General features: G+C 43.2%; 4 protein-coding genes and 1 long non-coding RNA gene across 10 annotated transcripts in view; 3 read left to right on the top strand and 2 right to left on the bottom strand.

Moving 5' to 3' along the window:
- Nucleotides 1-44,055: 44,055 nt before the first annotated feature.
- LOC106589389 (uncharacterized) lies at nt 44,056-72,230 on the bottom strand. Of its 2 annotated transcripts, XR_006762541.1 has the most exons (6): nt 71,992-72,230; nt 55,909-56,011; nt 55,640-55,706; nt 51,137-51,312; nt 47,000-47,175; nt 44,056-46,302 (listed from the first exon to the last, which is right to left on the bottom strand). XR_006762541.1 is itself a non-coding variant. In XM_045710087.1 (4 exons), the coding sequence occupies exons 1-4, from the start codon at nt 72,114-72,116 to the stop codon at nt 46,165-46,167; spliced, it is 615 nt and encodes a 204-aa protein (XP_045566043.1). In that variant the 5' UTR covers nt 72,117-72,230; the 3' UTR covers nt 44,056-46,164. The 2 variants fall into 2 exon arrangements, 1 of the variants encoding a protein (XP_045566043.1); XM_045710087.1 differs by lacking the exons at nt 55,640-55,706; nt 55,909-56,011.
- On the top strand, nt 60,855-66,929 carry LOC123731433 (uncharacterized). Its single transcript, XR_006762542.1, has 3 exons — nt 60,855-61,482; nt 65,170-65,291; nt 65,504-66,929. It is a non-coding gene; the product is annotated as an uncharacterized lncRNA (long non-coding RNA).
- A 26,756-nt stretch (nt 72,231-98,986) lies between the features above and the next one.
- lich (Lysosomal acid lipase/cholesteryl ester hydrolase) lies at nt 98,987-111,317 on the top strand. 2 transcript variants are annotated; one of them, NM_001139859.1, is made up of 10 exons: nt 98,987-99,101; nt 100,685-100,802; nt 102,254-102,365; nt 106,839-107,037; nt 107,641-107,750; nt 108,108-108,244; nt 108,445-108,591; nt 108,747-108,818; nt 109,479-109,547; nt 110,255-111,317. In NM_001139859.1, exons 2-10 carry the CDS (start codon nt 100,692-100,694, stop codon nt 110,492-110,494), a joined length of 1,197 nt encoding a protein of 398 aa, NP_001133331.1. In that variant the 5' UTR covers nt 98,987-99,101; nt 100,685-100,691; the 3' UTR covers nt 110,495-111,317. The 2 variants fall into 2 exon arrangements, with proteins under 2 accessions (NP_001133331.1, XP_014034343.1); XM_014178868.2 differs by lacking the exon at nt 98,987-99,101 and adding an exon at nt 100,401-100,421.
- Nucleotides 111,318-116,754: 5,437 nt separating this feature from the next.
- On the top strand, nt 116,755-135,279 carry LOC106589388 (AMSH-like protease). 4 transcript variants are annotated; one of them, XM_014179293.2, is made up of 11 exons: nt 116,755-117,005; nt 126,476-126,582; nt 127,978-128,195; nt 128,379-128,454; nt 128,929-129,024; nt 129,371-129,680; nt 129,964-130,088; nt 130,520-130,657; nt 133,673-133,785; nt 134,185-134,284; nt 134,650-135,279. In XM_014179293.2, exons 2-11 carry the CDS (start codon nt 126,502-126,504, stop codon nt 134,704-134,706), a joined length of 1,314 nt encoding a protein of 437 aa, XP_014034768.1. In that variant the 5' UTR covers nt 116,755-117,005; nt 126,476-126,501; the 3' UTR covers nt 134,707-135,279. The 4 variants fall into 4 exon arrangements, with proteins under 4 accessions (XP_014034768.1, XP_014034770.1, XP_045566223.1 ...); XM_045710267.1 differs by lacking the exon at nt 116,755-117,005 and adding an exon at nt 117,041-117,665; XM_014179295.2 differs by lacking the exon at nt 126,476-126,582 and having other exon boundaries at nt 116,789-117,005.
- A 5,224-nt stretch (nt 135,280-140,503) lies between these two features.
- The window catches only part of LOC106589387 (actin, aortic smooth muscle), a 5,359-nt gene continuing 1,683 nt past the window's right edge, over nt 140,504-144,179 (bottom strand). The window contains exons 2-9 of the mRNA XM_014179292.2: nt 143,811-143,985; nt 143,410-143,538; nt 142,708-142,818; nt 142,409-142,493; nt 142,136-142,297; nt 141,779-141,970; nt 141,468-141,649; nt 140,504-141,123 (exon numbers count right to left, since the gene is read on the bottom strand). Coding sequence (XP_014034767.1) covers nt 140,980-141,123; nt 141,468-141,649; nt 141,779-141,970; nt 142,136-142,297; nt 142,409-142,493; nt 142,708-142,818; nt 143,410-143,538; nt 143,811-143,939 — 1,134 coding nt within the window. The 5' untranslated portion in view covers nt 143,940-143,985 and the 3' untranslated portion in view covers nt 140,504-140,979. The remainder of the gene's footprint in view (nt 141,124-141,467; nt 141,650-141,778; nt 141,971-142,135; nt 142,298-142,408; nt 142,494-142,707; nt 142,819-143,409; nt 143,539-143,810; nt 143,986-144,179) is intronic.

The following is a 144,179-nucleotide window of genomic DNA, read 5'->3' as shown; positions in this document are numbered from 1 at the left end:
TTTCGGCTCAAGCATAAATTTGCTTTTAGATGAAAGGTGTTAATTATAGAAGTATCCTATTATGGTCCTTGACACGTCAAATGATCATTAAGTGTCATTAAGTATACAGCTCAAAAAAATAAAGGGAACACTTAACACATCCTAGATCTGAATGAAAGAAATAATCTTATTAAATACTTTTTTCTTTACATAGTTGAATGTGCTGACAACAAAATCACACAAAAATAATCAATGGAAATCCAATTTATCAACCCATGGAGGTCTGGATTTGGAGTCACACTCAAAATTAAAGTGGAAAACCACACTACAGGCTGATCCAACTTTGATGTAATGTCCTTAAAACTAGTCACAATGAGGCTCAGTAGTGTGTGTGGCCTCCACGTGCCTGTATGACCTCCCTACAACACCTGGGCATGCTCCTGATGAGGTGGCGGATGGTCTCCTGAGGGATCTCCTCCCAGACCTGGACTAAAGCATCCGCCAACTCCTGGACAGTCTGTGGTGCAACGTAGCGTTGGTGGATGGAGTGAGACATGATATCCCAGATGTGCTCAATTGGATTCAGGTCTGGGGAACGGGCGGGCCAGTCCATAGCATCAATGCCTTCCTCTTGCAGGAACTGCTGACACACTCCAGCCACATGAGGTCTAGCATTGTCTTGCATTAGGAGGAACCCAGGGCCAACCGCACCAGCATATGCTCTCACAAGGGGTCTGAGCTTCTCATCTCGGTACCTAATGGCAGTCAGGCTACCTCTGGAGAGCACATGGAGGGCTGTGCGGCCCCCCAAAGAAATGCCACCCCACACCATAACTGACCCACCGCCAAACCGGTCATGCTGGAGGATGTTGCAGGCAGCAGAACATTCTCCACGGCGTCTCCAGACTCTGTCACATCTGTCACGTGCTCAGTGTGAACCTGCTTTCATCTGTGAAGAGCACAGGGCGCCAGTGGCGAATTTGCCAATCTTGGTGTTCTCTGGCAAATGCCAAACGTCCTGCACGGTGTTGGGCTGTAAGCACAACCCCCACCTGTGGACGTCGGGCCCTCATACCACCCTCATGGAGTCTGTTTCTGACCGTTTGAGCAGACACATGCACATTTGTGGCCTGCTGGAGGTCATTTTGCAGGGCTCTGGCAGTGCTCCTCCTGCTCCTCCTTGCACAAAGGCGGAGGTAGTGGTCCTGCTGCTGGGTTGTTGCCCTCCTACGGCCTCCTCCACGTCTCCTGATGTACTGGCCTGTCTCCTAGTAGCGTCTCCATGCTCTGGACACTACGCTGACAGACACAGCAAACCTACTTGCCACAGCTCGCATTGATGTGCCATCCTGGATGAGCTGCACTACCTGAGCCACTTGTGTGGGTTGTAGACTCCGTCTCATGCTACCACTACAGTGAAAGCACCGCCAGCATTCAAAAGTGACCAAAACATCAGCCAGGAAGCATAGGAACTGAGAAGTGGTCTGTGGTCACCACCTGCAGAACCACTCCTTTATTGGGGGTGTCTTGCTTATTGCCTATAATTTCCACCTGTTGTCTATTCCATTTGCACAACAGCATGTGAAATGTATTGTCAATCAGTGTTGCTTCCTAAGTGGACAGTTAGATTTCACAGAAGTGTGATTGACTTGGAGTTACATTGTGTTGTTTAAGTGTTCCCTTTATTTTTTTGAGCAGTGTATATTGATGCATTCTGATTCAAGTAGAAATGGATAATGAGCAGTGCTAGCTATGGAGAAGAGGGTTGTAGGATGACCCTAAGTGTGAGATTGTGTGCAAAGCCTCTAGGTCCCAGGGCTGGGACAGCCATGGTCATTGTGGCGTCGCATTCTCTCAAGGCTGGGAAATGTTTACTGCTGTGTGTAAATAGCTTGCTTTTAAGATGCCAGAAGTTTGCGAGCAGTCATGTCAATGGTCTCGCTTAGTCAACATATGAGTGGGGTAATGAAGTGGTTGTATACTCTGACTGCAAGCCCTGTAAATCTGAATGACCTCTGTTTTGGAAACATTAAGCCTCTTTATCCAAAGATAATGGTGCTATCACCGTACTTTGTAAGTATGATCTGATAATAGAATACAGATGACATTTTCATACCTTCAAGGACAGTGCTGTGATATTGAGCACATTCGTTGCTTGGTAATATATGCATCGAATGTCCTCCACTGATTCTTTAACACAGGAAACTGTGTTCTCTTTGTTTGCTAATATCCTCGAGGGTTCCTATTGTCAGTGTGAAGGATTCATCATTCTGTATATTGTTTGTCTTTGTTCTATGATGTGGCAGAAATTATACTATGCTTTTCCCACAAATGACAGCGATTTGTGTGGCCTGATCTTTTGAAATGATAGGAAAGACAGACATCTCTTATGGCATTGTCATTTGTGACATTTCCGTACAGACATGATTTGTGAATACCAAGTATGTGGTGAAGTGTGTGCTGCCAGACTAGTGTGTATGTGTACAGAAACCCCCAAATGGTGTTAAAGACATTGATACAGACAGTCAGTAGATGAACGTTCCCCTCCTGTATAAAAATGTAGAACTGACTGCTCTGCGTCCGTTTGTCGTTAGACAACACCACCACAGCCCCGGTGGAAGCTGATATTTTCAGCAGCGTGAAAAAGAAGAAGTGAGATTTGAACATTGTGGTGTGCCTCTCATTAACGAACGAGACTGTCTCTCTCTCTAGCCTGTTGATAATCAAATTCCCCATGCAGCTCCCCTCAACTCAACTGCACCAGTTCAGCTCAAGTCAGTTCCCCTTTCCTTGTTGCCTTTCTTCCCAATGCATTTTTTTCAACTGATCCACGTTGGCAGCAACCAATGATTGCGCATCATGTGAGTTATGGGTTTGTGCGTCTGTGGTTATCTTCTAGCATCGGATACAGTTGAAGTCGGAAGTTTACATACACCTTAGCTAAATACATTTAAACTCCGTTTTTCACAATTCCTGACATTTAATCCTAGTAAAGATTCCCTGTCTTAGGTCATTTAGGATCACTACTTTATTTTAAGAATGTGAAATGTCAGGATAATAGTAGAGAATGATTTATTTCAGCTTTTATTTCTTTCATCACATTCCCAGTGGGTCAGAAGTTTACATACACTCAGTTAGTATTTGGTAGCATTGCCTTTAAATTGTTCAACTTGTGTCAAATGTTTTGGGTAGGCTTCCACAAGCTTCCCATAATAAGTTGGGTGAATTTTGGCCCATTCCTCCTGACAGAGTTGGTGTAACTGAGTCAGGTTTGTAGGCCTCCTTGCTCGCACATGCTTTTTCAGTTCTGACCACAAATTTTCTATGGGATTGAGGTCAGGGCTTTGTGACGGCCACTCCAATACCTTGACTTTGTTGTCCTTAAGCCATTTTGCCACAACTTTGGAAGTATGCTTGGGGTCATTGTCCATTTGGAAGACCCATTTGCAACCAAGCTTTAACTTCCTGACTGATGTCTTGAGATGTTGCTTCAATATATCCACATACTTTTTCTTTCTCATGATGCCATCTATTTTGTGAAGTGCACCAGTCCCTCCTGCAGCAAAGCACCCCCACAACATGATTCTGCCACCCCCGTACTTCACAGTTGGGATGGTGTTCTTCGGCTTGCAAGCGTCCCCCTTTTTCCTCCAAACATAACGATGGTCATTATGGCCAAACAGTTCTATTTTTGTTTCATCAGACCAGCGGACATTTCTCCAAAAACCACGATCTTTGTCCCCATGTGCAGTTGCAAACCATAGTCTATTTTTTATGACGGTTTTGGAGCAGTGGCTTCTTCCTTGCTGAGCGGCCTTTCAGGTTATGTCGATATAGGACTCGTTTTACTGTGGATACTTTTGTACCTGTTTCCTCCAGCATCTTCACAAGCTCCTTTGCTGTTGTTCTGGGATTGATTTGCACTTTTCGCACCAAAGTACGTTCATCTCTAAGAGACAGAACGCGTCTCCTTTCTGAGCGGTATGACGGCTGCCTGGTCCCATGGTGTTTATATTTGCGTACTATTGTTTGTACAGGTGAACGTGGTACCTTCAGGCATTTGGAAATGGCTCCTAAGGATGAACCAGACTTGTGGAGGTCTACATTGTTTTTTCTGACATCTTGGCTGATTTCTTTTGATTTTCCCATGATGTCAAGCAAAGAGGCACTAAGTTTGAAGGTAGATCTTGAAATACATCCACAGGTACACCTCCAATTGACTCAAATGATGTCAACTAGCCTATCAGAAGCTTCTAAAGCCATGACATCATTTTCTGGAATTTTCCAAGCTGTTTAAAGGCTCAGTCAACTTAGTCTATGTAAACTTCTGACCCACTGGAATTGTGATACAGTGAATTATAAGTCAAATAATCTGTTTGTAAACAATTGTTGGAAATTACTTGTCATCCACAAAGTAGATGTCCTAACAGATGCCAAAACAAAAATTTGTTAACAAGAAATTTGTGGTGGTTGAAAAACGAGTTTTAATGACCTAAGTCTATGTAAACTTCCGACTTCAACTGTATGTCTTTACAATCCATATGGACAGAATGTAAATTAAATATTGTCAGAAGACTGTTTATTGATGTCTGTTGGAGCCCATAAAAAGTTTCCAGGTTGATGTTTTGTTGCAGCAACGCTACCAAAGTCTCAGCAGAAGTCACAGACACTGCCTGTCTGGATGGTGTCTGATTTTCAGGCAAACGCCCAAGTCACCCTCATGTTGCCACCCTACCTTACCTGCCATCCTAGACCCACTTCAATTTGCTTACCGCCCCAATAGATCCACAGACGATGCAATCACCATCACTCTGCACGCTGCCCTATCCCATCTGGACAAGATGAATATCTATGTAAGAATGCTGTTTATTGACTATAGCTCAGCATTCAAAACCATAGTACCCTCCAAGCTCAACATTAAGCTCGAGGCCCTGGGTCTGAATCCCGCCCTGTGCAACTGGGTCCTGGACTTCCTGACGGGCCGCCCCCACGAGGTGAAGGTAGGAAACATCACCTCCACTCCGCTGATCCTCAACACTGGGGCAACACAAGGGTGTGTACTCAGCCCCCTCCTGTACTCCCTGTTCACACATGACTGCGTTGCCAAGCACGCCTCCAATTCAATCATCAAGTTTGCAGATGACACAACAGTAGTGGGCTTGATTACCAACGATGATGAGACAGCCTACAGCGAGGAGTTAAGGGCTCTGGGAGTGTGGAGCATGGAAAACAACCTCTCACTTAACAAAACAAAGGAGATGATCGTGGACTTCAGGAAACAGCAGAGGGTGCACCCCCCTATCTACATCGACAGAACCACAGTGGAGAAGGTGGAAAGCTTCAAGTTCCTTGGCGTACACATCACTGACAAACTGAAATTGACCACCCACACAGACAGTGTGGTGAAGAAGGCGCAACAGAGCCTCTTCAACCTCAGGAGGCTAAATAAATTTGGCTTGTCACCTAAAACCCTCAAACTTTTACAGATGCACAACTGAAAGCATCCTATCGGGCTGTATCACCGCCTGGTACGGCAACTGCACCACATACAACCGCAGGGCTCTCCAGAGGGTGGTTCAGTCTGCCCAACGCATTACCGGGGGCAAACTACCCGCCCTCCAGGACACCTACACAACCTGATGTCACAGGAAGGCCAAAAAGGCCAAAAAGACCATCAAGGACAACAACCACCCGAGCCACTGCCTGTTCACCCCGCTATCATCCAGAAGGCGAGGTCAGTACAGGTGCATCAAAGCTGGGACCGAGAGACTGAAAAACAGCTTCTATCTCAAGGCCTTCAGACTGTTAAACACCCATCATTAGCACATTGGAGGCTGCTGCCTATAGGCATAGACTAGAAATCCCTGTCAACTTTAAGGAATGGAATACTATTCACTTTAATAATGTTTACATATCTAGCATTACTCATCTCATATGTATATACTGTATGCTATACTATTCTACAGTATCTTAGTCACGTAATAATGTTTACATAGCTTGCATTACTCATCTTATATGTATATACTGTATTCTATAATATTCTACGGTATCTTAGTCACTTAATGTTTACATATCTGGCATTACTCATCTCATATGTATATACTGTTTTCTATACTATTCTACTGTATCTTAGTCCACTCTGAGATCGCTCGTTCATATGTATATACTGTTTTCTATACTATTCTACTGTATCTTAGTCCATTCTGCTTTGACATCGCTCATCCATATGTATATAGTCTTAATTCATTCCTACTTAGATTTGTGTGTATTGGGTATATGTTGTGTAATTTGTTAGATATTACTTGTTAGATATTACTGCATTGTCGGAGCTAGAAGCACAAGCATTTCGCTACACCCGCAATAACATCTGCTAATCACGTGTATGTGACCAATAAAATGTGATTTGATTTGACTGAGGAGGATGAAAGGGAATGACAATGGAAGTCACTGGTACACGGGGACACAACAGAAGTCCCCATGTCACAGCAAATTAGCTTTCAATTAACCTAACCCTCCATGGAATCTGGCTGGTAATGTTGTCTCCCCCCTCTATTTCTATGGTTTCCTACCAAGTTCAAAACAGAGCAGGGTGTCTTTAGTATATGCTGCTTTGCAGCCTCCGAATAAAATGTGGCCTGGTTGCCTCCCGATGCAGTCAGGCATGTTTGGTTTGAGAGGTGACGGAGTTAGGCTAGGCTGAGTTACCTAACCAAACACAGCAGCCAGGGCCGGTTCTAGCCTTTTGGTGGGCCCTATGTGAGATTTGGTTGTGGGGTGGGCAGCTCACATGCAAAACATTTTAGTGGCCAACCTCTTGACGGCTCTCGCGTTTTAAATTGAATTTCCTGCAATTCTACACATTTTGCCATGGGGCGTAGAGAAAATGTTGAAGTTCTACAGCTGATTTCCCCTAAATTCGACACATTTTGCCATGACATATGCCATGTTAATATGATATCTGACTGAGAGTGACCAACAAAATCAATGGGGGCCTGCTGGAGGTCAGGGCCCCTGGGCACATGTCCTTCGTTCCCGGTTGGTAAGTTGGCCATGATTACTACAAGTTTAGATAGCTGACTAAACTACCAATCAAAAATGTGTTGGCTGACATGAGTGACCGACATAATAAGAGGAAAAACAAGAGAAAAACTGCTGATGCACAACCAAATTTCGAAATTGCACTTTGTGTATACTATTCTAATGCTCAATAGTCTATGTTGCTTATCCCCAGGGCCGGCCCTGAAAGCAGCAGCATAACTAAGTAAACTCCCAGAGAGGCCTGTGGCATAACTGACTCCCACACGCCTTGCTCGATCCAGCATCCACAGGCTCAGAGAGAGAGTGGGAGAGATACAGAGATAGATGTATGCAGAGAGAAAAAGAGGGGAGAGATAAATAGAGAGAGTGGGGGAGGGGAAGGGTGAACATGCAGAAGTCTAGATCCAGAGAGCCTGCTAAAGCCATCTGCTGCGTGCGGACCTGATTCTCCAAGCATCTGCTGAGGTCCATTGTAGCAACTGTCAATGAAACGTGTAGCCTACTGTATGTACAGTATGGGCTCCCTTTAAGAATGAAGATTCATTTATGGGCAATGTTGTCTTTCTTTATCTTTATGATGCCCCTCCCGTGGTATTAGGGATTAAACCGTGTGTGTGTGTGTGTGTGTGTGTGTGTGTGTGTGTGTGTGTGTGTGTGTGTGTGTGTGTGTGTGTGTGTGTGTGTGTGTGTGTGTGTGTGTGTGTGTGTGTGTGTGTGTGTGTGTGTGTGTGTGTGTGTGTGTGTGTGTGTGTGTGTGTGTGTGTGTGTGTGTGTGTGTGTGTGTGTGTGTACGACTGCACATCTCTGACTGTGTGTGTGTCCGTGCACGTATGTGACTGGGTGTGTTTTTAGACACTGTGTCATCGCTCACCCATGTTTATAAAGTAAACCATTTTACCTGCACCTTGGTGTTTTTGTCAACACCCCTGCATCCCCTAGCATGGTTGGCCAGGTTTAATGGTGTGTGTTATGGCACAGTAGAAGAACTTGGCAGAGGGGCGGGTCAGGTGCCCGCCAGACCACACACAGGTAGGTCACAGTCCCTCTCTGTTCCCCTATCCTGCTGTCGAAAGAACATTGCCGAGTCATCAGAGTTCCCGGCTGCCAGCATGGCGGAAGTCTGGGAGGGAGCCCGGCGTCTGTGCCGCTCTATACACACTGCTAACTGCTCACAGGGGCCTTGGCAACACACACATAGAAACAGACACACACACACAGCTGTTCTACACATACTGCTCACAGGGGCTCTGGCAACGCACACATAGCTCAACTCACACAGGTTGGTGAACAGTCTAGAACCGGACCTCAGGTACTATACTTAATTAGACAGAAGACAGTCACTATGTACCGGCTCTCCAATGTCTGTTTTCTCCAGTCATCTCACTCTGTAGCATTTACAAAACAACATTTCTATCTCGTACTGAGATGAAACGCTTTAGATGTGCTGTATGCTGAGCCTGAAGATTGAGTATGAGTTCACAAATCAGGTTAAGATCACTTTGTACGCCCGCCTGCGCGTCCTAGTGAGATCAATTCTCGCTGGCAGCTTTGTTGAGAAGCCTGCCATGCTCGGGTATGGATTGTGGAAGGCGTGTGCCCCTGGGCGCTATTGACTGTCCTGACTGGCCCAATCGTTGCACCTCATGAGCAGAGGGGAGCTCGATGCACGAAATTGACAGACGAGCAACGTCAAAGTCAATCCTGATCATTACTCTGCCTCAATGAATCTCATTTACTGCACAATAAGAGCGCAGGCAGGGCAACGCTGATGTGACTGACTGCTGAAGTTCACCACGTCTGTTTATCGACAATTCTTCATCAGGCACAATGGCCATTTGATTATTGCACATTGAGTGAGCAATAATCTCTTCTGATCTGCTTTCTCCGGGTGTTTGTGCAGCAACTTTTTGTAATTACATGTAAAGGAATCCGATAACTAGTTTTGATGTTCTTTCTGTTCTCCGTGACGCCTTGAGACTCCCTGTTAGATGGTGCTATGGTTACAGAAAGCAGCCTACAACACTGACTTGTTAGGATAATGTCACATGTTCTATGCATCCCCCCAACAAACGGCTGGAGCCATATGGTTGCATTCTGTGTTTCTGCCTGTTGTTTACGATCCTCTACAGGTTCTCACCACAGCTACTTACTTGGCAAATCCTTGTTAGATTTTTTGTTGTTGAAATGTAATCTTTATTTAACCAGGAGACCAAGTGACTTGTGATTGACCATAAGGACCATGAAGACCATACAGACCTCTAGTGGCCCAGGAGCTGTGAGCTCAGGAGTCTCTATCCAGAACAGGAACATCTGCTGCAGGCCAGGCCAGGGCCCAGTGGGCTGGATTCCTCTGTAGGCCATATATCAGTGTGATGGGACCCCGAGGTCTGAGGAGGCCCCTTAGTGCTGCCCCTGAGAGATAGTCCTGTCTGGCCAAAACTCTACCAGGTCCTGCCCCAGCCCTAGCAGCCCCAGTAACCCGAGGAAGAAGCTGAAGAGGGTAATGGGTATGGCTGCAGCCAATGGAGGGTAGGAGGATCCTAGACTTTCCACAGAAGCTTCCCTCTAAGGAGTCCTACAGCAGTCCTTTTAACTTCTCGGCAAGAGACCATTTATCTTGGTTTGTTTCTATGAAGGCATGCTATGAATAGAAAACATGAATAGGGAAAAGGGGGAAACTTGTGTGGCAGTGTTTTTCTCGTTTCCCCCCTCCCCCCACTCTCTATCGTTCTTTTTCTACATGCGTATGACCTTGGCAGTGCAGTGGATCAAAAGCTCTGTGAGAGACGGAGCAGATAGGAACAGACAGGAGGCTCGTATTTCAAGCAGAAATGTGTTAGTCGCTGAAGTTTTCAATGAGTCAATTGTTCTCCCTGCCTTTAAGACCTATGTCCCTGGTAATATATTTTCCCTCTACTGGTTTCTGTGTCATTGGCTGAGAATTCCCTGCGAGAACATTGACGTTAGCAGGGAAACATTCACAGCATGGAGAAGGTTTTGTATTATTCTCAACCAATTGAATTGTTTTGAGTCAAGATCATCTATCCACTCAAACGAATAAAACATTGTCTCAAAATATAGATAAGTCTATGTGAAATGAGACAATATCAGTTCACTCCTACATTGCGAAATGGCAGATAACATCTAAAATATAAATACTGTATTGCTTTTAGATCACAAAATGATTTAACATCAGTGTCCCCTAAATCTTTAAGACCACTGTAGCCCAGATGGACCCCTCAGACTCCAGTGAAAAAGCCTTGTGGGCTATTCAGCCAGCCTACATATGGTGAGTGAGCAGTACAAAACCCTTGGGCCCTTAGCTCTAACCTGGTGAGTGTTTGCGGCAGGGCCTGTATCAGTAGCATGGCGTGCACGGTTCTCTAGCACTTGCACTGTGAGTGCTGCTCTTCTCACTACGACTCCCTGGTTCCCACAATCTGTTAAAGCAGTTGAAGCGTGCTCCTCGGCCCAGCGTCCCCCATGACGGCCCTCCTCGCCCCCTCTTCCCTCCTCTCTCCCTTCCCCTACCCTCCCCCTGCCGCCTCACTGCACAGCTGTCTTGCGTTTGGATTAAGCCAAGAATAAAGCAGGAAGTGGAAATTAAACAAGGGGCTGAAAAACCGGGTCCTGTAAGTTATCAAATATGTAGGAACCTGTCTTCTGACAGCTCGTGGAAAATACTATTTTCACGGGGCCAAAACACTGTCAAAAAAAGAAATACAGAGAAGAGAGAGAGAGCAATCAAGCAGTTGTACCGTAGCCTCAGCCAGTGTACATTAATTTCCATTATTTATTTATCTGGGGGAGTGTACCAGGATGATTGTGTAGCCTGGAAAAGCAGCCATGTCATTTGTTTAAAGCCCGGGGAGAGCTATGCATCATAACCAGGCAGATTAAAGAACAATTACAGGCTTGGAACAGCTGTCAGATATTTCTGGCCCCTGTTCCTCTAGGCATTACCTTCATCTCAGCACTCTGAAAATTGGTCAACAGCACGGGTACAGTGCATTCGGAAAGTATTCAGACACCTTGACTTTTTCCACATTTTGTTTACGTTACAGCCTTATTCTAAAATGGATTAAATAGTTTTTTTCCCCCTCATCAATCTACACACAATACCCCATAATGAGAAAACAAAAACAGGTTTGTAAATTCTTTTGCAAATGTATAATTTTTTTTAAAACTAAATATCACATTTACCTAAGTATTCAGAGCCTTTACTCATTACATTGTTGAAGCACCTTTGGCAGAGATTACAGCCTCGAGTCTTCTTGGGTATGATGCTACAAGCTTGGCACACCTATATTTGGGGAGTTTCTACCATTCTTCTCTGCAGATCCTCTCAAGCTCTGTCAGGTTGGATGGGGAGCGTCACTGCACAGCTATTTTCAGATCTCTCCAGAGATGTTCGATCGCGTTCAAGTCTGGGTTCTAGCTAGGCCACTCAAGGACATTCAGAGACTTGTCCCGAAGCCACTCCTGCGTTGTCTTGGCTGTGTGCTTAGGGTTGTTGTCCTGTTGAAAGGTGAACCTTTGCCCCAGTCTGAAGTCCTGAGCGCTCTGGAGCAGGTTTTCATCAAGGATCTCTCTGTTCTTCGCTCCGTTCATCTTTCCCTCAATCCTGACTAGTCTCCCAGTCCCTGCCATTGAAAAACATCCCCACCGTATGATGCTGCCATGATGGTGCCAGGTTTCCTCCAGCCGTGACGTTTGGCATTCAGGCCAAAGAGTTGAATCTTGGTTTCATCAGACCAGAGAATCTTGTTTCTCATGGTCAGAGTCCTTTAGGTACATCTTGGCCAACTCCAATCAGGCTGTCATATGCCTATTACTGAGGAGTGTCTTCCGTCTGGCCACTCTACCATAAAGGCCTGATTGGTGCAGAAATGGTTGTCCTTCTGGAAGGTTGTCCCATCTCCCCTGAGGAACTCTGCTTTGTCAGTGACCATCATCGTGTTCTTGGTCACCTCCCTGACCAAGGCCCTTCTACCCCGATTGCTCAGTTTGGCCGGGCGGCCAGTACTAGGAAGAGTCTTGGTGGTTCCAAACCTATTCTATTTAAGAATGATGGTGGCCACTGTGTTCTTGGGGACCTTCAATGCTGCAGACATGTTTTGGTACCCAAATCTGTACCTTGACACAATCCTGTCTCAGAGCTCTAAGGACAATTCCTTCGACCTCATAGCTTAGTTTTTGCTCTGACATGCACTGTCAACTGTGGGACCTTATATAGACAGATGTGTGCCTTAACAAATCATGTCCAATCAGTTGAATTTACCACAGGTGGACTCCAAGTTGTAGAAACATCTCAAGGATGATCAATAGATCACCTGAGCTCAATTTCAAGTCTCATAGCAAAGGGTCTGAATACTTAGGTAAATAAGGTATTTCTGTTTTTATACATTTCTACAAACCTGTTTTCACTATGTCATTATGGGGTATTGTGTGTAGATTGATGAGGAAAAACAATTATTTAATACATTTTAGAATAAGGCTGTAACGTAACAAAATGTGTAAAAAGTCAAGGGGTCTGAAAATGTTCCGAATACACTGTATTTGGGACAAGCCCGGCTCATTGTTCAACCCTGTGTCCCAGGTTGACACAAAATGGACACGTCTGCTTCATGTACCGTTTTGTGTATCATCAGGCCCCACTGCTGTGAGATGGTTTTGTTTTATCACTGGCACATTGGAAACTGACTAGACATCTGCCCCAAAATGGCTTCCCACTCTCTACTGGAGCTCCTGATCCAAACCAGAAGGATTGTGAGAAAGGAGATGAGAGGAGGGGGGTTGCACTCCATGTGTTGACACTGCACTACTACAACCTCTGCAAATGTGCCTATTACAGCACCCTGTGTGATGCTAAATGTTAATACCCCTTAAGCTACTTCCCGCTCCTGCATTTCCCTGCTTTGTGTTCTGTTTATGTAGTTACTACACTACATGGTTAAGCACTTTGACATTAATCCTATAGGGTCAGAGGAAGATTGAAATGATGTCGAGCTGCCAAATGAGTTATTCGGGATTAGAGGCTAGCGCTCTGTGCTTCTGACATATGTGGGAGTGAGGAGGACATGATGTTCCAATGGAAGATGGGATGGCAGCCATAAAACAAACTCTCTCCCAATATCTCATTGGAAATAATGTGCCTTTTATCAGTACAAGTGGGGATTACACATCTAAGAACCAGTGTGTTGTCATCCTCAATGTAAAAGAGAGACCAGTGATAACTCTCTCCCCATAAGAGAAATATCAAACATTTGGCATACAGTAAAGGACGTAGGTTTTTCCTAACATTATATTATGCCAGTGAGAATTATGAGACACATGACAGTGATTTCTACTGTAGATCCGTCATTGTAGACATGTATGTTGTAGCTACCGTGAACACATAGGCCAAACATGATTAATCAGATAAATAGGTTAGCCAATAGAGGTCTTCACTTATTAGATAATGAGATGATATCATCAAGAGGCATGGAATAAGATGGCCTCCGTCTTCCCGTGGCTTCCTATCCTCTGCTCTATCATACAGAGCTCTGTCTATTGTTCTTATCCTGTTCACTTCAGTCAGTCATTTAGGCACAGTATCAGTTAAAGTTGGAAGGAATTGCTCCCTGTTTGCTGTAAGAAAAGCAAGTATTTTCTTCTGTCAGGCAGGTCAGTTGCAGGTCGGTTGCAGGTCGGCGTGGGCCAGCAACATTGCTCCTCTAGTTCGTTGTGTATGTCTGTGTTACTCAGTGTCCAGAGGAGACACACATGGAGTCCATTTGACAATTCACTGTTGCCACTGACCCTCTTCGCGGGGGATGATGCAAGTATAAATATGGGCAGAAGGGCGAGTGTGTGTTGCTGTGTTTTAAACATGACGGCTAATCAAAAGCATGCAGTTTCAATAGCATGTGGACATACGCAAGAGAAACCTGGATGGTTGTGCTCTGGTTTTTCAGATAGGGGCTGAGGTCACTCAAGAGCCTGGATGTTTCACACTTCTTCACCAAGTTGTCAGTCCAGCCCAGGCAACCCCTCTCTTAGTGGGTAATATACCTTGTATCTACTGAAATACTGCCTGTGATTTTGAGCTTTGTGGGTCACCATTGTTGTTTGGGTATGAAAGGCTGGGTGTTAGAGAGAGCTCGATAAATCATAAGGCTGGGGCTGAGTGTCTCAGACAATCAGCTAGTTCTTTGGCGTGCAAGATGGCACCAACAGAGGTGGACGCCATGCTTCGAGTCCTTAGGAAACTATGCAGTATTTAGTTTTTTTAATGTATTTTTTCTTACATTGTTACCCCAGGAAATTACAAACAGCCGGGAAGAACTATTGGATATAAGAGCGACGTCAACTTACCAACAATACGACCACGAATACAACTTTCCCGAAGCGGATCCTCTGCTTGGACCTCCACCCAGGACAATGGATCTAATCCCAGAAGCTGACCCAAAACAACGGCGCCGCAGAAGGGGCAGTTGGAGCGGCCTCTTGGTCAGGCTCCGCTCCCGAGTATATTACTCGCCAATGTCCAGTCTCTTGACAACAAGGTAGATGAAATTCGAGCAAGGGTTGTCTTCCAGAGAGACATCAGAGATTGTAACGTTCTCTGTTTCACGGAAACATGGCTCTCTCGGGATATGTTGTCGGAATCGGTTCAGCCACCGGGCTTCTCCATGCATCGTGCCGACAGAGATAAACACCTCTCTGGGAAGAGGAAGGGCGGGGGTTTATGCTTCATGATTAACGACTCATGGTGTAATCATAACAACATACAGGAACTCAAGTCCTTCTGCTCACCCGACCTAGAATTCCTTACAATCAAATGCCGGCCATATTACCTCCCAAGAGAATTCTCGTGAGTTATTGTCACAGCTGTGTACATTTCCCCTCAAGCAGACACTAAGATGGCCCTCAAGGAACTTCACTGGACTCTATGTAAACTGGAAACCATATATCCTTAGGCTGCATTTATTGTAGCTGGGGATTTTAAGCAAATTTGAGGACAAGGCTACCTAAATTCTACCAGCATATTGATTGCACCACGCGCAGGGGTAATACACTTGATCACTGCTACTCTAACTTCCCCGATGTATACGAAGCCCTCCCCCGCCCTCCCTTCGGCAAATCCGACCACAACGCCATCTTGCTCCTACCGTCTTATAGGCAGAAACTCAAACAGGATGTAACCAGAACCATTCAAAGCTGGTCTGACCAATTGGACTCCATGCTTGAACATTGTTTTGATCACGCAGACTGGGATATGTTCCTGTCAGCCTCAGAAAACAACATTGATCTATACACTGACTTGGTGAGTGAGTTTATAAAGAAGTTCATTGGAGATGTTGTACCCACTGTGACTATTAAAACCTACCCTAACCAGAAACCGTGGATGGACGGTGGCATTCGCGCAAAACTGAAAGCGCAAACCACCGCTTGTAACCATGGAAAGAGGTCTGGGAATATGGCTGAAAATAAACAGTGTAGTTATTCCGTCTGCAAGTCAATCAAACAAGCGAAATGCCGGTACAGGGACAAAGCGGAGTCGCAATTCAGCGGCTCAGACACAAGACGTATGTGGCAGGGTCTACAGGAAATTAAGGACTACAAAAAGAAAACCAGCCACGTCATGGATACCGATGTCACGCTTCCAGAAAAACGAAACACCTCCTTTGCCATCTTTGAGGATAATACAGTGCCACCATCGTGGCCCGCTAACAAGGACTGCGCCCCCCCCCCCTCCTTCTCTGTGGCCGACATGAAGAAAAACATTTAAACGTGTTAACCCTCACAAGGCTGCTGGCCCAGACGGCATCCCTAGCCGCGTCCTCAGAGCATGCGCAGACCAGCTGGCTGGTGTGTTTACAGACATATTCAATCGCTCCCTATCCCAGTCTGCTGTTCCCACATGCTTCAAGATGGCCACCATTGTTCCTGTACCCAAGAAGGCAAAGATAACTGAACTAAATGACTACCGCCCCGTAGCACTCACTTCTGTCATCATGAAGTGCTTTGACAGACTAGTCAAGGATCATATCACCTCCACTTTACTAGACCCACTTCAGTTTGCATACTGCCCTATCCCATCTGGACAAGAGGAATACCTATGTAAGAATGCTGTTCATTGACTACAGCTCAGCATTGAACACCATAGTACCCTCCAAGCTCATCATCAAGCTGGAAGCCCTGGGTCTCAACCCCGCCCAGTGCAATTGGATCCTGGACTTTCTGACGGGCCGCCCCCAGGTGGTGAAGGTAAGAAACAACATCTCCACTTCGCTGACCCTCAACACTGGGGCCCCACAGGGGTGCGTGCTCAGACCCCTCCTGTACTCCCTGTTCACCCACGACCGCGTGGCCATGCACGCCTCCAACTCAATCATCAAGTTTGCAGACGACACAACAGTAGTGGGCTTGATTACCAACAGCGACGAGACAGCCTACAGGGAGGAGGTGAGGACACTGGGAGTGTGGTGTCAGGAAAACAACCTCTCACTCAACATCAACAAAACAAAGAAGATGATCGTGGACTTCAGGAAACAGCAGAGGGAGCACCCCCCTATCCACATCGAAGGGACAGCAGTGGAGAAGGTGGAAAGTTTTAAGTTCCTCTGCGTACACATCACAGACAAACTGAAATGGTCCACCCATACAGACAGTGTGGTGAAGAAGGTGTAACAGTGCCTGTCAGTGTTTTGGCTTGTCACCCAAAACCCTCACAAACTTTTACAGATGCACAATCGAGAGCATCCTGTCGGGCTGTATCCCAGCCTGGTATGGCAACTGCACCGCCCGCATCCGCAAGGCTCTCCAGAGGGTGGTGCGGTCTGCCCAACGCATTACCGGGGGCAAACTACCTGCCCTCCATGACACCTACAGCACCCGATGTCACAGGAAGGCCAAAAAGATCATCAAGGACAACAACCACCCGAGCCACTGCCTGTTCACATCGCTACCATCCAGAAGGCGAGGTCAGTACAGGTCCATCAAAGCTGGGACCGAGAGACTGAAAAACAGCTTCTATCTCAAGGCCATCAGACTGCTAAACAGCAATCACTAACTCAGAGAGGCTTCTGCCTACATTGAAACCCAATCACTGGCCACTTTAATAAATGGATCACTAGTCATTTTAAGCAATGCCACTTTAAATAATGCCACTTTAATAATGTTTACATATCTTACATTACTCATATCATATGTATATACTGTATTTTATACCATCTATTGCACCTTGCCTATGCCACTCGGCCATCGCTCATCCATATATTTATATGTATATATTCTCATTCACCCCTTTAGATTTATGTGTATTAGGTAGTTGGGAAATTGTTAGATTACTTGTTAGATATTACTGCACTGTCGGAAAACAAGAAGCATCAGCATTTCGCTACACTTGCATTAACATCTGCTAACCATGTGTATGTGACTAATAACATTTGATTTGATTTGATCTTGGTTTTGATGAGCAAAACTCAGTAACACAAGATGCCCTTTCGACTGTGGCTGAACTGAGTGAACTCCAAACCCAGTGAACTTCCAACCCAGCACCCCTCTGGGAATACCACCCATCTCCCTCCTCCAGATGTGGGGCTCAAAGTTCAGAAACCACACCACAGTTTAGAAAAATGGTTTGTGTGTGTGTGTTGCAATTTTGCGACTAAGTGTGCAACAGAGACCATTCACAAAACAAGACCAACAGGATTCTTACAGAAACCTCTTGAGGTTTTCGCAAAACAACCTCATTGTCTTAAGTTCTTATGAGGGAGAGCCAAACACGAAGGAAATAAAAAATGTCCCTCAGAAGATCTAAGATCTGCAGCTGTCCATTTTACAGCTTCTTTACACATCTTCGAGTAAACCACCCTAAGTGATGAAGTAAAAAAAAAAGGCCCATCGCATCAAGGGCAACACTGTCAAGAGGTCATGCGTTTGACATCTCTACCTAATAATAGTTAACGTTCCAAGAATGTCAAGGACTCAAGGTTCACATACTCCTAATGAAAATGGACATTTATGGACCTCTATTTGACTCTGGGTCATCATCTGATCACTCAGCACACCCAAATAAAAGCCTTCTATATATGACTGCCCAATGGTGCACTCAGTCTGGCCCCTGGCCCTGAACAGACATACATAGATGAGAGCCATCCACCCAGAAGAGTGCACACAACACCTTCACCAATAAACCTGTGAACCCACACAGAAACCCCATACATATGAGATAGCCTGCCCTATGTCACCACTCATCATGGATTTAAAAGCTGTTTATTTATTTTAAGTTGGTAAAAAAAAACGAAGTAATAATCATATCTGTGAATGTCTTTGGTGGCCCACTTCATTATAATAGATTATAAGGCAACAAACAAAGGCCACTTTCTTTTGAAGTTAACGTTCTATTTAGTTACAGCTAAAGGACTGAGACTTGAGAATCAAGACAAGTTGCCTCAGAAGAAGACGGGCTGGCCATTTTAACAATGAATATGTGTCTGTGTGTGAGGCCAGGCCAGAATAATCTGCCTCGTGGTCAAGAGTCAAGGTCCCTTACCCGGTCTTCTCCCCTCTTTCCCTTAAGTCCCCATTCCATCAGTACTGCCTCCCCTCATTATTCAGGAGCCATTATCTCTTCACAAGGTCACAGCCATGCCAAAGGGCCTGCTATATATTGGCCCCTATTCTCTTTTGTCAAACCCATATGTGTTACAGCGGGGCCAGCGTTTTCATTCTGCCACAGAATTCCCTTTCACTATGTCCTGATTACTCGGGCTTTCTGACATAACACAACTAAGTGCATGGTATTACAAATCTGGATTGATCACTCAGGACTCTATAGCCAAATCCCACTGGGAACAGATGTAATTTCAACGTAAAGTTTTGATTTAAATTTGGTTGAGTTGTCAACTAATGTGAATTCAACGTGAAATCAACAAAAATGTCACCATGTCAAGTTGGGTGAAAAAAAAATACAATGTCCTTACGTTGATGACAAATCCAATCAGTTGTCCGCGTTGATCCAACGTCATCACGTAGAATTAACAACGTTAATTCAACCATATTTTGCACAGTGGGATATGTACATGTAGGTCTATATAGGGATGGGTTTCTGGAGCAGAATTAGGACTAAGCACAGGGGATATAGCTATGTACAGTGCCTTCAGAAAGTATTCACACCCCCTGACTTATTCCAAATGTTGTTGTGTTCCAGCCTGAATTCAAAATATTTTTTTTCTTACCCATCTACACAAAATACCCCATAATGACAGTGAAACATGTTTTTATAAATAGTGCCAAATGTAATGAAAAATAAATACAGAACGATTTATATAATTTATATATACTGAATAAAAATATAAACGCAACATGTAAAGTGCTGGTCCCATGTTTCCTGAGCTGAAATAAAAGATCACAAACATTTTCCATACTCATAAAAATCTTATTTCTCTCAAATGTTTTGCACAAGTTTGTTTACATCCCTGTTAGTGAGCATTTTATGCTTTGTCAATATAATCCATCCACCTGACAGGTGTGGCATTTCAAGAAGCTGATTAAACAGCATGATGCTTACACAGGTGCACCTTGTGCTGGGGACAATAAAAGACCACTCTAAAATGTGCAGTTTTGTCACACAACACAATGCCACAGATGTCTCAAGTTTTGAGGGAGTGTACAATTGGCATGCTGACTGTAGGAATGTCCACCAGAGCGGTTATCAGAGAATTGAATGTTTATTTCTCTAACATAAGCGGTTTCCATTGTCGTTTTAGAGAACTTAGCAGTACGTCCAACCTGCCTCACAACTGCAGACCACGTGTAACCACGCAAGCCCAGGACCTCCACATCCGGCTTCCTTACCTGCAGGAAATCGATTGATTTCCTTATATGAACTGTAACTCAGCAAAATATTTGAAATTGTTGCATGTTGCATTTATATTTTTGTTCAGTATGTATATTTATTCACATCCCTGAGTCAATACTTTGTATAAGCACCTTTGGCAGCATTTACAGGTGTGAGTCTTTGTGGGTAAGTCTCTAAGAGCTTTCCATGCCTGGATTGTGCAATATTTGCCCATTATTCTTCTCAAAATTCTTCAAGCTCTGTCAAGTTGGTTGTTGATGATTGCTAGACAACCCTTTTCAGGTCTTGCCATAGATTTTCAAGTAGATTTAAGTCAAAACTGTAACTCGGACACTCAGGAACATTCATTGTCTCTTGGTAAGCAACTCCAGTGTAGATCTGGCCTTGTGATTTAGATAATTGTCCTACTGAAAGGTGAATTAATCGCTCAGTGTCTGGTGGAAGCAGACTGAACCAGGTTTCATTGGATTTGCCCCAAACATAACACTTTGTATTCAGGACAAAAGTGAATTGCTTTGCAACATTTTGATCAGTATTACTTTAGTGCCTTGTTGCTATAAGGACGCTAGTTTTGAAATGTTTTTATTTTTGTACAGGCTTCCTATGTCAATTAGGTTAGTATTGTGGAGTAACTACGATGTTGTTGATCAATCCTCAGTTTTTTCCTATCACAGCCATTAAACTCTGTAACTGTTTTAAAGTCACCATTGGCCTCATGGTGAAATCCCTGAGTGGTTTCCTTTCTCTTCGGCAACTAAGTATGGAAGAAAGCCTGTATCTTTGTAGTGACTGGGTGTATTGATACACCATCCAAAGTGTAATTAATAACTTCACCATGCTCAGAGGCATATTCAATATCTGCTTTTTTTTTCTTCTTCCCATCACCATTTAGGGGCCCTTCTTTGTGAGGCATTGGAAAACCTCCCTGGTCTTTGTGGTTGAATCTGTGTTTGAAATTCACTGCTCGACTTTGGGACCTTACAGATAATCATAAAAAAAGAATGTTAAACACTATTATTGCAACTTATTGTGTGACTTATTAAAGCACCATTTGTACTCTTGAAATTATTTAGGCTTGCCATAACAAAGGGGTTGAATACTTATTGACCCAAAACACTTCAGCTTTTCATTTTTAATTCATTTGTAAAAAAATAAAAAATAAAATTCCACTTTGAGATTATGGGGTATTGTGCGTAGGCCAGTGACACAAAAATCTACATTTAATCAGTTTTATATTCAGGTTGCAACACAACAACATTTGGAAATATTCAAGGGGTGTGAATACTTTCTGAAGGCACTGTATGTCCTGAGTTAGGGTTAACCCTAACCCTAACCACACATTGGTTTTACTATCCTTGTGGCGACCAAACCACTGATTTCCATTCAAATTCCTATTTTCACTAACCCTAAACTTAACCCTAACCCTTAACCTAGCCCCAAACCCCTAACTCCTAACCCTAATTCCAACCCTAATTGTAACCCTAACCCTAAACCTAACTCCTAAGCCTAAAATAGTATTTTTTCCTGTGGTGGCCGGCTAAATGTTTTTTTCTGGTCCCCAAAAGGACAGTAATAAAAAAACACACACAAACACACACACACATTAATAAAAAGCAATCACATGGATGTTGGAGTCCCATATCTTAAATCACATTGACAAGTCTGGTTGGTTAATAATGAAAGAGCTGGTTTGGACTCAGTGAGAACGAAAATAGTTAAAAGGTTTTCATCAGAGATGCCAAACCCCAGCTTAAACTGTCTTTAGCACAATAAACCGGATTGAGATCAGATAACCCACAGCGGTGGAGATAAAGCATTTTAGCCTAACAACAGAGTAATAAGTATCTTTACAACCAGCCTATTAAACTCCATCTGGTCTTCTGGCGTGAGTTGACCACAGTCGCCTGCCCTGGTTGAAGGCACCATGTCATCTCAGACTGGCGTATGTAGAGGTCCTGTGTTCCAGTTCCACACTGTGGTCAACTGTTACATAAAAACAACGACACAGAGTGCTCTGGGCATGTGTTTAGAGGTTTCTCCAAACTTGACATTTCTTGGAGTTCCCTCTCTGTTATGTTAAAGCATACCGCTGATAATCAAGTCACTTAGGGAAAAGGATGTCTTTATATGGTCACAAAGAGAAGTCCCAGTCAGACTAGAAGTCACTCCACTCCATTACTGCAGGTCTGAGAACAGACGGCCCGCTCAGGCCCGGGGACAAGAGGGGAACAATGTATGCATTTAGCCCTCTGCCCTCGTATGCGAACCACTCTCTACTCTCGGCTGTTGAGTTAGCACGGAGAGGTCAGAGGAGGATAAACAATCCTAGTAGTGACGTTGCGGGGACCGTCACTAACCCCAATCCCCTCTACAAGAGAATGGGTAAGGGAAATGAGGGAGCATGGGGGCTTGGGGTGTGTGGAGTCACGTGACCGGTGGTCCCAATCCAGGAGTCCCGAGGGAAGGACTCCTCCCTACTGTTCAGTTACAGAGAGAATCTCAAAGAAGAGTCCCAATCCGCCTCTACCCAATGTCTCCTCGTACAAACCCCAAATAAGTGTAGCATTGTTCTGAAACAAAAAAAATGGAGATCATTGTCTAAATTACGAAAAGAATCACTGTATCAAGCTTTCAGAGTAAGCTAAACATATTGATGTGTGTGTGGATGACGTCTCCCCATGCTGCCTGGCAGGCTGCAGCTGAGGCGATCTCTTAAGGGTTAACCCACTCCTCCGGACACCCCATTGCGGCTGCCTTCCTCCCCCCTCCTCTCGCTCCACCCCCCCCCCACCCACCCCGCCTCTGCAGTTTAACTTCCCTAATCCATGTCTGCATCACTCCCACTGCATCCCCCGTCTCCCCTCCTCCACCCATCCCCCCAAAATCAACTCTTGTCTTCAGGTTACTCTCACTCCTCCATCAGGTGTTGTGGATATTGGAGAGGACACTTGGATGAACTGCTGGGGGTGGAGGAGAGGGATAGCATTTGGTTGCAGTGGAGATGAGGATGGGGAACATCTGTGGAACAGATAAAGGAGATGCTTTGCTCGTTTTCTCACGAGCCCTGGGTAGAACAAGGCCAAGCACAGTTCATCTCCCCATCTCAGCTCTCCCTCCTCAATGGCTGGTGTTTGCCTAAAGCCTTCAGGGGCTTCGGACCAGCCCCCAGCAGCCCCCACCAGCCCTCGACACACAGGACAAGAGCACAAGGAGGAAGTCAGCCCAGAGGTCTCATGTGTGATCAAAGTTAGCCCTTGTAAGCCTCATATTTGTACCAAACCTCAGTTATTTTCAAATGGCTTTCATTTCAGCTAGGTAAACAATATCCCGGCGTTCTCCTTTTTCAATCTCCCTCTCCAACCCTCCTGCAGTATTTCCAACCCCCTCACACTTTCCCCTATTACCATGGAGGGAAAGGGAAAGTTGAGAATCTAGATTCCTCCACAGGATAATTAATTTTCTGGGTATTAATGCTGATTTCAAAGGAGAGTGTGTTAGGAGAGTGTCCCCTCAGGGGACCTCACATCAAAACCTTGAATACTTCATGATGACAAGAAAGTCAGCCATATGGAGTGAGGGGGCTCCGCTCTTTGATTCTCTCTCCTTCCATGTTACCACATGTCAACCACATTGTTATTCCGGACTTATCTCATTGCTAATGAGATTTCCAGTCTGCTAAAAGCCATGTTTTTCTTTTCCTGTCTTATGAAACCCAACACCTTTTCCCTTTTCACTATGAAGGCCGTGAGATCAAGTGACCAAGAGTCCCTCTTTATCCCATCATTACGACGCCGACGCCATCAGAGGGAAACAGTAGAGGCTTTTCTCATATGAAACATATATGATATATTTTTGTTACAACCACAAAGAATGTATTAACACCCCTTGACTTTTTCCACATTTTGTTGTGTTACAGCCTGAATTTAGAATAGATGCAATGTAGATTTTTTTGTCACTGGCCTACATACTATACCCCATTATCTTGAAGTGGAATTATGTTTTTGAAAAATGTTACAAATTAATACATTAAAGCTGAAATGTCTTAAGTCAATAAGTATTCAACCACTTTGCTATGGCAAGCCTAAATAAGTTCAGGAATAAAAATTTACTTAACAAGCCACATAATAAGTTGCATGGACTCACTCTGTGTGCAATAATAGTGTTTAACGTGATATTTGAATGACTACCTCATCTCTGTACCCAACGCATACAATTATCTGTAAGGTCCCTCAGTCGAGCAGTGAATTTCAAACGAATTTCAAACACAGATTCAACCACAAAGACCAGGGAGGCTTTCCAATGCCTTGCGAAGAAGGGCACCTATTGGTAGATGGGTATAAATAAAAAAGCAGACATTGAATATCCCTTTGAGCATGGTGAAGTTATTAATTAGACTTTGGATGGTGTATCAATACACCCAGTCACTACAACGATACGTGTCCTCAGGGGATTTCGCCATGATGCCAATGGTGACTTTAAAACAGTTACAGAGTTTAATGGCTGTGATAGGAGGAAACTGAGGATGGATCAACAACATTGTAGTTACTCCACAACACTAACCTAATTGACAGAGTGAAAAGAAGGAAGTGCTATGCTTGGTGCAAATCCAATACAACACATTACTGAGTCCCACTCTCCATATTTTCAAGCACAGCGGTGGCTGCATCATGATATGGGTTTGCTTGTAATCGTTAAGGAAAACCCCAGAATGGAGCTAAGCACATGTAAAATCCTAGAGGGAAACCTTGTTCAGTCTCCTTTCCAACAGACACTGGGAGATGAATTCACCTTTCAGCAGGACAATAACTTAAAACACAAGGCCAAATCTACACCGGAGTTGATTACCAAGAAGACAGTGAATGTTTAGTGAATGAAAGTGGCAAAGTTAAACTTTTGACTTACATCTAATGAAAATCTATGGGAAGATGGGTGTCTAGCAAAGATCAACAACTAATTTGACAGAGCTTGAAGAATTTTGAAAAGAATAATGTGCAAATGTTACACAATCCAGGTGTGGAAAGCTGTTCGAGGCTTACCCATAGACATACCCAGAAAGACTGCCAAAGGTGATTCTACCATGTATTGACTCAGGGGCTTGAATACTTATTAAATCAAGATATATTAGTGTTTTACAGTGCCTTCGGAAAGTATTCAGACCCTTTGACTTTTTCCACATTTTGTTACGTTACAGCCTTATTCTAAAATGTAGTAAAACATATTTTTTTGCACATTTATTACAAATAAAAAACAGAAATACCTTATTTACATAAGTATTCAGACCCTTTGATACTCGATATTGAGCTCAGGTGCATCCTGTTTCCATTGATCATCCTGTTTCTACAACTTGATTGGAGTCCAACCTGTGGTAAATTCAATTGATTGGAAATTACTTGGAAAGGCACACACCTGTCTATATAAGGTCTCACAGTTGACAGTGCATGTCAGAGCAAAAACCAAGTCATGAGGTCGAAGGAATTGTCCGTGGATCTCCGAGACAGGATTGTGTCAAGGCACAGATCTGGGGAAGGGTACCAAAACATGTCTGCAGCATTGAAGGTCCCCAAGAACAGTGTCCTCCATCATTCTTAAATGGAAGAAGTTTGGAACCACCAAAACTCTTCCTAGAGCTGGCCGGCCGCCCGGCCAAACTGAGCAATCGGGGGAGAGCTCCAGAGTCCCTCTGTTGAGATGGAAGAACCTTTCAGAAGGACAACCATCTCTGTAGCTCTCCACCAATCAGGCCTTTATGGTAGTGGGCAGATGGAAGGCACTCCTCAGTAAAAGGCACATGACAACCCACTTGGAGTTTGCTAAATGGCACCTAAAGTCTCTTAGACCATGAGAAACAAGATTCTCTTGTATGATGAAATCAAGATTGAACTCTTTGGCCTGAATGCCAAGTGTCAGGTCTGGAGGAAATCTGGCACCATCCATACGGTGAAGCATGGTGGTGGCAGAATCATGCTGTTGGGGATGTCTTTCAGTGGCAGGGACTGGGAGACAAGTCAGGATCGAGGCAAAGATGAACGGGGCAAAGTACAGAGAGATCCTTGATGAAAACCTGCTGCAGAGCACTCAGGACCTCAGACTGGGGCGAAGGTTCACCTTCCAACAGGACAACAACCCTAAGCACACAGCCAAAACAAAGCAGGAGTGGCTTTGGGACAAGTTTCTGAATGTCCTTGAGTGGCCCAGCAAGATCCCGGACTTGAACCCGATCGAACATCTCTGGAGAGCTCTGAAAATAGCTGTGTAGCAACACACCCCATCCAACCTGACAGAGCTTGAGATGATCTGTAGAGAGGAATGAGAGAAACTCCCCAAATACAGGTGTGCCAAGCTTGTAGCGTCATACCCAAGAAGACAGAGGCTGTAATCGCTGCACAAGGTGCTTCAACAAAGTACTGAGTAAAGGGTCTGAATACATATGTAAATGTGATTTTTCAGTTTTTTAATTTTTTTATTAATTAGCAAACATTTTTTAAAACCTGTTTTTGCTTTGTCATTATGGGGTAATGTGTGTTGATTGATAAGGGAAAAAACGATTTAATCAATTTTAGAATAAGGTTGTAACGTAACAAAATGTGGAAAAAGTCAAGAGGTCTGAATACTTTCCGAATGCACTGTATTTTTCAATTTTTTCTTTACAAATAGTAGAATTGTTTTATTTCCACTTTGACATTACGAACTATTTTGTGTAGATCATTGACAAAAAATTACAATTCAATACATTTTGATCACACTTTGTAACACAACAAATTGTGGGAAATGTCAAGGGGTATGAATACTTTCTGAAGGCACTGTATGTGTCCATTATCCTATATGGAGGCAGTGATAGAGCAATCATGGGATCTGGCTCTTCATATAATCCTACACACCACCATCTCTCCTCCAGTTCTGACAGAGATGTTTGGGAGATAATCTGGGTAAGAATGGAGATTGTATGTTCTCCCTGGACCACAGAGGAGCCACACACTGGCGCCGGAGGGGATGGCTGCTCCCAACCAACTGTGCTATTTTCGTTTTTTCACAACTCATTTTGTACATAATGTTGCTTCTACCATCTCTTATGACAGAACATAGCTTCTAGACATCAGAACAGCGATTACTCACCTCGAACTGGACAAAGATTTTTTATTTAATGAGTCCGACGCGAAGGATATACTGCTTTGTCAAGACAAGGCCCAAATCCCCGTCATCAGCGTGAAGAAAAGACAGTATTATTGGCCAACGTGCAATCAATACAGGAAACCAAACTGGACGATCTACGATTAAGACTATACTACCAATGGGACATTGGCTTAACGACAACACGGATAATATAAAGCTGCCTGGCTTCTCCGTGCATCGGCAGGACAGAGCAGCTACGTCTGGTAAGACGAGGGGTGGGAGTGTGTGTCTATTTGTCAATAACTGCTGGTGCGCGATGTCTAATATTAAAGAAGTCTCAAGGTATTGCTCGCCTGAGGTAGAATATACTAGACCACACTATTTACCAAGATAATTTTTATCTATATTATTCGTAGCCGTCTATTTATCACCACAAAACGATGCTGGCACTAAGACCGCACTCAATGAGCTGTATAAGGCCATAAGCAAACAAGAAAATGCTCATCTAGAAGCAGCGCTCCTAGTGGTCGGGGACTTTAATGCAGGCAAACTTAAATCCATTTGACCTAATTTCTACCAGCATGTCACATGTGCAACCAGAGGGAAAAAAACTCTAGACCACCTTTACTCCACACACAGAGATGCATACAAAGCTTCGCCCTCCATTTGTCAAATCTGAACATAATTATATCCTCCTGATTCCTGCTTACCAGCAAAAACTAAAGCAGGAAGTACCAGTGACTCGCTCAATACTGAAGTGGTCAGATGATGGGGATGCTACGCTACAGGACTGTTTTACTAGCACAGACTGAAATATGCTCCGGGATTCATCCAATGGCATTGAGGAGTATACCACCTAAGTCACCAGCTTCATCAATAAGTGCATCGATGACGTCGTCCTCACAGTGACCGTACGTACATATCCCAACCAGAAGCCATGGATTACAGTCAACAACTGCACCGAGCTAAAGGCTAGAGCTGCCGCTTTCAAGGAGTGGGACACTAATCCGGACACTTATAAAAACTCCCTCTATGCCCTCAGACGAACCATCAAACAGGCAAAGCATCAATACAGGACTAAGATTGAATCCTACTACGTCGGCTCCTACTACATTTTATGCTCGCTTCGAGGCAAGCAACACTGAAGCATGCATGAAAGCACCAGCTGTTCCAGACTGTGATTACGCTCTCCGTAGACAATGTGAGCAAGACCTTTAAACAGGTCAACATTCGCAAAGCCGAAGGGGCCAGATGGATTACCAGGACGTGTACTCAAAGCATACATGGACCAACTGGCAAGTGTCTTCACTGACCAAGTCTGTAATACCTACATGTTTCAAACAGACCACCATAGTCCCTGTGCCCAAGAAAGCGAAGGTAACCTGCCTAAATTATTACCGCCCCGTAGCACTCACGTCGGTAACCATGAAGTGCTTTGAAAGGCTGGTCATGGCTCACATCAATACCATCATGCCAGAAACTCTAGACCCACTCCAATTTGCATACCACCCCAACAGATCCAAAGATTAATAGATCTCAATCGCACTCCACACTGCTCTTTCCCACTTGGACAAAAGGAACACCTACGTGAGAATGCTGTTCATTGACTACAGCTCAGCATTCAACACCATAGTGCCCACAAAGCTCATCACTAAGCTAAGGACCCTGGGACTTAACCTCTAGAGGACCCCTTCCCGCTCTGATCCCGGTAACGGGATTTATTGACAAGATACCATGGCGGGAAATTCAAAACTGCAAGAATCTAATAATTTCAATTTCTCAAACAAACAACTATTTTTCACCATTTGAAAGATAAACATCTCCTAAATCCAACCACATTGTCCGATTTCAAAGAGGCTTTACGGCGAAAGCATAAAGTTAGGTTATGTTAGGAGAGTACATTGAAAATAGCTGTGTGTAATGTTTTGTCAATTCAAAGACAGGTGTCACCAAAAGCAGAAAACCAGCTACAATTATGCACTAACCTTTGACAATCTTCATCAGATGACACTCCTAGGACATTATGTTATACAATACATGCATTTTTTGTTCCATCAAGTTCCTATTTATATCCAAAAACAGCATTTTACAGTGGCGATGAAATTCAGAATTTTTTTCCCTCAAATGCTTCCGGTGAATCAGCGTTACAATTTACAAAATTACTATTCGAAAACATTGGTAAATTATAATATTGTCATTCAAAGAATTATAGATTAACATCTCGTAAATGCTACCCATTGCCAGATTTCAAAATAACTTTACTGGGAAATCACACTTTGCAATAAACGGGGTGCTATGCTAAGAACAATAGGCTAGGATATACAGGTTAGCACCATCTTGTAACCATCTAATATCAATAATACTATTGTAAATAATCCCTTACCTTTGATTATCTTCATCAGAAGGCACTTCCAGGAATCCCAGGTCCACAACAAATGTGGTTTCTTTCGACAAAGTTCATAATTTATGTCCAAATAACTCCAAGTTGTTCCATGTTGTTAGCACGTTCAGTAGGCTCTTCAAAATGTAGGGCGGGGGGGAAGCCACGACGAAAAGTTAAAAAAAATCTATTTATGTTCATTCAAACATGTCAAACGTTGTTTAGCATCAATCTTTAGGGCCATTTTTAACGTGAAACATCAGTAATATTTCAACCCGACCTCTCCTGTGTCTTGAAAAACGTTTTGAAAAATGTCTCGCCTCTCATGAACGCGGAGGTGCGCGCAATAATGAAGTGACGACATCCCAGGGACGTCAACTTCTCTTCCTTGTCATCCGGTATCTGTTCATCATAGACGCTTCAAACAACTTTATAAAAGATCGTTGACATCTAGTGGAAGCCGTAGGAAGTGCGAAATGAATCCTTTGTCACTGTGTGATCTATTAGCAATGACTCTAAAATAGTACAGCCACAAAATTCTCATTTCCTGCTTGTATTTTTCTCAGGTTTTTGCCTGCCATATGAGTTTTGTTATACTTACAGACACCATTCAAACAGTTTTAGAGAATTCAGAGTGTTTTCTATCCAAATCTGTTAATAATATGCATATCCTAGCTTCTGAGTTGGTGTGGAGGCAGTTAAAAATGGGCACATATTTTTTTCAAAATTCTCAATACTGCCCCCTAGCCCCACCTCCCTCTGAAACTGGATCCTGGACTTCCTGATGGGCCACCCCCAGGTGGTAAGGGTAGGCAACAACACATCTGCCACGCTGATCCTCAACACTGGGGGCCCACAGGGGTGCGTGCTTAGTCCCCTCCTGTACTCCCTGTTCACCCACAACTGCATGGCCAAGCACGACTCCAACACCATCATTACGTTTTCTGACGACACAACAGCCTGATCACAGACAATGATGAGACAGCCTATAGGGAGGAGGTCAGAGACCTGGATCGTGAACTATAGGAAAAAGAGGGCTGAACAGGCCCCCATTAACATCAACGGGGCTGAAGTGGAGCGGATCGAGAGTTTCAAGTTCATTGGTGTCCACATCACCAACAAACTATCATGGTCCAAACACACCAAGACAGTTGTGAAGAGTGCACGACAACACATTTTCCCCCTCAGGAAACTGAAAAGATTTGGAATGGGTCCCAGATCCCAAAAGTTCTACAGCTGCACCATCGAGAGCATCCTGACCGGTTGCATCACCGCATGGTATGGCAACTGCTCGGCATCTAACCGTAAGGCGCAACAGAGGGTAGTGCGTACGGCCAAGTACATCACTGGGGCCAAGCTTCCTCACATCCAGGTCCTACAGTTGAAGTCGGAAGTTTACATACACTTAGGTTGGAGTCAATAAAACTCGTTTTTTTCAACCACTCCACAAATTTCTTGTTAACAAACTATAGTTTTGGCAAGTCGGTTAAGACATCTACTTTGTGCATGACACAAGTAATTTTTTCAACAATTGTTTACAGACAGATTATTTCACTTATAACTCACTGTATCACAAGACCAGTGGGTCAGAAGTTTACATACACTAAGTTGACTGAGCCTTTAAACAGCTTGGAAAATTCCAGAAAATTATGTCATGGCTTTAGAAGCTTCTGATAGGCTAATTGACATCATTTGAGTCAATTGGAGGTGTACCTGTGGATGTATTTCGAGACCTACCTTCAAACTCAGTGGCTCTTTGCTTGATATCATAGGTAAATCAAAAGAAATCAGCCAAGACGTCAGAAAAAACATTGTAGACCTCCACAAGTCTGGTTCATCCTTGGGAGCAATTTCCAAATGCCTGAAAGTACCATATTCATTTGTACAAACAATAGCACGCAAGTATAAACACCATGGGACCACGCAGCCGTCATACCGCTCCGGAAGGAGACGCGTTCCGTCTTCTAGAGATGAACATACTTTGGTGCGAAAAGTGTAAATCAATCCCAGAACAACAGCAAAGGACCTTCTGACGATGCTGGAGGAAACGGGTACAAAAGTATCTGTATCCAGAGTAAAACGAGTCCTATATCAACATAACCTGAAAGGCCGCTCAGCAAGAAAGAAGCCACTGCTCCAAAACCGTCATAAAAAATACAGACTATGGTTTGCAACTGCACATGGGGACAAAGATCATACTTTTTGGAGAAATGCCCTCTGGTCTGATGAAACAAAAATAGAACTGTTTGGCCATAATGACCATCGTTATGTTTGGAGGAAAAAGGGGGAGGCTTGCAAGCCGAAGAACACCATCCCAACCGTGAAGCACGGGGGTGGCAGCATCATGTTGTGGGGGTGCTTTGCTGCAGGAGGGACTGGTGCACTTCACAAAATAGATGGCATCAGGAGGGATGAAAATGATGTGGATATATTGAAGCAACGTCTCAAGACATCAGTCAGGAAGTTAAAGCTTGGTCGCAAATGGGTCTTCCAAATGGACAATGACCCCAAGCATACTTCCAAAGTTCTGGCAAAATGGCCTAAGGACAACAAAGTCAAGGTATTGGAGTGGCCATCACAAAGCCCTGACCTCAATCCTATAGAAAATGTGTGGGCAGAACTAAAAAAGCGTGTGCAAGCAAGGAGGCCTAGAAACCTGACTCAGTTACACCAGCTCTGTCAGGAGGAATGGGCCAAAATTCACCCAACTTATTGTGGGAAGCCTGTGGAAGGCTACCCGAAACATTTGACCCAAGTTAAACAATTTAAAGGCAATGCTACCAAATACTAATTGAGTTTATGTAAACTTCTGACCCACTGGGAATGTGATGAAAGAAATAAAAGCTGAAATAAATCATTCCTCTCTACTATTATTCTGACATTTCACATTCTTTCAATAAAGTGGTGATCCTAACTGACCTAAAACAGGGATTTTTTACTAGGATTAAATGTCAGGAATTGTGAAAAACTGAGTTTAAATGTAGTTGGCTAAGGTGTATGTAAACTTCCGATTTCAACTGTATATACTTGGCGGTGTCAGAGGAAGGGCCAAAAAAAGAATCCAGTCACCCAAGTCATAGACTGTTCTCTCTGTTACCACATGGCAAGTGGTACCGGAGCGTCAAGTCTAGGTCCAAAAGGCTCCTTAACAGCTTCTACCACCAAGCCATAACACTGCTGCTACTCACTGTTTATTATCTATGCATAGTCACTTTACAAATTACCTTGACTAACCTGTACCCCCGCATATTGACTCTGTACCAGTACACCCTGTATATAGCCTCTTTACTGTTATATAATTTTCTTGTGTTGCTTTTTATTTTGTTTTTATTTCTTACTTTAGTTTATTTAGTAAATATTTTCTTAACTCTACTTCTTGAACTGCATTGTTGGTTAAGAGCTTGTAAGTAAGCATTTCACGGTAAGGTCTACACCTGTTGTATTCGACGCGTGACAAATAACATTTGATTTGAAGATAACAGTAAACAAGGCAAGGCTGAAAAAAATAAGATGCTGAAATCTGTTTTAGAAAAACTGGTCGGTCTGATGAAATTTGTGTGACCTCCTGGCCTTTCCCACAGATATAAAACCCCTAGAGTCTGAAGGCTGGAGAGGGCCACTGTGGTGGGCAGACAGACTGCTCTACCTCCTCTCTCCATCCATCACTATATTATACTCTGTCTCTCTCTTGTAGGCTCCAATGGTAAAGTACAGTACCAAAGTGCCTGATTGGTAGCGAGTGGCAAGGTGTGTCTCTCATTTGGTGCTGGGAACACCAGGGTGGATAATTCATCCAGTTTACTGTTTCAGACATCACATTGAGCTAGGCCAGCTTACCACAAAACACTTGTTATCAGTAAGGCATAAGTCAGATGATACAGGGTGCAAAAAATAAGACATTTGTAGAGATTTTTTGTTGTTGAAAGATGAGAGGCAGAAGGGTGGCAGGAAGGAAGGGAGAGAATAAGAGAGACAGTTAATTGTATTAACATCACTGTATCAAACTGGTTGCAACAGCAAAGCTCTTAAAACGTTCTTTATATAGTTTGTGACTTGCTAGCTTGTCTACGCAAACATTATACCTTTAAAGTTTTTATATACACTATGTTAATTTATACTTTTTGTCCCATGGATATGGACCGAACAATATAAATTAATCAAAGAAGAAGGCTGTTGCAAGATCATGAAGTTTAGAAAGATTTTTTTTTAGAGATGAGAGTTCCGCAGTGAGCTTTACTGTAACCTGAGCTGTTTCACATGCAGCCTTTAAAGGGTTAATCTCTTCACAGGTTCGCCTCTTATCTTCTCACCTCAGAACAGAGATTGTGGTTGAACAAGAACACATGCCAGATGACAGAAAGAGTTTCCTGTCTTTGTGGGAAGGTGGCAAGTGAGTGTGTGTACGTGCATGTGTGTACGTGCATGCCTACGTGCATTTCTTAACGTGGGTGTGTGCAAGAGAGAAAGAGAGGGGAATACTGTATAGTCAGTGGACTAAATCATTCTTCATAGCCGTGAAAGATGCTCATTCTCATGGACTCACAGACTTGAGGGAGTTGATAAATAACCCGTTTGAAACAGTCCGGAACTGTTTCAAACCACATTTGAGCGATCACATATCCCACTTTTTTCCATTGGTGTCACAATTTAATAAGAGGAAGGTTGAAAATGTACTTTCAATAGATGTTATAATTACTTAGCCTATTCAGTTTTATATAGAAAGTATAGCTGTGATGAGATGAGCAAAATGGTGAGCAAAATGTCTCATTACACATTCAGTTTGTGTATCAACAACCCTGCTTATTTGCAAAGATTAAATTATGTCCTTGACCCATCTTTGTCACTTTTCAACCACAATGGCCAGATTGTAAATTGATGTGACGATGCCAACTCGAGCAACTAGCACTGCCAAAAGTGCACAACAACAAACTCATGATCACAAACTGAATTTACAAGCAAACAAGTCTGTAAACTTCCACTGATGGTCTTCTTCTCAATAGAATAGCAGCAACTTGTCTTTCCCTCAGACAGAAAATGTGTATGATCTTACTAGTACAACCAACATATGGAATCGTGAATCCCTTAATGAGTTGAGATGAAATAAAACGTGAAATAAGGATAAATTGTTAATGTATTAAATAAATTAATCATGAAGAAGGAATATTAATGCAGCAATAGAAAAGTCACAATCATTTAAAAAACTGTCCCAGTCAGAAGTATGAGTGATTTAACTGGACTGTGTAGCTATCAGCTCTATCCCCTCCCCCACTCCTTATCTCCCTCTCTAATCGAATATCAATGCAGGGCAGCTTTCACAGATTTTGTCCCCTTTTTTTTCTCTCTCTCCCAAAGTCTAAAGTCTAAAGCTGTTACAGATGTACAACCCAGGGAAGGCTGTTGTGGGTGTATTATACGGCGTGTGAGTTTAATCTGTGCTGAAAGGCTTAGTATCACAACAGACTACCCTGGCCTGCGAGCACTGCGAGCAGCTGGGCTTGACCAGTGTGTGTGTGTGTGTGTGTGTGTGTGTGTGTGTGTGTGTCTGTGTGTGTGTGTAGGGAGCTGTCCAGTCAGAGGCTGCATTTATCAAGTCCCTTGATTAATTATCTGACCCACTCTATTGGCACAGCTGAGGGAGATCCAATAACAGTGTAGGGTTAAGAGCATTTCCTTCACAAGCAGTCAGACAGAGAGGGAATACTGCTACAATACACTATAATACTACAGAACACTACAATACTACACTATAGTACACTATAATACTACAGTACACTATAATACTACACAATAGCACACTATAATACTACAGTACAGTATAAGACTACAGTACACTATAACACTACAGCCCACTACAATTCTACAGAACACTATAATACTGCAATACACTACAACACTACAGTAAACTATAACACTATGTTGATCTGAGACTGGGCAGAAAGAACATTGGCAGTCCCAAAGATATGTCACAAAAATATAAAAAAATATAAATAAAACTGAAATACAGTACTACAACAGCCGAGACTATGTAACAACAGTATAACTTTGTAATAATTGAAGACTATTGTTAACAGTGTGTGTGGTGTGTGTGTATTGTGTTCGTGAAGGTCTATGAGTACAATATGGCTATTTTGGGAGTAGATAGAGGTGATACCTAACCCCTGGCGTAGGTTCACCCCTCTAGTCAACTTCTAGATTGAAAGTGTTCTTACATTCAACATTGCCTTCTGGTTTGGGAACCTCTCAGTCAAGAGCAGAGATGTTTTTGAAATGTGATATTCTACTCTCTTGTGTTTGGTGTCAGTCATATGAATTTGTATTTAGCTACGGTATTCAAATTCAATTTTGAATTAAAGAAAATTCGCTACTTACTAAAAAGCCTATAGGGAACACGAGGATAATGCGATAGATATAATATATTTTTATAACACATTCAAATGCCACAAAAGCGAAAGCAAAAAACAAAACAAATGCAACAGCATGCAATGAAAGGTTAGTTGAGATCAGTTGACATCAGTTCAGTTGATGATCAGACCCTCTGTCTCTTCTGATTGGTTCCTTCAGACACTGAACTTCCTGGTCAAACGGCTGATTCCAGTGTCCTCTTCCGGGTGACCCCGGTCACACTTGAGACGATCACACTGTCACTGACCTTATCTGACCTAATAATACAAATATAAATAAAACGTTTAATTTTAAGCACTTTCCAAGTCACCCAAGTACACTTGTACATATGGGAGAGATAACACAAAAGCAAGAAAATTACAAGATAAAAAATGTAAAAAAACACCTTTTGAGTTTCTTTCAGGATGTGCTTGATGGGTGGCACTGGCTCATTCTCTTACAGGGAACCCATGGTGGCATCATAGGGATGAGAAAACTGTCACAGTCCTCCAATCTTCTCTTCTTCTTGGAGAGCTGGCCCTCTGGCTGAAAGTCTCCTGGGTGACTAATGGCTGATTCTTGAAACCATAGAGGTGTTCTCCTTTGGTGAGTGGCTGGGGACTGCCTGGTCGGGTTGCTGCTGTGGCTGACTCCACATATGTTGGCACCACCACAGGGGCAACAAGGACGTAGTCAGGCCCTGGTGATCTCAAGGCTGGAGCTCCGGGGGGGTTCTCATGTTGCTCTCCCACTACGACCTCCAGGACCTCCAGGCCCAAAGGGGCCATAGCTTCAGCCACTGCATGTTCCAGCTCACCACTGAGGCTTCATGATCCTGGTCTTGGCCAGAGGGACCAAGCAGATGATGGCTGGGAGGGTGTGGTTTGGTATAGGGATATTGGTCCATACTGACATGATGGCATCACGCAGTTGCTGCATATTGGACAGCAGTACATTCATGCTGTACTGCCATTCCATTCTGTACTGCCCAAGCCCGTTCCATAACATCCCAAAGATGCTCTATTGGATTGAGGACAGGGTCCTGCGCAGGCCACTCAAGTAAACTGAACTCGCTGTCATGTTCCACTCCGCAATTGTCCAGTGTTCGTAATCGTGTGCCCACTGGAGCTGCATCTTCTTGATTTATCTGATAGGAGTGGAACCCGGTGTGGTCGTCTGCTGCAATAGCCCATCTGTGACAAGGATCGAGTTGTGCGTTCCGAGATACCGTTCTGCACACCACTGTTGTACTGCGCCGTTATTTGTCTGTTTGTGGCCCGCCAGTTAGCTTGCGTGATTATTGTTGTTCTCCTTCGACCTCTCTCATCAACAAGCTGTTTTCACCTACAGGACTGCTGCTGACCGGATGTTTTTTGTTTGTCGCACCATTCTCGGTAAACTCTAGACACTGTCATGTGTGAAAGCCCGGGAGGGGCAGCTGTTTGAGATACTTGATTCGAGACGCCTGGCACCGACGATCTGTCTTTAGAATGTTGACGTAGCATGCTATTAATGGTTTCCATGGCAAACCAAGCTGATTTCCTTGTGATGCACTAGATCCATGCAGGTGTTGTCATAATGGTGGTTACTGTATGTGGCCAGGGAAAGATGGAGATTTAAAACATTTTTTAATAATAATTGTCCAATTCAGATAACTATTTTTCAGGAACTTCTTGTGTGTAGTGGTTCATACAACAAAGCAGTACAGGCAATAGAGGACATGATATACATTGCCGAACAATACTTCAAAAAGGCAGTCAGTGTGTGTATACAGGGTATTCTGGTCTCCTTCCCCAGAGAGCTTGACTGTGCACACTTCCTTTACTCTGCAAAGTGGGTGTGATGCTGCTATATGCTCTCTCCCTCTCTTTTTTCATTTGCCATTTTTTTAAATAATAACCTATATAATAACCCCCTCCCTGTCCCTGTATTTAACAGTAATGATTGTAGGAGCCCCCTTCTGTCCTTTCCTCCTGTCTGAGGCTGAACCACTCTCTGATCACTTCCTGAGGGCCCCGGGGCCTCTCATCATAATTCTCCCATCTCTGACCACCTACACACAGCTCAACGACTACCCCTCTCCTCTACCATGTTTTACGACTTAACACACAGCTCAATAACTACCCGTCTCCTTACACACAGCTAAATGACAACTCTTCTCTCCTCTCTCTCCCCCCCTCACATCGCAGCTGAGTTTGGGTGTCTACACACATGTAACCAGTTCAAATGAATAATGAGAACTCAGCTATGATGTTGCAATCAAAAGCTGCATGTTATGCAAAAAAAGAGACATTCTTCAGTATTATTCATGTGCAGCAAGACACATTTTTTGGAGGGTTGTTTTCTTTGGGCCAATTGGGGTAGAGAGAGAGTAGAAACAGAGGATAATGCCTTAAAAGTGTTGTGTGACTTGGTGTCAGGCCGAGACATGGATTGTCCTGACAGAGAGCAGTGAGCACTTTGTGGGGTGGAATCAGTTCACCATCCCCGCTGCGGAGAGCTTGGCACAGAGCCTACTAACGTCACACGTGGCAGGAGACAGACAGGGCTGTCATTCACTGTCAAAACAGTTCCTGCAAAGCGGAAGGCCCACACTGGTCAGACGAGTTGGGCTCGACTCACCTTGGCGGCTCTGCAGATTCCAGGTCTGTAGTAGCTTGCTTGGCTGACTGGGGCGCAGCATAGTAATGACAGGCAGCAGTAGCTCTGTGGAACTAGCCGAGGAATCATAATCGACGCAACATTAGGTGCATGTCATTTTTTTGGGCTGCTATAGACACCACCTCCTGGGCTTTAGTGTTAATACCCCAGTGTGTCCTATATGTGCAGTGGCACTATGTATTATATTATAGAGATGTCTATTAAGGTGATGCTATAGGTACCCCTGGTGTTGTGGTAGCATGCAATATTCACCCTCTTGCGACCCGGATTTGATTCCCAAGCGGCACCCCCCTAGAAACCAGTCATGGTGAATGGTTGTGCATGGGGATAGCAACCCCATCCTATAAACAGCAACAAATATACACGAACATTCAAAAGTTTGGGGTGACTTAGAAATGTCCTTGTTTTTGATAGAAAATCAAATTTTTTGTCTTTTAAAATAACATTAATTGATTACAAATACGGTGTAGACATAGTTAAGGTTGTTAATGACTATTGTAGCTTGAAACTGCAGATTCTTTATGGAACATCTACTGCGGCTTGTGAATGGATTCGCCCCCCTTGGCATTTTTCCTAATTTGTTGTCTTACAACCTGGAAATAAAAAATGTTGGGGGGGGGGGGGGGGTTGTATCATTTGATTTACACAACATGCCTACCACTTTGAAGATGCAAAATATTTTTTCCTTGTGAAACTAACAAGAAATAAGACAAAACAGAAAACTTGAGCATGCATAACTATTCACCCCCCCAAAGTCAATACTTTGTAGAGCCACCTTTTGCAGCATTTTCAGCTGCAAGTCTCTTGGGGTATGTCTCTATAAGCTTGGCACATCTAGCCATTCTTCAAGGCAAAACTGCTTCAGCTCCTTCAACTTGGATGGGTTCCGCTGGTGTACAGCAATTTTTAAGTCATACCACAGATTCTCAATTGGATTGAGGTCTGGGCTTTGACTAGGCCATTCCAAGACATTTAATGTTTCCCTTTAAACCACTCGAGTGTTGCTTTAGCAGTATGCTTAGGGTCATTGTCCTGCTGGAAGGTGAACCTCCGTCCCAGTCTCAAATCTCAGGTTTCCCTCAAGAATTTCCCTGTATTTAGCGCCATCCATCATTCCTTCAATTCTGACCAGTTTCCCGGTCCCTGCCGATGAAAAACTTCCCCACAGCATGATGCTGCCACCACCATGCTTCACTGTGGGGATGGTGTTGGGTTTGCGCCAGACATAGCATTTTCCTTGATGGCCAAAAAGCAACATTTTAGTCTCATCTGACCAGAGTACCTTCTTCCATATGTTTGGGGATTGTCCCACATGCCTTTTGGCGAACACCAAACGTGTTTGCTTATTTTTTTCTGGCTACTCTTCCATAAAGCCCAACTCTGTGGAGTGTACGGCTTAAAGTGGTCCTATGGACAGATACTCCAATCTCCGCTGTGGAGCTTTGCAGGGTTATCTTTGGTCTCTTTGTTGCCTCTCTGATTAATGCCCTCCTTGCCTAGTCTGTGAACTTTGGTGGGTGGCACTCTCTTGGCAGGTTTGTTGTGGTGCCATATTCTTTCAATTGTTTAATAATGGATTTAATGGTGCTCTGTGGGATGTTCAAAGTTTCAGATATTTTTTATAACCCAACCCTGATCTGTACTTCTCCACAACTTTGTCCCTGACCTGTTTGGAGAGCTCCTTGGTCTTTGTGATGCCGCTTGCTTGGTGGTGCCCCTTGCTTAGTGGTGTTGCAGACTCTGGGGCATTTCAGAACAGGTATATATATACTGAGATAATTTGACATTTAAATAAATTCCACCTGTGTGCAATCTAACTAATTATGTGACTTCTGAAGGTAATTGGTTGCACCAGATCTTATTTAGGGGCTTCATAACAAAGGGGGTGAATACATATGTACACACCATTTTTCCGTTTTTTTGAATTTTTTGAAACAAGTTATTTTTTTCATTTCACTTCACTTCACCAATTTGGACTATTTTGTGTATGTCTGTTACATGAAATCCAAATAAATATCAATTTAAATTACAGGTTGTAATGCAACAAAATAGGAAAAACACCAAGGGGGATGAATACTTTTGCAAGGCACAGTACATAGGAGTACAGAGGCCCATTATCAGCAACCATCACTCCTGTGTTCCAATGGCATATTGCGTTAGCTAATCTAAGTTTATAATTTTAAAAGGCTAATTGATCATTAGAAAACCCTTTTGCAAGTATCTTAGCACAGCTAAAAACTGTTGTGCTGATTAAAGAAGCAATAAAACTGGCCTTCTTTACACTAGTTGAGTATCTGGAGCATCAGCATTTGTGGGTTCGATTACAGGCTCAAAATGGCTAGAAACAAAGAACTTTCTTCTGAAACTCGTCAGTCTATTCTTATTCTGAGAAATGAAGGCTATTCCATGTGAGAAATTGCCAAGAAACTGAAGATCTGGTACAACGCTCTGTACTACTCCCTTCACAGAAAGCGCAAACTGGCTCTAACCAGAATAGAAAGAGGAGTGGGAGCAAGAGGACAAGTACATTAGAGTGTCTTGTTTGAGAAACAGACACCTCACAAGTCCTCAACTAGCAGCTTCATTAAATAGTACCCGCAAAACACCAGTCTCAACGTCAACAGTGAAGATGCGACTCCGGGATGCTGGCCTTAAGTAGAACAAGGCTGTCTGTATGGGCCTGACTGACTGACTGTCCCTCCCTCCAGAATCAATAGTGAGCTCTTAGGCGATCGACTGACTGTGCTCAGAGGGCTGTGCCTGCCTACCTGCCACAGAAAGAGAGAGGGAGCCGACTGCTGTTGGTGACGTCACCTCCCATGGGGCTGTGCACCGCCTCTCTCGTTATCCCAGCTTGGGCTCTCTGGGGAGGCAGAGGAGAAGTCTAAACATCCCAATCTCCTGTCTGACACACACACACACACACACACACACACACACACACACACACACACACACACACACACACACACACACACACTTGTATGCACACATATGCTCATGCACGTACGCACACACAAACACACTTGCTTGTAGCGTGCACTCACTCACTTACACACCATCGTGCACACAAGAGGCTACAGAGTGGACTCGCTTATCCTGAAAACCCAAGCCTCATTTCTCCTCATTTCCTCCCTGAAAACATCTTTCCCCCTGAGCAAATAGCCCTCCACCAACAGAGTAATCTTATGACAAATGCTCTTGGATCCAAACACAAATACACCCCCCCCCCCCCAACACTTATCCATCCCCAGTGGGAGCAGAGTAGAGTGAGTGCTCAGAGACTTTTAATCCCACTCCGGGGGTGTCCACCAAAAGTGGAGTCACATGACAAGCCATGACCTGAATCCTGCCCTTGTGGCCCTAAAAGGAGGATGGGGGGATGGAGGTAGAGGGGGGTAGCTGCTATCTCCTCAACCTCTGGTGCCATCTGCCAGTGACTTTGCAAAAATGCAAATCAGCTACCCACAGTGCACAGCAGCCTTGCTCCATCGGAATAGCCTACGAAAATAGGTCAGACGCACCATGAGCCTAGTGTCTCCGGCAGCATGCTTAACTGCTTTGTGTGATGGGGGGATAAGGATGAGTGGGGGGGACTCTTCACAGAGAGAGACACACAGTCTGGATCTGGAGAGGCCCTTTTGTGCATGCATGTACAATGCTGTAAAAAAAGCGAGAGAGAGACAGAGATACAGAGAGAGAGAGAGCGAGAGAGATAGAGGGCGAGAGAGGAGGGTGGATAAAAGAGAAAAGGAGTCGGGGGAACATTTTAAATTAGTTCTGGCAGTGAAACAAAGGCTTCACTTGACTTTGTCATTTACCAAGCCAGCGAGTGCTCTGCCAGCCAGCCAGCCAGCCAGCCAGCCAGCCAGCCAGCGAGAACGACACAGTGCGTGCCGCTCTTCTCACTGCTCCAAACGCGACACTGCTCTGTTCTGTCCCCCTCTCTCTCTTCCCGCCGAACAATCACCCGGCAGTCCCCTATCCAACCAACAACACACAAGCCCGCTGGCAGTACCGGGTTTATTCTACCAGCACCCCGCATCCTACACACCCTCCTCAACAACCCAAATACAAATCCCCAGTATTCTTCTCCCCTCCGCCGCCTAGCTCTCTTCAACCTTAACCAATTATTTCTTGTCGGATGCTAAAAAAAGATCAAAGACCCCCAGCTGAGGATGGGCATGTTAATGAGAGTCAGACAGGCAGGCAGAGCAGAGATGCAGGCAGGCAGAACAGAGAAGCAGGCAGCTGATGCAACGCCGTGGCAAGGCTAGTGCAATCCAGGCAGCTGACTTCTATTTCTCGCAGGATGACTGCGATGAATTATGCATCCCCTTGGAGCAAAAAGCTAGTCTCTCCCCACCCCCATCTATCCGTCTCTCTCCTGCTGCATTTGGGTTCTGTTCCAACCAGTCTCTGTGCCCTGGATGAGCATTAACATGTAATCCGAGGAGGCTCCATCTCTCTCCTCCTGCCCCTAACACATGTGAAGCTCAGTGTGGCACAAGGGGTACAGTCCACTGACTGATGTAATCTACTGTCCGTGTGCTTTGTGAATGTCATCGCGACCTGAGTGCATATGTTACAAGATATCAAACACATGTATAGTATTGTATTGTACACAAGCATGCACTCACACCCATTGGGCCTTTACAATTATGTACTGGTGCGAGTTGTGGAAAGTTGGTTTCATATCATACTCCCATTGGAAAGCAGACAGTCCTGCACTGCAGTACAACTGGAGAAACTGGAAATGAAACACTTCCATTTTATTCTAACATTGTGTTTGTATTCTGTTTTCATATACTCACATATAAGATGACCCTGAGCGAAATGTGCTTGTGTCTGACCTTGAATTCACCCATTCAGTTAAGTGGAGGAGAGAACACTAGTCATTTAACGCACTGTTCAGTGACTGCAGGGGGAAAGAAGTGTTAGATCGATAATAAAAAGAAATCCAAAAACAGGGCAAACCCTTTAATAAGGACAATAGCGAACCTGTCATGCATGAAGAACAATACCCAAACCCCAAGAACAGTGATGATGCAATCAGCTAAGATAGTGTCCTAAAACCACTCTGGCTCTCTTTTGTTTCTCTGGATGGTTTTGGCCTCTTCAAGCCAGTGTGTGAAGTCTGTGCAGTGGGCTGTTCATAATTCAGCATTCTGGGCTTTCTGTGGCTCACTGTGTTGATAGTGCTAGCACGCGAGAGGGCATAGCCTAATCACACACAGGCCTTTTCCCACTGCCAGTGTGGAGGCAGAGCCTGGTGCCATTGCGGGTGGTACTGCATGGGGCCTAAGAGCGATCAGGGTCCTGCAGCTGCAGGCTGGGTATGTGTGTGTGTGCATGTATGTGTGCATGTGTGTGTATGGGTTCTATATGTGTATGTGTTTTAACCCTTACCTGGGTGCTGCTTGTTACTGCAGACTGTAAGTAGAGTGGAGTGGGCCTACTACTACCCCAGCTGCAACAGCCTGGATCTCCGGCCCAAAACGCTGTAATTATGTCGGATTAGCGGGGGCTCTTTCTCCAGACCGGCTGCCAAACATTTTGTCCCAGATTACTGTTCCGCCACTAAGCTGCTGAACTCGGTCAGTGTCGGGAGGCTGCCCCGGGTGGAATTACACCGCCACGGGCGCCATGAGGGGGGTTAGGGTTGGCAGGGCCACAGGGCTCTCACTGGGACACTTGACCTTCATGAGCACAGGGCAGACCTGGTGTTAGCCATACCAGGCAGTCATACCCGGAGTCCTCTGGCTACATCAATGGTGGGTGAGATATGGTATTAGTCAAACAGCACATAGTGTTCCTACTTTGCCTAATGCATTTAGAAGTCATTAAGGGATCTTGATTACTTTCTAATTGCTTTTTGACTACCCACATCCATTTTGTACGACTTTGCTCTGAGCTCTGTGCTGATTGGTTCCCATACCACCTGCCATCTTTCTGAGAAAAAAAAAGAAAGTGGAATTACAGACACAAAGGGAGAGATATAGTTTTCAACTTTTTTATTCAATCTGAACCAAAATCAGATGTTTAGAGAGAAATCCTGAGTAACAACACCATATTTACTTTGAGTAAAGTACTTCATTGGAACGGAATCATGGTCCACCTTGTTGTATTAGTGGGTCATATAAACACCGGTTCCACATCTAACCACAAGTGAACACAGCATAGCATCAACATGTTAAAAAAACATATCAAGTACTTCGGTGGACAGGGGGGGTAATGGATCAATGGCAGTACCCCCCTCTCTGGGCTAGCATACTGTACACATAGAGGCCCCCACACTATACTCCCATCCCCCCTACCGAGGACTTCAGAACGTCAAACACCTTCAGGGCAGACTCGATACAGCCGTCGAAATTGGAATGTGTGAAGCCGTCGCCCCCCACACACCAACAGAGGCTGGGACAGCGGCGTCATCTGCCCTGGGCAGTCGGCCACCGAGCTCGTCACCTAATTAGTTGAGAAAGAGAGAGGGGGTGGTGGGGTAGAGAGGGGGGGAGGGGGTGGAGAGAGAAGGGCCATACAGCAGCAGGTGGAGTGGCCCTAACGGTCTCTAGACCCAATAGAGAGGGCTGATTAGTCCTTCATGCTGCTGCTGAGCTATTGAGTGGAATCGGCAGCTCACTGTCCTTCACTGATAAATGATGCATTGATTGTATACTACACTACTGAAGCCCAATTGTTGTCATGGCCACAGATGTATCTATTTCTACAGCTACAGTAGAACGTGTATTGAGACAATGATTTGTTTGTGCTACAGTTATCCTGCAATCCAAAAAAACTGTCTGTGCTCAAGTTACCTCTGGATGAACGTGGTGGGATACCACAGATCAAGCCATAAAATGCACTGCCTTTGGCTAGACAGGCAGATAGCGAATCAGCCTCGCAGCCAACTGTCTTCCTCATGTTTAAATCCTGAATGCTGAGAGTTAAGTGTGTTAATGACTTGGGAGTGTAAACACACAAGCCGGTGTACGTGTCGTAACTTCTGTCAGAGGCTTCTGCTGGCCTGTACTAAGAGGAGAGGCAGCAGATGGATAAACATCGAGGTACGCTGCCCTGCACCGCTAAGGGTAAGGAAATAGGATCCATTTCCTGCTGGGGCTTTTAATAGGCATCGTTATAGGCTACTATGTGCTGCTATCATAACCCCCAACCTCCACCTCCCTCCATCCCCACTCCTCCCCCAAAACATAATTGTTTGTTTGCTCATGCATCCTTGAAAAGGTCATCACCATGTAAATCAATTGATGATAAGCATTTTTGTTGAAATGTGGCCATGGACAAATTGTTTGGTTCACTCTAGTGGTACGTTGATAAAGTGGCCCTGGGCCCTGCCGTCTCCATATACAGTGTGAGGCTGACTTCCCAGGGCAAAGAGCACGGAGCGCCAAGGAGGAGGGTTTGGGACCTTAAGATAAACGCCCCAATATAAACACGTTTTATCTCAAGGAAAGCAAGAGATTTCGACAGCTGAGAATACGTCTGCTTCATAAGAGAAGTAATCTAAAGAGCACGCAACTTATAACCTTTATTTTAGCAACAGTTAAACTGCTATAACTGTTAGGATCAATCATGCATTTGTGTCTCTCTGTCACAAGGGTCTTTGTTAGAATGACTGCTAGTGCATTTGACAGGGAGCTGATGTGTGTACAGTGTGAGTGAGTGTGCATATGTATGTGTGTGTGTCTGCGCATTCCATTATGAATGTGTGTGTGTCTATATTATAATACAAATGTGCTTGTGTGTGTTACAGTACAAATGTGTGTGTGTGTGTGCGTTCTATCATGGCCCATCCAGTTCCAGTGGGCCTTGGCCCATGCTCTGGCACTCCCAGTGATGTGGCCTCCCACACAGATGTTCTGTGGCCTCTGACCCCCAGCCCAGCCTAGCTTAGCAGAGTGTGTGTGGGTGTGTGTTGGAGCGAGAGAGAGAGAGAGAGAGAGAGAGAGGAGAGAGGAGAGAGGAGAGAGAGAGCACATTTAAGAGATTGAGTGATGCAATCGCCGAGTGTGTACTTCAATCACTACAGAAGAGTGATGAACAGCTACAAGAGCCCTTGGAGGACATATTCTTGCTGGACATAAGTAGTGTAAATAAAGTCACAGTATCTGGTCCAAGAAGAACATAGAGATTCAGGGAAACATCACAGTAAACAGGACATTGGAGCTACTTGAAAAAGGAACACCATGTCCAGGCAGTCTCCGTACACTACACTCATGTGGTATACAGAAGCAGAAAACCGTAATATATTTAAGTTTAGTACGGCGTGATCATGATAGACACAGCATGTCACTCATCAATGTTCTTTACACAGACGATGAGTTTTACTGAACCGAGTCTAACCCTCTGACCTTCTTTCCATGTATCTTGACAGGACTGTGAAGTAGCAACAGTTATTATCTCTTAAAGTATCTATGAAGAAAAAAAATAACTCTTCCTCTTCTCTCAATGAGTGAATGAAATAAAACTCCTGGTATTATCTCTCCTCACTCGATGAAGTAATACAGTAAAACCCCTGGTATTTTCTCTCCTCACTCGATGAAGTAATACAGTAAAACTCCTGTCTGAGTAACCCCTCTCACCTGTGAGTATCTCCACTTCTGGCACTTGATACTGTCGGGCTGTGGCAAGCCAGGCAGCAGCTTGTTCAGCTTCACCAGGATGATAGGCTCCACCTGCTCCTTGGCCTCCTCCAGGTGTTTGACACCAAATGGAACACTGGTGTGGACCACCATGGAGGGACCGTACTCTGGGGATTCTGCACAGGCAAGCACATACAGCACAGTTCAGAACCATACCACCATAGACGGACTGCACTCTGCAGACTTTGCACATCACAGGGACACACAGGAATACGGCACAGCTAAGAACACAGTTCAGTTCACAATTCAGTTCAGTTCACAATTCAGAATTCTGGTTTGTGAATAGAATTTTTGATTCAATTTGTTTTTTTAAGACATTTATGTTTTGGCCATACTGACCTTCATCAGAATCGACTTCTAAGTCAGTGAAAGCGCAATTGTACAGTTGAACAGTAAACACTATGAAATATATACTACCGTTCAAAAGTCTGGGGTCACTTAGAAATGTCCTTGTTGTTGAAAGAAAAGCATATTTTTTGTCCATTAAAATAAGATCAAATTGATCAGAAATACAGTGTAGACATTGTTAATGTTGTAAATTACTATTGTAGCTGGAATATCTACATAGGAGTACAGAGGCCCAATATCAGCAACCATCACTCCTGTGTTCCAATGGCACGTTGTGTTAGCTAATCAAGTTTATCATTTTAAAAGGCTAATTGATCATTAGAAAACCCTTTTGCAATTATGTTAGCACAGCTTAAAACTGTCGTGCTGATTAAAGAAGCAATAAAACTGTCCTTCTTTAGACTAGTTGAGTATCTGGAGCATCAGTATTTGTGGGTTCGATTACAGGCTCAAAATAGCCCGAAACAAAGACTTTCTTCTGAAACTTTTTTTCTACTCTTCTGAGAAATGAAGGATATTCCATGCGAGAAATTGCCAAGAAATTGAAGATCTGGTACAACGCTGTGTACTACTCCCTTCACAGAACAGCAAAAACTGGGAATAACCAGAATAGAAAGAGGAGTGGGAGGCCCCGGTGCACAACTGAGCAAGAGGACAAGTACCTTAGAGTGTCTAGTTTGAGAAGCAGACGCCTCAAGTCCTCTGGAGCTCTGTCAGAGTGACCATCGGGTTCTTGGTCAATTCCCTGACCAAGGCCCTTGCTCAGTTTGGCCGGGCGACCGGCCAGCTCTAGAAAGAGTCTTGGTGGTTCCAAACTTCTTCCATTTAGAAATGATGGAGGCCACTGTGTTTTTGGGGACCTTTCAATGCTGCAGAATTTTTTTGGTACCCTTCCCCAGATCTGTGCCTTGACATAATCCTGTCCCGGAGCTCTACGGACAATTCCTTTGACCTCATGGCTTGTTTTTTTCTCTGACATGCCCTGCCAACTGTGGGACCTTAGATAGACAGGTGTGTGCCCTTCCAAATCATGTCCAATCAATTGAATTTACCACAGGTGGCCTCCAATCAAATTGTATAAACATCTCATGGATGATCAATGGAAACAGGATGCAACTGAGCTCAATTTCGAGTCTCATAGCAAAGGGTCTGAATACTTATTTCTGTTTTGAATTTTTTTATACATATGCAAAAATATCATTATGGGGTATTGTGTGTAGATTGATGAGGATTATATTTAATACATTTTAGAATAAGGCTGTAACGTAACAAAATGTGGAAAAAGTCAAGGGGTCTGAATACTTTCCGAATGCACTGTTTGTTGAGTGTTTGGTAACTGTACACACAACAGAAAGGCTTGGAGCCCTGTCTGCTGAGGATCCGGTTGTGTGGCGGTGACATCATGCGGGGAGTGGACACAGTGAGATCCTGTTTCTAATGACAGACAGACAGACAGACAGACAGACAGACAGACAGACAGACAGACAGACAGACAGACAGACAGACAGACAGACAGACAGACAGACAGACAGACAGACAGACAGACAGACAGACAGACAGACAGACAGACAGACAGACAGACAGACAGACAGACAGACAGACAGACAGACAGACAGCTCTGAACCATACAGGATGTTTTGCATTGATTTATCGAGGCTGTACGTCATGAAGTTATCTCTCTAATGACATCGTCTTAAAACCATATTTAAACTGATTGTGGAGAATAATGGTTTACTGCCGCCAATAAACATGTCCCGCAATTGACCTGCTGGAGCGGGAAACAGAGTTACTACGAGGTCAATCATTTCCTCCAGCTTGGCTCGTTTTTTTTTTAAAGCGGCAGACGGGACAACGTTGCGTGAGGGAGTGCACACACATCAAACACAGCCGGTTGTTTTGTTCAGAGCCTAGCTGGAGATGCTGAATTCCCTTGTAGGGAACTAGGGAGGGTCACAGTGTGGACAGTGTAGGGACAGGGAGACTCCAGTTTGGTGACAGTGACTATAGCACACAGACAGGCTACAGCACCCATTCGCTGGGGTCTGTCCAACGTCTGTCCAGTGGGCCATTCTGGTTTGGCTCATTGGTTAGAGAGCCACCCTAACCAGTTTTTGACATCATAGTCCCCGGCCATAGGGCCTGACAGAGAGAGAAAATGAGAGAGGGAGAGAAAGAAAGAGGAGGAAGACAAAGATGAGAGAAGTATGAGGAAAGAGTTGAAGATAAAGAGATAAGACAGATGGAGGTGGGGAAACAGTGTGTATGTTGGTAGCAAGGTAGGCAAGTAGGCGAGAGGCTGGCACAAACTCGGCTTCTGAAGGAGAAGTAAGAAAAAAAACACACAGGTTACTAGGTTCACTAGGTAGACAGGCACAACTCAGAGCAAGTTGGCACCAAATGATGTGTTGTGCAATTTGCACGAGTTGTTAACTCACTTGCATATTTCATTCCAATCGGAGTACAGATGAAACTCTGAACATGAAGCTGTTTACTCTTAAATCTTCCTCAGGGGGCCGTCCTGTCTTGGTGACGCAGGAGGGCCATTGTCCTGTCCTGTGTGCTCTGTGACCTGACACCTGTTCCCCTGGTCACAACAAGCTCCCTGTTTTAGACCACTAGAGAGTTGGGGAGACGCTCCACAGCTATTCTTACAGCACCTCTCCTGCTCTCTGCATTCCCAGGCTTTCAAAGGGCCAGTCAGAAATCATCTGTGCTTGCACCCTGCTTACTTGAGCTACAAGCAAAATACATTACACAAAGGAACAATAAGATTAAAGCGTAGCGGGGGAGGGCGAGAGGAGGAGCGCGAGAGGAGGAGCGCAGTAGCATAACCGGGGCAGAGGAGCCTTGTAGAATGAAACATTTACCAGCTCCTCTAATTAGGATGTTGCCTTCTGAACACTGGAGTGGATGAGAGGTGACAGGTGCGTGAACACTTTCAAAAGAGTATCTATCGCTCTCAGTTTTTCCTCGCACTCTTTCTCACACATACACAAGTGACGTGCAAACATGCGCTTGTGCGCACGCACACACACACACACACATCGTTTTTCACTGAAGCACACACGCACATATTTGTCTCTCTGTGAAACACACACACACACACACCCCTCCAGGTCTGATATAAGATGATGTTGCTCCTTCTCATAGAAGCCGAGAGGCAGTGGTTTTCTAGCAGAGCTGATAATGAAGGCTGGTGTGTGTAGAAGCCTGATCTTAGGGTGTTGTGCTCTCCTGCTCAGTATCTGCTGCATCTCCCTTCTGTGTTCAAATCAGCAATGAAGTCTGACTACCAAATGGACAAGCCTAGCCCAGCACTCACAGAGCCAATCAAACACTAAGGTCTACGGAGGCTCTCAACAGCACGGCAGCGCCGTCAAATAAGTGAATGATGTGAGGTTGAATGAAAACGTCAGAACTTAAACACTGGGATTTTTTGTTGTTGTTGACATTTACATTTGTACACCAAATGCAGCTTGACAAAGTCAAGAAAGAATCCAGTGGACTGGAGGTATAAGCTAGCGAGGAAAGTTAAAGGCCTGCTGAACAGTGGCACTCAATCAGGGAGCAATTCGGATGCATGCCTTCCAGAGAGGGCGAGGGGGGGGGGGGGTGCAGAAAAGGAAACAGAAAAAGAGAGTGGAAAATAAAGAGACAGAGAAAAAGAGAGTGGAAAATAAAGAGACAGACAGACAAACGCACACAGAGAAAGAGAATGGCGGCACTGACCTAAATTGCGCTTTTGATCGTCGATGGCAATGAAGCGAATGCAGGGATTATTGGAGACGTACTTGGCGGCCCAGGGGACATCGATGTGAGCCTGGGCCTTTGTAGAAGAGGCCCAGCGCATAGCGCTGACGAGTAGCTTACCGCCCCAAGCTGCTGCCGCTGACTCTCCTCTAGCACTGTCGCATAGGGAAACAGAGGGACAATGTCAGGGAGTTTAAGCCTGTTACCAGGTCGGCATCAGTTAGCCGAGCCTGGATACACAGAACCTACAGTATGCTTACAATGGATACCACTATGAGGTGATGGGACTGCGCCCCGAAGTCTAGGAATCTGTCATGCTTTCAGGTACCAGTGTCAGGCTTCACTCATTCATCCCCACTGAGCCCTCAACGATGAGACATTAAATGACATGGATTGCATTTTCTTGAAGGATTGGATCCAAGCAGGCTTACGGCAGTAACATTAATGCATTACTGAAAAAAGGGACATATCATTCATGTCAAAACTGGAGTATCATATCAAATGATGTTTGTGTGCTCACAGTATAATTAACGAGCAAGCATTCAGTCTACTGAGGCAAGATAGCTACTGCCTACCAGACCACATGCATTCACCCTGAAAGCTTGGGCGCAACTAAATAACTAAACTAATGTCCATATTGCATACGGTAGAAGAGATGTTCTCTCCTTAGTTTATTTATAAGGGTTTTGGAGTTGTTTTTTCAAAGCAACGCTGTCCTTGTTTCCAGTCTGAAACATCTGTTGTTTATTGGCCTCTGAAGCGCTAGCTTGGCCGTGCTTTAGTTATTTAGGGCCCCAGAGTATGGAGCATACACAGGTCAGAGGTCAACGCTGTGGATTCTAATACATATTTCTACTAGAACACGTTGAACAGAAAAATAACTATTTTAATCTAGGCCAACAGTGAGTCCTAAGAGAAGCAGCAAGTAAGCTAACCTGGCGGTCGTCTCTGGACGGCCCTAAAAAATACATGACTGAGGCGGATTCTTGGAGCGCAGAGCTGAAATGTGGGTAGATAAACTTTAGTTAAACTTAACCTATGCATGCAGGACAAATGGACTGGTTGTGCGACAGCCATTTCTGAATCTGAACAACAACTCACAGCAGGGTCAGTAGAATATATTTGGAAATAATTGCAAACAAAATAACCATAAAGTAAAACAGGGGCAGAGAGGCAAAGAGATAAAAATGTGTGAGGCTTACGAACACAGAAATAGTCCCTGAGCACAAGCCATCTTAACATGTTGCACAGTACAAACAACTATAAGCACCACAGCTGTATGCCTAACGTCCCAGTGACCAAAGCTATTAAAACAACAGAATTAAAAGTGACCCCACCTATATTCCCGGTGCTGTAGTTATACTAACAAGCAAATGTTCATCTAATTAGCTGCACAACGGGCTGACGACGGGGGAATATGACAGCGCCAGTCACAAGGTCACATGACTTTCCCAGGGTATTGGGCCTTTTATAATTTTCTGTGTCATCCTGGAACATCTGGCCCAGATTAGGCCCATGTAAATGTGGACCTCGGTATGGCCGGACAATCTGCTGCGGCATCGCACAAATACATGGGCGCACACACATGCACGGGTGCACACACACGCTCGCGCGGACGGACAAACACAGACAGACAGACACACACACACAGGGCCTGTCTGACGCATCCACAAAGAGGCTTTCTGTTTCTCATGAAAACGGAGCAAGCCCATTGTTGATGCCGTTTAAAGATCTCAGACATGGGCAGGGGGGAAGCTTATCTCGTCTCAGAGTACCATTTTAAAACAGAGTACAGTCCCGCACCAACTGTGGATTTAGTACTCTTACTAAATGCATTCAACGTAAACACAGTCGGTCAGAACCTCGGCGAACATCTGGTAATGGAAAAGATTCTAATGATCTGAATAGAGACAAATCTTTTAGAAGACTTTGTTCAATTTAACGGTCAGCACTGGGGTCCACCCACCATACTTTACCTAGACCTCATTCATGGAGCTGTTCAAGGTATAGCCCTAGTAGATGTGAGGAGAATGTTTACTCAGGATCAAAACTAGCCTGAGTAATGTGGCTTGTCCCAATGCGTTGTTAATGGAATCCTCACAGTCCTCCCGCCTCAAATGAAGGCATGCTCCATTTCATCTCCTCTGCATGTTTCTACTAATTGTGTCCTGATGAAGGCTTATTGAAGGCTCATTCATCAGTTCAGTGCCTTCTCTGCTCATTCTCTGCTCTCTTCAGTGGTTTGCACTCCAGTGTTTTGTTGTGGGTGGGTGAGAGAGATGCCTTGCGTTTTTCCAGATTACTGTCCAATGTGGCAATCTGGGGGAGTTATTGGATCCGGTGCCCAATTCTAGCACAGATGTTTAACAGGTGGTGGATAGTGTTGCATTAAATGTTTTGGTATGAATAAACATGGAACAGGTGTGTGTGTGTGTGTGTGTGTGTGTGTGTGTGTGTGTGTGTGTGTGTGTGTGTGTGTGTGTGTGTGTGTGTGTGTGTGTGTGTGAAATACAGTACCTTGTGTTCAGGTCTCTAAATATACATTGCATTACTGTACATTATATTGCATAAAGATCTATTAGTTAAAGTCGTTAAGACATTAGGAACCATTCAATTCTATTAGGGCTGACCCCATTTAGTCGACTGGTCAATAAATGGAAAAAATCATGGTGTACAAGACTGTCTGATTCGTGTCTGTCTGAGTGGACTGATCTATCATGGAGGGAATGGGAATAGCACAGTCCATCAGTCTAAGACATTTGCTATTAAAATTGTATATGGTTATATTATGGCACCTTTTCCTAGACCATGTTTCTGTGTATATAATAGAAAAGTGAATCGCATTTTGGTGTTGAGAAGAATGCGGCGGAGGCAGAAGCGGAGAGAAAAAAGCCCTTGCCTTAATTAATTGTCTAAGAAAAGTGAGAAGAGAGGAAAGCCCAACTTAATTAGGTCTATAATCAATAGCAGGGGTGCCACTTTGGTTGTAGAAGTGGGGGGGACATAACCTGATGGGAGGTCTGGGGTTCCTCTCCTTGAATTTTTGGGCCATCTAAAGCTCATTTCCTGCATTTTTACACAATCCAATATGCAGTCTCTATTTAGAACAAAAAGTAAGCAAAAATACCCACAGTCATCTATGTAAGAGATCATTATTAAACATGTTTAAGTGATTAATAAGACTGAACTAGATCAAAGGTAATTCAATAATAAAATATTGTGTTGCTCCTTTAACCAATAAACTAACAAATGAGCAACTCTTGAAAAAATACAAATAAATAAAATGCAGCCTGACCGACCAGCAGCCCGAGACGCCTGCACGCCCGACCCCCACCAGTCTAGTCAATAACTCAACTCGCACCCAACACAATTTCCTTCCCCGTTCACACCTTTCACCTTTTTAATTTAAAGGGAAAGGTTTGAAATAAATAAAACACATACACTTCAAATATACATTAACACACAGAAACAGCAAATCCTCCATATAATTATTCTCATACTACTAATAGTACTGAAGAGCTCTTTTTACTTGCACACAATATATTTGGGTCGCCCCGTCCTGTCCCTAACGGTCCACCACCCTACAGCCCGCCAACCCAACACACCCAACTTAGCTTTAGGATTTTAGTGAAACATTCATTATTGGTATCAGGTGAGTTAGGCCAAGGCCAGAGAGACAATCCACAGGACGGCAGACCCCCATGGCCAGGACTGAGCAGCCAAGCAGCTAGGGATTGCCTAGATAGGTATCTCCCCCTGGCGTGGGCATGTTTTCAATACAGACTCCTTTAGTCCTACTGTATTTCATACAAGTCATCCAGACCTTATGATATTTGCCCAGTATAGCCTTCATTGTGTAATAAATCAAATCTAGTGATACATAACTTGACATTGTGGGAGGAAAACCAACTTTCAATTAATGGCAATGCATTTCTCAGCCACTATAAATTCTTGGTTACACCGTTTCTTCAGAAAACAGTCTCCAGTTTCAACATTTCTAAGCAAACAAAAACAGGGAGAAGGGAGAATCTGTAGACATGCTGAGATAAAAAGAAGATACTCTTTGCCAGAAATCAGCTAGCCTTCACAAGACCAAAACATATGCAAATATGTCCCCTTTTGTGTTTTACACCTCCAGCAGAGGAATGACATTTCTGAGTGCATGTAATCCAGTTTCACTGGCATACAGTACATTCTATGGATGGTCTTACACTGCAGTAGTTTATGTCTGAGATGATAGGAACATGACTGGGCATTCAAACTTATCTGTATCCATTCATCATCATCAATAGCTTCTACTGGGTCTTCCTCCCATTTTTGTTTGACATATTTTTTGTCATTGGGGAAAGCCTCTATCAACCCTTGATACAGTTTGGAAGTCAACTTTGGAGGTTTGTCAGACTGCCTTAAAATAGCATCTGGCTTGTCCAGTGTTTTCTGAACAGAGAGAATAAAGTGCTGTATCTGCAAAAATTCCCTCACCTCTGTCACAGATTGGTCTTCCCTGGTTGCCTGACCCTGCTGAGACCCCTGTCACCATCTGATCCTCCTAAAATGAGGCATGACAAAGAATTACCTTGGTGTACATTTATACATTATACTATCCAAGAACAGAATAAATGGTTCAATAATTGAAATGACTATTATTCTCAGATCCCAGACTGTAGCTTTAAGCTTCAGCTGCTGTCATGTAACTACTGTAGGTCTACCCATCAATTCAAGATGGAACTTTGTATAATTCACTGATATACCTGCAGGTCCCTGACTGAGATCATTGTGGCGCGGTCTGCATTTTTCAAGCTAAGGGACGGGAGGGGGCGGTCAGGAGCAAAAGCTAGCCAAGTTCATTAACTTCTGAAACAAGACAAAATAAAGGCTGCAAAACATTTCCATAGAAACAACATCTGTTAGATAGTAATAATAGCCACCTCATATCGCTATCTGACAGATAACTAGAGGCTAGAGGTGACATGGTTGTGGTAGTTACTAGTTAGTGTAGCTTATATATTCACCTCAGTTGAGAGGGGATGAAACATTAGCTAACATTACTGTACATGTCAGTTACAATACTAGCTCAGCACTGTGAATAAACACTAGTTTAGTTTTCTGTTAAGTTACACAGCAGTTACCTTGCCAGCTATATTCAGTCAACTAAAGAGTAGCCAGTTTCTGCTCTGCTTGCTTTTACAACTCGGTGAAAGAGCGCAACACACATTTCTTTACATTTACATTTTAGTCATTTTGCAGACATTCTTATCCAGAACGACCTGCAGTAGTGAATGCATACATTTCATACATTTTTTTTTCTTCTCCGTACTGGTCCCCCGTGGGAAAACACACACTGAACTATGCTCAACTCTCCCGTGCTGGTTCAGCCAGCCTGCCAGAAGCTTTGTCTTCACACAGCCTGTCAGCCTGCTCTGTGGTGTCCGTGCGGTCCTAAATCCAGCCGGCTGAACACTCCAAGCAGGCTACCCGAGCGCTCGGAGTCCAATGGTCCTAAAGCACAACGTGTCGCATTATGTATCACATTGTAATGATAAAACTGGGGGGGACAAAAATGCCATTTTTGAATTTGGGGGGACAAGGCCCCCCCCCACCCCAGTGAATGTTGCGCCCCTGATCAATAGCCTAACTATTAAATGTGCCTGGCTTTATAAAATCAGCCATATATATCTGCAAACATAAGACAGATCCTGCTTCTGTTGCCTGTTTGAGTGATGGTTTAATAGCCTACTAATTCCGTGAGCACCAAGTCTCAGGCAACCACAACATGTTGGATAAACAATTTCACAAATTCAGCCGTTTTAAATCTTTTCTATGCTGTAATAAAGGCTTTACACTTTTTTTTCCGTTAGACCAGCTTCTCTGGTATTATTTATAATAATAACAACAACCCTCCTTTTTCCTTGAGCTCCTTCTTATTGTTATTATTATGATGATCATTATAATAATAAGTAATGTCATTATCATAAGTAGGCTTAGTATAGCAGCCTTGTATAACCACCATCGAGCTGTAGGCCTAAGAGCGCATCCTGTTAAGTCTTAATACTTACTCAAGCCTATATTCCAATACTTACATAGGCTACTGTATCAATCAATCATTTATTTGTTCATGTCATCACACAGCATAAAAGTCATTCGTGACTTGAAATGCAATCAAGCATTTTAGTTTTAAAATAAAATAACAAAGCGACCATTGACTAATTGGCGTAAACAATAAATAGGCCTAAAGCGTTCCATTTTGGAAATTGCATTCATGAATGAATGCGACTGTTTTTAGTCTTTGCTGTAATAAAGGATTTACAAAAAACAGACTCTCTGGTACGCTTATAATGTATTTAGTGTTGTTTACATTGTTCCAAACAGTCGGAAAATACATAGTAAAAAAAGTATATTGTAATCTAACAACACCTGTTTGGCACATATAATATGCATGTAGCACTTGCTCCTTACCTTCTTTTTCTTGATTTCCAGTATTTTCCACAACTAGTCAAATTTATTACACACATCTGACTTCCCCTTTACCTCCTGAGCAACCAGTAAACAATCCACCATTTCAAGTTTATTTGTCACGTTCTCTGCATCCATTTTGCTGTCACGTGTTACGGTGTTCAGAGTTTGATATAATACATTTATTGATGTGATTATGATATGTTATAGGTCAGGCCCTATTGTCTCATGTGTAGAGAGCAAGGGTTGAGGGAATAGGGATAGCCTCAGACAACAACATTGATGTATACGCTGATTCGTTGAGCAAGTTTATTAGGAAGTGCATCGGTGATGTTGTACCCTTGGTGACGATGAAAACCTTTCCCAACCAGAAACCGTGGATTGATGGCAGCATTCGCGCAAAACTGAAAGCGCGAACCACTGCTTTCAATCATGGCAAGGCGACCGGAAACATGACCGAATACAGTGCAGCTATTCCCTCTGCAAGGCAATCAAACAAGCAAAGCGTCAGTATAGAGACAAAGTAGAGTCGCAATTCAACGGCTCAGACACGAGACGTAGGGTCTACAGTCAATCACGGATTACAAAAGAAAACCAGCCCCGTCGTGGACACCGACGTCTTGCTCCCAGATAAATTAAACAACTTCTTTGCTCGCTTTGAGGACAATACAGTACCACTGACACGGCCCGCTACCAAAACCTGCGGGCTCTCCTTCACCGCGGCCAACGTGAGTAAAACATTTAAACTTGTTAACCCTCGCAAGGCTGCCGGCCCAGATGGCAACCCTAGCCGCATCCTCAGAGCATGCGCAGACCAGCTGGCTGGTGTGTTTACGGACATATTCAATCAATCCCTATCCCAGTCTGCTGTTCCCACATGCTTCAAGAGGGCCACCATTGCTCCTGTTCCCAAGAAAGCTAAGATAACTGAGCTAAATGACTATCGCCCCGTAGCACTCACTTCCGTCATCATGAAGTGCTTTGAGAGACAAGTCAAGGATCATATCACCTCCAACCTACCTGACACCCTAGACCCACTCCAATTTGCTTACTGCCCCAATAGGTCCACAGACGACGGAATTGCAATCACACTGCCCTAACCCATCTGGTCAAGAGGAATACCTATGTAAGAATGCTGTTCATCGATTACAGCTCAGCATTTAACACCATAGTACCCTCCAAACTCGTCATTAAGCTTGGGGCCCTGGGTCTCAACCCCGCCCCATGCAACTAGGTCCTGGACTTCCTGATGGGCCGCCCCCAGGTGGTGAGGGTAGGAAACAACATCTCCACCCCGCTGATCCTCACCACTGGGGCCCCACAAGGGTGCATTCTCAGCCCTCTCCTGTACTCACTGTTCACCCATGACTGCGTGGCCATGCACGCCTCCAACTCAATCATCAAGTTTTCAGATGACACTACAGTGGTAGGCTTGATTACCAACAACGACAAGACGGCCTACAGGGAGGAGGTGAGGGCCCTTGGAGTGTGGTGTCAGGAAAATAACCTCACACTCAACGTCAACAAAACAAAGGAGATGATCGTGGACTTCAGGAAACAGCAGAGGGAGAACCCCCCCATCCACATCGACGGGACAGTAGTGGAGAAGGTGGAAAGTTTTACGTTCCTCGGCGTACACATCACGAACAAACTGAAATGGTCCACCGACACAGACAGCGTGGTGAAGAAGGCGCAACAGCGCCTCTTCAACCTCAGGAGGCTGAAGAAATTTGGCTTGTCACCGAAAACACTCAAACTTTTACAGATGCACAATCGAGAGCATCCTGTCGGGCTGTATCACGGCCTGGTACGGCAACTGCTCCATCCACAACCGTAAGGCTCTCCAGAGGGTAGTGAGGTCTGCACAACACATCACCGGGGACAAACTACCTGCCCTCCAGGAAACCTACCCCACCTGATGTCACAGGAAGGCCAAAAAGATCATCAAGGACAACAACCACCCGAGCCACTGCCTGTTCACCTCGCTATCATCCAGAAGGTGAGGTCAGTACAGGTGCATCAAAGCTGGGACCGAGAGACTGAAAAACAGCTTCTATCTCAAGGCCATCAGACTGTTAAACAGCCATCACTAACATTGAGTGGCTGCTGCTAACATACTGACTCAATCTCTAGCCACTTTAATAATAAAAAATTGGATGTAATAAATAAATATATCACTAGTCACTTTAAACAATGCCACTTTATATAATGTTTACATACCCTACATTACTCATGTACTCTATACCATCTACTGCATCTTGCCTATGCCGCACGGCCATCACTCATCCATATATTTATATGTGCATATACTTATTCATTCCTTTACACTTGTGTGTATAAGGAAGTTGTTGTGAAATTGTTAGATTACTTGTTGGATATTACTGCACGGTCGGAACTAGAAGCACAAGCATTTCGCTACACTCGCATTAACATCTGCTAACCATGTGTATGTGACCAATAAAATTTGATTTTAATGTTTTCCCTAAACAAATGAGGGATTTTGGTAACGTAACTTTTCAGTCAGAAATGGCTGTAATTACGTTGCAGCTTCAGCAACACGGACAGTGTGATACACACTGTTGATGTTCTGTGTTGGTCGCTGCAGCAGGGAAGGAAGCGAGATAAATGGGTGCTAGTCACACAGTCACTCGCTGTTTATTTTAAACACAGCGCAGCAAGTCTGAGCCCTGGCCCAGCACTATGAAATCAATTGCGGTTGGCCTCCCTCTAGTCATTTGTGTGTCTTAATTATTTCATCAAACAGTTCATTTAAAGCTCAGTGCATATACTTGTTTTGATTCAAATGTGTCTATATATGGAAAAAATACAAATGTAAAAATGTTGACCAAGCGATTGCTCAACAGAACAGATGACTCTTGGTCGACCAAGATTTTTTTTGGTCGGGGACAGCCCTACTTTTTATGTCTGTTGGTTTACTGACTATGACACTCAATATTCATTCTGCACAAAAAGGAGAAGACAGATACATCTGAAAAAGTCTCTTCTGCAAAAGTGGGGCCTCTTTGGACCTCTCCAACCACCTTCATTCACCAAGAGACAGTACTGCAAAACACACACGTTATCCTCTCACACTTGTCACCACAGAGGCCTCCGGAGTGGGGGTGCCTGCTTTCTGTCTGTCCATACATTATACATTTCCTCGGCATTCCCTCTGCAGAGACTTGGCCAGCTGTGCTTTACGTGCTGAGAGGAGTGGCTCTCTCCAACCCTGGTGGTTTTGAACAAATGCTTTACGGCTCCTATAAAACACATTCGGCGCGTACAGTTCACCACTAAAAAAAGTCCATATGAGCAGAGGCCTTTTCTATACAATCACCTGGATGTGTTGCAGGGATCTACGAAGGTCTTCCGTATGTGTGTGTGCGAACACGTGTATGTGTGTGATTGTGTGTGTGAGCATGGGTGTGCCTGCATGAGTGTGTGAGAAATGAACATAAAGAGAGAACAAATGTGTGTATGTGCACGCACCCACATGTGTGTGTGTGTGTGTGTATGTGTCAGCGTACTTGGAGTTCAGTGCAGATGAGAAGGTTAACATTTTCCAGCGGGGTGGTGGTGCAGTGGGGCTGCCGCTGTGTTTTGTGTGTGTGTGTGTGTACCGGTGGCCTCCCTGGTCTTTGATGTGGGAGTGGGCACGCTTGCACTGCACATAAGCACACAGCCAAGACAACGCAGGAGTGGCTTCGGGAGAAGTCTCTGAATGTCCTTGAGTGAACCAGCCAGACCCCGGACTTGAACCCGATCGAACATCTCTGGAGATACCGCAAAATAGACGTTCAGCAATGCTCCCCATCCAACCTGACAGAGCTTGAGAGGATCTGCAGAGAATGGGAGAAACTCCGTAAATACAGGTGTGCCAAGCTTGTAGCATCATACCCATGAAGACTCGAGGCTGTAATCGCTGACAAAGGTTCTTCAAGAAAGTACTGAGTAAAGGGTCTGAATACTTATGTAAATGTGATATTTCCATTTTTTATTTTTAATACATTTGCAAACATAAAAATATATATATATATTTTTTTTCATTATGGGGTATTGTGTGTAGATTGATGAGGGAAGAAAACAATTGAATCCATTTTAGAATAAGGCTGTAACATAACAAAATGTTTAAAAAGTCAAAGGGGTCTGAATACTTTCCGAATGCACTGTAAATGCCTATAAAAACGGTTGGGACGGTGGGCATAAAAATGCCTCTAACTGATGGGATACACAAGCTACATTACTTGCCCAACGACAACAGTTTTATCAAAATGGACTGGTTGATTGAAGTACGGAAATACGTGTTCCAACAACGAGCTGCAGTTTTGGAATAATTGCATCCCGTCTATTTTCCGCTTAGGCTACTTTGCGAACTGATAGTGCCATTTAGAATTGGTTAGCCTAGGCTATAACCGCCTAAACATAGACAGGTTCCACACTGAAAATATGCAAAAAACATTTGTTTGATAAAGAAAAAGATCATATTTTCATCAGAATCACCAAACCTAGGCCTACTCACCAGACAGATGTCGTGGCTGTAATTTATCACCATGCAGTGTTCAACTTGGAATTGATTAAACCATTAAGAAAATACAAATAACTGGCAAAATAAACAAAATCGAACATCTGTAGGCTGATATTGAAAATAACACATATTTTGGTTTGTAACCCTGAAAATGGTTTATTTCAATGCACCAAACTGAGCCCCTTTTCAAATGATCTCTCTTTGACAATAACTGTTCCAGACGCGTGAGATGTGCACTTTGCACTGCCAACTTTTTTTTCATTTGGAAAAACATTGTTATATTTTATTCTGTTATATTGCATCATGTTTTTGCTATAAAAGAGATGCGTCTTGACTGTATAATAAAACAAGGCTATGCCTTTGCACAGCCATAGGCTTTTACAAGCAAGCGCCACTGCTGAGGTTACTGCCTTTTTGAAGATTGTGTTCCACGATATAATATAACCAGTTGATATTATAGATTCAATAAATGAATCTTAAAGGCAATCGTTTTTTATTGATTGAATATATATATGAGGCAATTTAGCAATTAGGATTTGTTATCTGTAATGGATATGATAAATTAGGCATTGTTGTGCAGGTTCGCATATTTTTTTCCCATTTCTGGCCCTGCCCTTCTAAAAATGTATAATTTTTCCATTACATGTACTTGAAAAAAATCATGGGAGTAGTCGAACAGTCAAAAAATGTCAAATGCCCATCCCTAGTATAGAAGTTCATACCCTGTCAATATCCATACTAAAATGAATGCACAGCACATATAGTACAGTAGCAAAGGTCAAATGAACAATTCATTTTAAAATGCCCCTCGGGTAGGCTTTACAATGTCTATACATCCGAATTGGGACTGTCTATGGTTTACACCCCATACTTTAAGAAGGATTTATTCCAACAGTCAATTACAATGGCCCTTTATATGTGGACCCGCAGGCTTACTGTCTGATGTGCTAGAATTAAACTGCCTATCAATGCCTTAATTAAATGCCATAATTCAAATATTTATGACTATACCACAGCAAGAAGAAAAGAGAAGAGCTTTGTATAGTGAAGTGAAAGGTGGATATGGAAGTCACAGTATCTATTGTCATCACCACAGTAAGGGAGGGAGGAGTACTGTAAAGCATAAATGAAAAAAAAAATGTTTATACTCTAAAATGTGCTCAATGTTAAGGTCATGGTCCATGGCAAACAAATAGCTATCTACCTGTTCTGGGGGTGGTGGTGGTGGGGAAGCCTTCAACACCATTCAAATACACACTATTTTACCTCATTTCAAGATTCACAATGAGGTGCTCTGAAAACACACAACAGTTGCACTGAGGAGGAAATACATTGCCCTTTAAGACATGAATGTATGGTGAAGTGAGACATGTATAGTGCAATGAATGCACATCACAACATTTTCCCTTGTTGAATGACGTAATGTTAAGGAAACAATGCGTCCTTGGGAGAATCTCAATTGCATTTCCTTGATTCCTTGCATCTTCTCTCTTCTGCCTCCTTCTCAAAACCCATTGGATGAGAAGGTCAGAGGAGAGAGGACGTGAGGAATCAAGGAAATGCAATTGAGATTCTCCTCGTGTTCAAATAAAATGGCTGCTCCTCTCCTAGCCCCTCTACTCTCCTGTGTCCACCTGTCCTCTAGTCTGATAGGATACATGCTCCCCTGCACGTCGCCATCCCCGGAGGCAAGCGCTTCGCCCCTTCACACCGCAATGTCTTTTCACTTAATTGCATTTTTGTCAAACCTTGTAAAGGATCTGTGCGGGCGGCGGAGTGGCAGCCATGTGGAGTCGCGCATCACTTGGAAGGCCCGGTTACACATCATAAACGGCAATGCCTCTTCCCCATCTGGCAGGGGCAAGGCTGTAAAAGAGAATGTTATTGTGAAACTCGCTCGACGGCTCACAGCCGATCAATGGGGTGTAAAAGGGAGGGGGAGAGCGAGAGAGAGAGTGAAGGGAGAAACATTCAGGCCAGGCAAGGGCGTTTTCACATAAAATCCCAAAGTTCAGAGTTGGGTATTAAACATTCGGCCCATCACTCCCCTACTTGTGTGGCATGTCCTTAAGGCAACACCAGGAAGACCGACTGTGATGCCCAATACCCTTGCAGACTGTCCACTGTGTGAGTTCGAAGCACAGACCCAAGTGAATCGGTCCAGCCTCTCCTTATACTTCCAGCATCTCACTGCTCTGCTATAGTCCTGTCCCACAATTCACTAATATGCAGACTGTTAGTAGAACTCCGGCAGGTACTCTAGTGGTTAGAGCATTAGGCCAGTAATCGATAGGTTGCTGGCTTGAATCCCTGAGCTGACAGGGTAAAAATCTGTCGTTCTGCCCCTGAACAAGGCAGTTAACCCACTGTTCCCTGGTAGGCCGTCATTGTAAATAAGAATTTGTTCTTAACTGACTTGTCTAGTTAAATAAAGGTTAAAAAATTATTATAATAAAATATACTCTGTGCCAGAAGGGAGGAGGGCCCAGGATATATATGGCATGTTTACTCACCATGTCAGGGTGCTAGACTGCCATTGCTACATAAAGACTGTGCTGGGTTGGATGAGATTTATAGGCCCTGCAGCCTGGGCCAAGGAACTAGGAAGAACCACAGGCCTGCAGTGCTGCTGCTGGACTCCAAATGAGTGGGGAGTGTGAGCAGGGAGTGTGTACTGGCAGGCACTGTTAATCACTGCAGCTCTAGTGGGGGGGGTCAGGAGTCTTGTTCGCTAAATGTAGGACTACTGTGACACTCAAGGTGCATGTTTCCCTCCTAAAACTACAGGTTTAGGATCAGATTACTTTCCTAAATAATCCTATCTTTAACAATTAGGGGAATGAAATAATATCTGAACCTGGACTGGGGCAATATGGGACTGCAGTGAGCTACCTTAATGGTGCTCTAAGAGGATCCCATCTTTGACCATTAGTAAGGAGGAGAACATCACATCCATTGCATGGGGCGGCAGGTAGCCTAAGTGTCACAGAGGCTCTCCGCGCTGACTCTCACACCTCTGTTTTCATCCTCCTAGATCTATCCGCTGCCTTTGACACTGTGAACCATCGGATCCTCCTCTTCACCGTCACAGTGCTGGGCATCTCAGGCTTTGCACAATGTTGGATTGCATCCTACCGGACAGGCCGCTAGTACCAGGTGATGTGGAGAGGATCTGTGTCTGCACCACGTGCTCTCACCACTGCCTTCGCAGGTCCCTAATAACATTCAAATACAAATGGTGTCCCCCAGGGCTCGATTCTAGGCCCTCTTAGTCACTCGGCTCCGTCAAATCCTCACATGATCTCTCCTATTATTGCTATGCGGATGACACTCAACTACTTTTCTCCTTCCCCCCTTCTGACACCCAGGTAGCGACACAAATCTCTGCATGCCTCGCAGATATCTCAGCTTGGATGTCTGCCCACCACCTCAAGCTCAACCTCGACAAGACGGAGCTCCTCTTCCTCCCATGGAAGGCCTGCCTGCACTAAGACCTCTCTCTCCATCACGGTTGACAACTCCACAGTGTCCACTTCCCAGAATGCAAAGAGCTTTGGTGTGACCCTGGACAACAAACACTCTGTGGTTCTCTGCAAACATCAAAGCAGTGACTCGCTCCTGCAGGGTCATGCACCACAACATCCATAGAGCACGACCCTACCTCACACAGGAAGCTGCACAGGTCCTAATCCAGGCACGCCATCTCCCGCCCGGACTACAAGTTCTCCCATGTCACGCGCTGCTCTGTACACTCCACTGGCATCCAGTCGAAACTTTAAAGTTCTTGAAATTTTCCGAATTGACTGTCATTTCTCTCTGCTTATTTGAGCTGTTCTTGCCATAATATGGACTTGGTCTTTTACCAAATAGGGCTATCTTCTGTATACCACCCCTACCTTGTCACAACACAACTGATTGGCTCAAATGCATTAAGAAGGAAAGAAATTCCACAAATTAACTTTTAACAAGGCACACCTATTAATTGAAATGCATTCCAGGTGACTACCTCATGAAGCTGGTTGAGAGAATGCCAAGAGTGTGGAAAGCTGTCATCAAGGCAAAGGGTGACTACTTTGAAGAATTTCAAATCTAAAATATATTTTTTGGGTTACTACATGATTCCATGTGTTATTTCATAGTTTTGATGTATTCACCATTATTCTACAATGTAGAAAATAGTAAAAAAAAATGTTTAGAAAACTGGAATGAGTAGGTGTCCCCTAATTGTAAAAATATACTTAATTACAAAAAGTAAAAGTAGAAATCATTTCATATTCCATATATTAAGCAAACCAAATGGCACTGTTTTCTTGTTATTTAAATGTATGGATAACCAGGTGCACACCACAACACTCAGACATAATTTACAAACAAAGCATTTGTGTTTAGTGAGTCCGTCAGATCAGAGGCAGTAGGGATGTTATCTTGATTAGTGCATGAATAGGATCATTTTCCTGCCATGCTAAGCATTCGAAATGTATCAAGTACTTTTGGGTGTCAGGGAAAATGTATGAAGTAAAAAGTACATTATTATCTTTAGGAATGTACTGGAGTAAAAGTAAAAGTTGTCAAAAATATAAATAGTAAAGTAAAAGTACAGATACCCCAAAAAACTACTTAAGTAGTGCTTGAAAGTATTTTTTACTGAAGTACTTTACACCACTGCCGTTCTGCTACCCCTGGTTTCTTGGCCCTCCCACCCCTACGGGAGGTCAGCCCAGCCCAGCCAAAGCTCTTTTTCTATCCTTGCACCTCAAATGGTGGAACCAGCTTCCCCTGAAGCTAGGACAGCAGAGTCCCTGCCCATCTTCCGAAAACATCTGAAACCTACCTCTTAAAAGAGAATCTTAAATCATCTTAAATAATCCCCCCCGAACAATTATTAAAATAACACCCTTGCTTTTCCTGACCTAACACTTGCACTTGATAATCTGAGAAGATCCTTGTATGTCCCTCTCACTGTAATAAGGATGGTTTGTCCACCAACACCAACTCTATAATAAAAGAGAGTCAACCAGCAAGACAAAATGAGGAAGGCTAACATACAACAGCACGATGAGATGAGAAACACTGCAAATACACTGACCACAACCACAGGCCTGTTAACACAGAAGCCTAGGTGTCAAGTGATGTACACGCTTTCCTTGACATGAATGATAAAGTGTGACAACAGTTAAGAAATAAGATGGTAAAAAAGGAAGTACAAAGTGCAACATCTCAGTGGTCTGCACACACTGTTACTGTAAACGTTCTTGAGTGCCATGTTTCCAAGCGTAATTTAAAAAGCATGGCTGAATGTGATATGCAAAGAATGAACTGTGCCACACAAACCAAGTACTCAATGAAAAAAGCTAAGTCCTGGCACTCTTACCGGCAAGTGTTTATTCACAAAATCATCAGCATCTGTTTATTTTTAAAACGGGGGTGGTAGGAGATTTATTTCACGTTAGTATTGTTTAAACTGGACATTGTTGCGAGTGAACACAAAGGTTTGAATGGGTCAGAACACTACTCCCAGCCATTCTCCATTGTTCCCAGCCAGGACCTTGCCTTTGGCTGCTTCCCTAGGGGGGCTCGGCCCCAGCACCACCGCAGCGCATTCAAAAGTTATTCATAGAGCCAGCACTGCGCGCTCGAGGCGAGCTCTAACTGCACCGTTCCCCCAATTTATGATCTCTTAGCCCTTTAAAGGTTGATTTAATATTTGCCTGAGAGGTTTTGGACGGCATCCCATTAGTTAGAAGGGGAAAAAAAGAAAAAGGAGGTTGTTTTGCTAACCTTTAATGCACTTGTACGTGAACTGTGTCCAACAATAAGTAAAATATGTATTGGGCAGGGTGAGTCATTGGCGTGCGTACTGAGAGGGGAAGAGAGGAGAGGTCAGCGGCTCAGCACTCTGTGTCTGTCAGCGGTCAGAAAGCCCCCACGCAGGAGTGACCGGGCCCCGTCATTAGCCCCGTTTCCCAATGGATCCCATCTGAGAACTAATTTGTTGGAATGACGAATGGCGTAGACAATATATTTTAGGAAGGGGGCTAAATGACTTTTCCAACTGCAGCACGCATCTAGATTTGGGTAGGATTAGAGACGCTCTACAAAGAGAATGAGGTAGTGTGTTGGCCAGACAGAGGAGTCTGGATGAAGTAGCGTACTAGGGCTTTTACCATCAGAACGGGTCAGAATATCTCATTCATGCATTATTTCTCTCTGACTGTTTGGTGTGCTTCGGTTTGTGTATTTTGCATTATTAAAAGATAAAATCTCAGACAAAGCTCTCAGATAGCCACGTCAGTAACCGACTCTGCTGCTCCTCACCACAACAAAGATTCACTTTCAGCTACCACTTTTCCCCGAGCCACAGAGTCAGACTAGAGATATGAGTGGCAAACATATCGACCGGTCTGGACATTCATATATCCCCTCACACATCTCTTTCGCTGCAGCGTGCGTCTTGCTTCTGTAGAAGAAAACTTCTGGCCTCTTTATCTCCGGGGTGATGCATGGAAGACGGCGAGGAAAAGCAGATCTGATTCTGACCAACTCCTCCACAGCTGCAGCAACAGTGTACTTTTAACCCTTTACACTCGTGGGAATTGGCTTAATATTGATAGGGCTACATTGAAATGTTTCTTACAGAAGGAATATGAAAAGCATACGCATGGTAGCAATTGTAAGGGAACAGATTGGAGACGATGGGGAAATTATTAGAGCAAAGTTGAAGACACAACATTTCACCTGACACAAGACTGAATCCAAACATTGCACTGTTGATTTTATGTGCATTTTACATTTACTGTACTTTTCACAGCATTAATTGATAACGGTATCTGAAAATACTCTGGATACATTCAGTAACATGTTCAGAATATTACTGGAAAATGTGGGGTAGGTGCAACATAAGACAAAGAACTTACAAGGATATGAGTGAGAGGACTTAACTGGTGTCTCATGACTCAAAGAATAGTCTTCAACTAGCTGTGGCGTTGAGAAACTAGAGCAAGCACACTTCAAGTTGTTTTGTTTGGAACACAAACCTGCATCCCCACCGTCACACAATTACTGTTGTTGTTGTTAACGAACTTAAAAATATATATTTTTTAAAACGTATAACTCACGATCTAGGTCAGGTGGACATCATTTGAAAGGTTGTTCTATTGCCAACATGACTAGCTAAGTTATAAAATACAATCTTACAGTGTTAGGCTTTCACAAAGGCAATTCAGAGAAACAGATCGTCATTTTGGAGCGCACAGAAAGGAGTCATGAGTGCATTCAGGTGCGTGTTCCACAGCGAATTTTCTTCACAATACAGTGGGTTTTGACCAGAGGCGGCGCCTCCTCTTGACAACGCTTCGCTCTCCCAACGCGTCGCTTGAAATTAGCATGAAACAGAGCGCAACTTTTTCAACCGCTCCTCTAGCAGGGTTTCGCCGCTCACCTTCTCACAATCCCCCGCACATTTCTCCGTGTGCCCTCGTTGAAAATGAATGGGGGCGTAAATTCTCCTGCTGAATTCGTTGTTTGTGAAAACCCTACGACAGACAAGCATAGGCTCAGTCTGTTCAGAACAACCCAAGGTATGACGCCATATCATCTTGTAACTGTGCATCAAACACAGTAGGGCTGGTCGATATGGCCAAAATATCATATCATGGTATTTAAAAAAAACTTGGACGGTATTTATGTTTTTGAATAATAAAAGTTCTGAATTTGCTTTATGAGTAGTGCGTGACCCTAGAGTGACAACACATACATTCTAAGTGATTTCAATGGGGCTTTTTCCATTCTGATTGTTTTATACTGTTCAATTCAACCCAAAATAATTGATCCATTTCTGCATTTCCTGTACTCATTTGAGATCATTTCCAAACTGCCAAGCAGGGCTGCACGATATGGGCAAAACATCTAGGCCTTATTTTTAAATAAATGTTGCAATTGCCATTTTACACTTGGGTGAACTGTTGGAATCATGGAAATATAATGAATATTCTAATTCTATAGTTAGAATATAATAGTGGGCTCTTTGAATACAGTGTTGTTTGACATGACAATGAAATAAAATGCCAGGGAGGAGTTGTGACAAGGTAGGAACCAAAGTGTTGATAAGTTTTTCCTAGGGAACCCTATAATCTACCTAATGTAGCTAACATTCTTGCTTCGTGTATTCCTCTTTGATTTAGAAGATACTGTTTCACAAACAACATGCTGATTTAGGTTTACACTATCACTGGTATTATCAGGCTCTATAGCTAATTACGATTGAGCTGACTCATTAGCTAGCTAGTGATTAGCATTAGCAGCTAACAAGATTTAGGCCCAAGTTGCAGAGAACAAACTAGCTGTTTGCAGATGTAAGAAACACAAACAAATAATGTAATTATAGAACGCTAGTGGATTTATATTTAGAAGCAAAGTGAAAACAGCATCGTTGTCATCGACATTGGTGCATGTGCTGCATTGACCATGCAGACTGAATGCAAGTGTCTCGTAGTCGAGAAACAACAAATGTGCTCCTTGAGTGACAGGTGGCGGGGCTAGGTCTGTGTGGAAAGTTGCGCCGAGAGAGACGACTTAAATAGCGAAGTAAACTATAAAAACGTTGCATACAGCATATCACATTTAATAAGCCAAACATTCAAATAACGTTATAGAAGGTAAAGTAAAAACCCAAACCGGTCCGTGCATCAATACCGGTATATCGTAAAATACGGTATACCGGTAAAATACGGTATACCGGCCCAGCCCTAAAATACAGTGATTATAAATGTTGACACTGTTTATGACATGAGTTTTATGATATGGAAACGTGAAGTGCACATTTGGACTCACAGATGTTTACTTGTATGACATCAAAGTGGTATTTATTATAATCCTCAATGTCTCATCTTTCAAAATACATAGAGTCCTCTTAATATACAGCATTTCCCTCACTCAGACAAACAAAACATTTAGGGGAGGAATGGGAGCAACTACTTGTCGCGTGCGGTGCTCAAGTTCAGAACGGCTGTCAGTCAAAAACCATCCAACGCTGTGAAGTGCAGAGCTCTGACGTAATGTGTAGCATGTTACTGTACAGCCACTGCGTTCCAATTTAGACACTTATCAGTGCCTAAATCTGCCATTTTCAACCCGTATACGGGGTACGAGTATAAAGGGCTACAGCACACATTTTCAGGGGACGTGTATTTGCTGGAGTTTTTTTCCCTTCTCTTTCTGCAAACAACCATAACGGACCCCTTTGTGTAGCCAAGCAAATGAAGCTAGGTTGCTCCGATGTCAGTTAAACCATTTTCTGGGTAGACAGAGGGCAGGGCTTAAATGGCTAGGTGTATTTCAGAGATAGGTTGTGTTTAATTCTGTCCCAAACAGAGACATTTAGAGTGACAACCTGCAGGCTCCAGGACTGACGTCAAGCCAGAGTGGTTATTTTTAGCAGGGAGGGAGTAAAAATGTGCAAGTTCCACTGTCTTTTTATAGGGGGAGCTAAGCACTAGTTCTGACCAGCTAAACCTATTCATACTGACCCAGCTATTCATATTGCTTTGTATCATGCAAACTAAACTAGAAAGGTATCTTTATTTCTGACTTGGAACTGGGTTGATGGATAGCTACCAAATGCATTCATAAAAGTTGCAGTAGTACACCGTTTACCTACAAAATATTAGTTATCTCTAAATCTATGGAACATCCCCTCTTCTCTCCTCTGTAGAAGTGTCACTGCTGCAGTAAGAGTGCTGCAGAACAGAATCGAACAGAATAGGAAATCAATAATCCCCATCTCAAACTACACAACAGTTCTTCTACGAATGAAAGCCGTTGGCACAACTGGAGGAGGGGGGAAAAAATATCTACTTACTCAAATTCAGCCAGTAGAGTAGAGAATTGAAGAATTGCATACCACCCATTTAGTGCAGAGCTTTGGCTGACATCTATGCAACCCCTAAAATGGATGTGTTTGGTGCTTTCAATCGATGACATCATCTGTGCAAACTGGCAGGCCTGTGAATGTGAAGCCACTAGCTGCTATATAAACCCTTCACAGCGCTCTGTGCAGCAGAGACAGAACCGGCGAGACATCTGTGGCCATAGTTTCTATTTTGAATAAAAGTGCTGGTAGGCAGGAGTCTTTACACGTATTTTGGGTACTTACGGGTGAGCTATGTAAATAAGGGGTTCACGCGTTAAGTGGGTGTGAAATACTTGAACCCTAGAGGATAGGGGATGTGCATCACCACATGTTTCCATCTCCTTTATAAAACGTCTCATCAACGTCTCATCAACAACAGTGAGGAACCAATAAACCTTCTACTTGTTTCCTTACCCTTAACAAGCAACATAAAGTCCATTATTCACATGCACTTGCAATGCAAAGCAGCAAGAAACAAGAGGACAGAAAAAGCTGTGAAAACAGGGTTGCTAGTGGAAACAGGAAACAATCTGTAGGTGTGACGTAAAATGAGGAACATACATACAGAACATATACTGTAGCCTACACCCAAGAATCATCAAGTCCTCAACATGTATTTTGGACACATATATTGCACATTTCTGTCCCCTCTATGGTTCGTCTTTGTAAGACGACACAGAGCAGGCAGCAAAAAAAGGCAATGCATCTCTGACAGTAATCAGAGAGAAGGATTACATCATTTTAGGCACACCAGACTGAAGCACTGCTGTAGCTACCCCAGGCAGACAGACATACACACTGTCTGAATAGAGAAGCTGTGCATAACAATACAGTCCAACTATAAACCTGTACCTGTTCAAAGGATACGACCGCATAAATAACTTAAGGTATGAACGTTTCAACAATGAATAAACCAAAATGTGCAATATGGCTGTTCACTAATGAATTTGAGAAGCATACTGTAAGTAAAGGGAGTTCTGGGGAGAAATCCTCGGCGCATACTATTCATCTCAAACTATCAAAGCCACAAATCAAACTCGGCTGCCAAAAACACAAATTGCCACACAAGCGAGGCGTGCCTGCCAAGAACAGTTAGGCATTTCATAAGAACGGAACAAGAATTAGGTTTCTCAATATCAGCCTGGCGTGAGAGCCGACACAGAGAATGAGGGGTCAAATATAGGAGGTGAGTGACTGCCTGACTGCCCTGGTTGTGGTGCTTCCATCATACTCCCCTCCGCTCCATACTGCAGTACTTATTCTCATTTCTATCCTGCTGTAATTATCTGTGGCTATCTGCTGCTCAGGGAAATCAAAGCAGTGGCCTAAAGGCTCTCAGCACTGTGCTGTGACCGGACAGGACGGATGATGTCATCGGAGAAAGGCAGGCGGTAGGGCAGGCGGTCAGCAGAGGAGAGGAGGCACTGCTATGTGCTGGCCGCCATGGGAAGAGGGTGTGGTCCGGCCAGAGGGATAGATAACGGAGAGATGAACGAAGGGAGGGATATCAGTTCGAGGCCAGGGTCGCAAGTGGTGGTGACAGTCTATGGGCAATACAAGTTGAGGAAACCTGAAGGGGTACTTTGGGGAGAGGTGAAAATGCTGTGAACCTGCGAGGATGTAATAAACTACAGTTGAGTGGATCAGGGCTTTATGATTCACAGCTTGGTGGAGGCAGGTTATAATTTCTCAGTAGAAATAGTTGGGACTTGGCTGAGGGAGAGCTGGGGAGGACCAAGTGCACTTTGATCATGCAGATCTGTGGCTAATGTGTTTGACAGATGATAAAACTAGTGCAAAGGGGATAGGGAGTGGCTACACACTGATAACCTTTGATAGATCCGCTCATTGCTTTTCATTTGACTTCCACCTCTATAAAAAGTGTAACACTTAAGCTTCGACTATGAAAGCGATCACACTCAGATAACACGGAAGATATCTACATTAATTTAGGCAGCAACACTGCATTTACTAAGAAGCCAGTACTTGCAGTATATTATTGTTAATCAATATATCTCAACATATTTAGAGGACAGTGAAAACCATTGATCACCGTTATACTGTACTTGCATGCATATAGGCCTTAGGCCAAAATAATTGTTTCATAGAAAGACTACTCTTTTCTATGGGTTAGCCTGTAACATTTTTATAAGCAGAGGGTCAACTTACTTCCTCTTTTGTCCTATTCTTTCTTTACCCACAAGAACAGAAACGCAGTGGCGGTTCTAGACCATTTCAACTGGGGGGGCCAAGTTGGGGCCAGTTATACTGTTAGAGGGGCCAGTTACATTAGATGTTATTGTTGTCATATCGTTTTCTTCACTGCATTGCAGGCATTAGCAGGCAAAAGACCATGTTCCGCGTTGCCACTGTCTAATAACGGATGTAAAAAAAAGAACGATAGCAAAAATGTGTTATGTAAAAATTATTTCATACTCCACATTTTGGGGGGCCACAATTGTTGTCACAGGGGCACTGGCCCCCCCATGGCCCCTCCCCAGAACCACTAGTGCAGAAACGGTTCCTCTTATGCTTTAAAACGGTGTGTGCCAAAGCGGAAGTGAGTTTATATCGCATTCTAATTTTAAAAATGACCTTACTCAGCCCTTCTGCATTGTTCCAGGACCGGGTTAACCACCTGTTTGTAATACCGATAGTGCTCCACTTCTGGCCTAGATCCAGTCGAATTCGTGGAAAGTGTGGGGAGGAGGAGGATTGTGTCATGTTTTTTTTGTGGGTTGACATGTTTCATGGACGGTTTCCAATGTGGGTACAGCGTGTGTGTGTGTGTGTGGGCTGTGGCTGGCTGTTGGGAACACCCTCCGTACCAATAGGGGCCCTGTGAACACTGCAACAGACACACTGGCCATCAGAAACCATTCAAATGTCTTATGTCATTTAGTGACTTTGCGAACTCTGCCAGCTCTTGCAAAACCAACATTCCTGCTTCTGTTGTTCATTTTTGGCAGCTGGCTTGGGTTGTCAATGAAATCAGACATTTCGCTAGAGTAAAGGGGAAAAAGAGGAGATTCTGCAAAAGCTCCAAACATTAAGACAGGGAATTCACTTCCAAGAACAAAACAAAAAAAAGAGTCATGCAATTGGCTAGGGTAGAATGCAATAAGCCTCTGGCAAAGACGTTGGCAAGCCACCCTGGATGAAAGGACACCTCTCCTCCCTAAAACTAGTGCTCCAGGAACCGTGTCAAACCGCTGACCCCAAATCCTCTGCAATATATTATGGGGAACAAATAAGCCAGGAGACCACAGTGATTTATATCAGGCGTGCCATGTCCCGCCAGTGCTCCCTGAGTTCATTCATCTTTTGCAAACGATACACGGCCGTATTTCCCACTCATTTCCCCTGCAAGGAAAGGAAAAGTGCTGTGAAGGCCAAGACACACCACAAGACGCGCACAAGCTATGACTGAGTATTCAGCCGGATACCAATCATAAAACCAAACACTTCAGACGAGACAACATGAACAATATGTTCAGAACTTGCCCGCTGTACATTTGACAGCTTGGATATGTGATTGATTGAAACCAAGGGCTTTGATTTCTTTCATATTGTGGCAGTTCTAAAGGGATAGTGGCCAGACTGTCGATCGCAAGGCAATAATTCAGAAATCATCAGAATAACATGTACAAATCCAGTCCAATCATCTAATAAAACAACTTTTTAAATGTTTTTATTTAACCTTTATTTATACAAGTTTTTCTCATTGAAATAACATCTCTTTTTTCAAGAGAGACCTGGTCCTACAGCAGCAGGGGGGCGCAAAATTTCAGACAAAACAACTTACATACACTAACGCAACATTGAACAAAACTATAGGCACACACACAGTACAACAATTACATATTACGTAACAAAGGACTCCAGTACCTTTGATAGTACAGACAATTTTGATATGGGTCGATAGTTGTCAAGTAGCGAAGGATCTCCACCTTTCAGGATAGGCAGTACAAAAACAGATTTCCATAACTTGGGGATTTCCTTAATGTCAAGCGTGAGGTTAAAAGTACATGTTAAGGGGGGAGCAATGATGTCAGCAGCTAGGTGTAGGAGGCGGGGGTCTAGATCATCAGGGCCAGGGGATTTCTTTCTATCAATTTCTTTCAGGGCTTTACGCACTTCTGAAACAGAGAAGGATGAGAAGGAGAACCTGGCAAAGGAGTGCACAGGGGTGTCAGGTAAATTCACAGGGGGCTCATTTATACCTTCAACCTTTTCAAATAAACTGCCTGCATCTAGAATATGCTGATTCAAGGCTTTCAGAATGGAGGTTCTCTCAGTTACAATCTCTGTCTCTACCAACAATTGTTTGGGAAGCTGTGTATCTTTTTTGCACTCCAAACCTTTCACTACTTTGCCAAGATTTGGAGGGATTATTTAAATTATCCGAAGTAGATTTAAGGAGGTGGTCTGCTTTCAGTTTTCGGGTCATAGCCACACCCATATTTCAAAGACGTTTAAAAGCCATCCAATCATCCTCTTTCTTTAGCCCACATAATAGCATTTTGTCCCCTTATGATTTTAGTAAGTTCATCAGTAAACCAAGGGTTCTTTCTGCACTTAATCCTGATTTATTTTAAAAGAGGCATGCCTATTGCATACATCCTGAAATGCGTCGTGGAAGTAAGAAGAGGATAGTTTAACATCAGGGACTAATTCAATTATATTCCATTCCATGCTAGATACATCATGTAAAAAACCTTGAATATCAAACCGCTTCCAGTTTCTTTTCGTAATCACACGTGGAGATCGCTTAGGAGTTTTACCATCTCTCACACAGGAAATAGCACAGTGATCACTAATGTCATTTGCAAAAATACCAGAAGCATTAAAACGATGAGGAGTATTGGTTAAGATCAAATCAATCAAAGAGGATACTTTATAATCAACCTAGTTACACTGTTGACAATCTGGGTGAGATTATAGGTATTGCATAGAATTTAGAGATGATCGGAGTTAGATGTTAACCAATCCTGATTCAGATCACCCATCAAGACAAACTCAGAATTGACATGCTGTGATAACAATTCGGAAAAAAATACAATCCAGAGAGCCAGCAGTAGCAGATGGAGGTCTATAAACAACAAGATACAACAATATCTAAAGATGAGCCGAGGTTTAGGTTCAAACACAGATATTCAAATTGCTTAGGTTTAGTAACAGAAGTCAGTACGACCGCCGAGAATTTGTCTTTTACGTATACAGCAACACCACCACCCGTAGATTTATGATCTGCACAAAAAACATTGTAACCATTTATGCCAATATTTTTGTCTCAAATAGATTTTTGGAGCCAGGATTCAGAAAGCATAAATACGTCAGGGTCGGCAGTTTTTATCCATATATTCCCAAAATCAAGCTTCAGCAGAAGACTTCTTACATTCATATGCAGAAACTTCAGGCCACTCTGACTACTTAATTGGGCAGGGGTAAAAATGTCAGGACCTGGGTTAGATTGCACATTTCTAGACAGTAGAAGCAGCAAGATAATGGCAAGTCTAGATCGGGGGTTTTTACAGACGGGACTTGAACGACAATCCATAGTCACCAGTCTTTAACGCCACACATTTCAGGAGATGTGTAAAGTCCAGAGACATGGTTCAGTACCAAGAGAACAGTCCTGACATGTAAGCGCAAGAGTCAGATTTCTCCCATGTTGTTTGGGAGAAATGTGCACAGTTCTCACGTGCATTTACGGAGCAAGAGGGTGGTTTCTCCCGAAACACGAGGGAGAAACAGTCATGTATTTCCTCATTCACAAAGCAACGGGCTCTAAAAGTATTGCCAACATTGTAAAAGCCAAGGGTAGACAACAGCAAAATGAGCGACAGCAGCATGTTTGTTTATTGCCTTATCAATTACCATGGGAGAAAACACAGTGCTAGGCACATAGAAAGTTTACAGAACAATCTAAGATATGTAGCCAATGCAACGCTAAACCCTCGTTAAATGAGCTACGACTTCAAATGAAAAACGTTCCTAAATAATAATACAAAACACAGCAAGAATCACTAATCAAATAGTCCAACAGCAGATCCGTAAACAAGTCTGCGATGTATGCGTATGATGTAGACGAGCAAAGCTCCGGGGGGGAGAGAGGGAGGGAGAGAGAGTGGCGAGGGCACCTGTAGCAGACTGGGAGAGACAGACCTGGGCAGGCGGGGAGCAGTGCAGCAGGTAACACGAGGTGGCCGAAGAGAGGACCTCAACTAGGCAGAGATCCAGGGCAACGATAAATTATAAAATAACCGTTGGGCAGAAAACAAAACCATGAAGGTGATATAAATCGCTAACCAGAACGGTAATAAAAATGGCTAAAATCATGTAAAAGCAGGGAGCAAAATGTTTGGTGATCAGATCCAATGTGATGCTGTGTGCACACTGCCCACAAAATGGCTAAAGTCATGTAAAAGCAGGGAGCAAAATGTTTGGTGATCAGATCCAATGTGATGCTGTGTGCACACTGCCCACAAAATGAGGTGGAAAAAAAGACATGTACTCTTGCATTCACACTAAATCTATATGTCTAAAAACAGTTAGAGGAACAGGTGCAGATAGGTAAGTCTTCCCATACTGTACTCCTAACCTAGGTTTGCTCAGAGCAACACAAAAGGAATTCTATGGAGGAAATAGTATCACTTTTTGCAAACAAAGCCATGCAATATTGAAATTTTAAGAACAACAGGCCTTTACCTCGACCATCTCTATTATGTTAACCAAACGTAGAACACATGAAACCATTATCTAAAGACTAACTGCACAACAAAGAGCTGGACCTTTCAGATGCTTCAAAAAACACTAGATTCCTGCGGTTTCAGATGCTTCAAGAAACACTAGATCCCTGCGGATTCAGATGCTACAAGAAACACTAGATCCCTGCGGATTCAGATGCTTCAAGAAACACTAGATCCCTGCGGATTCAGATGCTTCAAGAAACACTAGATCCCTGCAGTTTCAGATGCTTCAAGAAACACTAGATTCCTGCGGTTTCAGATGCTTCAAGAAACACTAGATCCCTGCGGTTTCAGATGCTTCAAGAGAGACTAGATCCCTGCGGTTTCAGATACTTAAAAAAATGGATCCCTGCGGAGACTCAGTCAAGGTGGTTCTGAGGGGTTTTACCAATAAACTTGTTCATTTCAAAAAGGGTCTGCAGAGAACAGATAAATCCACATTGACTCTGTTCAGCGAGATCAAAAGTCAAATTCATACAGTAGCTGCCAAAGATGATTTGATATAAAAAAATAAATACTATTCTCTGTATGATTTGGCTTTCTAGACATGTTTTATTAGAATTACTGTTTGGGTAGATTTCTGCACATTATCCGATGACTATTCTTATTCCCCATTTCTCTGTTCAACATAATGACAACACATTTCTCAGTGTCTCATATTTTCTGAATTTTGAGCAACCAGGACAGAGGAGGAAGTGTGAAGCAAGGGTTATTTTGGAGCTTGATTCTGTTTAAATGACTTCCAGACTGCATCCTCATGGGGGCAGGGACTGGCTCCAGCTCACACCTGTTACTGCCCCCCTCTGTCCAGTTCCTCGCACTGCACCACGATCACATTTTTCAGAGGACCATTTTTGCTAAACAAAATGCATAATGAATGAATCTGACAGTCATTACTACCACCCACATCTAGAAAATATATCTTATCTACTGTATATAATTTGCATCTAATATATAAAGGCAAACCAATGTATGGTGGTCTTAAACATGATATATAAATATACACTGAGTGTACAAAACATTAGGAACACCTGTTCTTTCTTGACATAGACTGACCATGTAAATCCAGGTGAAAGCTATGATCCCATATTGATGTCACTTGTTAAATCCTCTTCCATCAGTATAGATGAAAGGGAGGAGACAGGTTAAAGAAGGATTTTTTTAGCCTTAAGACATGGATTGTGTATGTGTGCCATTCAGAGGTTGAATGGGCAAGACAAAATATTTAAGTGCCTTTGAACAGGGTACGGTAGTAGGTGCCAGGGGCACTGGTTTGTGTCAAGAAGTGCAACACTGCTGGGTTTTTCACGCTCAACAGTTTCTTGTGTGTATCAAGAATGGTCCACCACCCAAAAGACGTCCAGCCAAATTGACACAACTGTGGAATGCTTTTGACACCTTGTAGACTTTTGACACCTTGTAGAATTGAGGCTGTTCTGAGGGCAAAAGGGAGGTAGCAACTCAATATTAGGAAGGTGTTCCTACTGTTTGGTATACTCAGTGTATAAGTAGCCTTGTTGCACAAGCCTTGGCTTGGAAGAGCCGGAAGGGCTCATTAGGGGAAGGATGCTATTTCTTGTTTCTGTAGCGTAAGGCAGCTTCATGTGTACCGCTTGGACAGGACGCTAGTCTATTGCCGGGCCTATTCAGAGTGTGACTACAGTATATACACTATATATACAAAAGTATGTGGACACCCCTTCAAATTAGTGGATTTGGCTATCTCAGCCACACTTGTTGCTGACAGGTGTATAAAATCGAGCACACTGCCATGCAATCTCGATAGATACATTTGCAGTAAAATGGCCTTACTGAAGTGCTCAGTGACTTTCAATGTGGCACCGTCATAGGATGCCACCTTTCCAACAAGTCAGTTCATCAAATTTCTTCCCTACTAGAGCTTCCCCGGTCAACTCTAAGTGCTGTTATTGTGAAGTGGAAATATCTAGGAGCAACAATGGCTCAGGCGCAAAGTCGTAGGCCACACAAGCTCACAGAACGAGACCGCCGAGTACTGAAGCGCACCAAAAAAATGTGTCTGTCCTCAGTTGCAACACTCAACCGAGGACAGACTGCAACTGGAAGCAACGTCAGGACAATAACTGTTCGTCGTGAGCGTCATGAAATTGGTTTCCATAGCCGAGCAGCCGCACACAAGCCTAAGTTCACAATGCCAAGTGTCGGCTGGAGTGGTGTAAAGCTTGCCGTCTTTGGACTCTGGAGCAGTGGAAACACGTTCTCTGGAGTGATTAAATCGCACTTCACCATCTGGCAGTCTGGCTACCTTCCCCAATGCCTAGCACCAACTGTAAAGTTTGGTGGAGGAGGAATAATGGTTCGGGCTAGGCCCCTTAGTTCCAGTAAAAGGAAATCTTAACGCTACAGCATACAGTGACATTCTAGATGATTCTGTGCTTCCAACTTTTTCCTGTTTGTGCCCCTGTGCACAAAGCGAGGTCCATACAGAAGTGGTTTGTCGAGGTCGGTGTGGAAGAACTTGACTGGCCTACACAGAGCCCTGACCTCAACCCCATCGAACACCTTTGGGATGAATTGGAACGCCGACTGTGAGCCAGACCTAATCGCCCAAAATCAGTGCCCGACCTCACTAATGCTTGTGGCTGAATGGAAGTAAATCTCCGCTGCAATGTTCCAACATCTAATGTAAAGCCTTCCCAGAAGAGTGGAAGCTGTTATAGCAGCAAAGGGGGGACTAACTCCATATTAATGTCCATGATTTTGGAATGAGATGTTCGATGAGCAGTGTATATTCATACAGTAACAATTGTTTTTCCAATGATGTTGAGTGTTCTAGAATGAACCTACACATTCTAGGGGCATTTGCTGTTACTTACAACACACCCGATGAATACACACTTACAATCAATCCATGATGAGTTCAACACACTACATGCAGACAGATGGTTCGGTTGGGTCAGATTTAATTTGACCGAAAGACTATAGCGAGAAGAAAATATGCATGCAAGTGTCAAAAGATCTGTGTATAAATTACAAACAACAAAGGAGCCGGGGCTCTGAAGAATGCTCCCAAATGACTCCAGCCTGTCTCTGTAAAGCAGAACCATTTGTATGGATAGAGTTTCTCACAGTAAACCTAAGCCCAAAAGGCACAGAGCACATTTCTCAAATGAATCCATAAATCCATTTCTAAGTCATGGGGGCTTTGAAGTCATTTCTATGGCTTTGAATGAAAGCAGTCAAACTGGGCCAACTAACTAGCTTTGGAATTTGTCTATTAAGTGAACTCACTAGCAGCTCATTATGCACTTTTACCCCTACCCACATGTACATACTGTATTATCTCAATTACCTCAACTACTTCCTACCACTGAGCGTTGACTCGGTACTGGTATTCCTTGCATATAGCCTCGTTATTTTTTAAATTGTGTTACTATTTCCTTTTTTATTTAGCAAATATTTGTCTTACTTTTTAACTCTGCGTTGTTGGGAATGTCTACAGTAAGCATTTTACAGTAAAGTCGGTGCATGTGACCAGCATGTGACCAATAAAATTTGATTTGATCCCCAGTAGAGAATTATTTTAAACATTTTCTCGAGACAACTCTGTGAATATTGTAGAGACAGGTTATTCGATACGCAATACTTACTGAGGCTCTGTATTAATTTAAATAACCTATTCCCCATTGTTCCTTAAGATTCAGTGAATCTTGAATTGGACTGATATTTACTGATTGTACAGTACATGTCAGTCATTCAGTATATGGTAACATAGCTGACACCATCACTTCAGCCAGACTATAGTTCCTATCAGGTGTACCTCACAGCTTTAACTGTCATTCACAGTGCAGCACAGTTCAAGAAGATATCCCTCACCAACTCATCCTCTACAGTCGTGGCCAAAAGTTTTGAGAATGACACAAATATTCATTTTCACAAAGTCTGCTGCTTCAGTGGCTTTAGATATGTTTGTCAGATGTTACTATGGAATACTGAAGTATAATTGCAAGCGTTTCATAAGTGTCGAAGGCTTTTATTGACAATTCCATGAAGTTGATGCAAAGAGTCAATATTTGCAGTGTTGACCCTTCTTTTTCAAGACCTCTGCAATCCGCCCTGGCATGCTGTCAATTAAATTCTGGGCCACATCCTGACTGACGGCAGCCCATTCTTGCATAATCAATGCTTGGAGTTTGTCAGAATTTGTGGGTTTTGTTTGTCTACCCGCCTCTTGGGATTAAGGTCTGGGGAGTTTCCTGGCCATGGACCCAAAATATTTATGTTTTGTTCCCTGAGCCACTTAGTTATCACTTTTGCCTTATGGCAAGGTGCTCCATCAGGCTGGAAAAGACTTTAGCCCAGTCCTCAGCAGTCCAATCCCTGTACCTTTTGCAGAATATCAGTCTGTCACTGATGTTTTTCCTGGAGAGAAGTGGCTTCTTTGCTGCCCTTCTTGACACCAGGCCATCCTCCAAAAGTCTTCGCCTCACTGTGCGTGCAGATGCACTCACACCTGCCTGCTGCCATTCCTGAGCAAGCTCTGTACTGGCGGTGCCCCAATCCCGCAGCTTAATCAACTTTAGGAGACGGTCCTTTCGCTTGCTGGACTTTCTTGGGCGCCCTGAAGTCTTCTTCACAACAATTGAACCGCTCTTCTTGAAGTTCTTGATGATCCGATAAATGGTTGATTTAGGTGCAATCTTACTGGCAGCAAAATCCTTGCCTGTGAAGCCCTTTTTGTGCAAAGCAAATGATGACGGCACGTGTTTCCTTGCAGGTAACCATGGTTGACAGAGGAAGAACAATGATTCCAAGCACCACCCTCCTTTTGAAGCTGCCAGTCTGTTATTCAAACTCAATCAGCATGACAGAGTGATCTCCAGCCTTGTCCTTGTCAACACTCACACCTGTGTTAACGAGAGAATCACTGACATGATGTCAGCTGGTCCTTTTGTGGCATGGCTGAATTGCAGTGGAAATGTTTTTTGGGGATTCAGTTCATTTGCATGGCAAAAAGGGACTTTGCAATTAATTGCAATTCATCTGATCACTCTTCATAACATTCTGGAGTATATGCAAATTGCCATCATACAAACTGAGGCAGTATACTTTCTAAAAAATTTATATTTGTGTCATTCTCAAAACTTTTGGCCATGACTGTACTGCCCTACTTCGACTATCCTCAACCTTCTGTGCGTGATACCAAACTAGTCATTCGGAATTCAGCATCTCAGACCATCTCTTCACCCTAATAGCAATAGGCACTGTTTCCTCCACCGTTTTCACTTGTCTTATTCCCTTTTTCAGTCCAGCGGCTCATTTGGAATGCAGCGACTTCTGCTCACACTCTGCATTATTCACCGTTTCCAAGAAACTCTACGCACCCTGGAGGACTATGCCTTCCTCTCCCATTTCCATATTCGTCCTTTAGGAATCTACACTACACTGCGTTACAGTTTCGAAATCTCACTTGGAGAATACAAATTTGGCTGTGGATGCGAGCCCCTCGCAGCCAGAGAGACAGCTGGAGACTGATTTAACATGCGACTGGAGGGACCCGGTCAGCGGTGTGGCAGCCAAGGACAGGCTCTGTGTTTGTTGGTCTACTGGTGGGGCCTAATCACCCACCGACCAGCCAGTCAGCTGTCTTTCTGTCTGTCTGGAGAGGCCAGAGTGATGCATTCATATATATGTGTTGGTGTGAGTAGCAAATATCAAGTAAGATTTCTCATAACACCCAATTTCTTAAGTCAGAGGAATGATGGGGAGCTTCATCATGAACATCAAATTAAGTAGCAGCTTGTTGTCAGAGCTAAGGTCCAACAATGTCCAGCATACCTGGAGAAATTGGGGTTAAGTGCCTTGCTGAAGGGCACAATGGCAGATTTTTCTACCTTGTCGGCTCTGGGATTTGAACCAGTTACGATTCAGTTACTGGCACAACGCTCTAACCTCGAGGTTACCTTAAGACCTGGCTGTCTCCAGATATGCCAAAACTCACATCTAGCTAGAGGCAGAGGTGAACTAGACAATATCTGAATATCTCACACTGATTAGAAACAAAAACATAGGCTGTATATACACTGAGTTTACCAAACATTTGGAACACCTTCCTAATATTGAGTTGTCCCCCCCTTTGCCCTCAGAACAGCCTCAATTCGTTGGGGCATGGAGTCTACAAGGTGTCGAAAGCGTTTCACAGTGATGCTGGCCCATGTCGACTCCAATGCTTCCCACAGTTGTGTCAAATTGGCTCCTACTACCGTACCCCATTCAAAGGCACTTAAATCTTGTCTTGCCCATTCACCCTCTGAATGGCACATACACAATCCATGTCTCAATTGTCTCAAAGCTTAAAAATCTTTCTTTAACCCTGTCTCCTCCCCTTTATCTACACTGAATGAAGTGGATTTAACAAGTGACATCAATAAGGAATCATAGCTTTCACCTGGATTCACCTGGTCAGTCTGTCATGGAAAGAGTAGGTGTTCTTAATGTTTGTACACTCAGTGTACAGTATATCAGGGGTACACAACTCAGGCCCTCAAGATCCTCAGTCCAGCTGTTTTTTTCCTCCTTGGATCCTAATTGATAAAAGGCCAGGATGAAAAAGGAGCAGCATACAGCACATAGGCCCTCAAAGACTGGAGCTGTGTAGTATTATGACTAACCATGCATATGTCTGTGCTTCAGCGGATGGTGGGTAGATCAATAATCACAGGAGCCCACGTCTCCTTGCAGCTGTAGGATCTGCGGTAAGGCCACGGTGAGGACCACAGCGTCAAACTGCTCCGTGGCCGTGCCCTTCCGACACACCTCCCAGCTCGTGCCCTTCTGGTAGATGTGGGTGACTTGGTGGTTAAAGAACACCTCTGCCTCTGCCTGGGTGCAGAGATGCAGAGTCGACAATGTTGCAGTGAAAGAGAGGGACAGACGGAGGGAGAGAAGGAGAGAAAGAGAGAGGCGGTGAGGAAAAATCCAGAGAGGATGTCAAATACAGAGAACCTGTTTGATTGTGCATCACTGGGGAAATGATTCAAACTTTGTGGTTAATGATACACACAGCCTGGAGATGGTTACACACACACGCTCTGCCGCACATGGCGGTGGCAAGCGACGAGTAGAACAGTATGTTACCTCACCACAAACAGTAATCAAATGATGCACAATGAGGAGGAAACACAGGACGACATAGTGAATAAGGACGCGGAGTTGTACATTCCAGAATTAGACTACAGAATCTCTTTAGAGATGAAGAACCAGGTTAGGCGCACCATAGAGGTCCAGAAAAAATATAGATGGAGCCCTCAACCTCTTTTTTGTGGAGACTGGAAATAAAATAGCTGTTGTTGCACGAGGGTTGTGATTTGATCTGCTAACACTGTACTATTAGGTTTTGAAGGCATCAATTCCTGTGAATGTTTTCTAAAAGGCCTGGACTGGGTAATACTGTAGATATCCCCCTCCTTTATCTGTTGACAGCCCTCTTCTGTCGGGTTGCTAACGACTTGCAACCAAAGGACCTCGTATGACATTAACCTAGTATGACATTCTGCTATCTTATACTCAATAGACAACGATACAAGCAAATCACATCTCCAACAAGGTCCTTGTCAAAGATATTTGAGACAGACATGAAATGTGTGCTCTTCAAATACAAGGTAAAAAGGGTAGGAGACAGGGCTACCTGACTGCTTGAGGAAATGTTTGACGATGGAGGACACTCCTGTTGGAGTGACATAGTTTTAATGGCCTCCATCCATCACCTCTCCTTCCACTGAGGACAACAGGGGCTTCAGAACACCATGGGCCAGCAGCTCTTCATAGAAACTGAAACACACTGTGATGAAGATGAGAGCCATCTTGGAACCCAAAGAATAACTTGCTCAAAGTTGACAGAACAAACAGACACCAATGGATTGACATTTGTTGAGTCCCCTTACAAATATAATTGGTAAAATGTTGTAAAATATGTTCACATTTGATTATGCTAGTAACATATTGCCATAATTAGTCTGGTAGCCAACCTTCAAAAAGGTATTTCGTTTGAGATACCCCTACCCGAGGCACAACAAAACACAACCACGTATTTTCACATCTCTTAACGTCTCCCATACACAGTACCAGTCAAAAGTTGGGACACACCTACTCATTCCAGGGTTTTTCTTTATTTCTACCATTTTCTACATTGAAGAATAATAGTGAAGGCATCAATACTACGAAATAAAACATATGGAATCATGTACAGTTGAAGTCGGAAGTTTACATACACTTAGTTTGGAGTCATTAAAACTCGTTTTTCAACCACTCCACAAATTTCTTGTTAACAAACTATAGTTTTGGCAAGTCGGTTAGGACATCTACTTTGTGCATGACACAAGTAATTTTTCCAACAATTGTTTACAGACAGATTATTTCACTTATAATTCACTGTATCACAATTCCAGTGGATCAGAATTTTACAAACACTAAGTTGACTGTGCCTTTAACCAGCTTGGAAAATTCCAGAAAATGATGTCATAGCTTTAGAAGCTTCTGATAGGCTAATTGACATCATTTGAGTCAATTGGAGGTGTACCTGTGGATGTATTTCAAGGACTACCTTCAAACTCTTTGCTCTTTGCTTGACATCATGGGAAAATCAAAAGAAATCAGCCAAGACCTCAGAAAAAGTTTTGTGGACCTCCACAAGTCTGGCTCTTCCTTGGGAGCAATTTCCAAACACCTGAAGGTACCACGTTCATCTGTATAAACAATAGTACGCAAGTATAAACACCATGGGACCACGGAGCCGTCATACCGCTCAGGAAGGAGACGTGTTCTGTCTCCTAGATATGAACGTACTTTGGTGCGAAAAGTGCAAATCAATCCCAGAACAACAGCAAACCTTGTGAAGATGCTGGAGGAAACGGGTACAAAAGTATCTATATCCACAGTAAAACGAGTCCTATATTGACCTAACCTGAAAGGCAGCTCAGCAAGGAAGAAGCCACTGGTCCAAAACCGTCATATAAAAGCCAGACTATGGTTTGCAACTGCACATGGGGACAAAGATCGTAGTTTTTGGAGAAATGTCCTCTGGTCTGATGAAACAAAAATAGAACTGTTTGGCCATAATGACCATCATTATTATTAGAGGGAAAAGGGGGATGCTTGCAAGCCAAAGAACACCATCCCAACTGTGAAACACGGGGGTGGCAGCATCATGTTGTGGGGGTGCTTTGCTGCAGGAGGGACTGGTGCACTTCACTAAATAGATGGCATCATGAGGGAGGAAAATTATGTGGATATATTGAAGCAACGTCTCAAGACATCAGTCAGGAAGTTAAAGCTTGGTCGCAAACGGGTCTTCCAAATGGACAATGACACCAAGCATACTTGTAGCAAAATGGCTTAAGGACAACACAGTCGAGGTATTGGAGTGGCCATCACAAAGCACTGACCTATATCATATAGAACATTTGTGGGCAGAGCTGAAAAAGCGTGTGCGAGCAAGGAGGCCTACAAACCTGACACAGTTACACCAGCTCTGTCAGGAGGAATGGGCCAAAATTCACCCAACTTATTGTGGGAAGCTTGTGGAAGGCTACCCGATACGTTTGACCCAAGTTAAACAATTTAATTTAATTCTTAAAATAAAGTGGTGATCCTAACTGACCTAAGACATGGACTTTTTACTAGGATTAAATGTCAGGAATTGTAAAAAAATAAAAAGAGTTTAAATGTATTTGGCTAAGGTATGTAAACTTCCGACTTCAACTGTATATATTGTGTCTTGCCCATTCACCCTCTGAATGGCACACATACACAATCCTTGTCTCAATTGTCTCAAGGCTTAAAAAGTATTCTATATTCTATACCTGTCTCCTCCCTCTTACACTGATTGAAGTGGATTTAACAAGTGACATCAATAAGGGATCATACCTTTCACCTGGATTCACCTGGTCAGTCTGTCATGGAAATAGCAGGTGTTCATAATGTTTTGAACAATCAGTGTACGCTTAAACCTTGAAATGATAATAACTCAAACTAGATGGTACCTGTACATGAAGTAAAGTTGTGAGGGTTGCTTTAGCTCTTCAAAAGTATTTTTGTGGTACTGGAAGAAGTTTAAAATGTTTAACCTTACTATTTAAAGCAAATTAGTTATATTGAACAAAAATATAAACACAACATGTAAAGTGTTGGTCCCATGTTTCATGAGCTGAAATAAAAGATCACAGAAATGTTCAATACGCACAAAAATCTTATTTCTCTCAAATTGTGCACAAATTTGTTTACATCCCTGTTAGTGAGAATTTCTCCTTCGCCAAGATAATCCATCCACCGGACAGGTGTGGCATATCAAGAAGCTGATTAAACAGCATGATCATTACACAGGTGCACCTTGTGCGGGGGACAATAAAAGGCCACTATAAAATGTGGCAGTTTTGTCAAACACACAATGCCACAGATGTCTCAAGTTTTGAGGGAGCAGCCAACTGGCATGCTGACTGCAGGAATGTCCAGCAGAGAATGTTGCCAGAGAATTGAACGCCTTCAACGTTGTTTTAGAGAATTTGGCAGTACGTCCAACCGGCCTCACAACAGCAGACCACGTGTAACCATTTCGCTACACTACAAGCATTTTGCCACACCACAAGCATTTCTCTACACTCGCATTAACATTTGCTAACCATGTGTATGTGACCATTAAAATTTGATTTGATTTCAACCATGCTAGCCCAGGACCTGCGGGATCGTCTGAGATCAGCCACCCGGACAGCTGATGAAACTGTGGGTTTGCACAACCGACAAATTTCTGCACAAACTGTCAGAAAGCGTCTCAGGGAAGCTCATCTGCGTGCACGTCATCCTCACAGGGTCTTGACCTGACTGAAATTCGGCGTCATAATGACTTTAGTGGGCAAATGCTCACCATCGATGGCCACTGGCACGCTGGAGAAGTGTGCTTTTCACGGATGAATCCTGGTTTCAACTGTAGCAGGCATATGGCAGACAGTGTGTGAATGGCGTCGTATGGGAGAGCAGTTTGCTGACATCAACGTTGTGAACAAAGTGCCCCATAGTCGCGGTGGGGTTATGGTATGGGCAGGCATAAGCTACGGACAACGGACACAATTGCATTTTAACGATGGCAAGTTGAATGCACAGAGATACCGTGACGAGATCCTGATGCCCATTGTCGTGGCATACATCCGCCGCCATCACCTCATGTTTCAGCACGATAATGCACGGCCCCATGTCGCAAGGATCTGTACACAATTCCTGGAAGCTAAAAACGTCCCAGATCTTCCATGGCCTGCATACTCACCAGATATGTGACCCATTTAGCATGCTTGGGATGCTCTGGATTGATGTGTGACAGCGTGTTCCAGTTCCCGCCAATATCCAGCAACTTTGCACAGCCATTGAAGAGGATTGGGACAACATTCCACAGGCCACAATCAACAGCCTGATCAACTCTATACAAAGCAGAGGTGTCATGCTGCATGAGGCAAATGTTGGTCACACCAGACATTCACTGATTTTCTGATCCATGCCTCTACCTTTATTTTTTAAGGTATCGGTCACCAACAGATGCATATCTGTATTCCCAGTCATGTGAAATCCATAGATTAGGTCCTAATGAATTAATTTCAATTGTCTGATTTCCTTATAAACTCAGCAAAAAAAGAAAAGTCCTCTCACTGTCAACTGTGTTTATTTTCAGCAAACTTAACATGTGTAAATATTTGTATGACCATAGAAGTTTCAACAACTGTGTCATAAACTAAACAAGTTCCACAGACATGTGACTAACAGAAATGGAAAAATGTGTCCCTGAACAAAGGGGGGTCAAAATCAAAAGTAACAGTCAGTATCTGGTGTGGCCACCAGCTGCATTAAATACTGCAGTGCATCTCCTCCTCATGGACTGCACCAGATTTGCCAGTTCTTGCTGTGAGATGTTACTCCACTCTTCCACCAAGACACCTGCAACTTCCCGGACATTTCTGGGGGGAATGGCCCTAGCCCTCACCCTCCGATCCAACAGGTCCCAGGCGTGCTCAATGGGATTGAGATCCGGGCTCTTCGCTGGCCATGGCAGAACACTGACAGTCCTGTCTTGCAGGAAATCACGCACAGAACGAGCAGTATGGCTGGTGGCATTGTCATGCTGGAGAGTCATGTCAGGATGAGCCTGCAGGAAGGGTACCACATGAGGGAGGAGGATGTCTTCCCTGTAACGCACAGCATTGAGATTGCCTGCAATGACAACAAGCTCAGTCCGATGATGCTGTTTCACACCGCCCCAGACCATAACGGACCCTCCACCTCCCTATCGATCCTGCTCCAGAATACAATCCTCAGTGTAAAGCTCATTCCTTCGACGATAAACGCGAATCCGACCATCACCCCTGGTGAGACATAACCGCGACTCGTCAGTGAAGATCACGGTTTGCCAGTCCGGTCTGGTCCAGCGACGGTGGGTTTGTGCCCATAGGCGACGTTGTTGCCGGTGATGTCTGGTGAGGACCTGCCTTACAACAGGCCTACAAGCCCTTAGTCCAGCCTCTCTCAGCCTATTGAGGACAGTCTGAGCACTGTTGGAGGGATTGTGCGTTCCTGGTGTAACTCGGGCAGTTGTTGTTGCCATCCTGTACCTGTCCCGCAGGTGTGATGTTCGGATCTACCGATCCTGTGCAGGTGTTGTTACATGTGGTCTGTATCTGCGAGGATGATCAGCTGTCCGTCCTGTAGCACTGTCTTAGGTGTCTCACAGTACGAACATTGCAATTTATTGCCCTGGCCACATCTGCAGTCCTCATGCCTCCTTGCAGCATGCCTAAGGCACGTTCACGCAGATGAGCAGGGACAATGGGCATCTTTCTTTTTGTGTTTTTCAGAGTCAGTAGGAAGGCCTCTTTAGTGTCCTACGTTTTCATAACTGTGACCTTAATTGCCTACCGTCTGTAAGATGTTAGTGTCTTAACGACCGTTCCACAGGTGCATGTTCATTAATTGTTTATGGTTCATTGAACAAGCATGGGAAACAGAGTTTAAACCCTTTATAATGAAGATTTGTGAAGTTATTTGGATTTTGACGAATTATCTTTGAAAGACAAGATCCTGAAAAAGGGACGTTTCTTTTTTTGCTGAGTTTACAGTCGGACTACTACACTTGTATACAGTGTCCTACTAGAATACCACAGTATATGACAACTATAATAATAGAACACAGAAGACAATGAGACATTGTTGAAGTTTTAAATAAATAAACACTTTTTTCCACAACGTATTTGGACCAGTGGGATGTTCATGAAGTCACCTATGGGCTGGAGGAGGATCAGTGGGAAGAGGTACCCACTGGCCGGAAAGGGGGAACCCCTTCTCTCTGAGCACCTCAGCCCCCAAATCAAAACAAATGTTATTAGTCACATGCACTGAATACCGCAGGTGTAGGCCATACAGTTTAATGCTTACTTACGAGCCCATAACCAACTATGCAGTTTAAAAAAAATATGGATTAGAATAAGAGATGGGGGGGGCACACGTTAACTGAGCATAGCATACATAGGGCCCTATAAAAATCGATTTAATTTGTTCCCTGATTCCATTTAGGTTTCCATATTTTTTTCTCTCTCAAAATATAACTTTTTAAATTAAAAAAACTACACAATTGGACATTCTAAGTCCACAACAGTGCTTAAACCACATCAGGAGATCACTTTGAGTTTTATTTTTGGGAATAGTTACCCTTTAATGCAGGTGAACTCCAGCAAGAGCCCATTGTTGTTTGGTTAGCAATGTTTCTGTAGCGCTCATGTGATTACCGAGCTTGCAAAACAATTGGCCATTGGATTGATGCAAATAATCCTTATATTTTTTTAATGTGGTTACTAAAACAGCTGTTTTAGTAACCACATTGGGAGCAGATATCTTTGTTTCAATTTCAGATTTGAATAGCAGATAAGTAGAAGAAGATGTCATATGCTCCAACATTTTCTAACTTGTTGGGAAAGTGGCAAAGTTGCTGATTTGTGTCATATATTGCATTGTTGCATTTAAGTGAATGGAATGTTGGAAGTGATGATGACAATGGGACATTCAGAATGTAGAATAAATCCCAAAGAAGTCGATGAAGGACAAAAAGAAAGAAAAAACATGTAGAGTTTAAAAAGTATAAAAAAGTTTGTATACAAGCAACTTAACCCAGACTGGTCTACACGTTTTAAAGTTTGAACAAAGTATCTCCCTTGGGGGAAAAAAGCATCTACCCGTGATTTTTCCATGCTAGTATTTGGTTTGCAGTGGGGGTTGTAAAAACCTACCTGTCTCCCTCTACGACAGGGGTAGGCAACCCTGATCCTGGAGTGCCGCAGGCACTTTAAGTTTTTTATTTAACCAACTGAACCTGGAAGACCAGGTGTGTTGAATTTAGGCAACCACTGAACTGATCAATTAACTTAGTTGGTCAGGTGTGGTGCCTAGTTGGAACAAAATCCTGCAGTACCTGCAGCACTCTAGGAACAGGGTTGCAACAGGGTCTACGACCTGTGCAACAATGTATAATTTTACAAATGCAATCTCTCCTCTGCCAGTAGGCTAGCTAGACCAAGAATGAACGTTAAACTAATTATGCAAACCATAAACACCATAAACAAACCATAAACACTAAAAATTCCATTAACCAGCACAAGTATGTGAATTCGACCATTTCAACCACACCCGTTGCTGACAGGTGTATAAAATTGAGCCCACGCTGTGCAATCTCCTTAGGAAAACATTGGCAGTAGAATGGCCTTCCTGAAGAGCTCAGTGACTTTCAACGTGACACCATCATAGTATGCCACCTTTCCAACAAGTCAGTTCGTCAAATTTCTGCCCTACTAGAGCTGTCCCTGTCAACTATAAGGCTTGTTATTGTGAAGTGGAAATGTCTAGGAGCAACAACGGCTCAGCCATGAAGTGGTAGGCCATACAAGCTCACAGAGCAGGACTGCCGAGTGCTAAAGCATGAATTCCAAACTGCCTCTGGCTCGGACTTGCTAACCATAATAGTTGTTGCCTATTTTTTTATTTTACCTTTATTTAACTAAGCAAGTCAGTTAAGAACAAATTCTTATTTTCAATGACGGCCTAGGAACAGTGCTGCCTTGTTCAGGGGCAGAATGACAGATTTTTACCTTGTCAGCTCAGGGATTCAATCTTGCAACATTTCGGTTACTAGTCCAACGCTCTAACCACTAGGCTACCTGCCGCCCAAATGTAGGCCTACTGGATATTTATTAAATCATTATTTATTAAAGTTCTTGTCGCTGATTTTCATTAAATCTCTACTAGTTAGCTACAAGCCAATGATTTGTTTAGCATAGTAACGTTGAATGAAAATAGTGTCCCACGCTTGGATTGCGTCCTACCTGACAGGTCCCTCCTACCAGGTGGCGTGGCGAGAATCTGTCTCCGCACCATGCGCTCTCACCACTGGTGTCCCCCAGGGCTCTGTTCTAGGCCCTCTCCTATTCTCGCTATACACCAAGTCACTTGGCTCTGTCATATCCTCACATGGTCTCTCCTATCATTGCTATGCAGACAACACACAATTAATCTTCTCCTTTCCCCCTTCTGATAACCAGGCGGCGAATCGCATCTCTGCATGTCTGGCAGACATATCAGTGTGGATGACGGATCACCACCTTAAGCTGAACCTCGGCAAGACGGAGCTGCTCTTCCTCCCGGGGAAGGACTGCCCGTTCCATGATCTCGCCATCACGGTTGACAACTCCCTTGTGTCCTCCTCCCAGAGTGCTAAGAACCTTGGCGTGATCCTGGACAACACCCTGTCGTTCTCCACTAACATCAAGGCGGTGACCCGATCCTGTAGGTTCATGCTCTACAACATTCGCAGAGTACAACCCTGCCTCACACAGGAAGCGGCGCAGGTCCTAATCCAGGCACTTGTCATCTCCCGTCTGGATTACTGCAACTCGCTGTTGGCTGGGCTCCCTGCCTGTGCCATTAAACCCCTACAACTCATCCAGAACGCCGCAGCCCGTCTGGTGTTCAACCTTCCCAAGTTCTCTCACGTCACCCCGCTCCTCCGCTCTCTCCACTGGCTTCCAGTTGAAGCTCGCATCCGCTACAAGACCATGGTGATTGCCTACGGAGCTGTGAAGGGAACAGCACCTCCATACCTTCAGGCTCTGATCAGGCCCTACACCCAAACAAGGGCACTGCGTTCATCCACCTCTGGCCTGCTGGCCCCCCTACCTCTGAGGAAGCACAGTTCCCGCTCAGCCCAGTCAAAACTGTTCGCTGCTCTGGCACCCCAATGGTGGAACAAGCTCCCCCACGACGCCAGGACAGCGGAGTCAATCACCACCTTCCGGAGACACCTGAAACCCCACCTCTTTAAGGAATACCTAGGATAGGATAAAGTAATCCTTCTAACCCCCCCCCTTAAAAGATTTAGATGCACTATTGTAAAGTGGTTGTTCCACTGGATATCATAAGGTGAATGCATCAATTTGTAAGTCGCTCTGGATAAGAGCGTCTGCTAAATGACTTAAATGTAAATGTAAATGTAAAATAATGATTAGAATTAACGACTGGGTCAAAACATGAGAAAATGGGCCTCCCGAATGGTGCAGTGCCTATCGCAGTGCTAGAGGCATCACTACAGATCCGGGTTCAATCCAGCCGGCCGCAACTGAGAGAACCATGAGGCGGCACACAACTGGCCCAGCGTTGTCTGGGTTTATAGGCCGGCCGGGATGTCCTTGTCCCATCGCGCTCTAGCGACTCCTGTGGAGGCGCCTGCACACTGACACGTTTCCTCCGGCTTCCGGGTTAAGTGAGCAGTGCGGCTTGGCAGAGTCGGGTGAAGAGATGTGTTTCGGGGGGATCTGAAAATAACTAACACAACCAGCCCACTTGGGTAGCAGCTTCAGAATGCAAAAACGAATGTACTCATTAAAATAATGTTAATAAAAAATTTTTTATTTATATTTGTATAAATGTTGGCAACCGTTTTATAAAAGCAATAATGCACTTGAACCCGGGAATTATCATGTGACATGTATCCAGAATAGCCCTTGTCGGGAGTTGTCACATGATAATTCCCGGGGTTTTTCTCAGGCACTAACTACATAAGGGACAAACGTCGATGTGTACATTACCTTGGAAATAATGAGGAGTTAATTTTTCCAAGGTAATGTACAGAACGAAGGTGTTTATCCCGCTTATAACACAGTTGCCAAAGAAAACAATATGAAAGCACATATTTACCGGTTTAAAAACTTTTTCGTTTATATTTTAATTGTTATGAGAAAATTCATACTTTGTCATCTTATGGTTGCTAGAGATGCGACCCAGTCGTTCGTTCGATTAGTTCGATATTTATGGACAGTCGTTCTTTCTTTATGTTCCGTTGCCATACTTAGTGGCAATGTTCTCATCCCTTGCTTGCTGCTAGCTAGCCAACTAGTTACGGCTACACAGTCACGACCTCTACAGCCAGAATGAAAGCAAAGTAGCTGTTTTCTATTGACATTCATTTGGATACATCCATAACAATGAGCTGATGATGCCCGATTTTGCCTGGCATAGCTAGAAAAGTTTGCCTTCTCGTCAGGAAGTTTGCCTTCCCGTTTGCCTTCAACACTCACTGTTAATTAAGAGGAAATCGCATTGTATATCAAACACTAGGCTAGACGCTAGCTAAATAGTTTGTTGCTGGCAAACCTGCCGATACGACAACCGAATTCAAAAATATCAGTTGCTGAAAACAGCTGGTCAAACTAGAAATGTGGGAGGATTTGACAGCATAGCGCCACTTGAGTCATGACTGCAACAGTAGGGACCAGATAAATTCATGTTCATCATTCACCACGTCAGGTCATTCACAACACAGGTCCAACGCAGTTTTTCCTCGTTGGACCTGTGTTTACAATTGTTGATGATTAGTTATTTGAGAAGGAGACCAAGTCAAGACGTTGGACCGGGTGGATTCAGTTTATAGTAAGGCAGTTTATTATGAGACAAAGATATTTGGCAAAGCGTGCACGGACTCCTTCGTTTAGCTCATAGGGAACTAGCAGAAGAGAGCCCCGAAACATAGTATACATCCAATTTATACAATGAAATAACAGTGTGTTGACGTTGAGTCTAGTAGGTCCGCTCTCCTGACTGGTCGATGAGTGGAGGGACGGTCCACTCTCCAGGTGGTGTCGACTTCCCATTGGCCCTTGGCAGTGTCCTTTGTCCTCGGAGTCCAACACACCTAAGTGTGTGTGTGTGTGTGTGTGTGTGTATTTCTGGTAATTCGTGTCTGGGTGCTTGCGATATTCATGGAATGTTGTTCTTTACACCAGTGGTCAGTTCGTGTGGCTAGGGCTTAAGTCAGCCATCTGTCTCTGGGTGTGGTCGTGATTGGTATCAGTTGGTCGCTCAATATGTCTCTAGAATTTTGTTGTGTGCTGTTGTGAAACATGTTGTGCAAATGCCCTCCTTATATATCATTAGGTAAAACGTTAGATTATCTTTATTACACAATGTATCCGATTGCAAGGTGTCCCGATATCTTTTCCAATTATCCTGATATATTTTTTTCCCAACTGTCCGTTATCTGGTTTTAATGTACATTCTAAAATTACCCTTTTAGCCAATCAGAAACAAGTATTCAACAATGCTGTGGTATAACGCTAATTATAAACTGGATGGTTCGAGCCCTGAATTCTGATTGGCTGACAATCTGTGGTATATCAGGCCGTATACCACGGTATGACAAAACATACATTTTTACTGCTCTAATTACGTTGGTAACCAGTTTATAATAGCAATAAGGCACCTCAGGGTTTGTGATGTATGGCCAATATACCACGGCTGAGGGCTGTATCCAGGCACTCAGCGATGCGTTGTGCAGAAGAACAGCCCTTAGCCGTGGTATTTTGGCCATATAACACACCCCCTCGGGCCTTATTGCTTAATTATAAACTGGGTAGTTTGAGCCCTGAATGCTGATTGGCTGACAGCCGTGGTATATCAAACCGTATAACATGGATATGACAAAACATTTATTTTTACTGCTCTAATTACGTTGGTAACTAGTTTATAATAGCAACAAGGCACCTCGAGGGTTTGTGGTATATGGCATATATACACCACGACTAATGGCCGTATCCAGGCACTCCGTGATGCGTTGTGCATAAGAACAGCCCTTAGGCGTGGTATATTGGCCATATACCACACCCCTTGGGCCGTATTGCTTAAATAATAAGTCAGAAGTATTTAAAATGGGGACTGTTGCTTCGCAAGCCCCCATTAATGACATATCAACAGACAGACTTTAAAACATGCCAAATGATAATAGTTTACTGATGAGATTTCAATAGTGTTTCATGTCAATTCAAACAAAACATCTGCATGTGGGTTTATGGAAGTCACAGGGAGGTCAACAGCAGCAGACATAGTCTATGAATTAGGGTCAAATGTCATCATCAATATTTTGTGATTTATCCTTCTAAAGTACTGAGATGCCACTGATAGGAGCAGGAAGGGTTGAAATGTATGGTAAAAAAAAAATCCCACATCATGTCACAATTTGACCCTCACTTTTTTACTGTTGTCTGTGGAATAATAAGCACGCAGCCGACATTGTAATGATATAAATTAATTTGGTAAATTAGAATTACGTGAAAGTCTCGTCTCAAATAGCAAGTAGGCTACGCTTCATATACATTTGACTTAGATACAATGTAACAACTTTGGCTGCAACTGACACATTTACCTGCTCCTCGAGATTTATCCCAGACAACAATAACTTTGTTTGGCATTTCTCTTCGCAGAAGACAAGCGCATAAACTGCCTGTCAACCCTGCACCAACTATAAGAACTCGTGACATTGTCCCCTAAACTATAAACAACTGTTGCTGACAAAACACAAATAATATACTTTTTAAGTTTCGTTGAGCGTGTTTGGTAAAGCCAGATTTCACATAGTAGCCTTAACATGAATGGCTGTTGGCCGACCAAAATGTTGCCTTGGATGCATGGAAAAAACAGTTTATTCAAGTAAAATAAACATACGACTTAGTTTCTATTACAACATCGCACTGGCAACAGTATTGTCATTGCCACGTCTACAGGATTGATTAATTAGGCTAGAGCAGGGTGGAAAGATTAAATCGGCATTTAATCTTTCCCAATATTTGAAACAAGCCCAATCGGCAACAAAAGCAGTAGGGAGCCTCTGACGTTTTATCACGCTGCAGCTCCTGTGACTTCCTCTTCATTTGGCCAACAAAGAATACAGCATTATTATTCTACACAACAGAAGTTGTCCGGGTAAGTGTTTGCACATGGACACATTGTAGCTATCGTAAAATACATTTATGGGGATATATTCGCCACTGATACAAATGTATAGCCTGCATTTTCCATATATCACATATAGGCCTGCCCTGTGATGCAATAGTTTAGACATGTACAGGTTCAGTGTCAGTGAGTATAGACCACCTTGTTGAATGTAAACGTCAACAACAGCCTACGGAAGGATAACCTACTCCTATTTTAACGCATACTGGTCTAATTATTAGTTGGCGTAGTTTAGTTGGCATAGCTGGTCTAATTATTAATTGGCATAGTTTTGTATTGAATCTCCACAACTAATAGAGTATCAAGGCAAGCATAGTTTATGAATATTGTGCATGAAAACAAAAGATCAGGGGTAAAATAAATGATGAATTAAGAATGTATTAATTGGGTCAGAGCTTTTGTAAAGGCTAGAGACTGTTGTTCCTTTCATTTCCTCATGGAAATCTTGGTGTTATATCTAGTTAACTCCCACATCTTAAACTCTTAACAACAACTAGTACAAATTAATGTTTTACTCTTTTGACTGCAAAGGCTGCATACTGTGTTTGTTTTTCTCTAACTAATCGGTTATGAGACTCCATCAATAGTTCAATGTCTATTGTAAGTCTGGAGCCACTCAAGCAATATTTGCAGAATTGATCATCAGGTGCTTATTCTTGAGACAATGCAAACATGTTTTGATATATTACACAAACAAATTACTAACTTTGAACGGTTATCAAATGTGAACAAGTATCAGGCCAGATCTCATGGTAAAGAGAAGAGATAGCAGCCGACTAGTTGTGGAGACAGCAACATTTGGATTGCAATACTTTTGGTTAACCAATAACTATATATCTTGTGTAATTAGTCTGTCAATGAGAGATTAAGATTGCAATGATACATAAATTGAATGTATTAAGACTCTGATTGATGTTCATATTTAAGTAGGTGTTTGCTGCCAGTGTTGTCTTGTACCCCCAAAATCTGAAGGGGCATAAAGAAAGTGAGGATGGCTGGAGGTGGTCCGGAGGGGGATAGGCCCCCTATCCGGAAGTTGTAGAATTTAGAATTTTTCAAACTCCTGCAATCTAGAGCCATAATCATTATGCTTAATTCTATGTTAAAATATGTCTACTTTTCTGCATATCTAAGCATACATATTGAGCTGTCAGTATCCTCCTGACTGATGTTTCTTTTTTGCATTTCTGCTAAAATCTGGGTAACAGACTGAAAGGAATGTCTTATTCAGTACGTTTAGTTATTGCTTGCTTTCCTAAAGTCTACCAACTTTGCCAGCAGGCATACCAGGTAAGATAGATAGACAAGCTAGCTGCTCTAACTTAATTGATAGCCTGAAATGGCTTCCTGGTAGCTAGTTATGTTGGGAGATTGGGAACCTATCTGGGCTAGCTAAAGCCAACTTCATAAAATTGCTAGTAGTAATTGTAAATGAAACATTTCAAAAAATTTAAAAATGGGCATGACGCCTCTGTGTGATGCTGAATAGGTTCTGACATAATGTGGTCAGAGAGACTTCTAAAGGTTTATAACACATGTATTATGTTTTTCAGACTGAAGATGGTGTGGGCACTACTTTTAATAGCCTTCCTGACCACTGGGGCGGTCCAGTGTCAGAGATCCTTGCTGAAAGACAAAAAAGGACTGGACCCAGAGGTCAACATGAATATTGTGAGTTGGCTAAAATCAATAACAGACAAACTGTATTTTCAGAAACAAAGTGGACAAATACTGAGAAATTGTATTTATCCACACAGTTTTTCCAGACAGACTTCAAACTGTTTTAATACCAACCATAGATAACTGAACAGAGTACTGGACTTCATAGGTCACAGAGCTCATTAACTATTCATAGAACTAGCCAATCTTCTGGGCCAACATGAGCAAATAATAGTCATGGTGGTTACCTCACATGGGGGGAGTTCTGCTTTGCCCACATTCTGCACTTTGTCCCCCATATATCCCATGAGTCATTTCAAGGAAAGTCATAACATGTGATACTGAGGCTTGGGCAATGTCACTCGAAAGGAAATCCCTCTGTCATGTATTAAACTTCAGCATATATTTATCACTAGATAGGACAATATCACACCCATATTATATGACTGAAACATTAAATCTGAGATCTGCCCTAACTAAACATAAAAGCAGTATAAAAATGAGTCCTTGTAAGTTGGGATAAGTGAGTGTTCAATGAAACGGTTATTTTGTGTGCTTAGTGATATCCGTATCATTTGTGTTCCAGGAGCCCACACACAGGCATGCAGTAGTTGAAATATTTGACATGGCAGTCAATCAAATTCTTTCACCACACTTTGTCAGAAAATATATAATGCATGTTTATTCTGAGGTATGCCAATGATAAAATCAACATTTGTGGATTTGGGCCTGGTACATGTCAGTGGTTAACCTCGTATCTTTTATAGGCACCGCATAGTAACAAAATGACATTAATCCTAATTCTAGTGTGTCTATAGTTAGTATACAGTATTTGTCATTGGAAACTACACACTATCAATGATATAAGCCTAATACAATTCCCAGTACGAATAGTTCTCACATGAGAAAACATATTTCCCATTGTTGGCCTGCAAGCACAGACCCTCGCAATATCTCTCTCCACACTGAGGTCACGTGACATTACATTCTTTTTCATACTCAGCCATTTCCCTGTGTAAAACCAGAAACCCAAATGAGTCAGAGCAGAACACCAATCCTCCCCTCCACCCCTGAGGCCCTGAGACGACCTCGGTGTGTCGAATCAGCAGGTTTATACTTAAGTGGCCCAGAGTCAGTAGAATGTGCAGACTGGCAGCCTAGAGGGAGGGGGGGAATGGTGGTGTGTTTTAATTATGCATGGCTAGATCGCATGGCAGGCCCGGCTGGAACCAACAGGCTCAAACACTTTCTTTGAAGTTCCAGATTAGCGTATATATAGATAATATCTGGGAGGGGGGCGGCGAGAGGGAATGCAACAGGGGAAGAATTGTCTGCTTTAATTTTACTGTAATGTGAATACCAGTGATAACGGGGCTGTAAAATAAAGTGTTACCAGAGATCCCCGTTCTGTCAGAATTCAAAATATATTTGACGGTTTGTTTTGTCTTCTTTCTCGTCCACAGAGTGAGATCATCAGGCGTTGGGGCTACCCGGCAGAGGAGCATGACGTAGTCACAGAAGACCTCTACATCCTCAGTGTCAACAGGATCCCGCATGGCCTGAAGAACAGTAAAGGTGTGCGTCAAAGGGTTTTAATGCAGTGCTTCCCAAACTTTTCACTCATGGGGGAACATCTCGTTCCCCCCCCCCCCACGCCCCTTCCCTAATCCAATTGAATGAACTGCTACTATTGTTACACAAAAATGTGTTATCAAATTATTTAGTTAATAAATTAGCCTTTTACTCAGTAAGAAACAACACATACAAATACCAGTACCTGGTTTCCCTTCCATATTGAAAGGATAAATAAATTAGCTTACTGCTGTGCATGTCACATTCCTATGATGAATAGGGTGGGTCAATTTCTATTGTAGAATTTCTCCATTTGAAAAAATAAATAATAGTGTTTCTGGAAGTATTCTAAGGGTGATTATTAGATTGCAAAACATGATTAGTGCTTTCCCTCCACAATTTTGGCCTTCAATTATTTTATTTTCTTCAAGTTAGATGATAGATTTGAGGGTTTGTTAAGGAGGAAGAATGGGAATAGAACAAGCAGCTTGCTGTGTGCGGTGCACGTCCACAATCACCAGTTAGAACTCATAGCAGATTATTATTGGGAGCCGACAATTATTATGTTGTCGAGCAGCAATTGAGGGCTTCAACATTATGCTTTTAATCGAAATAAAAATGTAATGACCAACTTTAATTGTGACCCGAAAATCCAGCTTCATTTTCTCTTAAAGATAATCTAATAATTGATTTAAAATATATATACATACAGTCCAAAGTTTAGACACACCTACTCATTCAAGCGTTTTTCTTTATTTTTACTATTTTATACATTGTAGAATAATAGTGAAGACATCAAAACTGTGAAATAACACATATGGAATCATGTAGGAACCAAAAAAGTGTTAAACAAATCAAAATAGATTTTAGATTTTAGATTCTTCAAAGTATCCACCCTTTGCCTTGATGACAGCTTTGCACACTCTTGGCATTCTCTCAACCAGCTTCACCTGGAATTATTTTCCAACAGTCTTGAAGGAGTTTCCACATATGCTGAGCACTTGTTGGCTGCTTTTCCTTCACTCTGCGGTCCAACTCATCCCAAACCATCTCAATTGGGTTGAGGTCGGGTGATTGTGGAGGCCAGGTAATCTGATGCAGCAGTTCATCACTCTCCTTCTTGGTCAAATAGCACTTACACAGCCTGGAGGTGTGTTGGGTCATTGTCCTGTTGAAAAACAAATGACAGTCCTACTAAGCACAAACCAGATGGGATGGCATATCGCTGCAGAATTCTGTGGTAGCCATGCTGGTTAAGTGTGGCTTAAATTCTAAATAAATCACTGACAGTGTCACCAGCAAAGGACCCCCACACTATCACACCTCCTCCTCCATGCTTCACGGTGGGAACCACACATGGGGAGATCATCCGTTCACCTACTCTGCGTCTCACAAAGACTCAGCGGTTGGAACCAAAAATCTCAAATTTGGACTCATCAGACCAAAGGACAGTTTTTCACTGGTTTAAAATGTCCATTGCTCGTGATCCTTGGCCCAAGCAAGTCTCTTCTTCTTATTGGTGTCCTTTAGTAGTGGTTTCTTTGCAGCAATTCGACCATGAAGGCCTGATTCACGCAGTCTCCTCTGAACAGTTGATGTTGAGATGTGTCTGTTACTTGTGAAATGTGAAGCATTTATTTAGGCTGCAATTTCTGAGGCTGTTAACTCTAATGAACTTATCCTCTGCAGCAGCGGTAACTCTGGGTCTTCCTTTCCTGCGGCGGTCCTCATGAGAGCCAGTTTTGTTATAGCGCTTGATGGTTTTTGCAACTGCACTTAAAGAAACTTTCAAAGTTCTTGAAATTTTCCGGATTGACTGACATTCATGTCTTAAAGTAATGATGGACTGTTGTTTGTCTTTGCTTATTTGAGCTGTTCTTGCCATAATATGGACCTGGTCTTTTACCACATCTTCTGTATACCACTCCTACCTTGTCACAACACAACTGATTGGCTCAAACACATTAAGAAGGAAAGAAATTCCACAAATTAACTTTTAACAAGGCACACCTGTCTGTTAATCAAAATGGATTCCAGGTGACTACCTCATGAAGCTGGTTGAGAGAATGTCAAGAATGAAGAATTTCAAATATAAATAGATTTTGATTTGTTTAATACTTTTTTGTGTTATTTCATAGTTTTGATGTCTTCATTACTGCTCTACAATGTAAAAAATTGTACAAATCAAGAAAAACGCTGGGATGAGTAGGTATGTCCAAACTTTTGACTGGTACTGTATATATTTCTTTATTTTCTTTGTGTTTGTTTATCCCTTACTTCTCTGCCCTGTAATCAGATCCACGTATCTAAGACCAACACACACAGATAGACCTTGTCTAACATCTGAAGTGCTGATATTTCTCACATTGTCAAACATTAGTACTGAATCAGGATCCAAAAGAGAAGTGGTTTTTAGCATTAGTCACCTTGAGGAGAGCGGAGGAGGAGGAATCCATTTCTATATTTTGCGATTGCACCGCCCAGCCTACTCCTGGCTTTTTGTGTTATCACGAGCTATGATATCACATGCATCCAGTGAGGCTGTCTATCTGCTAATAGGTCACCTCTATACTTTAATCATTTTGAACCCAGTCTATGATTGAATTTAATTTCTGTAGAGTTTTTTATTTGTTTGGCATTTCTCGTAATCCGTCCCTAGTTTGAGCTGTTTCAAATGTAGCTTGGCTAATGTTCAACCAGCATCTCATTTATTAAGCTCTTGTTACAATGTACTGTAATTACAGCTTATTTTCAATATGTGATGGGAACAGTAATAGTGACAGTAATAAGAAGCAAACTGTTTGCCACGTGATCTGATTTGAGTATGTTTAGGAATGCATTATGGTATTGAAAGTTTTAGATTTCTTGTGAAGAGGAAGTTGTTTTCTTACAAGTTTAGTCTAAATACTGTGATGCGCAGCTTCTGTCAGAGTCAGCCACTCTCCTTCTCCAGTTCCTACAAATCAGTATTCAGTTTCTCTTTCCTTTGTGGCACCTATATTTCATTAATGAGCGAAGTGAGTGCTAAACCTCACACTAATCTCATCGTGGGAACCCATTTGTGTAAAACAAATTCAGAGGCAATAGACAATGCTTTTTCCTGAACACAGAGTCTCATATTATTCTGAACACTAACTCATGTTCTCGATACAGATCTCTCTGTAGGTGAGTGTAAGTGCCTTCGAGTATTAAACGCTGGCTTTGGCCCCGTTCTTGTTTTTTCGCCGTTGCTTTCTCCATTGCGTTACTTTCCAAAACATGAATTAGTAAATGAATGCTATGTACTTAATTTGACCCTCTCCAACAATTGAAAATGTACATTCAGTTTAGTATTAATATTGACATTGATTTGTCATTAGAAATGCTTCATAAACTAGGTAGGGGTTCCACTTTAAAGATACGCCCAATACGATGTAATATGCCAGGGCTGAGGTAGTCTGGGGAGTTAAAAATCTCAATAATACATTCTGATATCCTCTAAATAAGTAAAGAGCCATCATGTTGTTTGTATCTCTTGATGCCTCATACTCCCTGCTCAGTAGTGTGTGGCAGCAGCCGCACATCCAGTAAGATAGGCAGCGGAGCTCTCTGATAGGCTGGAGAACATCTCATTTCCTGTTGTCCCACTTCCCCTGGTCACACGGGAGAGCGTCTGGATCTCAAAGGAACACAGCAGAGCTGGAATTATTTCAGCCCCCAAATGGGATTTTGATATGAAATTGTGCCAGCTAGAATAGCTATTGCTGGAAATCTTTGATGTTCAATCTAGGAGAGATAGTGTAGGTTTGGTTTTCTTGCACACAGCTGCATTGTGGTTGAAATGCCTAGTACAAGTACAAGGCAGTCTAGGCAGCAAGGTAGACTAGGGGTCCATCTCAAATGCCACCCTATTCTCTATATTGTGTACTACTTTTGACCTGGACCAGAACCCAAAGTAGTGCACTATATATAGGGTGCCATTTGAGACAACCGAGGGGTAGGGGGGCAGGGAAGGAGGAATGGCTGGTATGAAGTCAAACAATCCTATCATCTAAAGGTCTGTTTGTGCTACCGAAAGGACCCACTCACATCCTGTTTCTGACAGATCGCAGCGATAAAGCTCCCAAAAAAGAAAAAGTGCATAGCCACAAGAACGGCTGCTCTGCAGCTGGGATGTAGCTTAGACAGACACCCCCTCTGGTGGTTACAGTCAACAAAACACTTCAATTATGAATAGAACATACTTTTTTGTAACTAACCATTTTTGTAACTTGTAACTATACACTTTCAGTTTATGTAGTTTCGGGCATGTTGGAATGTGAATGGATACTTCAACCATGTTTGAGAAGATTGGAGAAATACTACATTTCCACATGGGCTTTGCCTATGATCCTTGCTTGGAATAAGGTGCTCCTCACTTAGTATTTCTTCCATACCTTGTTACAGTATTCATCCTATAGCATTATGCGTAATGTAGTCTTTTTCTCATCTTGCTAGATCCCAAGCCTGCAGTGTTCCTCCAGCACGGTCTCCTAGCTGCGGGGAGTAACTGGGTGACCAACCTGCCCAACACCAGCCTGGCTTACCTGTTAGCTGACGCTGGCTACGACGTCTGGATCGGCAACAGCAGGGGAAGCACCTGGTCCAGGAGACACCTCACACTCAGCCCTGACCACAACGAGTTCTGGCAGTTCAGGTAGCTAGAGAGATTTAGTCCACTTATACTGATCCTTGCTCGCTCAGCTATTCACCCCATGGCTATGCGCCTAACCTGGATCTACACTGAGTGTACAAAACATTAGGAACACCTTCCAAACACCTTGAGTTGCATGCCCTTTTTCCCTCAGAACAGCCTCAATATGTCAGGGCATGAACTATATAAGGTATCGAAAGCATTCCACATGGATGCTGGCCCATGTTGACTCCAATGCTTCCCACAGTTGTGTCAAGTTGGCTGGATGTCCTTTGGGTGGTGGACCATTCTTGATACACACGGGAAACTGTTGCGTGTGAAAAACCCAGCAGCATTGCAGTTCTTGACACACTCTTACCGGTGCGCCTTGCACCTACTACCAAACCCCGTTCAAAGGCACTTACATATTTTGTCTTGCCCATTCACCCTCTGAATGGCACAAATACCCCATCCATTCCTATTGTTTTGTACACTCAGTGTATATCCCCTGTGCTTACCAACAGAATCACAAGAGGTTGTAGTAGAAAAACAATATATTATTTGAAATGTTTATTTAAGTAGTCTTATTATGGCGTTCACTGAGTTTCTTCTGTTCTTATTCTTCAGTTATGATGAGATGGCAAAGAAGGACCTGCCAGCAGTGGTCAACCACATCCTGAAGACCACAGGCCAGGAGACGATCTACTATGTAGGCCACTCTCAGGGAACCACTATTGGTGAGACGGATTGATTTAGTTAAATGTGTCATATTACAGTATGAAGCGGTATATTTTTTATCTGTAGTTTGACACCGTTAACTACACTATGGTTTACAGTTTTAAACAGAGGCGCAACTTTCACTGGTGATTGGAGGGACACATTCTGAAATTGCATTTGGAATGTGATACAAAACGAGGTAACGGTGTCCTTTAGGACCATGCGGACGCCTCCGAGCGGTCGGGTAGGCTGTTCGGAGTGTTTATCCGACTGGATAAAAATAAATAATAATAATGTCCCCCCCCACTTCTTAAAACGAAGTTGCGCCCCTGTTTTTAAACCATGACATATCTGACTGTATGTCTCTGTTCCTGTAGCTTTTGTTGCATTCTCTTCAATGCCTGAGCTGGCAAGCAAAATCAAGATGTTCTTCGGCCTGGCACCAGTGGCCACCGTGGCTTTTACTACCAGCCCCATAACCAAGCTCTCCATCTTCCCCGATTTCCTCATTTGGGTGAGCAGCAAAGGCTATTTTTCTAACTTAAACTGCATTATGCCACAATTCATTCATACAATAAGTCTAACCTGTGGTTTCCTTTTTCTACCCAACTTTGGCATCTGTTTTTTTTTTTATCTTGATCGATCTGTCAAAATTCTTTGAAGATATATCAATACTGACTAACGCTAATCCATTGTTTGGTTTCCATATCCTAGGATCTATTTGGGAAGAAGGACTTCATGCCTCAGAGTGCTCTCATCAAGTGGTTTGCCACCAAATTCTGCAGTAAGGAGCCTCATAGTGAGCTGTGTGGAAACATCTTCTTCATCCTCTGTGGCTTTGATGAGCTGAACCTCAACATGGTGCGTTCCACAGCGTTCACATTTCATTGCTTTTTGAAAAGGATTTGACATTATTACTATTCTGGACTTCCTTAAACCTAAAGCCTTCAACCTCAAGCCAATTATATAGGTACTGTATGAGTTTGGTGAAGATGTTCATTTCTCTTTTTGTCCAGACTCGCACACCTGTGTACATCTCCCACTGCCCTGCAGGGACCTCAGTGCAGAACATGATTCACTGGTCTCAGGTAAGAACAACACCTGAGAGGAGCTTCTCAAAACATCCTTCGATATGATTCATCCTACTTCTTCAAAACCTACAGTATACATCCCATCCCAACCCCTGTTTGTTAAAACTGTCATGCAGGCCTATAATGTAGATATCAGGCCTATAATCTTACCTATATCCTGTGAGGCTGGGGTGTGGTCAACACAGTCTGAATCGAGAATGAGTTTGCACTCGTCAAACCACAGTTGTCAAACCGATACTGACATTTTGGTTTCACAAGCAACAGAGCAAAAACAGTTACTCAGGACAGAAATAGTTGATCTCAAAGACGTCGGTCAATTATTTTTCAGCTTATTCTGTGTCATAAATAATTATTTCACCCTGTCTATACCTCAGTCTCACACCCAAGTCGACTATCATCGACATTCCACTGTGTGAATAGGAGAGGCACAGACATTCCTGCTGCACACTGACTCAAACACACCAGTTTGTTGCCCTTCAAAGATTCATTGTTGTCGAAATGAACTATACTTGAGTAAAGGTCAATACCAGATTTACCAAAGACAACTTTAACTTTACTGAATTTGACATATTGTTGGACATATTACCTATACATACAGTACCACCATGTGTTCTGCAATCTTGACACAAGTATTTTGTATGTGTATTCTTTTTACAGGCGGTGCATGTTGGAAAGCTGATGGCGTATGACTATGGGAGAGCAGGGAACATGGCTCACTATAACCAGGTAAGCCCATCTCAGAGCTCATTAGTCTGCCAACATACACTGAGTGTACAAAATATTAAGAACACCTGCTCTTTCCATGACAGACAGGTGAATCCAGGTGAAAGCGATGATCCGTTTATTGATGTCACCTGTTAAATCCACTTCAACCAGTGTAGATGAAGGGGAGGAGACAGGTTAAACAAGGATTTAAGCCTTGAGACATGGATTGTGTATGTGTGCCATTCAGTGGGTGAATGGGCAAGACAAAATATTTAAGTGCCTTTCAACAGTTTATGGTAGTAGGTGCCAGGCGCATCGGTTTGTGTCAAGAACTGCAACGCTGCTGGGGTTTTCACACCCAACAATGTCCCGTGTGTATCAAGAATGGTCCACCACCCAAAGGACGTCCAGCCAGGCATTCGAGTCAACATGGGCCAACATGCCTGTAGAACGCTTTTGACAGCTTGTAGAGTCCATGCCCCGACGCATTGAGGCTGTTCCGGGGGCAAGTGGAGGGGGGGGTTCAACTCAATATTAGGAATGTGTTCCTAATGTTTGGTATTCTCAGTGTACACACACATCACTTCACACAAGTTGTTTTCCAAAGCTCTCAGAAGCTACAACCTCTTTCTGAAAGTACCTTATCTTTACTGCTCGAAATCCACTGTGCCGTTATGACCAGTCAATGCCTTTAGCTGACATCTAGTCCATTCTTGTCCCACCTCCAGTCGACCCCTCCGTTGTACAACATCCAGGACATGAAGGTGCCTACGGCCCTGTGGTCCGGAGGTCACGACACCCTTGCTGACCCTAAGGACGTTGCCGTGCTGCTCACCCAGGTCTCCAACCTGGTGTACCACCGCCACATCAAGCACTGGGAACACCTGGACTTCATCTGGGGCATGGACGCCCCCCAGGAGATGTACAGCGAGATAATCAAACTGATGAGCCAGCAGGACTTGGTGTAAACAGTGGAAAGGCAGGGAGATATATGGCTAATTTTAGCCTCAACTCTCATCACAATCACTGAAGAGATTTTAATACTGTATCTGATATATATTGGGAGTCATATATCGGAGTGCCTGGGTGTGAGTGTTTGTGCACTGTATGTGTGTTTATGACTATAAGCGTGTGTAAGAGAGAGTGTTACCATGCATGTGTGTGTTTGACTAAGCCATGAGCAATAATCATTCACCTCTAAATCGGGGTAGTGCGGTACACAAGCTGAGTTTAGGGTTATGTGTGAGGAATCATCTTGTATTATTTTTGTCTTACTTTACTACCGTCCTCTTCCACAACACTTGAATGGATTTTAATCTGTGTTTTGAGAATTTCCCGGGTTTGTAAAAACACACAAGTACACTATCAGACATTTAGATCCTGTTGAAATTCTGCTTGTAGGTTTGGATGAATATATGTCAGTCATTGGTGCATTATCATGGTTACTGTCCAGGGCCCAGTTCAACACCCATTACCTCTCTCTTCAGGACTTGCACTTGTGTTGGGTTGGTTTATTTTGCTGTGCCTTTTTAGTCAAACAAATTCATCGTTTAGTTTGTTTACCACTCATTTTGCTCTTTCCTGTGCTATTGACTGTCTTTTTATTAGCTACTTCCTCAATGTATTTTTATTGGATTTTAGGTGACCTTGAGAATTTATTAGGAAGGGTGCTGACCAAAGAATGACTGACTTGTTTGTTCATTCATGTTCTACTTATGTTGTGTTATAACACTTGTTTGTGCCGCCTTGTAACTAATTGAGAAAACTACTCAATAAATCTTCATTACAAAATCAGTTGTACGATTCAATTACTTGACACCATTTATTGAAAAGTGCCTGTATCTACTCATATATTTTATTTATTTAAACATTGTCAAAGGCTTTAATCTGTAACAATGTTTTAATTCACTTACTCTTACTCGTACAAAAGGACAATATCAAAACCAGAAACAAAACAAACACTCAACTCACTCACAAATATTAAGAAAAATAATAGTATACACTGAGTGAACAAAACATTAAGAACACCTTTTCTTTCCGTGACAGACTGACCAGGTGAATCCAGGTGAAAGTTATGATCTCTTATTGATGTCACTGGTTAAATCCATTTGTGCATGTGTGCCATTCAGAGGGTGAATGGGCAAGACAAAATATCGAAGTGCCTTTGAATGGGGTATGGTGGTAGCAGCCTGACGCACCGGTTTGGGTGTGTCAAGAACTGCAACGCTTCTGGGTTTTTCAATCAGTTTCCCTTGTGTATCAAGAATGGTCCACCACCCAAAGGACATCCAGCCAACTTGACACAACTGTGGGAAGCATTGGAGTCAACATGGGCCAGCATCTCTGTGGAACCCTTTCGATATCTTGTAGTCCAGGGATCATCTAGTCAGCTGCGGGACGATGTTTTTCTTGAGCGGATGGTCAGGGCGCCGGAACATAAATAGAAGTTGGGGAACCCTGTTGTAGTCCATGTCCCAACTAATTCTGAGGGCAAAAGGAGGTGAAACTCAATACAAGTGTAATGTTTTGTACTCTCAGTGTAAATTAAATGAATGATTCAAATAGGATCAACCATGAGACGATTGAAAACAGTTACATGGCCACTTGTACTGGTATTAACTTTAACGAATGGTTGATAGACAGCTGAGGCTAAGGTGTCCAGTACGAACTACAGACTGTATAAAAATGACTTTGTCAGACAAAAGACTGCTGAAAAGATGGTGACGTTGCCATGGTGAAAAGTTCCCCCTCGTCCTCAAAACCCCCTTAAAGCTTTCAGTCTGGCTTTTTCGGTATTGTTACAATCTTCTTGAACTGCAGTCTCCTTGCTATATCCAGTGGGGTTTTATCATCCTAAAGGACAGAAGAATACGTCATATTACCATCAAAGCTTAGTTAAATATATCCCTTTCAAACCAAGACGAAAAGCTGCCAACTTTACCATGATGCCAACTTTTGTCCGCCTTTAATTTATATCTGAAGGGTATTGGCAGTAACAAAGCCTGTACTTTTATTGTTTAAAAGTCCCGTCAAAGTCTCAATATAAAACGTCCCCTTTCATCTTAATGGCTTGGGAACGTTTTAAATCATGAACGTGCTATTGTTGTCTGACATCAAACTTGTCCGCGTTAATCACAAAGCTTAACGGAAATGCTTTTAATGCATTTATACTCTCCATCTAAATTTACTGTGTGCACAGTGCATTCGGAAAGTATTCAGACCCCTTGGCTTTTTCCACTTTTTGTTACATTACAGCCTTATTCTAAAATGGATTTAATAAATAAACATTCTCATCAATCTACACACAGTCCCCCATAATGGCAAAGCGAAATCCGTTTTTTAAAAACATTTTTGCAAATGTATTCAAAATAAAAAGAGACATACCTTATTTATATACAGTTGAAGTCGGAAGTTTACATACACCTTAGCCAAATACATTTCAACTCAGTTGTTCACAATTCCTGATATTTAATCAGAATAAAAATTCCCTGTCTTAGTTCAGTTAGGATCACCATTTTATGTTAAGAATGTGAAATGTCAAATTAATAGTAGAGAGAATGATTTATTTCAGCTTTTATTTCTTTCATCACATTCCCAGTGGGTCAGAAGTTTACATACACTCAATTAGTATTTGGTAGCATTGCCTTTAAATTGTTTAACTTGGGTCAAATGTTTCAGGTAGCCTTCCACAAGCTTCCCACAATAAGTTGGGTGAATTTTGGCCCATTTCTCCTGACAGAGCTGGTGTAACTGAGTCAGGTTTGTAGGCCTCCTTGCTCGCACACACTTTTTTAGTTCTGCCCAAAAATGTTCTATAGCATTGAGGTCAGGGCTTTGTGATGGCCACTCCAATACCTTGACTTTGTTGTCCTTAAGCCATTTTGCCACAACTTTGGAAGTATGCTTGGGGTCATTGTCCATTTGGAAGACCCATTTGCAACCAAGCTTTAACTTCCTGACTGATGCCTTCAGATGTTGCTTCAATATATCCACATCATTTTCCTCCCTCATGATGCCATCTATTTTGTGAAGTGCACCAGGCTCTCCTGCAGCAAAACACCCCCACAACATGATTCTGCTACCCCCGTGTTACACGGTTGGGATGGTGTTTTTTGGCTTGCAAGCCTCCCCCTTTTTCCTCCAAACATAACGATGGTCATTATGGCCAAACAGTTCTATTTTTGTTTCATCAGACCAGAGGACATTTCTCCAAAAAGTACGATCTTTGTCCCCATGTGCAGTTGCAAACCATAGTCTGGATTTTTTATACCGGTTTTGGAGCAGTGGCTTCTTTCTTGCTGAGCGACCTTTCAGGTTAGGTCGATATAGGACTTGTTTTACTGTGGATATAGATACTTTTGTACTTGTTTCCTCCAGCATCTTCACAAGGTCCTTTGCTGTTGTTCTGGGATTGATTTGCACTTTTCGCACCAAAATATGTTCATCTATAGAAGACAGAAAGCGTCTCCTTCCTGAGCGGTATGATGGCTGCGTGGTCCCATGGTGTTTATACTTGCGTACTATTGTTTGTACAGATGAACATGGTACCTTCAGGCATTTGGAAATTGCCCCCAAGGATGAACCAGACTTGTGGAGGTCTACAATTTTTTTTTCGGAGGTCTTGGCTGATTTCTTTTTATTTTCCCATGATGTCAAGCAAAGAGGCACTGAGTTTGAAGGGATGCCTTGAAATATACTGCTCAAAAAAATAAAGGGAACACTTAAACAACACAACCTAGATCTGAATGAAAGAAATAATCTTATTAAATACTTTTTTCTTTACATAGTTGAATGTGCTGACAACAAAATCACACAAAAATAATCAATGGAAATCCAATTTATCAACCCATGGAGGTCTGGATTTGGAGTCACACTCAAAATTAAAGTGGAAAACCACACTACAGGCTGATCCAACTTTGATGTAATGTCCTTAAAACAAGTCAAAATGAGGCTCAGTAGTGTGTGTGGCCTCCACGTGCCTGTATGACCTCCCTACAACGCCTGGGCATGCTCCTGATGAGGTGGCGGATGGTCTCCTGAGGGATCTCCTCCCAGACATGGACTAAAGCATCCGCCAACTACTGGACAGTCTGTGGTGCAACGTGGCGTTGGTGGATGGAGCGAGACATGATGTCCCAGATGTGCTCAATTGGATTCAGGTCTGGGGAATGGGCGGGCCAGTCCATAGCATCAATGCCTTCCTCTTGCAGGAACTGCTGACACACTCCAGCCACATGAGGTCTAGCATTGTCTTGCATTAGGAGGAACCCAGGGCCAACCGCACCAGCATATGGTCTCACAAGGGGTCTGAGGATCTCATCTCGGTACCTAATGGCAGTCAGGCTACCTCTGGTGAGCACATGGAGGGCTGTGCGGCCTCCAATTATAGATCAACCCAAACAATCCCAACATAGAAATAGAAAAACTAGAACTTAAACACAGAAATAGAAAACATAGAAAAACACAAAAACACCCCCTGTCACGCCCTGACCTACTCTACTATAGAAAATGACATCTTACTAGGATCAGGACGTGACACCCGCTTGGAGTTTGCCAACAGGCACCTAAAGATTCTCAGACCATGAGAAACAAGATCCTCTGGTCTGATGAAACCAAGATTCAACTCTTTGGCCTGAATGCCAAGCGTCCCATCTGGAGGAAACCTGGCCCCATCCCTACGGTGAAGCATGGTGGTGGCAGAATCAGGGACTGGGAGATTACTCAGGATCGAGGCAAAGATCAACAGAGCAAAGTACAGAGAGATCCTCGATGAAAACCTGCTCCAGAGAGCTCAGGACCTCAGACTGGGTCAAAGGTTCACCTTCCAACAGGACAAAAACCCTAAACACACAGCCAAGACAACGCAGGAGTGGCTTTGGGACAAGTCTCTGAATGTCCTTGAGTGGCCCAGCCAGAGCCCTGACAAATAACATCAGTGATCTTCAGGTCGGAAAGTCAGAGCTCTAGAAAGATGCGGCGTTCAATACAACAAGGGACTGAGAACGAGGAACTCGGAAATGTCTCACTTCCGACTTCAGTGTGTTCAAGACAACTGGACTCGAGAAAAAAAACGAGTTCCGACTGGGAAAAAAAATCATTTTCAACAATCATACAACTTGGAATTCCATTTCGGAAGCTCAGGCATTTTTCAAGAGCTCCGATTTTCCGACCTGAAGATCACTGACGTTCCTAGGCTAATACTTCCACAGCCAACTTCTTCATTTTTAATTTAGGCCTACGCACCTCACGGGCCACTGCTCATTTTCAACATCTAGTCCTACACCCAAAGTAGGTTAACACATTTAGGGTGTGGTTTGTTGGATTATTTAATGTTTCAGATCATAATTTTTTTCAGCTGTGTTTAATGACGGGTTTCACGAAGATACATTTGGCAACACAAACCGTATTCGGCTAAAGTTTGTCTATTGCGATGCTAATTTTAAGAAGTTAGAATAGGCAACAAGTGTGAGTAAGCATTTTGCATAAAGTTAAGACATGGCACAACATCACCATGCAAAGGGTGGGGTTTATCATTGTGCCACATATGTTCATTCGAATAGAGATAAATGACAAATCTGGAAAGCCATGCAGTAATCATGAACGTGGGCATGATGATGTTACAGTTACAGGCCCTTAATTCATCCAGAGTGAACCACACTTGAATTATTCAAATCTTAGTTCAATTTAGCTGGATCGTCTTTTAAATAGGCTCATGTTGTTTAGGCTATAGTATAGGCCACTGTTAACTTTTATGAAGTTGATACACACAGTTCCATCACATACATTTTTTGGAGAAAGCGCACGTGTAGTTGCCGAACGTTGCAGCTAGAAATGAACTGAATAGAGCCGATGTGATTCGTTATTGTACATGTTAGTGAGGCATATTTGTTCTAAATAGCCTATTTCTATCTGAACGTTCCAAAACGCCCAGCAGGTATCGTAATGTAGCCTACGCCCTCTGGTGAAGGAGTTTGATTATTACACCACACTTATTTCCAATGCACCCAATTTTAATCAGAATCATCTCTGGTGACAATTCAGAATGCACTGTTGAGTAATTGTATGTCCAAAATCATATGCTTTTCTATGAGATTAATTATTGGACAAATGGTAATCAAATAGCTTCTTGTTGGTCATTCTGTAGATGTTTGTATTTCTTTTTTTTTTCAACCCCACGTTTTTGTGATGGCAGTGTGTCAAGCGCCGCTGTGGTGTGAGCGCCATGAATAATCTTATGAATTACAGGATGCAAATGCTGTTGCCGGTGTCGAAGCTGTAGGGCATTTTCTCTTTTGTGTAGTAGTGTGCTGCAGTGGATTTTCCTCTCCACCCCTTTTATGTGTGGTAGGACACATCCCTTCATAGCGACCACGGCTGCTGTCACCAACACCACAGCGCCGATGCTATCATAGGAGGACTGGATGACAATCTCTTTCGCCTGTTAGGACATTGGATTTGAAAGACAGCTTTCAGCCATTGGTAAACTTTCGCTCTTTCTATCCCTTTTCATTTTGAACAATGACTTCATGAAGTAGGTTTACAAAAGCTAAATACGCCAGGTTTGGATGAGATAACAGTGGCTTTTATTGACGCCAGTTTCCTGCTTTCGGACTCAATTCTAGCGTGTGACGATGGGGAGTTTGGGGAAAGCAAATAAACTGCTTCGCATTTTGAACTATTTACACGATTTATCAGTCTACTGCACGCTAAACTGTTAAATCAAATAGTTTCTTTAATTTTCCAGAACCTACACGCAGTAGCCAGTGATTGTGTTTTTATTAGGAGTGAGTATCATTCATAAGGCCCCCCCCCCCTTAAATTTCCTGATGTGGCAAAGTTGGTGAAATGACCAGAAATCGGTTTTAAATCACAAACAAGAGGTCGAATAGAAGGTCCTATATTGCTACATGGAATCTGAAACTACAAATTCAGTGTAGACAAAGTGATGATCATCGACGTTATTGTACAGATACAATGTTGCTGATGGGACACATTCCTAATGTTGACATGTAGGCAGTGATTTTCTCATTTTGTTGACACACATGGCTATCAAAAGAAGTTGTACTACTAGCTAGTGCCAGGTGCATCAGTTTACCAAAGCGTACAGGAAGCACACAGACAAGTCTCAGTTTGAGAGGGGTAAGTTACAATGTTCATTCAATGTTTCATTCTGTTTCATATGAATAGTTACATACTTTCTATGTATATACATTCACTGTGACTTTTGTTATTCAAATAATGCTAAGCTACTGTTATAATGGGTATTAGTTAAGATAATGGTCCATTATGTCAGTAGTCTAACTAATACAGTGACTCGAATATAGTAGGCTGCCCTACAATGCAAGCACATGCCATAAACCATTTATTTTGTTTCCTGAATTTGTAAGTCATATCTTAAAATAGCCTAACATTTTTGAATGGTACATTTATTGTGCAAATTCAATTGAAGGAAAGACTCAAATCATTTTGATGGAAATACAGGTTCGTTCAGAAAATGGGACATGTCAATAAAATATGTTCTGTTGACTTGGCATCTTAGGTATGTTGTAAAACAACTTTTAGCTTTCTATGCCTTTCCATTCTCAAGCAACATTTTAATTATGTTGGTTCGTTGTCCTTACTGTACTGTATCATAGAAAATAGTACTAACAGAGTTGAACACTCCTGATTGGGTCTTTCTCACAACTCACATTTGACCAAAAAAAGCATCATTTTTCACGAAATGTCCTCCTTAAATCACAGAGATTAGGATCTGTACTTATCTATTTCATAATTATTATAAAGTTTTTTAGCCGATATTATGCATTTTACCACAATTTCCACAACAATCAATGCAAAAATTCTCATTATCGCAACAGTTTAAAAGTCCCAAAAAGTAATAAACATTATTTTTTTTGTACCCCCTTTTTCTCCGCTATTTTGATCTTGTCTTCTCGCTGTAACTCCCCAACGGGTTTGGGAGGCAAAGGTCGAGTCATGCGTCCTCCAAAACATGACTTGCCAAACAACGCTTCTTAACATCCGCCCAGAAGCCAGACGCATCCATGTGTCAGAGGAAACCCTGTTCAACTGACGACCGAGGTCAGCCTGCAGGCACTCGGCCTGCCATAAGGAGTAGCTAGAGCGTGATGAGCCAAATAAAGCCCCCCCCCCCCTGCCAGGCAAAACAAATTTTTCACAGAAATGACCCCAAAAAACACAAGAAATGGATGATCAAGCTTTTTAAAGTTTCTAAAACAATACATGTATTTCTAGTAAGAAACAATGTGGTATATTGTTTAAGTACATTTTTTTGTGAACTGAGTCTATTAAACAAAATATCACAGATGAGACAAAAATGTTAACCTGTCCCTTGAAGGGCGGGAGGTTACCGTGGTAATGTGACTCAAGTCATGTTTGTGCCTGTGAGATTGAGAGTCTGACTAGTAGCTGCATTGTCTTCTCTTCCCTAACATTTGAAACTCAAAACTTTGAAAAACAACCTAGTTTGTGAACAAAACAATGTAAATAGCCAAGAAACACAAGGACAAAGTCTCACTTAAGTAGACTTTCGTTTCAAGTAAATTAGACCAACTTTTATACCTGTGCCAGCGCTACTAAAAATAAAATATTCACTCAGTTCTTCAGGTGCGCACAGCCCCCAGCCAGGCAGTGTTGCAGCGCTGTGTGGGTTAAAGGCACTGCATGATCAATCTGACATCTGTGTGGGCATTGCAGCATTTACGATGATATGGCCTCTGCACAAGTCAGGGCATTTATACTTCTTGCTCTCCACCGAGCAACGCAGAGCTGTTGTTTAGGAAGTGAGTTTGTGTTTATACAGGACCTCTCGCCCTCACCTTCCGTTAACCAATCATGTCAATACGGAGCTGTACTGAGCCCTCCACGTTGTACTTTTTTTTTAGAGGCGCACGGCGATGTGGTACCGAGCTCAATTTGGCCTCTGCGTGCCATACTGGTGCCTCTGACCACATTTTCGGATCAAGCATAAATTGGCTCTTAACTGCCAATGCCAAAATCTACCTGAATTTGACTGGTGGCGGGTGTTCATTTTAGGCCCTGTTAAAAACGAACTTGTCATTTAGAAAACAGCCTATGTGGGGTTAATATGAGTCAGTAACATTTATTCTACTGTCAAAATGTACTACAAAGTGTAAATAGGATAATTTTGTTCATAAAGTAAGTCTTGTCCAAAATAGAGTTTTGTGAGACATGTGGTCATTACTGCATCACAACGTAAATTAAGTTTGGGTCTGTTTCAACCCTATCCACATGCCCACAGCTGGCAGCACGCAAGTAATCATACATTCCGAGTGCAGCTGCTCCTGACCAGATCAAAATGCCTGGTAAATTTGGGTTGACTTTGGATAGCCCTATAAGGCTAGTTTGGGACCATCTGTAAATTACACAATGTATATGGGACAATATGTTAAAATTCCAACCGCTCCAAATTTCAATGACTTAAAAACCTCAAACCTACTATACATTGTAGAAATGTATTTACAAATTATTTACACCAACATTGAACCACACCCCAAAACCAACTCACATTTGAAATCAGTAATGGCCGCTAGCATTTCTTAATGAACCAAATCTAAAACAAGGCCAAATCAGGAATGCAGTCGCCCTTTAATGCAATTGATTAAAATACCCCTTACTTAAGTATAAGTACTGTAATTACATGTATGTTTTTTCAAAAGTCAAAAGTGGATTTGGACACACCTACTCATTCCAGGGTTTTTCTTTATTTTTACTATTCTTTGCATTGTAGAATAATAGTGAAGACATCAAAACTATGAAATAACACATGGAATCATGTAGTAACCAAAAAAGTGTTAAACAAATCAACATTTATTTTATATTTGAGATTCTTCAAAATAGCCACCCTTTGCCTTGCTGACAGCTGTACAGGTAATATTAGCTTTGTGTAATAGGATTTGGATATTTGTGGTTGTAAGGTATTTTAGATGTATTTCCGAATTGAGTGGGAATGCAAACAGCACAACACATTATGCCTATAAAGTACCTAAATATGTGAGATACTGATCAAAAACTGTCTTGGGATATCAAACAACAGTATAGGTAAGTGTGAAAACAGGTACATGTGTCAAAATGGGGGATATACTGCTGGGGTTGCTCTTTGCTGAAACATTAACTGCCGATTGTGGTTTAAAGTAAGTTAAATGTGTTTTATACACCACGTATTTCTTGACAAACCTTACTTAATCAAATACAAAACATCTGTACAATTGGTTTATTAAGGAGTGGTCCTAGTAAATAAATAAAGTTACCAACACGCCCCCCCATTGACTATACATTAGAATTAGCTTATTATCATTACCGAAATTACGGTTATCATTACCAAAAGGGACCTAAATATGATGTGGTAATGAGAAATGTGTATATCGGTTACGAGAGGCACATAGCTCAATTTTCATATTATAGGAGACAGCAATTATGAGTCAGCAAACAATTGACCACATCACTAAAGCCCATTCATGCCAACATTCTGGTAAGGTAATGGTTCTCTGACATTTTACTAATTTTAGCTTTTTAGCCGTTTCGGTAATGAGAAGGCCAAGTGGGGTAAATGGTGTGTTTGAGAAAAATAACCTAATTCTGAAGGTAAACAAGCAAATAAAGTAATGAACTTGTGCTCATCTAAGGACAACTCCTCTAGATCAGTGGTTCCCAAACTTTTTATAGTCCCGTACCCGTTCAAACATTCAACCTCCAGCTGCATACCCCCTCTAGCCCCAGGGTCAGCGCACTCTCAAATGTTGTTTTTTTGCCATCATTGTAATCCTGCCACACACACACACTATATGATACATTTTATTAAACATAAGAATGAGTGTGAGTTTTTGTCACAACCTGGCACGTGGAAAGTGACAAAGAGCTCTTAGAGGACCAGGGCACAAATAATAATAATCAATAATTTTGCTCTTTATTTAACCACCTTACATATAAAACAGTATTTGTTCATCGAAAATTGTGAATAACTCACCACAGTTTAATGAGAAAGGTGTGCTTGAAAGGATGCACATAACTCTGAAATGTTGGGTTGTATTGGAGAGAGTCTCAGTCTTAAATCATTTTCCACACACAGTCTGTGCCTGTATTTAGTTTTCATGCTTGTGGTTGCAAAGTGCATCAGTGTCTTAACAGCGCGATTTGCCACGGCAGGATACTCTGAGCGCAGCCCAATCCAGAAATCTGGCAGTGGCGTCTGATTAAATTACATTTTCACAGAACCGCAGGTTGCAATTTCGATGAGGCTCTCTTGTTCAGATATCGTAAGTGGACTGGAGGCAGGGCATGAAAGGGATAATGAATCCAGTTGTTTGTCTCATCCGTTTCAGGAAAGTACCTGCGTAATTGCGCACCGAACTCACTCAGGTGCTTCGCTATATCACATTTGACATTGTCTGTAAGCTTGAGTTCATTTGCACACAAAAAATCATACAATGATGGAAAGACCTGTGTGTTGTCCTTGTTAATGCAGACAGAGAAGAGCTTCAATCTCTTAATCATAGCCTCAATTTTGTCCCGCACATTGAATATAGTTGCAGAGAGTCCCTGTAATCCGAGATAAACATCATTCAGGTGAGAAAAACATCACCCAGATAGGCCAGTCATGTGAGAAACTCGTCATCATGCAAGCAGTCAGTCAGACAAGTGAAAATTATGGTCAGTAAAGACAACTTTAAGTTCGTCTCTCAATTCAATACTTTGCCCCTTGATAACCAGCGCACTTCTGTATGTTGTAAAAGCGTTACATGGTCGCTGCCCATATCATTGCATAGTGCTGGAAATACACAAGAGTTCAGGGACCTTGCTTTAACAAAGGGAACCATTTTCATTGTAGTGTCCAAAATGTATTTCAAGCTGTCAGGCATTACCTTGGCAGCAAGAGCCTCTCAGTGGATGCTGCAGTGTACCCAAGTGGCGTCGGGAGCAACTGCTTGCACGCGCGTTACCACTCCACTATGTCTCCCTGTCATGGCTTTTGCGCCATCAGTACACATACCGACACATCTTGACCACATAAGTCCATTTGATGTCACAAAGCTGTCCAGTACTTAAAAATATCCTCTCCTGTTGTCCTGGTTTTCAGTGGTTTGCAGAAGATGTCTTCCTTAATTGACCCCCCATAAACATAACGGACATATACCAGGAGCTGTGCCAGGCCTGCCACGTCTGTTGACTCATCCAGCTGTAACGCATAGAATTCACTGGCTTGTTTGTGAAGCAGTAATTGTTTCAAAACATCTCCTGCCATGTCACTGATGCGTCGTGAAACAGTGTTGTTTGATGGAGATATTGTCTGTATAGTTTTTTGGGCTTTTTCCCCCAGCATTGTCCCAGCCATATCCGCGGCAGCAGGAAGAATTAAGTCTTCCACAATAGTATGGGGCTTGTCTATCCTAGCTACTCGGTAGCTCACCATATAAGACACTTCTAGCCCCTTCTAATTAATGGTATCTGTTGCTTTTATACATGTCTTACTACTCGAAAGTCGTCTTAATTCTCACTCAAAAAACTCCTGTGGCTTATTTTTCAAATTGGCATGTTTTGTTTCTGAATGTCTGCGCAAGAGTGAAGGTTTCATTGAGTTGTGAAATAGTACTTTTGCACATATAACACACTGTGGCTGAGGAAAGGCACTACTCCCAATATATAAGTGAACCACAAATCAACGTAGTTCTCATCATAATTGCGCCTCTTTGAAGGTCCAATGTCCCTGTCTGTTTTTTCAGTGCTTTCCCAGGAAAGGGGGCAGTAGCTCTTTGGCTGCATCAGCTTCACAACTGTCAGTGTCCATGCTAGCTAGGCTAACAACAAATGTAGAATTACTGAAGCTATCATTGGATGTGCTTCGAGGAAGCAGAACAACTTGTCGTCGACAGGTGCAGTACTGCTGGTAGTAGCAGTACTACCAGTAGAGCTGGTATGTGTCTATAAATGGACTGTTTGAAAATGTGAAGAATCTTTTTATATTTTATTATGTGAATCACATTTTTATTTGGCGTACTCCCGACCGCATTGCGCGTTCCCCTGTTTGGGAATACCTGCTTTAGATGATGCATCATGCATGGGTGAATACAACTTTATTTAAAAACGAATTGGAGTTTTTACAGTGTTACGTAATTAGACACGTCTACAGACACTGTGTTGTTACATAATACATCTAACAGTTTAATGTAAAATTCAACTAAAATACAATTGTTGTGAGTTATGGACAAACTACAGCAACAGATTTTGTTTTATTAAAATATGTTAGGCTTTCTAAAGTAAAATTGACCCGAGAATTTAATCCAGACACATTTCAGTAATGAGAATTTTGGGTGAGAATGTACAAAATGCAGGCTAAAATATTGTACATTTATTGAAAATAAGACACATTGCCAAAAACTAGAAATCTAGTTGATTTTTCATGCATTAAGTTAGTCATGCTGTGTTCATAATCTGTGAGTGACTGAAGCCTTTCATGTCTCCTGTAATTGTATTTGAATCAGTGAATGTCGTTCCCATCTGCTTGAGCATTACTGCTTCTTGCAGAGAAAGTAGGAATCCAAAGTTTGAAAGTAGGAATCCAAACACATGAATGGTGAAATGTTCCATATTCATCATCTCCAGCACCACCCCAATGTCAATGTACAGTCGTGGCCAAAAGTTTTGAGAATTACACAAATATTAATTTTCACAAAGTCTGCTGCCTCAGTTTGTATGATGGCAATTTGCATATACTCCAGAATGTTATGAAGAGTGATCAGATGAATTGCAATTAATTGCAAAGTCTCTCTTTGCCATGCAAATAAACTGAATCCCCCAAAAAACATTTCCACTGCATTTCAGCCCTGCCATGAAAGGACCAGCTGACATCATGTCAATGATTCTCTCGTTAACACAGGTGTGAGTGTTGACGAAGACAAGGCTGGAGATCAGTCTGTCATGCTGATTGAGTTCGAATAACAGACTGGAAGCTGCAAAAGGAGGGTGGTGCTTGGAATCATTGTTCTTCCCTGTCAATCATGGTTACCTGCAAGAAAACAAATGCCGTCATCATTGCTTTGCACAAAAAGGGCTTCACAGGCAAGGATATTGCTGCCAGTAAGATTGCACCTAAATCAACCATTTATCGGATCATCAAGAACTTCAAGGAGAGCGGTTCAATTGTTGTGAAGAAGACTTCAGGGCACCCAAGAAAGTCCAGCAAGTGCCAGGACCGTCTACTAAAGTTGATTCAGCTGCGGGATCAGGGCACCACCAGTACAGAGCTTGCTCAGGAATGGCAGCAGACAGGTGTGACTGCATCTGCACGCACAGTGAGGCGAAGACTTTTGGAGGATGGCCTGGTGTCAAGAAGGGCAGCAAAGAAGCCACTTCTCTCCAGGAAAAACATCAGGGACAGACTGATATTCTGCAAAAGGTACAGGGATTGGACTACTGAGGACTGGGGTAAAGTCATTTTCTCTGATGAATCCCCTTTCCGATTGTTTGGGGCATCTGGAAAAAAGCTTGTCCGGAGAAGACAAGGTGAGCGCTACCATCAGTCCTGTGTCATGCCAACAGTAAAGCATCCAGAGACCATTCATGTGTGGGGTTGCTTCTCAGCCAAGGGAGGGGGCTCACTCACAATTTTGCCTAAGAACACAGCCATGAATAAAGAATGGTAACTAAGTGGCTCGGGGAACAAAACATCGATATTTTGGGTCCATGGCCAGGAAACTTCCCCAGACCTTAATCCTATTGAGAACTTGTGGTCAATCCTCAAGAGGCAGGTGGACAAACAAAAACTCACAAATTCTGACAAACGCCAAGCATTGATTATGCAAGAATGGGCTGCCATCAGTCAGGATGTGGCCCAGAAGTTAATTGACAGCATGCTAGGGTGGATTGCAGAGGTCTTGAAAAAGAAGGGTCAACACTGCAAATTTTGACTCTTTGCATCAACTTCATGTAATTGTCAATAAAAGCCTTTGACACATATGAAATGCTTGTAATTATACTTCAGTATTCCATAGTAACATCTGACAAAAATATTTAAAGACACTGAAGCAAAAAACTTTGCGAAAATTAATATTTGTGTCATTCTTAAAACTTTTGGCCACGACTGTACACTACCGTTGAAAGGTTTGGGGTGAAAATATTTCAGAATTCTAACCACCTTTTTTAAAATATATTATTAAATACAGTTATTAGCTGCAGAAATATGGTCATTTTACAGTCACTGACTTGAAGTAGTTTTTTACCCTTCACATTAAAGTCAGCCTCAAGCAGTGTTAATTACACCTAGATTTCACACCATGTTCCCATTTTGTACTGTACATGATGGGTTTCCAAGGCAGCATCAAGCAGACTATCACTGCATATCACTGAGGAATGGAAAGGGTTTGAATGTATGGCAACATCTTGCTTTCAAATCTGTTGCAGTATCAAAGAGTAATTTGGGGATTGAAGAATAGAGGGAACCCAGATGATTAAATGCACTACTGAAATCTGCTAATTGACCAAGCTAGATAAAGCCCCATCAAGGATTTCATCTCAGCAAAATATGTCCATGACTCACCCTATTTTGCTGCTTGGTTACAAGCTGTCATAGCAACAGTAGCACATTTTCTGGGAGGCATGTTGAGCTATTTTGAAAAACCTGTTAGAATTTGATTGAGAGGCTGCTTTTGGAAGCTCTTGTGCTATGAAACAACAGAGAAACTATACGGCTGAAAAAGCGAAACAAATCCAATAGCCGTACTTGTCATTCAAGTCAGGTTATAAGCCAAGCTCTTGACCATTTTATATGACTACTACCGAGGGTAAGCTGTCTCTGTGGACAACATGAATGTGTCTCTCTCAGTGAGAGGAAACCTTATCGATCCAATGGTCATCATTACACAGCAGAGTCATGGCCATTAGCCAAGCTAAGGTTTCGCTCCTCTCGTCTCCAGTGGGCTATAATCTTGGGAGATGACAGATGGACACATTGGGAAGATTGGAGCCTGTGACCCTGCAGTCTAAAGACACCATGGAGCAAGGCTTCAGCTTCAGCACACTGGTGAGTCTTGTCAGTCAGCGGTGAGGGTACTTAGGGTGGGGGGTGAAGCAGGGAGGGGTGAGCTGTGTGTGGAGTGGGATAGGTAGGAGAGGAAGAGGCGGTGTGAAAGGAGGGGCTAGAGGGCTCTTGTCTTGGTAATCAAAGGATTCAAGGTTCGTATAGGAAGGCTGATGGAAGGCTGGGGTGAATGAGTTTACTCTGGAGAGTGTTTATTAGGGTATGGGAAGGCGTGTGGGTGGGCTGTATTGATTTCTTCTGTAGAGTGGGGGGGGGGAGTGGGAATGGGTTAGTGAGTCTGGGGGTCCACTCTAACGTTTTCCTCTGACTCACTCACATTAGTATTCCCACTGCAGCTGCTCTGTCATTCAGACTCATCTCTCCATTCAGGGCCATCCCTCCATCCTACGTTGGGAGAGATGGATGGAAGGAGAGAATGAGCGATAGAGCGGATGTTAGCCTCTTCAGACTTCCGCAGCTCGTGAATAGATGATTAGACAAAGGAGATGTTATTATCAAGCCCTCAAAAGAGAGAGTGCTCATGCCTGCTTCAACTATCACTGCCAAATGGATGTCTAAATTTGATACTTTGAGTGTCCAAACATTTCCCCCGTTATTTTGCCCGTTATGTTCTGCGAGCAACGGTTCTGTCTGCAGTCTTCATCAATTTCCCCCTGTAGAGTCCAGTAGAATCTTGATAAGACGCCCACATTCAGTAGTAACCTTATAGGAACTCTGCAACAGCAGTGTCCAGTGTGTACTGTGCTGTGCTCATTAGTATGGTGCAGAGCAGTGCCGCTCAGGCCAAAGCGGGGGCTAGCATAGCAGCGGGCTCAGAGGGAGCAGGCTTCCGTTCAGCTCCCCCCTCAATCCCCCCAACCCCCCGCCCACTGAACCTGCACTGGCCGCCCTGTCCCAGTGAAGGATGAACAGTGATGATGTTGTCTGGTCATGTGACCACCTGGAGAGGGAGTGCTGGGAGACTACTGATGGAGACAGCCCATGCTGATGCTAGCTGTTGTTTCAGAAGAAGCTACAGTAATACTGCTGCTAGGGGTGATAGTGTTGCTGTGTCAGACTGTTGGCCTTAGGGTTTTTCTGGTACTGATGCAATGTTAGTGATGAATGTGTTGTTTTAGGCCCTGGGGTGTAGAAAGAGGTGTTCTAATGCTGGTGTTGATAACCAGGTTGCCTTAGTTCTATCCTAACCTTATCCATTAGATGGCAAAATGCAATACTAGCCTTTGATCAGTTTCCAGGGACATCTACTACACTCCGATGCTTGTACTTGAACTCCTAAGTTGACCTTTGTGACTGCTCTGCCCGTGTCCTCTCGGACTCTGACCCTAGTGTTTGAACGTTGATCTCTGATCCCGGTGACCTTTGACCCCCCAACAGAAGAAGCTGGCGGCCGAGCCGGACCACACGGACGTGAGCCTGACGGCGGCAGAGCGCGTGCGGGCCCTCAGCAAGATGGGCTGCAGCATCGAGATCAACGAGGAGATCACGCCACGCCGCTACTTCCGCTCCGGCGTGGAGATGGAGCGCATGGCCGCCGTGTACCTGGAGGAGGGCAGCCTGGAGAACGCCTATGTCCTCTACAATAAGTTCATCACGTAAGGAGAGGAGAGAGAGAGTATCTTATACCTGTGTCTAGACTCGTGCCAATGATAGAGTGTAGTACTAGCATACCTTTGGGCTATGTCCAATGTACTAATGGCAGATCAAGTACAGTATCTGATGATTAATGCACTACTGTAATCTGTCTAACCACCCACTATCTCTCTGTTGTGTTCTAGTCTGTTTGTCGAGAAACTCCCCAGCCATCGAGACTACCAGCAGTGCAGTGTGCCTGAGAAACAGGTGATAATAAAGGTAAGCCTGCTTCTGTTGTGAGTGGACCCATGTGGTGCTCAGCCCTGCGGAAAGCTCATTAACATCAGGGCTTATTAGCCTGGCTGGAGGGATGGAGAGAGGAGTGGCAGGGTGGTACGAGGGTCCTGTCTGTCTGGCTGAGTGGTAGGCTACTTAGTGGGTGCCTCATACTTAGTGGGGGGGATTCAGGTCTGCTTTGATTTAAGTGATGTATGTAAAGGTAAGCGAGTCCAAGGTCAGCTCAGGAACAGCACGAGTTTAGAAAGGGCTGTAGATTACCTTTTGTTGACAAACAATAGAAGCGCCACTACGATCTATTAAGAACTTTGAAATGGTAGATGAATGTCTCCTCGTTTTCTATTCTTCATGTAATGATTTGGCCCACTCTTATTGACCGTTGGAGCTACAAAGTACCACGGCTAATGGAAGAAAGTATTTCCCTGCCTGCACTCACACAGTTGATTTTATTCTCAGAAGTTGCAAGATGTCGCATTTCCGCGGAAAGATCAATTGAAGAAGCTCCTCCACGAGAAGTACAACAAGGAACATACAGAGTATCTCAAAAGTCAGGTAAGGTTTAGCACCCAAACTGTTCGTTACATTCCTTGAGATTAGCTAGGAGACTGGCTGGGAGCACAATGTGTGGCTCTAAGCCCAGTGCTAGTGTGCAACACCTGTTCATATTAGTTACAGTGTGGTATTTGTATCACTTGTTCGGCGAATGCTTCAATGCAGCAGTTTGTAGTTACATTTGTAGTTTGCGATAAGTAGTGTTGCGGAATGTTTAGGAGTAAGATCATGTATATCAACAAATTGTACTGATATTAAAATGGCACAGATCTGAAGTGTGTCTGTGTCTTTGGTTTGTGCGTGCACATGCGTGTTCATGTGTGCACTCGTTTGTGTGCGTGTGCAGAGCCAGGCGGTGGTGGCGGATTGCTGCGGCCAGCAGCTGCAGAAGATGTCTCTGGTTGAGCAGGAGAGGCAGAGGGTGGCGCAGCTGCGCAGGATGCAGATGGAGTCGGAGCAGTTCCGCTACTTCGAGGACCAACTGCGCAGGCAGGAGCTGGCCAATCGCAGAGACGAGGCGGTCGCTAAAGTGCCTGAACAAACGGACGGCTCCTGCCTGTCCCACTCCTCCAAGAACCATGTTCGTCTCGACCCAAACCGCAATAAACAGCTTCTCCCCAGCAGCAAGCCGGCAGCTACACTGGCTGGCGTACATAGTGAGTGTCCTGCTCCCATTAGTATATGACATCTAGGTTCTATATTTTCGATTGAGTGATTGTTACTCAGACTATCCATTAGTAAGGTAATGGGGAAGTCAATAATGAGGTATATTAATAGATGGTTTATATAGTTGAGCTGGTTAGTCACTGTTGATGCATGTGTTTGTGTTGCATGAGTCACACTGATGGACATCCTGTTACTGTTGTTACACATACTGTGCTTAAGTGTGGTGTGTGTGTGTGTGTGTGTGTGTGTGTGTGTGTGTGTGTGTCCATACAGATCAACGGGTTGAGGGCCTGAGGCGGGTGGTCATTCCTAGAGACCTGACCTACAGGTTTCTACTGCTAGCCGACAGTAACACAGCCAGGGGAATAGAGACATGTGGGGTACTCTGTGGAAAACTGGTAAGACATGCTCTGCTCTGCACACAAACATTGATCTATTTTATTTGTCGACAAACTTCCAGTTTATTGGCGGAAAGTCAAACTTCCCAGGCTACTGTTTACCTTATCTAAGCAAACTGTAGGAGACACCATTTTTACTCAGTGCCATTCCATCTGCAAACAATAGTTATGTCAAGTAGGAGGAGAGCGGGAGGTTGCCAATGTAAGGTGTTCAAAGTTGATTGTAGTTGCAACAGTATTTGCTCTCATTTTATGATGTACTGTATGTCATGTGCATGCATCAGATTGTTGTGAGTAGGTTGGTGTGCTAAATCCTGCAAAATAGCAATAACAGTACCTCAGTGCCAGTAGACTTATGCACAGTTATTAGCGACTATGTTGTGCATTGTAATGCATTAACTCATAGGATGTGTTACCTTTGTCTCTTCCAGACTCAAAACGAGTTCATGCTGACCCATGTGGTGGTGCCCAAACAGTCAGCCGGCCCAGACTACTGTGATATGGAAAACGTGGAGGAGCTCTTTAGTTTCCAGGACCACCACAACCTACTGACTCTGGGCTGGATCCATGTGAGTCGACACTACACACACACCTCCACATATACAGTTGAAGTCAGAAGTTTAAATACAACTTAGCCAAATACATTTAAACTCCGTTTTTCACAATTCCTGACATTTAATCCTAGTAAAAATTCCCTGTCTTAGTTCAGTTAGGATCACCACTTTATTTTAAGAATAAAATGTCAGAATAATAGTAGAGAGAGTGATTTATTTCAGCTTTCATTTCTTTCATCACGTTCCCAGTGGGTCAGAAGTTTACATACACTCAATTAGTATTTTGGTAGCATTGCCTTTTAAATTGTTTAACTTGGGTCAAACTTTTCAGGTAGCCTTCCACAAGCTTCCCACAATAAGTTGGGTGAATTTTGGCCCATTCATCCTGACAGAGCTGGTGTAACTGAGTCAGGTTTGTAGGCCTCCTTGCTCGCACACGTTTTTTAGTTCTGCCCACAAATTTTCTATAGGATTGAGGTCAGGGCTTTGTGATGGCCACTCCAATACCTTGACTTGGTTGTCCTTAAGCCATTTTGCCACAACTTTGGAAGTATGCTTGGGGTCATTTGCGACCAAGCTTTAACTTCCTGACTGATGTCTTGAGATGTTGCTTCAATATATCCACATAATTTTCCCTCCCTCTTGATGCCATCTATTTTGTGAAGTGCACCAGTCCGTCATGCAGCAAAGCACCCCCACAACATGATACTGCTACCCCCGTGCTTCACGGTTGGGATGGTGTTCTTCGGCTTGCAAGCCTCCCCCTTTTTCCTCCAAACATAGCGATGGTCATTATGGCCAAACAGTTCTATTTTTCTATCATCAGACCAGAGGACATTTCTCCAGAAAGTACGATATTTGTCCCCATGTGCAGTTGCAAACCGTAGTCTGGCTTTTTTTATGGCGGTTTTGGAGCAGTGGCTTCTTCCTTGCTGAGCGGTCTTTCAGGTTATGTCGATATAGGACTCGTTTTACTGTGGATATAGATACTTTTGTACCCGTTTCCTCCAGCATCTTCACATGGTCCTTTGCTGTTGTTTGGGATTGATTTACACTTTTGCACCAAAGTACGTTCATCTCTAGGAGACAGAATGCGTCTCCTTCCTGAGCGGTATGATGGCTGCGTGGTCCCATGGTGTTTATACTTGCGTACTATTGTTTGTCCAGATGAATGTGGTACCTTCAGGCGTTTGGAAATTGCTGCCAAGGATGAACCAGACTTGCGGAGGTCTACCATTGTTTTTGTTTTCAGTCTTGGCTGATTTCTTTGGATTTTCCCATGATGACAAGCAAAGAGGCACTGAGTTTGAAGATGGGCCTTGAAATACATCCACAGGTACACCACCAATTGACTCAATTGATGTCAATTAGCCTATCAGAAGCTTCTAAAGCCATGACATAATTTTCTGGAATTTTCCAAGCTGTTTAAAGACAGTCAACCAAGTGTATGTAAACTTCTGACCCACTGGAATTGTGATACAGTGATTTATAAGTGAAATAATCTGTTTGTAAACAATTGTTGGAAAAATTACTTGTGTCATGCACAAAGTAGATGTCGTTACTGACTTGCCAAAACTATAGTTTGTTAACAAGAAATTTGTGGAGTGGTTGAAAAACAAGATTTAATGACTCCATCCTAAGTGTATGTAAACCTCCGACTTCAACTGTATGCGCAAGCGCACACACACATGTACACACACAGATGCACTCAAACATGCACATTTACACATACATACACACTTATGCACTCATATACACATACGCACGCACACAGAAGCATGTGCGCGCACACTTACACACCCGCCACCCTTTAATTTGCTTAATGAAATATCACCATAGAAACCAGGTCCATTGGTTCAGATGTCAAAGTTAATCATAGACCTGCCTTCTGAGTCTGTGCCAGGGACGTTTCTAGGAGTTGAGGACATTGGGAGCTTAGCCCAAAACCAGAGGGGGCATCCTCCCACGGAAGAAGACATTTTTTTATTTCAACAGCATAAATGCATCAATCGGGCACACTTTGAAATAAACATTGAGAGATTTACTAAAATACACTAATAATATAGTACCAGTCAAAAGTTTGGATACACCTACTCATTCAAGGGTTTTTCTTTATTTTTTATATTTTCATCACTAGCCTTTTGGTCCTAGACTTGGCGCTCTGGTACCGCTTGCCGTGGGGTAGCACATGTGGAATCGTGGTTTTTCTGTAAGAGATAGCCAATCATAAGGAATAGGAATTGTTCCACTGAATTATATCAGCTGATGTGGAAGAAAGAAATTAAACAGAAAGTCTCCTGAAGACAACAAAGCATAGCCTAAATGTACCCAGGGTTACACTCTACCCAAATTATGTCTATGAATGTTTTTCCACTCAAAGAAAACGTATACTTTTGGGTTCACAATCTCTTATTTTCCATGTGCCATCTTAATCAAAATGTGTGCGTGTCCAGTTACAAGGTTGTTAGCTAAAAGGTAACATGACTGAACAGCTTGTTTGTTATAAGACAAATAGGCTAGTAAGCGGCCTGCGAGTAACCTAGCTTTAAAACTGCCCGGGACATTTTATTTATCCAATACTTCCCGCGAATTCATAATAGAAGAAAATAAACAAGATACTGTACCTCGGGTAAAATTGATTGTATCCTTTTGAATGGTTTGGGCTGTAGATACACGGTTTTCACTGAAGTAATGATAAAACCATGACAGTCACAAAACTGAGCACTTGCCTAGCGTGTAAGTGATGCGCCGTTTATGGAAACGTATATCATACTTACAGCCTGCAATTTCTAAATTCTTTGATCATCAAAAGGTTCGGGACTTGACCAAAAACATTCAGGGCTGCAGCCCCGGAAGCCCAGGTCTTATAACGCCTAACATGGTTAGGCGTTATAAGGGGAGGGACAGACAGAAATCTATTTCTACTGATTTTGGGGAATAAACATAATCTGTAAATATCAAATATAACACCTAACACATTTCCATTATCTCTAACCAACTCTTCTGACTGTTGCTCTCCTCTGCCCTCAGACCCACCCCACCCAGACGGCCTTCCTGTCCAGTGTTGACCTGCATACACACGGCTCCTACCAGCTCATGCTGCCTGAAGCCATCGCCATCGTCTGCTCGCCCAAACACAACGAGTGAGTCCCTGTCTGCTAGAAGGAGTAAGCCTGCTGATGCTAACGCTAAAGATAACCAATCCATGCAATGTGGGTGGTATCAAATAGTTTAGTAGGGAGCAATGTTACCGGAAATGCGTGATGTAGAACCGACATGATGATTCTCTGTGATGTGGAAGAATGGGTTGTGTCAGTTCTATACTTAACATCTCTATATAATTCTACACAGCTCTAAATGTTCTACCTCAATGAATAAGCCTCAGGCATAAGTTCAGAACTCAGATGACTAACCTAATGTAGGCCTTACAGTTGCTTGGCTGGAAGACGCTCTAGTTTTACCAGATGGATGTCATGACTTCCTTTGGGCATGAGCCCTACTGTATGTAGACAAGTCCTGTGTCTGTGATCTGTGTGTTGCAGTACGGGAGTGTTCAGACTCACCAGCTCTGGGATGAGGGAGGTCGCCGGCTGCAGACTGAAGGGCTTTCACCCACACTCCAAGGACCCGCCGCTCTTTAGCGTAAGTAATACACACAGACAGCCTTCCAGCAGACAGAGAGGCCTCACTGCCTCCGCAGCCTCCCTCTTATTCAGCACAGTCACAAATAGAGCTTGTGTGTGTGTGTGTGTGTGTGTGTGTGTGTGTGTGTGTTCATGTCGAATCCCCAGCTGACAAGGTAAAAATCTGTCGTTCTGGCCCTGAACAAGGCAGTTAACCCACTGTTCCCCTGTAGGCCGTCATTGTAAATAACAATTTGTTCTTAACTGACTTGCCTAGTTAAATAAATGTTACATTAAAAATGGTGTCCCTCTGTTCATGGTTGTGCTTCTCCACTGTTGTTGTTAGTTAACCTGAGAATTAAACAAGGCCTTTCCTATTTTCAGATCTGTAGGCATGTTGTTATAAAGGACTCGAAAACAACAGTGCTGGACCTCCGGTGACAGCGAGGGGAAGACAAGACACCCACAACATCACAAACTGGAACTCCTATTTATTTGAACCTTTATTTAACCAGGCAAGTCAGTTAAGAACATATTCTTATTGACAATGACGGCCTACCAGGGAACAGTGGGTTGACTGCCTTGTTCGGGGGCAGAACGACAGATTTTTACATTGTCAGCTCGGGGATAACCACTAGGCTACCTGCCACCCCATTTATACCTTTGTTTACAATGAAGGCTTTTGTATTTATTTATTTTTTTGAAATGAGGTACTGTGAATTGAAACTGCTTTGCAACACAATGATGTGAGCTATGGAATTGTTCTAATGGTGTTGTTTTATCAACTCTTTATTCACTTTAAGTATGGGATTTTTTTTGGGGGGGGGGCTTTTTGATAGCTTGGCTTGACAGTTTTGGCAGAGGGGAGTTTTTGAGGCAGATAGTCTTTCTCCTTGTCAGATTTGATGTGAAATTCTCCAGCGAGAACTATTTTAGCACGCAGGCTTACTGTAAATGGCCTTAGGTGTTTCAGTGTGAGAACAACTGGCTGAGAATAAAGTGTGTGTGCGAGCAGGTGCGTGTGTTATATGAATGATTACATGAATGATAGTCTCCCATGAGGGTATCCTTACCCTTAACTTTCTTGGTACAGGATACAACAGACAAGACTTGAAAGACACAATTATACAGTATTTACACAATTGATTACGTATGCAGAGATTCAACAAATGAACAAAACATTTTTTTTAAACGCAATATAAAATGGACTTATCGAATTGTGATGGCTCTATGTGGTTTAGGAAGTTTCATGTTGTCTTTTTAGTCTTAGTTATAATAGATTACATTTGGCCAGTTGGATTTTAGCCTTGACATTTTTGCATTATTTGTGAATCTTGATTTATCTTGAAGTGTTGACCTAAAAGAAAACCGTAACTAAATTCTTATTAAAAGTAGCCCATCGAGGTGGAATGTCTTGTGCGGGGAGGAACAAACCGAAGTGCTCAAAGAATTAGTGACTTCAGAAAGTATTCATACCCCTTGACTTCTTCAAAAATGTGTTACAGCCTGAATTCAAAATGGATTAAATAGATTTTTGTGTCACCCATCTAAAACAATACCCCATAATGACTAAGTGAAAACTACATTATAGAAATATCTAATTTACATAAGTATTCACAGCCCTGAGTCAATACTTTGTATCGCGATTTGTATCGCGATTACAGCTTTGAGTTGTCTTGGGTATGTCTGTATCAGCTTTGCACATTTAGATTTGGGGATTTTCTCCCATTCTTCCTTGCAGATTTTCTCCAGCTCTGTTAAATTAGTTTTGGAGCGGCATTGAAAAGCCATCTTCAAGTCTTTCCACAGATTTTCAATGGGATTCAAGTCTGGGCTTTGGCTGGGCCACTCAAGGACTTTCACATTCTTGTTCTGAAGCCATTCAAATGTTGCTTTGGCTGTATGCTTGGTGTCATTGTCCTGTTGGAACGTAAATCTTCACCCCAGTCTAAGGTCGTTTGCACTCTGAAGCAGGTTTTCATCTAAGATTTTCCTGTATTTGGTTCCATTCATTGTTCCCTCTATCCTTACCAGTCTCCCAGTCCCTGCTGCTGAAAAGCACCCCCATAGCATGATGCTGCCACCACCATGCTTCACGGTAGGGATGGTGTTAGACGGGTGATGAGCTGTGCCTGGTTTTCTCCAGACATAGCGCTTTGCATTCATGCCAAGTTTGTCTCATCAGACGACAAAATCTTTTGCCTTACGCTCTGAGTCGTTCACGTGCCTTTTTGAAAACGCCATGGGCCTCATAACCGGCTTGTAAATTTTACACAGAATATCTGCATGCACCATTTCTGAAAAGGGCGCACACACAAAAATATTTAGATTTATAAACTTGGTGCATTCAATATATACGCATGTTTCCCATTATAAATCAGACCTGAAGTAAAACTGTGCACATAAATTGCAATTAATTGCAAAGTCCCTCTTTGCCATGTAAATGAACTGAATCCCGAAAAAACATTTCCACTGCATTTCAGCCCTGCCACAAAAGGACCAGCTGACATCATGTCAGTGATTCTCTCGTTAACACAGGTGTGAGTGTTGATGAGGACAAGGCTGGAGATCACTCTGTCATGCTGATTGAGTTTGAATAACAGACTGGAAGCTTCAAAAGGAGGGTGGTGCTTGGAATCATTGTTCTTCCTCTGTCAACCATGGTTAACGTGCCGTCATCATTGCTTTGCACAAAATGGCCTTCACAGGCAAGGATTTTGCTGCCAGTAAGATTGCACCTAAATCAACCATTTATCGGATCATCAAGAACTTCAAGGAGAGCGGTTCAATTGTTGTGAAGAAGGCTTCAGGGCGCCCAAGAAAGTCCAGCAAGCGCCAGGACCGTCTCTTAAAGTTGATTCAGCTGCGGGATCGGGGTACCACCAGTACAGAACATGTTCAGGAATGGCAGCAGGCAGGTGTGAGTGCATCTGGACGCACAGTGAGGCGAAGACTTTTGGAGGATGGCCTGGTGTCAAGAAGGGCAGCAAAGAAGCCACCTCTCTCCAGGAAGAACATCAGGGACAGACTGATATTGTGCAAAAGGTACAGGGATTGGACTGCTGATGACTGGGCTTAAGTCATTTTCTCTGATGTATCCCCTTTCCGATTGTTTGGGGCATCTGGAAAAAAGCTTGTCCGGAGAAGACAAGGTGAGCGCTACCATCAGTCCTGTGTCATGCCAACAGTAAAGCATCCAGAGACCATTCATGTGTGGGGTTGCTTCTCAGCCAAGGGAGGGGGCTCACTCACAATTTTGCCTAAGAACACAGCCATGAATAAAGAATGGTACCAACACATCCTCCGAGAGCAACTTCTCCCAACCATCCAGGAACAGTTTGGTGATGAACAATGCCTTTTCCAGCCTGATGGAGCACCTTGCCATAAGGCAAAAGTGATAACTAAGTGGCTCGGGGAACAAAACATCGATATTTTGGGTCCATGGCCAGGAAACTCCCCGACCTTAAGCCCATTGAGAACTTGTGGTCAATCCTCAAGAGGCAGGTGGACAGACAAACTCCAAGCATTGATTATGCAAGAATGGGCTGCCATCAGCCAGGATGTGGCCCAGAAGTAATTGACAGCATGCCAGGGCGGATTGCAGAGATCTTGAAAAAGAAGGGTCAACACTGCAAATATTGACTCTTTGCATCAACTTCATGTAATTGTCAATAAAAGCCTTTGACACATATGAAATGCTTGTAATTATACTTCAGTATTCTATCTAAAGACACTGAAGCAGCAAACTTGGTGGAAATTAATATTTGTGTCATTCTCAAAACCTTTGGCCACGACTATACTTTGGAAGTTTTGGAATTTTGCCCGTGCTACAGAAGGCTATATTGGTCTGCTAATACAGCACTAGTAAACGCGCAGTGCACTAGGTTTGTGGGGGGATTTTTTTTCTTTTCGTACTATAGGCCTACTTACAGTGGTAGCCTATACAATTCAGTGCAAAATATCAACTGTCTGTTCACCTGTTGAATTCTATTGTTTGTTATAAAGCGCGCTCACTTTCGGAAATTATAGCATATCTAATACTGGTGGTAGGCCTAATTAAATGAGAGCTCCGCATGGTAATTTGTTCTATTGCTACTTCGGGAATATGAATTCATCATGGCCAAAAAATCTGAGGAATTTACTCTGCAATGGATATGTATATATATATATATATATATATATTTATACATTTCAATATTGTCTACTTGAGGAATTTGACATTACCGTATTCAACGTTTTTAGAATACAAAAAATAAAACATCGATTTTTGCTTTTCTCACTAACGGCAAGTGATAGCATCTGGTAAGTGTATATTTAGCTACCCGATTTTGTTGTTCTTATGAATAAGACTGTCATATTTTCCTGCACAAGGCTAGTCTACTTTTGCCTTCTTGCCATGCAATACCTCAACCACTAGAAACTGCATACGCATGGTCTAAAGTTTGCGAGAGGATAAGCACATTCTCACCAAGTTTTTCATTTTTTATTTTATAATTGCCAACTTTAGCTTGAAAACAGGTGTTTTGGGGATTTTTTTGTGCATATGCAAAGTTTATAAATGAAGCCCCATGTGTGCTGTAATGTGCCTTTTTCTCAGGAGTGGCTTCCTTCTGGCCACTGTCCTATAAAGCCCAGATTGGTGAAGTGCTGTAGAGACTGTTGTCCTTCTGGCAGGTTCTGACATCTCAGCCAAGAACTTTATAGTTCTGTCAGAGTGGTCATTTGGGTTCATAATCCCCTCGCTGACCAAGGTCCTTCTTGCCTGGTTGCTCAGTTTGGTAGTTCCATATGTTTGCAATTTCCCAATGATGCAGACCACTGTGCTCTGGGAAACTTTCAACACTCTAGAAATAGTTTTTTACCCTTCCCCAGATATGCCTCATCACAATTCTATCTCAGAGATCTACAGACAGTTCCTTGGACTTCATGGTATAGTTTCTGCTCTGACTTGCATTGTCAACTGTGGGACCTTCTATACTGTATATAAATCATCTCCAAACAATGGAATTGGCCACAGGTGGACTCCAATCAAGTTGTAGCGACGTCTCATGGATGATCAAAGGAAATTGGATGCACCTGAGCTCAATTTGGAGTGTCATAGCAAAGGGGTGTGAATAATTATGTAAATTAGATATTTCTGTATTTGTTTTTGAATACATTTCTAAAAACATGTTTTCACTTTGTCATTATGCGGTATTGTCTGTAGATGGGTGAGAGAAAAATATATATTTAATCAATTTTGAATTCAGGCTATAACACAAAATGTGGAATAAGTCAAGGGGTATGAATACTTTCTGAAGGCATTGTATAAGCAAAGATGCATTAGACGCCTTATAAGAGGAGTATCTTTTTGCCATCCCAAGGGCCTTGACTACACAAAGCTCAGGTATCAGTTCACTTTCCACCCCCATGAAGCAGTTAACTAGCCTGCTCTCAGACCTGTTTGTGCCATCTTGCCAACTCATCATTGTTTGGCTTGACAATGACCATGGAAGTTAGCGAAACAGCATAAACAGATCTGGGACAAGGCTATCCTTTAACCGCCCCTCGCTGTAGAAAATGGAGCTGTCCTTTTTTCACCTTTGGCAGAAGCGGGCATATATTTTTTTACTCTGCACACGCCCTCACAGCAGTGCTGATAATGGCATTATCAGTTGTACAATGTGGTGTTGGACTATTGCTGCAGTGTGATTAGCTGTCCCAGTGGTGCTGCACAAACATGTTATGTTGTAGTGGCTTTATGTTTGGCAATGGGAAAGACAACCAGTCAATGCAGTGACTCTACCACACTTTTCCACTGCCATTTTGGTAATAAAATACATACTGCGTTATCTCCTCGTCCAAGTTGTTGTTTAACTGCACTTCATGTGTTGTCAAATGTAGTTGTTTCTTCCCAAATGAACAGAACCATGTCATCAAGGGAAAGGAATGAGTGAAAACAGGTTATCAAGACAGGACCAGAGATCCAGTTCCTCTGCAATCCAGGGCATGAAGTATGTCAGTGTAATTGTTTTGTTAGAGAATAAACAAAGACGTTCTCCTGAAAGGATGAACCAGGTAATTGGTATTTTACGAACAGGCATTCTGTTGTAGTTCATTTTCGGAGAATGTAGGGTAGCAGTGACAGATTCTGGTGTGTTTTGTATGAAAAAAGAGTAACTGAAAATGTGGCCAGATGCAGCAGTAGTTATAGTAATCATATTAGAAACACTTGTAATAGAAATGTATGAGCCAGAGACCCTTGTATGAGAGCTTTATTCCTTCCTTGGGTGTTCATTCATGTTCACATGGATCTTTACAAACAGTCAGATGGTTGAAGCTTTCAGCAGTGATCTGAGCCATGCGAGAGACCACATCCAGGGATGAAGTACTGAACAAAGTGAACAAAAGAGGGAGAATGCTAGCTCTGTGGAGCAGATTCAGTCTCTTCTACTTCATTCTATAGCCACTGCTGGAATCTATATACACTCCCCCAGGAATGGCCCCAAAGTTTTATATCAGCTGCACATTCAAGCTTTATTCATTCAACAACAAAAAAAACATAACCAACCAACCAATAACATAACATTCACTCAGGGGTGGGCAGTGCAAAGATAGAAACACAGGAGGGTAAATAGGGGACGCATTCACAGTTTACAGGCAAAAGAACGAGAGCAGAAATTGGGGCTGGAGGGAGGGAGTGGGCTGGGGTGGGTGGGTGGGTCTGGGCCTTGTTTAGAAGCACTTGCGATGCACAATGGAAGGGCCGGCCTCGTCGTACTCCTGCTTGCTGATCCACATCTGCTGGAAGGTGGAGAGGGAGGCCAGGATGGAGCCACCGATCCAGACGGAATACTTCCTCTCAGGTGGGGCGATGATCTGGTAACACAGAAGATGTCATTTAATACACAGAATGAGCCAATCACATAAGGTACAGTACAATAAAACTTAGTAAGACAATATCAGTGATATTTAGCTTCAGATTGAGTCTGAACAACTTGCATGAAATCATGAAACATTTATCAAGACAAAGATTTATATTCAAAGAAAAGTGGTCAAAAGGATAATTGCGTTGAAATGGACCAATATCATTACTGGCTGTGAATGCCAAAAATAGACCTTTAAATTGGGATGAATACTATATTGAACGAGGTCAAATCAGGGTATAACATCTCACACAGTGACTTGTAAGTTAATTCTGGATGTTAGTATCTTCTACACACCTTGATCTTCATGGTGCTGGGGGCCAGAGCTGTGATCTCCTTCTGCATTCTGTCTGCGATGCCAGGGTACATGGTAGTACCTCCTGACAGGACGTTGTTGGCGTACAGGTCCTTACGGATGTCAATGTCACACTTCATGATGCTGTTGTAAGTGGTTTCATGGATACCAGCGGACTCCATGCCTGGGGAGAAACCAGAGGAAATCACACAGAGTCACAAGAGACCGAGATAGATCTTTGTTTCAAACTGTTGAGAGAAAGGCGGCTGGAGAGAGTGAAAAAGGGATGCAAATAAAGAGAGAGCGGGATTACCGATGAAGGAGGGCTGGAAGAGGGTCTCGGGGCAGCGGAATCTCTCGTTGCCAATGGTGATGACCTGTCCGTCGGGCAGCTCGTAGCTCTTCTCCAGAGAGGAGGAGGTGGCAGCGGTGGCCATCTCATTCTCAAAGTCCAGGGCCACGTAGCACAGCTTCTCCTTGATGTCGCGGACAATTTCTCTCTCAGCTAGAGATAGGAGAGTAAGGGGGAGGTTAGATCAAGGATTGATTGATAGTTTGGCAGAACAGCACTTCTGGATCCGCGTAGGCCTCTGCTTAAAAGTCGTATACTTTACAGTATGAGAGAATATAGTGTCATCAGAGATTTGCCCATCCCAGAGTTCCTACTGACCGGTGGTGACGAAGGAGTAGCCCCTCTCGGTCAGGATCTTCATGAGGTAGTCAGTGAGATCGCGGCCAGCCAGGTCCAGACGCATGATGGCGTGGGGCAGGGCATAACCCTCATAGATGGGGACGTTGTGGGTGACACCATCACCAGAGTCAAGGACAATACCTGTGGAGGTTTAGGAGGACACCGTTTTTGGGAGGACACAAGGTTAAGACCCAGTGGAACTGAATGGCCAGTATAAAATGAGGCTGGTTTTGACTGGTGTGTTAGACTGACCTGTTGTGCGACCAGAGGCGTAAAGGGACAGAACAGCCTGGATAGCTACGTACATGGCTGGAACATTGAAGGTCTCAAACATAATCTAGAACAGGACCATTTGTTTAGGTTACAGTGTTATTTTTTTCACACTAACATTTTGACAGTGCGCATATCATTCTCATGGCACTCATCAAAGGTCATAGCATCGTGTAACACATTTCTTCTGTGTATATCAAGAGCATTACAGAGCCTTAAAAGGCTAGGTTTAGAGATATACATTGGACCAAGTCCCAGCTGTAGTGTATGAGGGTCATCACCTGGGTCATCTTCTCCCTGTTGGCTTTGGGGTTAAGGGGGGCCTCTGTCAGCAGGGTGGGGTGCTCCTCTGGGGCCACACGGAGCTCATTGTAGAAAGAGTGATGCCAAATCTGCCAATCAACACAAACCAATCAAACAACAGCCTCACCACAACCGGGTGAAAAAAAAGGGGTTCGATTGAGGCCCTTGTTGAAAATCCCACACGAAAACATTGAGGTCGATTTTGAGAGAAATTTACGATTCTAAGTGAATAACACCATCTGTTGCATGCATCTGTTGAGGGGATGACAGCATGTGCCCTGAGATAATTGGTTGACATGTTTGTCTCTTAGTCACCGGGGATGAGTCATAGCTAAATTACATGACAAGACTGCCATGGTGGAGGATGGGGGGTTCCATTAGCATAACATCTCTTTCGCTAACTCCATCTTTATCTAACCAATGATCATGTCGTAGTTCTGAGAATAGATCCTGGATCTAAATGCCACTGGATGGATCCCAAAGTGCCACCCGGGGAGTTGTGTTGGCTGAGGGGCTATTTTTGGGTGACATGATGGAAGATGAACGTACATCAAATTCCATGTTAGAGTGTGGTCCTGTTTTCCAATGTGATTTTTTTTTTATGGTCATCTAAGTCATGTGTGTTTTATGAGTCTGTGTGTCATTGTTGTATTGTGTGTAGTATGGTGTGGTAGGCTTACTTTTTCCATGTCATCCCAGTTTGTGATGATGCCGTGCTCGATGGGGTACTTCAGGGTCAGGATACCTCTTTTGCTCTGCGCCTCGTCACCCACATAACTGTCTTTCTGTCCCATGCCCACCATCACACCCTAGGGAGAGGAACAGGCTGCTCAGAAACACACTCACCACACTGTAAAGTGGATGCTATCGCTAGCACTGAAATTCAACAAATAGACTTTGCTGTGTGGAGCCTTAAACCATGATGGGTAAAAAAAGTGAAACATTTAAATAAAAATGCTTTCAAATTAAGAATATAACAAGGACCATGAAAGACTACGGTCAAAAAGTGGATGATTTCCCATCGCCCAATCAGAAGTCGGTTACATTCTGCCTCTCTTTTGATGGACAAATGGCGGCTCACCTGATGTCTGGGACGGCCTACGATGGAGGGGAATACTGCTCTGGGGGCGTCGTCCCCGGCGAAGCCTGCCTTGCACAGACCGGACCCATTGTCACACACAAGGGCGGTGCTCTCTTCGTCGTCACACATTGTCAATTCTTTGCTTTACCTTCCTTACTCCGACGGGAGACAATCACTGCAGGGGCACCAAACAGAAGAGTAAGTTAACATCTACAGATTGGTAGATTTATGTGTGTGTGTGTGTGTGTGTGTGTGTGTGTGTGTGTGTGTGTGTGTGTGTGTGTGTGTGTGTGTGTGTGTGTGTGTGTGTGTGTGTTCACATTTATGTGTGAGTAAATCTATCCCTCTATAGTAATGTGACCACACCCT

Source organism: Salmo salar, chromosome ssa28, assembly GCF_905237065.1.
Source record: "Salmo salar chromosome ssa28, Ssal_v3.1, whole genome shotgun sequence".
Lineage (NCBI taxonomy): Eukaryota > Metazoa > Chordata > Actinopteri > Salmoniformes > Salmonidae > Salmo > Salmo salar.
Note: the sequence above shows the minus strand (reverse complement) of the source record. Positions and strands in the feature narration are given on the sequence as shown.

Coding starts and splice junctions, on each gene's coding strand:
- LOC106589389 (XM_045710087.1), bottom strand. CDS start 72,116: ATGATGTCATCGATTGAAAGCACCAAACACATCCATTTTAGGGGTTGC. Junction 51,313..71,991: donor ACTCTACTGGCTGAATTTGA/GTAAGTAGATAT, acceptor CCTATGCGACAG/TGCTAGAGGAGAGTCAGCGG. Junction 46,303..46,999: donor AGAAGTGGAGATACTCACAG/GTGAGAGGGGTT, acceptor CTGCTAAGCTAG/GCTGGGCTGGGGGTCAGAGG.
- LOC106589388 (XM_014179293.2), top strand. CDS start 126,502: ATGGACACATTGGGAAGATTGGAGCCTGTGACCCTGCAGTCTAAAGAC. Junction 126,583..127,977: donor GCTTCAGCTTCAGCACACTG/GTGAGTCTTGTC, acceptor ACCCCCCAACAG/AAGAAGCTGGCGGCCGAGCC. Junction 129,681..129,963: donor TACACTGGCTGGCGTACATA/GTGAGTGTCCTG, acceptor GTGTCCATACAG/ATCAACGGGTTGAGGGCCTG.
- lich (NM_001139859.1), top strand. CDS start 100,692: ATGGTGTGGGCACTACTTTTAATAGCCTTCCTGACCACTGGGGCGGTC. Junction 102,366..106,838: donor TGGCCTGAAGAACAGTAAAG/GTGTGCGTCAAA, acceptor TCATCTTGCTAG/ATCCCAAGCCTGCAGTGTTC. Junction 108,592..108,746: donor ATGAGCTGAACCTCAACATG/GTGCGTTCCACA, acceptor CTTTTTGTCCAG/ACTCGCACACCTGTGTACAT.